Consider the following 144,179-nt stretch of genomic DNA (forward strand, 5'->3'; position numbering starts at 1 on the left):
TCACCCAAATAGAAAAATGCCTAAAAATAGGAGACAGCAACAACCATCAGCTGGAAAAATATTTCTTCCGTTCATCCATAATATCACGGATCGCATTGGAAAAGTACTAGCCAAGTTCCAGGTAGAGACCATTTTTAGACCTACTAAGAAAATTAGTGAATGCCTAAGATCAACAAAAGATGCTCGTCACCCCCTAGCCACCCCAAGGGTATATAAAATTCCCTGTAGTTGCGGCAGGGTTTACATAGGAACTACCAAAAGAAGCATCAATACACGGTTGACGGAGCACAAAAGAAACTGTCGCTTGGGACATATCGACAAATCGGCAGTAGCGGAACATGTTTTTAAGGATGGAGATCACGACATAAAATTTGGTGAAACAAGCGTGCTAGCGAGGACGTCGCACTATTATACACGTATGTATAGAGAGGCAATTGAAATCCACAAACATCAATACAATTTTAATCGTAAAGAAGAAGGATTAAAATTGGATAAGATATGGCGGTCGACGTTGCATCAATCACGTGACAATCGATTGCCTGCAATCGAGAGAACAGACGATAGCCAGAGATAGCTGCACATCGACGCCATGTGACATGTGGTGGCGCCCCCTACGATCTCTATATAAGCGGCGGCCCCAGCTCCTAGCAGCCAGTCGTCGACTCACCTCGGAAGATGTTCTCCGTAGTTGAGAACGAAACGTCAGGGAGAAGAAGTTCTATAGATCGACCACGGCAACTTAGCCCGGAAGAGTTTACTGATAAAGACGCCGGCCGTGAAAGCCTACATGGAATGATTCGACGCCTCTACGGGGAGGAATGTCAACTAGGGTACGACGACTGGAGAACCTACGCAAGAAGAAAGGTCAACAACTTTGCTCACTCACTTTTCTGCTACGCTGTCGTGATACCGGTGTAGTTCCCAAGTTTTTAAAAGTGAGAAGAATGTTTCATTCGCCACAAGCTAACCGTATTTATTCTCGTATGGAACTGGCATTACTACGTGAGCGGATACATCAGACACGACGAGGACTGGCGGTATGTGATGGCCAACTGCTAAATCTTCATTTACTTATTAGCAATACTATGCAGTTTTGTCATTGGAACAAAGTGGACAGTTTAACATTTAGATCTATGGAGCTTAGTGCAGAAGTGTCTTCCAATAGGCAGAAGGACAAGTTCGATCGTCTACAAGAGGGTCGACAGGAAACAGCGATTCCAAACAATTCCCAAACGGTTATTAATTTATCGGAAAAAGAATTGTCTAAAGAAGAACTTTCTGTTCTGTCTAAAGGAGGGAATTTTGCAATAACTCCATCCAAGATTCCTGTGGAGGACATTATTGCTAATATAGAGGGAGGAATTCGTCAGTTACCATCATATTCTGCTGATGAAATTAGAATGGAAACCTCCAGGATATTACGCAAAGCTAAGCCACCCAGCAGCAATCTGTCTCAAGGGGAAAGGAAGGCATTGCGGGAGATCAATGCAGACAAGAATGTTATTATAGTAGCCGCTGACAAGGGAAATGTTACTGTTTTAATGAATACTGAGGATTATCACAAGAAGATCAGTGATCTCCTGGAACCCAGCACATACAAGAAGTTGAAAAAGGATCCCACAACGAATGTGCTGAATGCCACCAAGCGTCTGATAAAACAGTCTTCAATTCCTACAGAAGTTAAAAAGTATCTTTGTGAAACGGAGGCTTATCCTCCGAGATTATATGGATTACCAAAGATACATAAACCTGATGTTCCTTTGAGACCAATAGTCAGCGCAATTGGAGCTCCTACCCAAGAACTAGCCAGACACCTTGCCTCTTTGTTACAACCTCACATAGGCAAAACTGAGAGTCATATTAAAAACTCTCTACACTTCCTTGAGAAATTGAGGGAAATTACTGTCGGTCCTAAAGACATACTTGTCAGTTTTGATATAGTGTCTTTGTTCACGATGGTTCCAGTTGATGAAGCTCTCTCCCATATAGCCAATATGTTCCCTACTGATATAGTAGCCTTGTTCCAACACTGTCTATCCTCAACCTATTTTCAGTATAATGGTGAATTTTATGAACAGATCGATGGGGTAGCCATGGGAAGTCCCCTAAGTCCCGCAATTGCGAATTTATTCATGGAATATTTTGAACATCAAGCATTGCAGTCGGCCAAAAAAAGCCCCTCGAAGTGGTATCGGTATGTGGATGATACCTTTGTAATATGGAATCATGAGGAAGAAGACTTGAATGATTTTCTGGTACACTTAAATAGCATCAACCCAAAGATTAAATTTACTATGGAGAAGGAGAAGAATGGACAACTTAACTTCTTGGATGTATCAGTTATCAAACGGGCGGATGGGACCTTAGGCCATAAGGTCTACGGGAAAGGTACACATACCGATCGCTACCTCCATAAGAACTCAAACCACCACCCTAGGCAAAAGAGGGGGGTCATAAAAACACTAGTGGATAGGGCCAATAATATTTGTGAACCAGGCTACTTACAAGAAGAATTAAATCATTTACGAATGGCCTTTGCGAAAAATGGTTATACAAAAAACGAGATTAATCGAGCACTTCACCCAAATAGAAAAATGCCTAAAAATAGGAGACAGCAACAACCATCAGCTGGAAAAGTATTTCTTCCGTTCATCCATAATATCACGGATCGCAATGGAAAAGTACTAGCCAAGTTCCAGGTAGAGACCATTTTTAGACCTACTAAGAAAATTAGTGAATGCCTAAGATCAACAAAACATGCTCGTCACCCCCTAGCCACCCCAGGGGTATATAAAATTCCCTGTAGTTGCGGCAGGGTTTACATAGGAACTACCAAAAGAAGCATCAATACACGGTTGACGGAGCACAAAAGAAACTGTCGCTTGGGACATATCGACAAATCGGCAGTAGCGGAACATGTTTTTAAGGATGGAGATCACGACATAAAATTTGGTGAAACAAGCGTGCTAGCGAGGACGTCGCACTATTATACACGTATGTATAGAGAGGCAATTGAAATCCACAAACATCAATACAATTTTAATCGTAAAGAAGAAGGATTAAAATTGGATAAGATATGGCGGTCGACGTTGCATCAATCACGTGACAATCGATTGCCTGCAATCGAGAGAACAGACGATAGCCAGAGATAGCTCCACATCGACGCCATGTGACGTGTGGTGGCGCCCCCTACGATCTCTATATAAGCGGCGGCCCCAGCTCCTAGCAGCCAGTCGTCGACTCACCTCGGAAGATGTTCTCCGTAGTTGAGAACGAAACGTCAGGGAGAAGAAGTTCTATAGATCGACCACGGCAACTTAGCCCGGAAGAGTTTACTGACGCATTGTACTGTTTTAAAATTTCATCTCTTAACTGGATGAAGTATGGGTTTAAACGTTTTACGCAAATATTTCGTTGTGAAAGCATTTTTAAAGCTAAATCTACGAAATATGATATTTAACTTTTCGGATAGGAATGAAAAATTCATATTAAATGTTTTCGCAAATTTATCCCCCTAAGGGGGTGAAATGGGGCCAGTCTAATTCACTGACTCATCACTGCCCAGAACAAATCGCTAAGGACAGGAACTTGAACGTTGTAGAAGCTGTCCATATTGTGCTGTAGGCAACGTTTAAGAATAGTTGTTCGAAATTCCAATCCGAATGGCAGTGAAGAAGGGGATGAACGCCTATTTGATAACATGTTGCTATCAAGATAATTTTCACCCTAGAACTACGAAATTTGGTATTTCGTTTCTCAGTCAAAAAGAAAAAAAAAATGTGTGTTAGCTAAGCGGTACAATTGTGGGTGAAAGCTTTTTAAAATAAATAATTATTAATCAGCTACTACAACTTTATTAAAGCTATGTCAATGGAAATTGCTATTTGGCTTTTGGGTTAGAAACAAAATATTCGTATTACAGTGTTTTCGTAAAATTCAGCCGCTGAAGGAATGAAACAGAGGATGAAAAGTTTTACGAAATTATTTCATTATGAAAGCAGTTTCAAAGCTAAATCCATGAAAATTGCTGTCTTTGATAGAAATAAGAAAGTGTTCCACTGTTTTTGGAAATTCAAACTCAGTGAGGTGAAATATGGGATGAAAATTTTTAAGAAAATATTACCTTGATTTAAAAAAATTTTAAAGCTGAATCTATGAGAGTTGGTATTTCACTTCTCAGTTACAGATAAAAGAAATATTTAAGCGATGAAAGTTTTTGTGGAAGTATCGCCACAATAACGCAAAAGACATGATTAACAAAAACCTTCGACTCCAGCTACCAGAATCCCTCTTTGGTCAGAAGTACATTCGGAAAAGACCAAGCTTCTATGACCTTAAAATGGCGTAAAAATTTAGAAGATGCTGCAATTTGTGAGTAGCATAAAATTAGATTAAGGAAACACAAAAAAAAAACATATTACCTACGTAAGCGAGCTACTTCACGATAAAAATTATTGAATGAGGGAATAAATAAAACGTTTCTACATCTACATTTTGAAAACGACGCAGTCAACAAAAAGATACAAACGGAGGCAAAACTCTTCAGAAAGTTGTTCCTTTTACTTAAATTTGAATCGGATGCTCACACATTATTTATCTTTTTCAGAAATATCTTTCTTGCAATTGCCAGTCAGCATTATGTATCCTTTCTACCTGGATCATCGTCAGTTATTTTATTCACCAAACAGTAAAACATACTAACTACTCTTAATGTCTAATTTTGTAATCATTCTCCCTCAGCATCAGCTGATTTATTTTCGACCACAGTCAACTCCATTGTTTCACTTTTGTTGATATTCATCTTATAACCCCTTTTCAAGAAATTATCTGTTCCACTCAGGTTACTCTCTAATACCTTTCCATATCTGTCAAAATTACAACGTGGCCGACAATTGTGGAATTTGTGTTTCATCTTCCTGAACTGCAATTGCTTTTTTAAATTTATCCTAGACTTTCTTCAGGGCCCTTTCAATATACCGATTTTATAACATCGATCATGGTGCAAAATTATGCAAATTCGGCTCATCCACATACTTTTGATCATCATACTGGTTTACGCAAATCATTGCGAAAATTCATGCAAATGCAGCTATAACATTTGTCACAGCATTACTGTAATATGCACAGAGTGATAGAGTTGTGCTGTAGCACAGAGGGCACTCCATTACAGTGTTGCTGCAAGATGGAGGGCAAGTTTTTATAGTTTCCCTTCTTGTACATTATTTCCTTTTCGGTCCGCCGACGATTATAACAATGTTTCCTTTAAATTTTTTGCTTACTGTATGTTATTCCTTCTAACTTCAGAATTTAAACACTACATTCCAGCTAACGTTATCAAACCCTATCTCTAATTCTACAAGGAGTCTAAGCACAGGTTTGGGTTTCGTCAGTGTTTACTAATATAGCTAATAACAAATAAATATACAATATAACTATTAAGAAATCAGAAAAAAATCGCTTGAAGAACTCCTAAGAGACGAACTCCATTCCTTCCAAACCCACTATGTAAGCGTAAGCCAGATGTGGCCTAAATTCAGAGAAACAGTATCGACAGCAATGGAGAGATTTGTACCATACAAATTAAGAACGGACGGAACAGACCCCCAATGGTCCACGCAAAAAGTCTCAACACTGTTGCAGAAGAAACAAAAAAGTATGCCAAATTTAAAAGAGAGCAAAAATCACCAGAATTGTCGAAATTTTACAGAAGCTCGAAATTTAGAGCAATCTTCAATGCGAGGTATATTAATAATTTCCACAACAAAACTCTGTTTCAGTATCTGGCAGAAAATGCAAGGAGATTCTTTTAGTATGTGAAGTACACCAGCGGCAAGACACAATCAATTCCTTCACTTTGCGATAGCGGCAGTAGTGTTACCAATGACAGTGCAAGTGAAGCGATGTTACTAAATACGTTTTTTCGAAATTCCTTCACCAAAGAAGACGAAGTAAATATTTCAGAATTCGAATCCAGAACCTTTGCCAATATGAGTAACTTGGGAGTAAATGTCCTCCATGCAGAAAAGCAGCTTAAATCAATAAAGACAGGTTCTCTGGTCCAGACTGAACTCAGATTCCTTTCATAGCATACTGATAAAATAGCTCTGACATTGACAATCATACACAACCTCTTGCTCGACGGAAGCTCCGCACCTAAAGACTGGACTATTGCACAGGTCACACTAATACTCAAGAAAAGAAATACGAATAATCCGATGAATTACAGACCTTTATCACTGAAGTTGATTTGAAGTAGCACTTTGGAAAATATGCTGTGCTCGAACATTACGAATTACCTCGAGGAAACGATCTGCTAACACACAGTCAGCCTGGTTTTAGAAAATATAGTTTTTGTGAAACATATCTAGCTCTTTTTTTCTCACGAAGTAATGAATGCTGTTGACGGGGAACCTCAAACTGATTCCATATTTCTAGATATGCAAAGCCTTTTAATACTGTTCCTCACAAGCAGTTTAGCTTTTGTGTCCAAGGAGTACCGCCTCAGTTGTGCGACTAGATTCGTGATTTCCTGTCAGAAAGATTCGCAGAAATTGCCAGAAAGGCAACGAGTAAAAATGGAGTTGTATATGGCGTGCCTGAAGGAAGTGTTATAGGGCCTCTACTGTTCCTAATTTATACAGGGTGTTTCAGAGCTGACTGTCATTAACTCACTCATGGAAAGTGCAGGCCAAAGATAGCTAAAAATCTCCAATAAACAAGGGCCCACAAATCAATCGCTGTCGAGATACAACACATTTTCTATTGCGGTTCATCAGTGTCTGCCGGCGGCTGTGACCAAGTGGTTCTAGGTGCTTCAGTCTGGACCAGCGCTGCTGCTAAGGTCGCAGGTTCGAATCCTGCCTCGGGCATGGATGTGTGTGATGTCCTTAGGTTAGTTAGGTTTAAGTAGTTCTAAGTCTAGGGGACTGATGACCTCAGATGTTAAGTCCCATAGCCCTTAGAGCCGTCATCAGTCTCTAGAAACACATGGCATCTCTAAACTTTAAAGTAGGTGTTCGAAATCTTGTCCATGCGTCTGAATGCAACATTGAACCCCTCTCTAAAATCAGTTGTGAATCCTTTTAGGCAGTCCTGGGGATTTCTGTAAATGCTGGAAGGCTGCTTGATACCGCAAGCGTAATTTCTCAAGGGAATTGAGCTCGTTAGCGTAGACCACGCTTTTGACATGACACCACACACAAAAATCCATGGGATTTACATCTGGAGACCTTGGAGGCGATGACACAGGCGCCTCCCTTTACCTATCCAATGTTGACCCTACGTCCGAGTTAGAAGCCGGCGCATTCGTAAACGAATACGTACTGGAGCACCGCCATACATGAACCACACTTTCAGGCGTTGGTTCAGTGAGACATTATCATGAACATCTGGGTGTACAGTCTGCAGAAATCGCACATAATGTTTCCCGGTTAGTCTCTGTGGTAGGAAGTGTGGTCCAATTACGCGGTATCCGAGCAGTCCTGTCCAGACGTTCAACGAATAACGCTGCTGATGTCTTGATAAGTGTGTTGCAATAGTATTGACATCGGTTCAAATGAGACAGTTATGGCAGTTAAAAATACAGTCATTGGAAAATCCTGCCTCGTCCGTGAACACAATATTGCTTACAAAATGGGGATTCAGGGTATATACTATTGTTTCTGCCACTGGCAGAAATTCTCTCCAGGAGGGGTTCTGTATTGTTCAGACCTCGCCCTCACTGGATTTGATATGGATAGAGGACTTGCCGATGTAAAATTCGCCACACACTGCTATGACTTGGAACACATTCTTGGGTAGCAATCTTCCTTGTTGAAGTATTCGCATGTTCGTGTGCAATTTGTAACACCTTTTCTTCAACATCGGGTGTTATGGATCTGAGTCGACCGTTTTGTACATGGTGTGCGAAACTCCCGGATTCTCTAAGGCGATGACGTAATTCGCTAAATGTAGTCCTGTCGGAATGTCTGCGGAAAGGAAAAGCTTCTTCATACAGTTGTGCGGCCTCAAGAGCCCGGCCATTCGCTTTGCCACGCATGGAGTGCATGTCAGCTTACTCTTCATTGGTGTAATCTCTGTCCATGGTGCCTTCACCTTCGTACCTGACCGTGAGGCCGGTACGACGCTGTGTAAGAAAGAGTTGATGGGAAGTAGTTGCGCTTGCGTAATCAAACAGATAGTTGATCCCAGACCTTGAGATACCAACGTAAATACCGCGACATCCAGCGACGTTTACAGTTGCCTCCCAACTCGAATTAATGCGACACCTTGCCGATGGTTGATTTGCAATACTGTTTAATGGAGATTTCATAGCTACTTTTGGCTTGTACTTTCCGTGTGTAAATTATTGACCATCACTTCTGAAAAACCCTATATAAATGATTAGGAGACAATCTAGTAAAGCCATAAGAAGATCGAAACCAATTTCAAAATAATTTAGACAAGATATCTGTATTTTGCGAAAAGTGGTAGTTGACTTTAAGTAATGAAAAGAGGATATCCACACGAATACGAAAAGTAACCCTTTAAATTTCGGTTACACGACACGTCACACAAATCTAAAGGCTGTCATTTCAGCTAAATACCCAGAAGTTACAATGCTGAAGAAACTGGAACGCGCACAAAGAAAATGTTGTGGGAAAGGCAAACGAGAGAATGTGTTTTATTGGCAGAACTGTTAAAAAGGTGCGACAGGTCTACCAAAGGGACTGACACACGCTGCTCTTCAAATTGCTACCCTCATTCGCGTTTCGTCCACTATCTATCATCTGATGGACCGTGTTAATGCGTAGTCTTACCCAGACGCACGGATAACATCACAGCCCAGCATCCTGTGATCCACTAACTAGATAACTAACATGTTGACGGAGGTGACAGTAGAACTTTTGGTCTGGTCACCACGTTGGTGCAGGCGTGGAGGGGCCCCATCTTACTTATTTACTTACTTACTACTATTGTCCGTCTTTGCTAGAGTCTTGCTGTGCGGTGTAGGATCCCCACGAGAGAGAGGATTGCCGTGTATGAAACGTGAGTTCGGGTGACAATAATGAAAACAAAACCGTTTTTCGTTGTGGCGAGATCTTTTCACGGAATTTTAATCTCCAATTTTCTACTCTGAATGCGAAAATCTTTTGTTGACAGTCACATACATGTTAGTCATTGAGATAAAATAAGAGAAATCAGAGCTCTCACGGAAAGATTAAAGAACTATTTTTTCCTGCGTGTCGCTCGAGAGTGGAACGGTAGAGAAATGGAGAGAAAGTGGTTCTACAAGCCCTCTGCTAGGCGCTTAAGTGTGTGAGAAGTCACGTAGATGTTGATCAGTATTGCCTCGTGTGTTCGCAGATTTCTGTGACACCGAACATGTGTCAGTTTTTCCAATATCCTGTAAATAATTCGTGTAATTATTTTGTAAACATCAGTTTTAAACAGATGTTTCGGCTATGTTCATACATGGCAGCAAATGTCTTCTTTATAACAGAATTGTTACATTCTTCTTATTTGACCCTCAAGTATCTTGCAAACCAAGTGAAGTAGTTGTACCGTTTCTTCTTGCAAATATCTCAGTAAATCTGAGGGTATGACGTCTATTACAAGTGTCTTATCCTGCATTTTTTTTATTTGCATCTACTTTTGTCTTCTCTTTGTATAACATTGTCTTCAGCTTCATTTCCCTTCTATTGAGCACTTAGTACAGGCTTGACATCTGAGGTCTTCCTATTCGCAACGGTTCTTTTTAATTTTTCTACAGAGAGCACCTATTTCAAACGTTCATGTTTGTATAGGTTATCATTTCTCCTCTAGTCACTCCTGGTCTGTTAATTTCCTTTTTCTGCCCACCTCATATTTTAGACGCCTGTATTTGACGTATATTTTCTCCTTTATTCAGTTAAATTCACAATCACGTGTTGGAAAAGAGAAACCTTACGCGACTTCAGATCAGCGGGACATATTCAGTGTGCTGACGTCACACGCAGCACGGCCCACTTTCTAAACAGTTGACGGAGACGTGGCGCAATACGTCGCGCCGCCTGCTCCATTCCAGACGCACCTTGAAAGTAAATTTTCGAAACTTGAGAAATATCTGGCTGCCTCCCACAGGCGACCAGAACGCCATTTGCACGCGGCTCACTCTGGACGTGCCGGCTTCCCGTTTAAGGAGTGAACCGTCCTGGGGAGAATTCAGCTGCCGCGGGCGGCGAATTCTTCGCGCCTACGCGTCTCAATTTTGTGGATGCCTCGAAGATTCCTCGCGGCTCCATCACGAGGATTAAGCAACGTGAGAAAATTTGACGCCCGCCCACCGCGCCTTAAATTGCATTCCTGGCCGCCGCCTCGGCCCCTAACCCCTTTACCTCCTTCTCCTCAACAACCTCTCTCACTCTCTCTCTCTCTCTCTCTCTCTCTCTCTCTCTCTCTCTCTCTCTCTGCATATCTCTCACGATCCTGCGTGCTCAGATCATTGAGAAGGACTCACAATGGCAGCGTATTGGGCCGGGCGCTCATCGCAACGACGTGCGATGACTCTTCAGTTGTTTTGTATATTTTGGACATCACTAGCTCGTGCTATAAATTCTACTCAGAGGTTGCAACCCGTCGCAATGTTCTGTATGCTTCAAATTCTGTCTACAATATACTTCATTTCGCAGATTCATTATAAGTTTAATTAGTGCTCTTAACATGGACACACACACACACAAATTGAGATAACAAAAATCATGCGATGCTCCCTAATATCGAGTCGGACCTTCTTTTTTCCGGCCTTGTGCAACCGCTCCACGTAACGTGGATTCAACAAGTAGCTGTAAGTCACCTACAGAAATACTGAGTTCGTTCGTTCGACTGTCCGGATTGTTCTTCAAACCAACTGCGAACAAATGTGAGTCGATGACAATGCGCATCACTGTTTCGGAACTTGAAGTCTATGAATGGCTGCAAATGAAGCAATCGATTAGAATGACCGCCAGTCGATGATCGGTTCAGGGGGCCGTTCCACGTAAGCACAGCTCTCACAGTTATGGAGCCACGGCCAACTTGCATAGAAGTTTATTGGCAACTTGGGTCCATTTGCTACGACTTCATGGGGACTGCGGCACACTGGAGACCTACCATCAGCTCTTACCAAGAATCGGGACTCGTCTGACCAGGCCACAGTTTTTAGCTCGTCTAGGATCCAACCAATATGGTCACGAGCCCAGAAGAGGCATTGCAAACTAGGTCGCGCTGTTAGCAAAGGCACTTGCGCTAGTCGTCTGCTACCGTAGCCCTTTACCGCCCAATTCCGCCGCACTGCCCTAACGGATAAGTTCGTCGTACGTCTCTGCGGTTACTTCCCGCAGTGTTGCCTGTCTGTTATCACTGACAACTCTACACAAACGCCGCTGCTGCCGCTCGTTAAGTGTAAGGCCGTCGGCCACTGCGTTGTCCGTGGTGAGAGGTAATACCTAAAATTTGTTACTCTGGGTAAACTGTTGATACTGTGGATAGCAGATTAACGAATTCTCTAACGATTCCCGAAATGAAATATCCCATGCGCCTAGCGCCCACCACCATTCCGCGTTCAAAGTCTGTTGAATCCCCTCTTGTGGCCATACTCACGTCGCAAACCTTTACACCTGAGTAAAAATGATAGCTCTGTAAATTCTTTGCCCTTTTTTACCCTGAGTACGCGATATTACTGCCATCTGTATACAAGCATATCGTTATCCCATGACTTTTGTCGGCCAAGTGAATAAGTTTAATTAGAACTCTTTAGGACACGTATCATCTGATTTAGCGTGTTACATCCGGTGACATATCTGGTTAATTCATCCTGTCTGCGGGTTCCGACTTTGGTATCCGACACCCATCTCGAGTATCGACACGGAGAACAGATCAGACATACTCGGACTATGTATTCCAGCTATGAGCCGCGCGAGTCGCAGCTGGATCTAACATGTAACGTATAGTCGTTCCCTTATGCTAGACTACGTGTAAATGCTACAGTCCTGTTCTTGCCAATCAACCTCTTCCTGCTGTTTGAAGCCTTTAGTTACGTGCCATTAAACAGTAAAGTTTTGACTTATCTGTTTTACGTTTGTGATTTGGATTACTCCTTGCAGTGATGTATATGCTTAAGACGATTTTGCTACGATCTGGACTTGTTTTTTGTTAGCAGTTCTTTCATCGAACTCTGGAATTACCTGCTTGTTCCAGTGTTCTCGGCCTTAGTACCACCGCGAGAGATCATAAACTGTATTCTGCCTCCACTGAGTGGAATAGAAAACGGTCCAAGGATCGTTGTACTTTCTGTCTTTATTAGCTACAATGTGGTGCCTCTGTAGGTAAAATGAAAGATTGCTAGGATTTGTCCTTTTATAATATAAGGTTCTTCAACTGGTCGTTAGCTGTAACAGTTTTCGATACAGAGTCCACATATATCAGGTTTTCTGGAGAAAGACATTTACATCTACACATATACTCCATAAATATCCTTGCCATGTGTGGAGGAGGGTACTTTGTGTATCGTTGTTACTGATCCAATCGCGAATATTACGGGCAAAGGCTAATCTTTGACAAGCCTCAGTGTGACATCGAATCTCACTTTCATCGTCCTTTCATGAGATATACGGAGATTAAAGAAATATATTCAGAATGAGATTTTCACTCTGCAGCGGAGTGTGCGCTGATATGAAACTTCCTGGCAGATTAAAACTGTGTGCCGGACCGAGACTCGAACTCGGGACCTTTCGCGGGCAAGTGCTCTACCAACTGAGCTACCCAAGTACGACTCACGCCTCGTTCTCACAGCTTTACTTCCGCCATTCAAGGTGGCGGATGGATGAAAATTTAAAAATGCAAGATAGTGGGTGGAGAATACTTTAAAAGTCAAAGGTGGTAGATAATACGAACGAAGATGACGCTGTCTGGGAATTTAAAAGTCAAATATGGTGGCTAATGGGAAATTTAAAAATAAAGATGGCGGGAAATTTTCAATAGAAAGGAGCTGCCAGTGACAATGCTATATTTTTTTTTGCCATCGGCCACCATGTTCAAAAGCATCCAATTACACTTCAGTATTTCCACAAGCTCTTTTGGGTGCGATATTCAAAATTATTTCATTTCTTATTAAAACGTAGGGTCGACAGAAGTGTCCGATCCCACGCGTCGGCTTTGACCCGTGACGTAAGGGTGTTGTGTGTGACGTCAAGACGGCGCGGAGTTTGGTTTGAGCGTGGCTGTCTCCAGTTCTGTTTTATCTTATTTTATTTACTTTTCTGGTCTGTTCGTTCTATCTCGTGAGATTTTTTTTTAAATTTAAAAACACTTATTACTTATTTTAATTATCTGTTTCCTCGAATTTCTGTTTTAGTTTATTATATTTATCTTTCTAATCTGTTCGTTCTATCCCGTGAGTTTTTTTTTTTAAAGGCAAAAAACACTAATCAGCTACTGAAGCATCTTTATCTTCTATGGGTTGCAGGGGTTACGACCCCTGGGGAGGTGGGTGGGTATTCATGCATGGCTGTCTTCACTTACACGTTGTAGCTACGCAAGGCGTCTAAATTTGTTTATATTTAGTTTGCCCCCACCCAAAACACCCCATTTCCCGCGCTTGTCCCGTTAGTGTCATTAGGCTTCTTGTGGAAAGAGTGTGTGTTTGTTTTTGTTTCCGCCATATTTGTGACGTCACGGGTCAAAGCAGACGGGTGGGATCGGACGCTTCCGTATTTCCAAAATGTATTGTAAGCACTCCTCGCCCCTCAACCCTCCCTCCCCCCCCCCCCCTCACACACACAAAAAAAACACGTGTGTGTGTTATGATCCTCATCTGTATTTCATATTACTTTGTTTTCATGCTCCACTAATGTTTATGTCACCGGTTCACCAGTAAATTTCTTGTCTCTCTTTGCAATATACGCTACTACAGAGGCAGTAGGAAAGAAGTAGTTCATATAAAAATACTGTAGATATAACATTTATCGTAAATAAATAAGGTTACATTCTGAAGAAAATTAGATGCACACTTAGTTGACTGTGCAAGATTATGTGTTTTACATTCACTGTTTTATATTTTTCATGCACACAGAGTTCAACAATAGCCCAGTCGTCAATTCCAAAGGAAGTTAGGTGCACATATGCTTAATGTGCGCATTTACATGCATAGCATAGTGTATTACACACACTCTGGTCAGAGTGAGAACTATTCAGAGTTTAAATTTTCAATATTATTACATTCAATGTTTTTACGTATTTCACACCTATAAAATAAAGTCGTGTTTAATGTTTTTCATTTTACCACAGATACACAATAGATTCAGTCAATATCACAATTTTACTTGTTCACATACTCACAATAAATAGACCACCTCCATTGCCAAATGATTAGCGTCACTGTATTTGGTGAAGAAGAACCTAGGTTCGATTTCCCCTCACATAAATCTAAGGCAGGGAGGTTTGGAATGGAACTCATTCGCCGGTGAATACAACCAGTCACCATAATTTCTCCGATTGTTATGACCTCAAGTATGATATTGCATACCTAGCAATAGCGGGAAAACTTAGCTCTGATTAAACTATGTACTGCTGACTTAACTTCTGAATCCAACGTACATTCCCTATAATCATCAGAGTCAACTTTTTGAGAGAAGACGGTGTGACACCTTTTGCTCTGCAAGATTGGGTTTTGTGCTGACATGTTTGCTCTCATTAAACAAGCAAGATGCTAGGTCAAACAACAAAACTGGAAACGTCTTTTAGAATCATGTCAGTTATCACATCTTCCTTATCATTTTAGTAATATTCCAGTGTCGATCTTGCCCCAACAGCCCTCAAAATTTAAGAGGCGTAATACTAGGTAATTAACTTTATCTTTCAGTATAAAATGTTTGACATCTTTTGGTGCTAATGTTGTATTGCATTATCACACAGGAACCTATACGACATTTCACCTCTATACATTGTGACGTAAGAGCAAAATTGTACAAATTGTTACATATGTTGGTATGTCCATTATAATTATCCGGGCTGTTATGCCGTGGTCGGTTGATGAATTCTGTGGTGATTCCCAACGTTTCGTCTCCGACTGCGGGAGACATCTTCAAGGGGGTCCGTAGCTCGATGGAAGGTCCAACACACCCACTGGCTCGCTACTGACTGCCGCTAAATTCCGTGTCCGCGCGCCCCCGCGCCGCGGCGTGACGTCACGTGTTTTGAAAACGTCAGTGCAATTGGCTGCTGTCCGTCGCCGTCGATCGCCGTTGCCATCACCCAGTAGTGGACGAGTGGTACACATCTTCTTTAACACCGGCATCCATATACCGTTTAATTTGACGCCCTCCTCCTTTCGGGTGAAATTATTTGGGTGTTTAGCGATTTCGATTGCCTCCCTGTAGAGCCTTTCGTAGTATCCGCTCGTGGCCGATAGTACTTGCGTCTCCTCGAAACGAATATTGTGGTTCCCTGGCTGGAAATCATGCTCCGCAACAGCTGATCGTTCCGTTTCTCTTCTTCTACAATTTCTCTTGTGCTCTTCCAAACGTTTAGAAACAGTTCTTTTGGTGGTACCCACATAAACATCACCACAGCTGCATGGGATCCTATACACTCCAGATTTTTCCAATGGTTTGCGAGAGTCCTTGGCAGGCCTAAGGTATTCCTGTATCTTCCTGGTGGGCTTGTAAATTACGGTAATATTCCGCTTCGTCAAGACCCTCCCTATTCTTTCCGTTACATTTTTAACAAACGGCAGGAAAACCTTAGATTTTGCAGTAGCCTGTACGTCAGTATGATTTCTGCGTGGCTGCCTCAACGCACGTTTTATTTCGGCGGACGAATATCCGTTCTTCGTTAGTGCATTGTGGAGATGTTCCATCTCAGCGTCGAGCAACTCAGGTTCACAAATATTTCTAGCTCTGTCCGCTAACGTCTTGATAACACCCCGCTTCTATTGTGGGTGGTGGTTCGAATCCCGGTGCAAATAACGGTCCGTGTGCGTGGGTTTGCGGTATACTGAGTGGCCCAAACTACCGTTTTCGTTTCTAAACACAAGCACATCGAGGAAATGTAGTTTGCCGTCTACCTCCTCCTCCATTGTAAACTGAATTCTTGAGTTTATACTGTTCAGATGTTCGTGGAACCGGCTTAGTTCCTCCCTACCATGTCTCCACAACACAAACGTGTCATCCACGTATCGGAACCATACGTTTGGTTTCTTGCTGGCAGTACCTAAGGCCTGTTCTTCGAATTTCTCCATAAAGAAGTTTGCAATTACGGGACTTAGGGGGCTTCCAATAGCCACGCCATCCGTTTACTCATAAAACTGTTCATTCCACTTGAAGTATGTGGTCGTCAAACAACACTTAAACAGCTCTAAAATATCGGCAGGAAAAATTCGATCCAGCTGTTCCAATACATCATTAAGTGGAACCATGGTAAACAGCGATACCACATCGAAGCTGACCAATATGTCCTCCGGCTGGACCACTATACCATTGAATCTGCTGATGAAATGTGTCGAATTCTTTATATACGAGTCCGAACGGCCCACATGTGGTTTTAACAGCGTAGTCAAAAAATTGGCTAACAAGTAGGTGGGCGAACCAATGGCACTTAGTATCGGTCTTAACGGAACATTTTCTTTATGGATTTTGGGCAATCCATAAAGCCTCGGTGGTAGCGCAACCGAACTGCAGAGACCTTTCTGTACACTCTCTTCAATGGAGGACTTTTTTATTAACCGCGACACAGTTCTGAGAACGTTGTTAGTGGGGTCCTTATTCAGCTTCCTATATGCTTGCGGATCCAGTAGATCCGTAATTTTTCTCTGATAGTCGGCCACATCCATAACCATCGTTGCGCTTCCTTTGTCAGCTGGGAGAACCAAAATACTGTCGTCGTCATTCAGGAGTTTTAAAGCTCTCCTCTCACCCACAGTTATATTACTTTTCGGCGGTTTTGCATTGGCTAATATTCTCACTGTTTCTATACGGATTTCTTCAGCTGTTACAGAATCTACACTGCGAATTCCTGCTTCTACATTGGCTATAATTTCTTCCGTGGGCACAAAACGCGTATTACGATCAGTAATAAACTGTGCAGCGGTGACTGGGATAAAATTGATAGACTACTGCATGATACCATGGGGAAGCGTACGTTGAAGACGTCTAGTAGACAGCAGAAGAAGTTTGATAATTTGCTACCTAATCAGACTGTTCGGCATTTAGAGGTTTCCCGGACTGTTATCAATTTGTCCAAACGTTCGTTACCTGACGATGAGACATCTGTGCTTGCCAAGGGAGGAAATTTTGCTGTTAGTCCGCGTTTTGTGCCCACGGAAGAAATTATAGCCAATGTAGAAGCAGGAATTCGCAGTGTAGATTCTGTAACAGCTGAAGAAATCCGTATAGAAACAGTGAGAATATTAGCCAATGCAAAACCGCCGAAAAGTAATATAACTGTGGGTGAGAGGAGAGCTTTAAAACTCCTGAATGACGTCGACAGTATTTTGGTTCTCCCAGCTGACAAAGGAAGCGCAACGATGGTTATGGATGTGGCCGACTATCAGAGAAAAATTACGGATCTACTGGATCCGCAAGCATATAGGAAGCTGCATAAGGACTCCACTAACAACGTTCTCAGAACTGTGTCGCGGTTAATAAAAAAGTCCTCCATTGAAGAGGGTGTACAGAAAGGTCTCTGCAGTTCGGTTGCGCTACCACCGAGGCTTTATGGATTGCCCAAAATTCATAAAGAAAATGTTCCGTTAAGACTGATACTAAGTGCCATTGGTTCGCCCACCTACTTGTTAGCCAAGTTTTTGACTACGCTGTTAAAACCACATGTGGGCCGTTCGGACTCGTATATAAAGAATTCGACACATTTCATCACCTGATTCAATGGTATAGTGGTCCAGCCGGGGGACATATTGGTCAGCTTCGATGTGGTATCGCTGTTTACCATGGTTCCACTTAATGATGTATTGGAACAGCTGGATCGAATTTTTCCTGCCGATATTTTAGAGCTGTTTAAGTGTTGTTTGACGACCACATACTTAAAGTGGAATGAACAGTTTTATGAGTAAACGGATGGCGTGGCTATGGGAAGCCCCCTAAGTCCCGTAATTGCAAACTTCTTTATGGAGAAATTCGAAGAACAGGCCTTAGGTACTGCCAGCAAGAAACCAAACGTATGGTTCCGATACGTGGATGACACGTTTGTGTTGTGGAGACATGGTAGGGAGAAACTAAGCCGGTTCCACGAACATCTGAACAGTATAAACTCAAGAATTCAGTTTACAATGGAGGAGGAGGTAGACGGCAAACTACATTTCCTCGATGTGCTTGTGTTTAGAAACGAAAACGGTAGTTTGGGCCACTCAGTATACCGCAAACCCACGCACACGGACCGTTATTTGCACCGGGATTCGATCACCACCCACAACAGAAGCGGGGTGTTATCAAGACGTTAGCGGATTTGTGAACCTGAGTTGCTCGACGCTGAGATGGAACATCTCCACAATGCACTAACGAAGAACGGATATTCGTCCGCCGAAATAAAACGTGCGTTGAGGCAGCCACGCAGAAATCATACTGACGTACAGGCTACTGCAAAATCTAAGGTTTTCCTGCCGTTTGTTAAAAATGTAACGGAAAGAATAGGGAGGGTCTTGACGAAGCGGAATATTACCGTAATTTACAAGCCCACCAGGAAGATACAGGAATACCTCAGGCCTGCCAAGGACGCTCGCAAACCATTGGAAAAATCTGGAGTGTATAGGATCCCATGCAGCTGTGGTGATGTTTATGTGGGTACCACCAAAAGAACTGTTTCTAAACGTTTGGAAGAGCACAAGGGAAATTGTAGAAGAGGAGAAACGGAACGATCAGCTGTTGCGGAGCATGCTTTCCAGTCAGGCAACCACAATATTCGTTTCGAGGAGACGCAAGTACTATCGGCCACGAGCGGATACTACGAAAGGCTCTACAGGGAGGCAATCGAAATCGCTAAACACCCAAATAATTTCACCCGAAAGGAGGAGGGCGTCAAATTAAACGGTATATGGATGCCGGTGTTAAAGAAGATGTGTACCACTCGTCCACTACCGGGTGATGGCAACGGCGATCGACGGCGACGGACAGCGGCCAATTGCACTGACGTTTTCAAAACACGTGACGTCACACCACAGAATTCATCAACCGACCACGGCATAACAGCCCGGATAATTATAATGGACATGATATTTCCGGCCGTGAAAGTTTACATTTTAGTATACGTTAGTATTTTGTAGGAAAATTCTTACAAATTAACCCATTATAGTAAAAAAATGTAACAAATTGACATATGTTACAGTGAAATTACAGTAAGTTCTCCTTCTGGTATAGTGGGATTGCACGAAATTGACCTCCATGTTACAACTAAATTGTAACAAAAAGATCCATGTCATGATAGAATTACGACAAATTGCCCTCCACGTTACAGCAACACTGTAACAAAGTGCCCTCTGTGTTACAGCAGGACTGTATTCCACTGCCCACATTACATTAAAACTGTGACATATGTTACAGCAGCATTTTCATAAATTGTCGCCGTCTTTTTGTGTAAACCAGTATGATTATCAAAAGTATATGAATGAGCTGAATTTGGATAGTTTTGCACCATGATTAAATATATCCCACGATCCGAATTTGTGTAATTCTGCAGTAGCATCAAAGGTACCGAAATAAATTGAACTTACGTAAATTAGTATCCACATGCTTTTAAATTTTTAGCCATGTTCAAAAGCATCGGAATGTCCTACTTTTACCATAAATTAGTATCACGATCAAAAGTATACTACTGATTACTCATTGTAACTCAGGCATATTTCTTTTACTCACTCAGTGTTGCACTGATGCTGTCATCTATAGTTCACCGTGGTACAGGAACTACAGCATTTGTTGTCAAATACACAATCATGAGAAGAATTCGACAAGTGTGGAAGCTCCCAAAAACAGAGGTCTGTCTGACATTTTTAATTCACTTATTCTTCTCCTCTTTCTGAAACGATTCTGCTTATGCAGGGTATACGCAAAGCCTGTGCAGGAAATGATGTGTTTGCCAGAGCTTAATTTTTTTGCATATGGAAATAGTTTGACACATAATTTTATTCGCATTTATTGGATATAAACCTTCTAAAACTGGCGACATAAGAAGAGCCTTTATCCTTTGTCTTATCATTTATTAGCGGATGTTTATCTTATATCTGTGCAATTTCGTGCATACTCCTCCTCAAAAGCCATTTATTTTTATTTACCTTAGCACATGGTTCAGCTATGCCCTTCAGTGCCCAGTTGGAATATCTCTGTTGACAAAAGTGGTTGTAACACCTGACCAATAACAATAGTCGACCTCCAGTCATCAATAATTTCAAATGTCGTTAAAATCACATTCGATGTGCTGATACAGATTAGTCATACTTCGAATTAGTTTAAAATCCCTGCCATCCGCCGTCTTGTATTTTGAAATTTCCTTTCATCCGCAGTGTTGATGATGTCATGCATTCAAGGTCAGTGAACGCCCGTTATCCTGCCAGGGTTCGAAGTGAGTTCCAGAGTTCCAGAAATCACATAACTCTACTACTAACATCTCTCTTGCGACCTCTGGCACTGAAGTTGAGTGCCGGCCGGTGTGGCCGAGCGGTTCTAGGCGCTACAGTCTGGAACCGCGCGACCGCTACTGTCGCAGGGTAGAATCCTGCCTCGGGCATGGATGTGTGTGATGTCCTTAGGTTAGTTAGGTTTAAGTAGTTCTAAGTTCTAGGGGATTGAAGACCTTAGAAATTAAGTCCCATAGAGCTTAGAGCCATTTGAACTATTTTTGAACTGAAGTTGAGCAAATAAATCATTTACATTTTCGAACTTAGGAAACGAACCAACGTTAACGCATGTTGCTGTTCTTCAGATCTTCTCTATTTCATCCACTCGCTTTTTTTTTTTGTGATACAAGTCCCACACTGACGAGGTGTATTCAAGTAAAAGTCGAACATGTGTTCCCTCAGATACCTCCTACACGTCAGAAGTCTACTTCCTGGGGTTTTTCCCGATGTTTCCCAATAGTTTATTTAACCTGGTCAGATTAGTGTCTTAAAGACTTCTCCTACATCAAACCAGGAACAACATGTACCAAAAAATGTTTTTAACACGTAGGCTGACATATTATGAGAATAATTATAATTACCAACATACATAACAGCAGTAATAGCAATAACTGACATTATAATAGTAATAACAAAATAAACGGGAGTGTGAATAGCTATAAGGTTCATTAGTTTAGCACATTTAACGTCGTCATCAGATACTCCAGGGATGGTGAAAGAGAAGATGACTGAAAATGACAGTGACAAATACCTGTTTAAAAAAGAACAGATTTTCAGTAGATATCTGTATAACAAGGGGAGGAAAAAGAGGTTCAGACAGCGCGCTGGCAAGAGCGAGCTGCAGACAACTATAAGGGAAATGTAGCTATTGTGATGGAAGGTGGACCATTAGCTGAATGTTGAGTTTTGAGAGGGCTTATTTTTCTTTTATATTTTGAGGAAAATCATTTGGAATTCACTTTCCTGATTCAGAAAATGGTTTTCGGAATATGGCTGTATAATGTCCTGCAGGAGAGAGGATTTTGTGGTACTGGGACAGAGTATTAGTGTAACAGTTGAAGTAAATGAGAGGGAGAAGACGATAGAGAAAACACAGTGTATGACACTTCCTGGCAGATTACAACTGTGTGCCGGATCGAGCATCAAACTCTGGGACTTTGCCTTTCGCGGGCAGCTGCTCTACCATCTGGGCTACCCAGGCATGACTCACGAGCCGTCCTCACAGATTTAATTTCGCCAGCACCTCGTCTGCTGTCTTTGAAAGTACACAGAAGCTCTACGGCAGATCTTGCAGAAATAGCACTCCTGGAAGAAACGAAATTACGGAGGAATGACTTAGTCACAGCCTGGGAGATTTTTCCAGAAAGAAATTTTCACTCTGCAGCCGAGTGTGCGTTGATATGAAACTTCCTGTCATATTAAAACTGTGTGCTGCACCGAGACTGGAACTCGGTACCTCTGCCTTTCGTGGGCAAGTGCTCTACCATCTGAACTACCCCAAGTACAACTAATGACCTGTCATTTGTTAAGTACCTGTTGTCCCTGTTCCATTCGCGAACAGAGCGAGGGAAAAGCACACATCTACACATATCAAAAATAGTTTTGCATCACGTTGGTTCCGATAGTTCCGCAACCTATACAGTAAACTGGTATAGAGATCAACATAAACATCATTTCCGCCCTATTTATTGCTCATGAAAACCGCACATTGCATGTGGTACCACCATACAGCGAGACCTTCAGAGGTGGTGGTCCACATTGCTGTAAACACCGGTACCTCTAATACCCGGTAGCACGTGCTCTTGCTTGATGCATGCCTGTATTCGTCGTGGCATACTATCCACAAGTTCATCGAGGCACTGTTGGTCCAGACTGTCCCACTACTCAACGGCGATTCGGCGTAGATCCCTCAGAGTGGTTGGCGGGCCACGTCGTCGTCGTAACTGCCGTCTGCGTCACGTCTGCTGTGCAGCGAGCTACGTTAATTTAAATATTAACTGCCGGCCGCGGTGGTCTAGCGGTTCTAGGCGCTCAGTCAGGAACCGCGCGACTGCTACGGTCGCAGGTTCGAATCCTGCCTCGGGCATGGATGTGTGTGATGTCCTTAAGTTAGTTAGGTTTAAGTAGTTCTACGTTCTAGGGGACTTATGACCACAGATGTTGAGTCCCATAGTGCTCAGAGCCATTTGAAATATTAACTGTATATTTCTTACTTTTCACTTCTTCTTCCGTGTGTTTTTGCTTTTAGGAAGCTTTAATTGTCGACTGCTAGTAATAGTGTACCGTAGATTTCGTGTTTGTTTTGAATACAGTCAGAGAGAGTCCCTTTCGTCAGCCATAGTGCCAGTAGTGCTAGTGTTCGTTTTCAATATAGTCCAGAGACAGGTAGTGCTATTTTCATTGTTTTCTACAAGAAGTGTCTAGTAACCACAGTTTAGTCAACTATCAGCCGCCTTTAGTGAATTAGCAGTCTAGTTAAAAGTTGATTAACTCTCTACAATAAATTGATTTCTTAGGATGGATAGGATGTGTGATTGCTGTGTACGGACGCAGGAGGAGCTGGCCACTGTTCGCGAACAGCTGACCGTGTTCATGGCCGAGGTCAGCCGTCTTCAGGCTGCCGCCTCGGAGTGTTGCGGCAGTGGGGAGTCTGGTGCGTCGCAAGGTACACCCCAGGTGTTACATGCTTCACCCACTGTCCCTGCTGTCGAGACATCTTCGCGGGTACCGGGCGCGGTTGGGCCACCTTCTCGCCAAGGGGAGTGGCGGGTTCAGCGGCGTTCGCGGCGCACGAGGCGGAGGGTCAATGTGGAGGCTGATCGTGTGGCATCGCCCGCTCTGCCTGCGAGTGGACATGTGGCCGCTCCTTCAGCAAGGTTAGAGCAGGCACACGGGGGGAGGGGTTTATTAGTTACTGGGAGCTCCAACGTTAGGCGGGTGATGGAGCCCCTTAGGGAAATAGCGGAAAGGTCGGGGAAGAAGGCCAGTGTTCATTCTGTCTGCTTGCCGGGGGGTCTCATCCGAGATGTGGAGGAGGCCCTGCCGGCGGCGATAAAGAGCACTGGGCGCACCCGACTGCAAATTGTTGCTCATGACACCAATGACTCCTGCCATCTGGGTTCAGAGGTCATCCTCAGTTCGTACAGGCGGTTGGCGGAGTTGCTGAAGGCGGAAAGCCTCGCTCGCAGGGTGGAATCTGAGCTCACTATTTGTAGTATCGTTCCCAGAACCGATCGCGGTCCTCTGGTTTGGAGCCGAGTAGAAGGCTTAAACCAGAGGCTCAGACGATTCTGCGGAGATCTGGGGTGCAAATTTCTCGACCTTCGCTGTCGGGTGGAGAAATGTAGGGTCCCCCTGAATAGGTCAGTCTACAAGGGTAGCGGAGTACGTGTGGAGAGCACATGTGGGTTTTTTAGATTAGAGGATTTCCTCCCTAGGCCCGACAAGACGTCTCCTGAGACGCGGCAAGGTAGGAGTAGGCAAAATGCAACAGGGAATAACAATATTAATGTGTTAATAGTAAACTGCAGGAGCGTCTATAGAAAGGTCCCAAAACTGCTCTCATTAATAAACGGTCACAATGCCCACATAGTACTAGGGACAGAAAGTTGGCTGAAACCAGATGTAAACAGTAATGAAATTCTAAACTTAGATTGGAATGTATATCGCCGAGACAGGCTGGACAGTGAAGGGGGAGGCGTGTTTATAGCGATAAGAAGTGCAATAGTATCGATGGAAATTGACGGAGACCCGAAATGTGAAATAATTGGGTGAAGGTCACGGTTAAAGCAGGCTCAGACATAGTAGTTGGATGTCTCTATAGGCCCCCTGGCCCAGCAGCTGTTGTGGCTGAGCACCTGAAGGATAATTTGGAAAATATTTCGAGTAGATTTCCCCACCATGTTATAGTTCTGGGTGGAGATTTTAATTTGCCGGATATAGACTGGGTGACTCAAACGATCATAACGGGTGGCAATGACAAATAATTCAGTGAAATTTTTTTAAGTGCTTTATCTGAAAACTACCTTGAGCAGCTAAACGGAGAACCGACTCGTGGCGACAACACATTAGACTTTCTGGTGACAAACAGACCCGAAATATTTGAAACAGTGAACGCAGAACAGGGAATCAGCGATTATAAAGCGGTTACTGCATCGATTATTTCAGCCGTAAATAGAAATATTAAAAAAGGTAGGAAGATTTTTCTGTTTAGCAAAAGTGACAAAAGGCAGATTTCAGAGTGCCTGACGGCTCAACACAAAAGTTGTGTTTTAAGTACAGATAGTGTTGAGGATCAGTGGACAAAGTTCAAAACCATTGTACAATATGCGTTAGATGAGTATGTGCCATGCAAGATCGTAAGAGATGGGAAAGAGCCACCGTGGTACAACAACCGAGTTAGAAAACTGCTGCGGAAGCAAAGAGAACTTCACAGCAAACATAAACGTAGCCAACGCCTTGCAGACAAACAAAAATTACGCGAAGCGATATGTAATGTGAGGAGGGCCATGCGAGAGGCGTTCCATGAATTCGAAAGTAAAGTTCTATGTACTGACTTGGCAGAAAATCCTAAGAAATTTTGGTCTTATGTTAAAGCAGTAGGTGGATCAAAGCAAAATGTCCAGACACACTGTGACCAAAATGGTACTGAAACAGAGGATGACAGACTAAAGGCCGAAATAGTAAATGTCTTATTCCAAAGCTGTTTCATAGAGGAAGACTGCACTGTAGTTCCTTCTCTAGATTATCGCACAGATGACAAAATGGTAGATATCGAAATAGACGACAGAGGGATAGAGAAACTATTAAAACCGCTCAAAACAGGAAAGGCCACTGGACCTGATGGGATACCAGTTCGATTTTACACAGAGTACTCGAAGGAACTTGCCCCCCTTCTTGCAGCGGTGTACCGTAGGTCTCTAGAAGAGCGTAGCGTTCCAAAGGATTGAAAAAGGGCACAGGTCATCCCCGTTTTCAAGAAGGGACGTCGAACAGATGTGCAGAACTATAGACCTATATCTCTAACGTCGATCAGGTGTAGAATTTTGAGCACGTATTATGTTCGAGTATAATGACTTTTCTGGAAACTAGAAATCAACTCTGTAGGAATCAACATGGGTTTCCAAAAACACGATCGTGTGAAACCCAGCTCACGCTATTCGTCCACGAGACTCAGAGGGCCGTAGACACGGTTTCACAGGTAGATGCCGTGTTTCTTGACTTCCGCAAGGCGTTTGATACAGTTCCCCACAGTCGTTTAATGAACAAAGTAAGAGCTTATGGACTATCAGACCAATTGTGTGATTGGATTGAAGAGTTCCTAGATAACAGAACGCAGCATGTCATTCTCAATGGAGAGAAGTCTTCCGAAGTAAGAGTGATTTCAGGTGTGCCGCAGGGGTGTGTCGTAGGACCGTTGCTATTCACAATATACATAAATGACCTTGTGGATGACATCGGAAGTTCACTGAGGCTTTTTGCGGATGATGCTGTGGTATATCGAGAGGTTGTAACAATGTAAAATTGTACTGAAATGCAGAAGCATCTGCAGCGAATGGACGCATAGTGCAGGGAATGGCAATTGAATCTCAATGTAGACAAGTGGAATGTGCTGCGAATGCATAGAAAGAAAGATCCCATATCATTTAGTTACAATATAGCATGTCAGCAACTGGAAGCAGTTAATTCCATAAATTATCTGGGGGTAGGCATTAGGACCGATTTAAAATGGAATGATCATATAAAGTTGATCGTCGGTAAACCAGATGCCTGACTGAGATTCATTGGAAGAATCCTAAGGAAATGCAATCCGAAAACAAAGGAAGTAGGATACACTACGCTTGTTCGCCCACTGCTTGAATATTGCTCAGCAGTGTGGGATCCGTACCAGATAGGGTTGGTTGATAGAAGAGATAGAGAAGATCCAACTGAGAGCAGCGCACTTCGTTACAGGGTCATTTAGTAATCGCGAAAGCGTTACGGAGATGATAGAGAAACTCCAGTGGAAGACTCTGCAGAAGAGACGCTCAGTAGCTCGGTACGGGCTTTTGTTGAAATTTCGAGAATATACCTTCACCGAGGAGTCAAGCAGTATATTGCTCCCTCCTACGTATATCTCGCGAGGAGACCATGAGGATAAAATCAGAGAGATTGGAGCCCACACAGAGGCATACCGACAATTCTTCTTTCCACGAACAATACGAGACTGGAATAGAAGGGAGAACCGATAGAGGTACTCAAGGTACCCTCCGCCACACACCGTCAGGTGGCTTGCGGAGTATGGATGTAGGTGTAGAACAGCCCTTTTCAATCTATCCCAGGCCTGCTCGATACGGTTCATGTCTGGAGAACATGCTGGCCACTCTAGTCGAGCGATGTCGTTATCCTGAAGGACGTCTTTCACAAGATGTGCACAATGGGTCGCGAATTGTGGTCCATGAAGACGGAGGATGACATTCACGTATCGTACAGCCATTCCGGCGCCTCCCATGACCACCAGCGCCCCACATAATGCCACCCTAAAACAGCAGGGAATCTCCAGCTTGCTGCACTCGCTGGACTGTATCTAAGGCGTTCAGCCTGACCGGGTTGCCTCGAAACGTGTGTCGGACGATAGTCTGGTTGAAGGCATATGCAACACTCATCGTTGAAGAGAACGTCATGCTAATCCTGAGCGGTTCCTTTCGGCATGTTGTTGGGCAAAACTACACAGCTCTGCATGGTGTCGTGGTTGCAAAGTGGTACCTCGCCACTGACGTCGGGAGTGAATTTGAGCATGTTGCAGCCTACTGTGCGCAGTTTGAGTCGCAACACAACATCCTGTGGCTGCACGAAAAGCAGTATCTAACATGGTGGCGTTGCTGTCAAGATCCCTCCGAGCCATAATCTGTAGATATCGGTCATACACTGCAGTAGTAGCCCTTGAGCTGCATGAGCGGGGCATGTTATTGACGGTTCCTGTCTCTCTGTATCTACTCCATGTCCGAACAATATCGCTTAGGTTCACACCGAGACGCCTGGACACTTACCTTGTTGAGAGCCCTTCCTGGCACAAAGTATCAATGCCGACGCGATCGAACCGCGGTATTGACCGTCTAGGCATGGTTGAACTACACACAACATGAGCCGTGTACCTCCTTCCTGGTGGAGCGACTGAAACTGATCGGCTGTCGAACCCCTCCATCTAATAAGCGCTGCGCATGCATGGTTGTTTACAACTTTGGGCGGGTTTAGTGACTTATCTGAACAAAGGGACTGTGTCTGTGATACAATATCCACAGTCAACGTCTATTCAGGAGTTCTGGGAACCGAGGTGATGCAAAACTTTTTCTGATATGTGTATATGGCTGTGTACAATTCCTAATTTCTCTTATCTTCGCTGGCCCCACATGAAACGTACGTTGGTGGCAGTAGAATAATGCTGGAGTCAACTTCAAATGCCAATTCGATAAACTTTCTCAACAACGTTTCACAGAAAGAACGTCGTCTTCCCTTCCGGGATTCCCATTTGAGTTCACGAAGCATCTCCGTAATACTCGTATGATGATCTAGCAAGTACACAGAACCAGAAGGTAGGTTTCTGTTACAACTCTATCACGCTTCCGTATTGTTACTTCTCTTACGGCTTCAGATGGTTCTAACATAACTTTCAGGCTTGTTTCTTACGGTATTCCTTCCATCCGTATTAAATCTATCCATTAATCATTCATAGCAATACGGACTGATACATTTCAAAGTAGTGTGGGTTCAAATCAATGCACTGCCTATTAATGAGTAAGGAAAATTGATACTGGAAGCGCCTGAAGGGAAATTTTAATATCTGGATATAACAAGTAAAGTGTCAATTTATGAGTGTCGAAATCTTTGCTGAATTCTAAAAAGCACATCACAGTCGCCTTCATTTAGTTAGTCACTTTTATAAGAACGGTGGTAGAACTGCCGTTTTCATTTAAACCTGACTGCTATTGGTCTAAAACATTGTTTAGGGTTACGGAATTGGTAAGCTGATTGTGAACTATGTGAGATCAATTGTAAAGTCTTAGATGCTGTTGGTAGAATGCAAGTGGGCATGTGGTCGGCAGGTTCTTTGGCATATTTCGTCTTGAGTAAATGCTTTATGAGTCCTTCCATCCACGCTGTTACGAATATGCTGGAGATCGGAGAATGGTTAAAATGTCATTAGTTTGGGCAATAGTGGATCGCCAAGGAAACTGGTCATTCGAACTCTGATTTCATTGGACGGCTGCAGAATGGATGCCTGCAGTTGACTTCCTGAACGTATTAATAGTGAATGGCTGTTGAATTTTTTTTCTTATGAACTGTCTTTTAGGGAAGCTATAATTTGTACCGTACCGTTGTGTATTGTCGTCGGCGTGCGAAGTATCGATTTAGGTCCCCAGTAGGAACTAGAGTTTCAGCTGCAGATTTAGGTTTGCTTGTTAATAGACTGGCTCTGAGCACTATGGGACTTACATCTTATGTCATCAGTCCCCTAGAACTTAGAACTAATTAAACCTAACTACCCTAAGGACGTCACACACATCCATGCCCGAGGCAGGATTCAAACCTGCGACCGTAGTGGTCGCGCGGTTCCAGACTGTAGCGCCTAGAACCGCTCGGCCACCCTGGCCGGCTATTCCTAGACTTCGTACGTTTTTGCACAAGGCGGCAGCCAAAGTGAGTTCTCAGTTTACGAGTGAGTATAACACAGTTTTGCGTTTCTTACAGACTGACTAGGTACGTGGCGTAGTTGCTTATAGGCGAGGTGGTTATCAGCAGTCGGGTGCCGTTTGCATGTCCCGTGTTCTGCGTCTCCGATACTCGTAAGGAATTTGAGATAATCTATAAGCCATGGTGCAAGATTTCTATTTGCTCATACAGTGTTTAAGGCAACGTGTTTACTGAAATTATTCACGTAGTGAAATTAGATACTTCATAATTTATATCTACGTTATTTCCTACCGTTACCATTGGCAAGAAATATTTCAGGCGCAGATGCTAGGTCACACATATTAATGCGGTGAAAATCCGAAAAGTCGCCACTGGTCGTTCGTTCATTGGTCATTGCAACGAGTAAGATATGAATATCACATATTGAGCAGACATGCCAGATGCAGAGATGTGATCAGTGCGAATTACGTTGTTGGCAGATTTCGTTGCAAATGTGTCAATAAACGTCGGAGTGCCTGCTGTGTTGTCAGTTGTGGGTACAGTGTAAGGATAGAAAAGGAAGGCACATGCCTAAATATTGAAACGAAGGTGTCTCCTACACGTCCTCCTTGATATTTAATGTTTGTGAGTGCAACCATGCTCGTTCGGTAATCACAAAATAACGGTTCCTTACGGTAATCAGAGCGCGTTACGTTACATTATATTTAAGTCGAGAGTCAACCGCCAATACCTGCATCATGAATCGATTCGAGGTCTTCCTGCATTTCGCTACTAGCCTTATGACTTCTTTGTAAAAAGAAAAATCGTTTCCAAATACGCTCATGAAGCTTCAGACGTTACCCACAGAGTCATTTGTGTGCATAGTAGATAGTAATGATGTATATATGCAAACTGAAGCGATGAATGAAATTTTGTAGCAAGGTGTGGATTCGAACCCGGGTTTCCCGTTGACTACATCTACATCTACATCTACATGGATACTCTGCAAATCACATTCAAGTGCCTGGCAGAGGGTTCATCGAACCACCTTCACAGTTCTCTACTATTCCAATCTCGTATAGCGCGCGGAAAGAATGAACACCTATATCTTTCCGTACGAGCTCTGATTTCCCTTATTTTATTTTGGTGATCGTTCCGCCTTATGTAGGTCGATGTCAACAAAATATTTTACAATTCGGAGGAGACAGTTGGTGATTGGAATTTCGTGAGAAGATTCTGTCGCAACGAAAAACGCCTTTCTTTTAATAATTTCCAGCCCAAATCCCGTATCATTTCTGTGACATTCTCTCCCATATTTTGCGATAATACAAAACGTGCTGCCTTTCTTTAAATTTTTCCGATGTACTCCGTCAGTCCTAACTGGTAAGGATCCCACACCGCGCAGCACTTTTCTAAAAGAGGACGGACAAGTGTAGTGTAGGCAGTCTCCTTAGTAGGTCTGTTACATTTTCTAAATGTCCTATCAATAAAACGCAACCTGTGGTTAGTCTTTCCCACAACAATTTCTAAGTGTTCTTTCCAGTTTAAGTTGTTCGTAATTGTACTACCTAGATATTAAGCTGAATTTACGGCTTTTAGATTAGACTGATTTATCGTGTAACCGAAGTTTAATGAGTTCATTTTTGTACTCATGTGGATGACCTCACTTTTCGTTATTTAGGGTCAACTGCCACTTTTCGCACCATTCAGATATTTTTTTCTAAATCGTTTGGCAGTTTTTTCTGATCTTCTGATGACTTTATTAGTCGATAAACGACAGCTCATTTGCATACAACCGAAGACGGCTGCTCAGATAGTCTCCCAAATAGTTTATATAGATAAAGAACTGTTATAGGCGTCTCGCATTGATCTCCGCGCTAAGTTTCGAGCTTCTGTAAAGGATCGCCAATCTTGGGGATTTTGTGGCTGTTTAAATTTGGCATGTTCGTTTCGTTGTTTCTGCAACAGTGTTCTAACCCGTTTTGTTTACCAAGGAGGATCAGCTCCGTCGTTTGTTTGGTAGATACCTTTCAATTAATGCCGATACTATTTCTTTGAATTTAAGCCAAATCTGGTCTACACTTATATTATTAATTTGGAATGAGTGCAGATTGTCTCTCAGGAAAGCGTCAAAAAAATTTTATCTGCTTTTTTGAATAGGTATATTTTTCGCTTATTTTTCGAGGATTTGGGGATTACAATATTCAATCTCGCTACGACAACCCTGTGTTCACTAATCCCTGAATCGCTTTTGATGCTGGTTATTAACTCAGGATTATTTGTTGCTAAGAGGTCAAGTGTGTTTTCACAACCTTTTTCTATACGCGTGGGCTCAGGAACTAATTGCTCGAAATTATTTTCAGAGAATGCGTTTAGCACAATTTCCGATGATATTTATGCGTACCTCCGGAATTAAACATATTTTCGCCAACATATCGAGGGTAAATTAAAGTCACCGCCAACTATAATCGTATGAGTCGAGTACGTGTTTGAAATCAAACTCAAGTTTTCTTTAAATCTTTCAGCAACTGTATCATCTGAATTGGGAGGTCCGGTCCGGTTGTCAACAATGACCTCTGCCCATACTAACTCACAGGAAGTATCTACTTCAATTTTGCGACAAGTTAAACTACTTCCAACAACAACAAACACGCCACCGCCAACCGTGTTTAGCCTATCTTTTCGGAACACCGTTAGGTTATTCGCAAAAATTTCGGCTGAGCTTATATCCGGCTTTAGCCAGCTTTCAGTGCCTATAACGATTTGAGCATCAGTGCTTTCTATTAGCGCTTGGAGCTCTGGTACTTTCCCAACACAGCTACGACAATTTACAACTGTTATACCAATGGTTCCTGTATCTACGTTTTTCCTGTGTTCAGCCTGCACCCTTTGTGACCGAAGCCCATCTTGTGTTTTCCCGAGACCCTCAGACCTAAAAAACCACCCAGTCCACGCCACACAGCCCCTGCTACCCGTGTAGCCGCCTCCTGCGTACAGTGGACACCCGACCTATTCAGCGGAACCTGAAACCCAATCACCCTTTGGCGCAAGTCGAGGAATCTGCAGCCTACAGGGTCGCAGAACCGTCTGAGCCTCTGATTCAGACCCTCCACTCGGCTCTGTACCAGAGGTCCGCAATCGGTCCTGTCGACTATGCTGCAAATGGTCAGATCTGCTTTCATCTTGCAAGCAAGACTGGCAGCCCTTACCACTTCTGTTAGCCGCTAGAAACCAATCTCTTCTGATCCAAAGCGACACACATCATTGGTATCAACGTGAGCAACCACCTGAAGTTGGCTGCACCCTGTGCTCTTCATGGCATCCGGAAAGACCCTTTCCACATCTGGAATGACTCCACCCGGTATGCACACGGAGTGCACATTGGTTTTCTTATCCTCCTTGTCAACCAAGTCCCTAAGGGGCTCCATAACGCCCCTAGCGTCGGAGCTCCCAGCTACCAATAGTCCCACGCTCTGCAATTGCCCGGATCTTGCAGGCTGATTGGTTTCCTCTGAAACAGGACAGGCGACAGCATCCGGCTCAGCGACAGTGTCAGCCACAGACAGCACCTGGAACCTGTTTGTCATACAAACCGGGGAGGCCTTACGTGCGGCCGCCTACGAAGTCTTGTCCCGCCTGCTTCGCCCCAGGGCGACCTCCCACTCGACCACAGCTGAGGGTTCAGCCTCAGTACGAGGAGTAACTGGGTTGGCCACCGGTGAGGACCAGTCGGAGGACTCTGACGCGCTGGAAGTCCGTTGAATCCCCACGGCCGGCCCACAACAATGGTGCCCAGCCACTGCAGCTTCAAGCTGTGTAACCGAAGCCATCACAGCCTGAAGCTGAGAGCAAATAGTCACCAACGCTGCCCGCATCTGCACACAACAATCGCAGTCCCTGTCCATACCAAAGACCGTGGAAAACTAAACTATGCAGATAAGCGGACTATCGGCACGTGCTGCGCAACTCTAATGTAGATCCTGACGAAAACGCACGAACTGTGCCTAGTAGTACGCAGATACTCAAGAACCTAACTACCGAAGCACTCAGGTGAAACTATATAATTTGCCCCTGATAAGGAACTTGTAATATATCACAGGATCGGTTTACTTTCTGACGTAAACGAAAACGCGAGAACTGTGGCTATTAGATTTTAAATTTACACGCAGAACCTCAAGAAACTAAAAGCACACAGATGTTATAATAAAATTCGCTCCCGGTTAGGAACTCGTAACTGTCACAAAAGCGGTTTACTTATTTGTTGCTGCGTCTGTCGCCGTCGGCTACTACTGCCCGTCTAGGTAGATGCGCTAACCACTAGGCCACACTGGCACAGAGACTTTCCACAACTGCACGGCCTACACTAGCACGCCTGCATCTCAGTTCAAAATCCCATTCACGCCTCAGCCCACTTGGTATAGACTGAACGCCAAGTGAGGTTAAGATGTACTGATATTAAAACTGGTTGCAGTGATGTTCACAGTGAGGACCACAGTGGTAGATCTAGCCTTGTCACTCACGGTGATGAAAATCAAAGACAAGAGTCGTCTAAATAGTAGTTTCACGATTACAGTACTTTCGCAACTTTTTACCAACCGTTCATCGAGTCTGGTGCATGAAATAGTGGCAGGAAGGTTGGCTTGTGCTACGTACGCCCCCAGTATCCTTATGGAAGATCACTAAAAACATGAATTGGCTGCTTCATTGAGCGTCCCCGAAGATTTGGAGAACAATGATAACAAATTTATCGTCACTGGGTACGAGACTTGGGTGAAGTATGTCAACTGTGAAACAAAAAGGGAGTCGATGGAATGGGTTCGCACATATTTCCCCAAGAAAATAAGGAAGAGTTTGCAAAAGCTGTAAGCAAGAAAAACCATGGGCACCGTGTTTTGGGTCTCTAGGGGAGAGATTTTCGTTGATTTTCTTGAACGTGGCACAACAATTAACTGAAAGAGGTATCAAACTCAAGCGGGCGATACAAAACAAGCGTCGCGGAGAACTTAAGGCACATAATTATTTTCTTTTCCCAACACAACGCACGTCCGCACATAGCCAATCGTACCCGAGAACTCCTATGGGGTTTGGATGGGAGGTGTTTGATAATCCACCATTTAGGCTGGATTTGGCGCCGAGCGACTACCATCTCTTCCCAGCAATGAACACATCTCTCTTTACACACTGATTTGAAACTGACGCAGCCCTGGATGTCGGTGTAAATCAGCGGTTGCAATCGCACTCGCAGATTTCTTTAGAGAGGGTACTCAAACACTTGTGCCACGGTATGATAAATTCCTCAGTTGAAATGCCGATTATGTAGAATAATTATGTAGAAACACAGCTTCATATTTGTTTCCAGTTAGTATTAAAAAGGACTGAAATTTATATTGCGCATAGGTTGTTTGCTGTTAATTCTTTGGTTCAAATGGCTCTGAGCACTATGGGACTTAACATCTGAGGTCATCAGTCCCCTATAACGTAGAACTACTTAAACCTAACTAACTTAAGGACATCACACACATCCATGTCCGAGGCAGGATTCTAACCTGCGACCGTGACGGTCGCGCGCTTTCCAGACTGTAGCGCCTAGAACCTCTCGGCCACTTCGGCCGGCCACGAACTTCAGTTGATCAAACAAATACGAGGCGTATCCCGAAAGGAAGATGACATAGGTCGTGAAATGGAAACCACAGTGAAAATCGAAAGTGTTTTACTTGCAGTAGTTAGCCACACCTTCCAGCAACATCTCTACATAATCGCCGCTCTAAGACATTTGTCGTAGCATTATACCATTTTCCCGATACACTCGTCATAGAAGACAATCGCCTGCACTTTTCGCTTATTCTCTACGCTCATTTGCAGTTCGTTGTCTGTGCCAAAACATTGACTTCTTGGCCAGTGACTCATGTGAGCAGTGATGTAAATCAGAGAGAGCAAATTCCGGGCTGTATACAGGGCGATCAAACACTTCCCATCGAAAATACTGCAGGGGGATCCTCATTGCCCCTGTAGAGTAAGGCAAAGAACTGTCATGAAGAGCGAAATGGATGAATGTTATGTTGTGTAGGCTGCATCAAATCAGGCGAAATCTCTCACGGGAGACACTGCTTTCTAGGCGTCTTTACGTGCGCACTGTGGCTTCCAACGGAAAAGAGCGACGTGACGCGATCGGCATGCTAGACACCCTGTCCATCACACCTATCCAAAGATTTATCGGATTTTCACTGTGGTTTCCATTTCACGAAAGATCGGACCTGTCTTGCGGAATACGCCTCGTAACTACACTTAGCAAATGCACAGACGGCTTAAGACCCGATGATAAATGACTAACACGGCCAAGCCCTTTCAAGTAATCAAATTTTACGTATAAATTTCACTAAGGAACAAGTACAGTGGTGACTAAGAAAAATGCATCGTACTCTGAATGTTTACTTTACGGCCACCCTGACCAATCACTAGTCAACAAACTACTCAGAAAGCTTGAATAGCGTTTAAGACAGGTATAGGATAACAGAACAAATGGCCAGCGGCCACTGCAGCTACTTTTCAAATGGGTCAAGTTACTTTAGAATATACACACAATTTGGTTAACAGTACAAGACGCCCATTAGTAATTACGTTAAGGGAGGTTAAGCTTATGTCCAGACACTCCTCCGCTGGCTGGCAGGCTATCAGGCTTATACTGACCGACAGAAATGTTATTGCACCTGGGAGTGCGCCGGCTTCGGTCATCTTATCGTGAGGTTTTATCATGATATTTCGCGAGAACAAGCTGAACCATTTGATGGTACATGCAGAACTGCCTTGAATTCATTCACAGTACGATGCATTTTGCTTAGTCACCACTGTACTTGTTTACTGTAACATCGCCGCGTGTTTCTGTTACTGGTCACGAGAGGCAAGTGCAATAATATCGTGGGCTGGTAATAAGCACTGTAAGCTTAACGGCGCAATGGCCGATCAAAAACACAAGGTACAAGACGTTAAGTCAGTCAGACCTTCACGGAAAATTGCCTAGAACAAATAAACCATAAGGTAAACTATTTATAAATCTAGAGGCCCCCGGGCCGCTTTCATAACGAACTGAAATATTGAACGTAAAGGAAAACAGATACTTAACCTCAGGGGCTTACCGGCAAGCGAACAACGGCAGTAGTGTATCAAATATTAAAAAAAAATTATCTAAACCCTGCAGATACGGCAAAGAACATATCACCACACAATTATTACATCGGTGACTAGCTTGTCAAACAATTAAGAGCAAATAATTTCGATTTACTGCAATCAGTCGGCCAGCTGACTCACAAAAATGGATCTATTTTCTACAGATGTACACTAATATGCATTATCAAAAATTATCTGGTGAGAAACACATCTATAGTATACGCTGAGGCCACTTTCCGGGTTCACTCTTGAATTCAATAAACATGGCATTAAACAATGGCTAATCTGTGCTGTAAAACACACACACGCATGCACACACACAAACCGACTGGAAAAAATCACAGCAAAAAGGAGTTGCGTGACAAAAAGGAAACTTGATAAGCTGATTTCTAAATCTGAAAGACGTCTCTCCAAATTTCGTGCGAGTCGCTTAAGAGTGCCGCTAGTAGCATTAGTATGAGACACAAGTATGCTTCAAATCAGAATTACTCTAAATACACGCTGCAGTGATCGTGACCTTTAGTTACCTTTGAGATGGGACGCGGTGAGCTGATTTTAGTCAAGAATGCCTTTAAGGCGACAAAGACGCCATTGTCAACACCTCACTGAGTCGGAACAAGTTCGTGAAATAGGGCTACAAGAAGCTGGATGTTTCCTCTGCCATATTGCAGAAACACTAGGCAGGGATGAAGCGGTTGCACGTCACTGCTGGCGGCGATGGTCACGAGAATGTACGGACGTAAGGAGATCGGGCTCTGGACTGCCAAGCAGCACTACAGAGAGGGAAGGCCATTCTGTTCGGCATACGGCTTAGCCGTACTGCATCTCCAGCAGCGGTCTGAGCAGCAGTTGGCACCGCAGCAACGCAACGAACTCTTATAAATCGGTTACTTCAAGAACGGCTGAGAGGTAGATGTCCTGTAGGGAGCGTTCCACTGACCCCAAACCACCGCCATTTGCTACTTCAGTGGCGTCAAGCGAGAGCTCATTAGAGACCGGAGTGGAGGTATGTTGTGTTTTCTGACGAAAGATTGTTCTGCCTCTGTCTCAGTGACGGCCGTGTGTTTCTTAGAAAGAGGTCAGTTGAGGGCCTGCAACCAGTAGTCCGCGTGCTAGACGCACTGGACCTACATCTGGAGTTATGGTCTGGTTTGCCACTTTATATGACAGCAAAAGCAATCTCGTGGTTATCCCCGCACACTTACGGCAAGTTTGTACGTCAGTCTAGTGATTCGACCTGTTACGCTGCCATTCATGAACTGCATACCAGTAAGTGTATTCCAACAGGATAACGCTCGCCCAATACCGCTCTTGGAACTCAACATAGTATACAGAGTGTCGACGTGTTTCCTTGGTCTGCTCGATGATCGGACGTGTTGGTTCAAATGGCTCTGAGCACTATGGGACTTAACATCTGAGGTCATCAGTCCCGTAGAACTTAGAACTATTTAAACCTAACTAACCTAAGGCCATCACACACATCCATGCCCGAGGCAGGGTTCGAACCTGCGACCGTAGCAGTCGCGTGGTTCCAGACTGAAGCGCCTCGAACCGCTCGGCCACTCCGGCTGCCGATCGAACGTGTATCCAATCGAGAACATACGGGGCACCATCGGACGAAAATTCCAGCGTCATCCACAAACAGCATTAACCGTTCCTGTGTTGACCGACCAAGTGAAGCAGCCATGGAACTCCATCCCACAAACTGACATCCGGCATCTGTACAACACAATGCATGCACTTTTTTATGTTTGCATACAACGTTCTGGTGGCTACACCGGCCGTTACCGCACCAGGGTTTCCCATTTGCAATGGCTATCTCACGCTTACATTACCCTGTGATCCTGCAATGTTAATCACTTAAATATGTAATCTAGACGAATGTATTCCCGAAATTTCATTCCTCTACATTAATTGTTTTTTGACGATTTCATTTTTTTCCGTCAATGTATAAGCAGAATTAAACATTGTTCTAATAAAATACATATACATAACAGTAATAAATAAAACAAAGTTAGCAAGGACTGAATAGGTAATACACCAGAAAAATAACTTATAGAAAAATTTTGACAAAAAGTGTGCACTTGCGTATACAAACAACTAAGCCATGCTACCTATTAACGTGCTAAGCAGGAATCGAAAACCAAATTACAATCTACGTTCTCTACAAATCACGACTACATGTCCCGAAAATCGGCTAAACACAGTCTGACAGAAAAAATACAAATGAGTACCCCCACTCACAACAGAATGTCGAAGGAACAACCACAAATACCCAGCACAGCCGCGCGGGATTAGCCGAGGGCGCTGCAGTCATGGCCTGTGCGACTGGTCCCGGCGCAGGTTTGGGTACTCCCTCGGGCATGGGTGTGTGTGTTTGTCCTTAGGATAATTTAGATTAAGTAGTGTATAAGCTTAGGGACTGACGACCTTAGCAGTTAAGCCCCACATTTCAACATTTTTACCAACCATACCCATAGAAACCAGGATGCAGTGTGTCATACGTCAGTTAAGAATTAGTACCCGTTACAGAGAGGGCTCACCATAAAGTCCACAATACAGGCACGCAACGTCTCCCCAAGCAGGCTCGCAGCTCCAACGATCGAGTAGCTGACAGTTCAACTGCAACCGGCGTTACGGCGCCAGTAAAACTCCAGAGGGCAGACAAAACGCCTCCCAGCTATCTTCGGCCCAAAGGAGCGCTGACACGTTATAGGTAAAACCAGACGTACAACTTTCCACACTGCTACCAGCAAGGCCCGCCCCTCTTTCCGCGCACACTCCTACAGTCCCGCCAACCAGTGCTCGCATGACGTCTTACGGTGCGGAGTTCTTCAGTTTCCCAGCAACGAGCAGAGAAGTACACAGGGCAGGTACCATATATAACTGATCGGTAAGGATGTCGCGCGTCCGTAGCACAGTCTTCGTTAGGATCCAAGAAGTGAACTGGTGGACTGTATGTTTTTATGTTGCGGATTTAGATGTACCAGAACTCTGCTGAATTGCCAGCCGACGGACACAATATATAGTCTTCGTATCTAAACCGAAATTTAATAATGATTGCATCGGACATCTAACTGTTTGTACAGAGTTCTTTAGAGTTGAAAATAATTTTGTTCGAAGCAAGTTTCGGTGGCCAGCCTTGTGTCTTCTAGATTTACAAGGTTAGCACGAGCTCTGTATAGTTGTTCTGTCGGAATAATTAGACATTCTTTAGCTGTTATATTTGAAAATAGTCTGCTAACATCAAGGGATACCAGTTTTGTTCTGTGCGGGATAGGGAAATCCTTAATTTTATAAACGAGGTTGACTGAAGTTACAACTCCAAATTAGGATTTAAATTTCGTTTTTGATAGGGAGGGAGCTCGACGCAGAGCTGCAGGTAGGTGACGTACGCCACGGGATTTAACTATTTCCGTCGCCTATCTATGTGGTATAGGGTAAGAACGCCTTCTGTATTACCACAGGTCAATAAAAAATGAGAAAAATTTCCTCCAGCACGATGGCAGATAATTGTTTTCCTCATTCTTCTGCCCTGTCTCAAATAATACCAATTTCGAGTGACCTTCACCTACAAATTTACTTTGAATCCCATGACGCCAGAGAAATTGGAGTGTCCCATCAATGTCAGCTGCTACCGCTCAGATACGACAGACTCGAGCTCTGCTCCAGTTACTAGCGGTGAATCAGTCTCGTGAGGACAAAGGGCAATTACACTGATTAGTAGCGACGCTAGAGAGTGTGTACCAGATTGAACGGCAGCAGGAACTGACGAGCTAAGGACATCTGAAAGCAAAGCGGCGGGAACGTGCTATCCATTACAGGTTCACGGGTAGGGGATGGATCTAAATCGCATGACGTTCTAACACTTTTTACAGATGAGATAGAAAGAAGGACGGAACGTTTCATCTTTATTATCTTGGTCTTGATATTTCAAGCTACTTTGAGCAACTTCATCGGCTGTTCAGTATGATTAATCATGACCCGAGATTGTAAACGGGTGAGATATATGACTTTCAACACATTTTTTGTCGTTGTTCAACTTCTGTTTTTAGGTTGAGTTTCATCATTGGAGCTTCACTATGGAATTACTGCCATTTTGACACATATCTGTTAAAAGAAAAGAAAATTTTTCAGGAGTACCTCGTAGAAGTCCGCCTCCGTAACTGAGTAGTCAGCATGGATGACTGTCATACAGAGGACGCGGTTTCGATTCCCGGTACTGACAGACATTTTTCTCATTGGGAAGATTGGTATGGGGCGTACTGAGCCTCGTGAGGACAACAGAGAACCTAATCGACGAATTAGTAGCGGCTCCAAGATCACGACACTCCATGACGACGGGGAGATCTGTGTGCTGACCACAGGTCCCGCCATGCCTCATTCAGTGACACCATTGGCTGAGGGAGACAAAGCCACTGGTCGACAAAACGCTAAACTTTTTCTTCACTTTTATCGTTCGTGACGTCAATCTTAGCGCTTACGTACCGCTGGATCTCTAAAACATTCGGAGCTCAGCGGGTCCTTTCCGCCAGGAATTATTGTCTTGCTGTTCCGTTCAGCAACGCCAAAGACCCACCAATCGCGCCCCATTATGCGAAGCGACGACATTCGTTGTGCAGGTTTCGCACAAAACCGTCGTATGTACTCGAGTTGCACAAAAGATCTATGGGCGGCTTGTAGATTTTGATAGAAGGTGGACCTGGAAGTTTTACGTCGAATTGTACTGCATCGGTAAGTTAATCGGATTGTTCGCTGAGGGTGTGTGTAATTACACACGGAATCACTATCGTCATTTCTCAGACAGTAGCATCCAAAAGCGCGCTATATTATCATGTGAACACCTATGAAGGCAACAATAAAATGTTGTGGTGAGTTGGTGAAGTATCGAGATAACATGTAATTCCACCTTTTACGCAACGACACAAACTCAGCACAATAGGCTGTAGGGTGGTAGGACTGGACCAAAGTAACACATCAGGCAATCACCATCGACAGTTGCACCGAACATTTTATTTGGTACTTTTAAACAAGAGAACTTAACAAAAGTCCATCACATGTTTAAAACTACCACACATCTTTATAAATTACCATTCAGGTGAAACTAATTACTTCAATTTTAAACATTCATAAAAGCGCAGCACTTATGGCCTATTACACATTTACTGAAATAAGTTAAATTTTATATACTCTAAATTGTAATCAAACTGAAGAACAATTTACTAAAATTTAACCAACGTACTGTTTCATTACGACAGTGATTGTTATTACCAAAATAATTCAGAGTTCAGGCAACAATCAGATATCAGAATGCGATTTTCACTCTGCAGCGGAGTGTGTGCTGATATGAAACTTCCTGGCAGATTAAAACTGTGTGTCGGACCGAGACTCGAAATCGGGACCTTTGCCTTTTGCGGGAAAGTGCTCTACCAACTGAGCTACCCAAGCACGACTCACGCCCCGTCCTCACAGCTTTGCTTCTGCCAGTACCTCGCCTCCTACGTTCCAGACTTAACAGAAGCTCTCCTGCGAACCTGCAGAACTAGCACTCCTGAAAGAAAGGATATTGCGGAGACATGGCTTAGCCACAGCCTGGGGGATGTTTCCAGAATGAGATTTTCACTCTGCAGCGGAGTGTGCGCTGGAAACATCCCCCAGGCTGTGGCTAAGCCATGTCTCCGCAATATCCTTTCTTTCAGGAGTGCTAGTTCTGCAGGTTCGCAGGAGAGCTTCTGTTAAGTTTGGAACGTAGGGGGCGAGGTACTGGCAGAAGTAAAGCTGTGAGGACGGGGCGTGAGTCGTGCTTGGGTACCTCAGTTGATAGAACACTTGCCCGCGAAAGACAAAGGTCCGCAGTTCGAGTCTCGGTCCGGCACACAGTTTTAATCTGCCAGGAAGTTTCAACTATCAGATACCATGGAACACAACATGTTACTTAAATGGTTTGCACCACATAATTTAGTATACAACATATAAAATTTCATGTGAGAAAACAAGCTCGTAACAACTACGTTCAGAAAACGAACGCACGCCGCTCAGCTGTTTCCAACACAGGCTCGACGTGGACCCCCAGACGGGAGCAGCAACGGTCACGAATGGGCACGAGAAAATCCCAGAACTAGTGGGTATCTACAACAGACTGATATCTGTCTTAAATAACTAGAAACACAATAACTCATTACAACACATCAGCAAAATTAATACATGACATTAATTACAATATCGATCTACTGTCACTGAAGAAATTTTAGTACCACCATCAACAGAATCCGTATCAGACTATTAAACAACAATAACAACTGGCCTCTCAATAACTGGTAAGAATTTAGGAAACTACTGATTTCAAAATTATACTCATGTCTCTCAGACACACTATTAGTTCAGACAGAAACGTAACAGTAATGTTATTACAATTCAGAGATAAATATATCCAGGGAAATATTTTATCAATAGCGACTGGCCATCTTAACTCCGTAGTGTGATATAAATACAATAACCAGACGGTACTTAAACAAGGGTCAGCAAACTGCTTTCAATGGCGGTTAAACCTTGACAGTAGGAATCTACAATCGAATGTCTCCGCACTCCAGGCCCTCGTATAATCTAATGATCACACCACATACACCTTAAAACATTACGTATTAAACCAACTAAAATCAACAGATTGAAGGCCAGACTCAGTAGGAGTAGCGGCGGCCGCCCAAGAAAATACAGTCAACCGCACAGAACCCAGGAGTAGATTCCAAACACAATTTACAGGACAAACAAGGCCTATACCCTCTTGCTAGTTCGACTAAGCCAGCCGCCGCAGATCCCGATGCCAGGAGACATGAAGCAAGCGGAAAAAACACCAACGGCTTCCCAGTAACGTCTCTTTCCACGTCGGCGATATTTGCCACGGCGCCGTCACCCGGGTAACAGCCCCTTCTGGACGTGCCCTGCTCGCTGGCTGACACCGCCAGTTCCGAAAACGCCGTTATTGCTCGGCGTCCAAAAGGAAAATCACCTCTTCCTCAGCTTTTCCTCTCGCTCCCGATCGGCCCGGTAGGTGGCACCAGCGCGCGCTTTGCGTACACTGCCGGAAAGATGACTCATACCGGTGGCGGGAATACCGCTGATCAAGCCACACGGCTGGATACCAGCCCGCTCCAGGAAAACCGGACGTGTCGCCCGGTGGACAGTCCGCATATCAGCCTTCAGATTCAGCGTTAAATATATAAGGGGAACGGAAAATTCTACAGCGGACTGGCTGAGACGGATGTTGACGAGGGTCAGGGAAGAGACCAGGATACTACTGGCTGAGGGAATCTAAGTTTGGATGTGGGAGCTCTAACTGAAGTTCCAGAGTTGTTTGGCAGTTTGAGAGAAAAGTTAATGCACGGATCCTACCTTGAGTCCCATATAACAGCAACTCCTAGAAGGGAAGTAGGTACCGGGCAATAGCATGGAAAAGCTATACAGCAGTGACAAACATCCGTGTGGAAGTGGAACTAAGGTTTCTGCTAATATGGATATAGTTGGATCTACCCATTGTTACAAAGTGTGTTTAATACGACTTCAACAAACGAAGTAAGTGGTATGAACAGTCACTCTGTCAAAGCAACCTTTTCTGGATTTGAAACTAAAGAATAATAACGTTTCGTTCAGGCAACACAGTCTGGTAACGTATGAAGCCTGTTCTCCTGTCTCCTGTCCGCTCGCCGCAAACAAATACGTGTTAATCAAGAAGTAGCAAAGTACAGCGGCAGAGGAGTTTGCAGTTCTGAAGAAACACTAAATACAGTTACCATCATATGAAGTTCCTTGCGGAGTGCCATGTCTTTGAAAATTGTATGCTTCCTGGAATTTTTTATAAAAAGAAATTGAAGTAACTATACATCTACTAGCGAACCTGACAATGTTTCGCAATTGCTAAATACGCACGAGAATTGATGTCGTAACCTCCGTCTCACCACCTGTCTCTGTCCATCTTCCTCCCTCCCTCCCTTTGTCCACCTCCTCTTTCTCTCCATTCTATCTGTTCGTCACCTCCTCCATCCTCTCTCAGTCCATCTCCTTCAACCTGTCTACGTTAACTTCTCTCCCCTCTGTCCACCTTCTTTTCCACCCTTTCTCTGACTCGGAGTCTTGTTTATTCTTGTTGCAAAGAAGCCTTGTTTGGAAACAAAAGTCGCCTGAAGTGAATGCGTAAATCGGTTGGGATCCCCCACTCACAAGCCGACAATTTATAAGAATAAAGAATACATATAGGAGAAACAAAGTAATGTTTTAAATGCACTCAATCATTGTCAGTTTTAACTACTGCGTGAAAGAAAATAAAACCATACACATTTGAAGTAAATCAGTCAAGTGGTTTTCGACATTTTGCCTAAAGCAACGACTTGTCTTTATATAGGAGTGTAGATAAGAGACTAGCCCTTTTACCACCCGGGCCGCCAGCCCTGCATAGGGCAGCACAGGCGCCGACTCCATGGGGCCTGAGGGGGTCCGAGCCTCTTAAAAATTCGTTTGGGGTGGAGGAGCCCGCGCAATAATTTAAGAGAATTATTAGTTATACTATGCTTTGTAAAATCACATAATTACGTTGGAATTTTTTACTTTCCTTGTTTGACGACAGTTACCTTTTAAAATACATTCAGTAATGAGGCCGGCCGGAGTGGCCGTGCGGTTCTAGGCGTTACAGTCTGGAACCGAGCGACCGCTACGGTCGCAGGTTCGAATCCTGCCTCGGGCATGGATGTGTGTGATGTCCTTAGGGTAGTTAGGTTTAATTAGTTCTAAGTTCTAGGCGACTGATGACCTCAGAAGTTAGGTCGCATAGTACTCGGAGCCATCAGTAATGAGTTAAAACAAATAACTATTACGGTAGTAAGCAGGTTAGCTGAAAACGAGTGGAGTGAATCATGATAGCGTTATGGTGCTGCGGGCACACTTTGAATTTGTCCTGGTGCGCGAAACTTTGGGTAAAGTCTGGCTCCGGCGGGCCAGCGCTGCGGCCGCGGCGACATCAAAAGGACTGGAGCAGAAGCGCCTGGGACCCTCCGCCTCGTGTCGCCTTTACACTTGAAGACATTACGACGCCGCGGCTATATAATGACCACCCTGCTGTCGCAGTCTTCAGTGAGGATAGTTTCGTTCAGTGCATGCTGCAGACATGTTTAGTGTTCCGACTTTCATGTCTAGTGGATTATTTTATATGACTATATTTTATTCGCTTACTTTAGTCTCTCAGTGTATTGTAAATTAAGTTCACAATGGATAAATTAGTAACCAAAAAAGCGTGCTTGGAAGTTGATGATACTGCAAGTCAACGTCTAACAATTATTGTGTCGTTAATTGCTTCGTCGCCTTCAGACGAGAACCGTTCGCAGCCGAAACCTGGACAATTTGGTAAGGGAGGATCATTTCAGAAATCTTGGCTGATCAAATATAGGAGGCAAGAATACGAAGCATCTACCGAAAAGGTTTTTTGCAGAACTTGCAAAGAAGCAGATGCTAAAAATCTATTACAATTTTCTTCAAAAAAAGAAGATGCAATTACTTCCGTAGGGTTTTCTAACTGTAAATAGGCTTTGAAAAAATTCCATCTTCATAAAAATACGTTTACGAAGTGTTGACTCCCAACTGAATGAACAGATAGTGATATGAAGAAAGGCCGTTTAGCTCTTGAGACAATTTTTACTGTTGTGTGATTTCTATGCCGACAGGGGCTGGCAATTAGAGGGCATGAAGATATAAACTCAATTTTTTTCAATTGTTGGAACTCCGAAAGAATGACATACCTGAGTTTAAAGATTGGTTAGGGCGTTCGGGGTATACGTGGACGTCCCACGATATTTAAAACCAGATCATTGACCCACTAGGAAAGTCTGTGTTGAGAAAGGTATTGTCTTCAATCAATAAGACTCAACATCTTTCTATCATGGTTGACGAAACAAGTTCGATTCACAAACAAGTGTCGTTTTGTATTCGTACTGTCGATGATTCCTTAACCATCAAGGAGAACTTTATTGGGTTATACGTGACCCCCAAAACTGAATCACAAACTCTGTTTGGTACTTTAAAAGACGTTTTTGCTCGTCTTGATTTGTCATTGGATAACTTAAGAGGTAAGTTCAAAGGACTAAAAAAAAGTTAGCTTTGGATATACAACGTTACGTGCACGTTACGTGCACTGCATTGCTCACGGTTTAGACTTGAAAGTTTTATACAGTCTCCGCCATCTTACGTCTATGGTGGAAATTATGGCTTTAGCCAAGGACTTAATAAACAACGTAAGGGAATCCAACATATGGATAGGACTTTTCAGAAGCATACGCTGTGAGAGCACCAACGAACAAGCTAGCCTCCGACCCCTTTGCTCGACTCGATGGTCTATGAGAGCTTCTAGTATCTTGACAATATTGAAAAATTTTGAAGAACTTCTAGAGTTTTTTCCGTTTTGGGAATTGTGTTTAAAAGAAAAACCTTCACAAGTTGATGATCCTTCACTTCCTCGGAGTCTAAGTATACCAAAGACGTACGAAAACAACGAAGCCAGCTCACAGCACACTTTCAAAACCCCAAAGGAATACTACAAAGCTCTTTACATTGAAGTTTGTGAAACGGTGCAATCTTGCATTACTGAGCGGTTTGCTTCAACTGGACTCACACAGGTCACTGCAATTGAACAAGAGTGCTTGCTTTTAGTAAACCGAGTTGAAAAAGATCTGGAAAAATTAACTGAGACTTTCAAAATTGACCTAGACATTGAGAGACTGCGCTTACACTTGAATGTGTTAGCCGATATCGCTAACAAAAAACAACTGGTCTTAAAAAATATGGGTGATGTAAGAAAGTACATTACACAAGAGGCTGCAGATGGAGAAATGTTACGTGCATTAAGTTTCTCCAGGTAGTTCCAATCACAACTTCAACAGAAGAACGATCATTTAGCGCCCTTCGACGTCTGAAGTCATATCTCTGATCAACAAAGGACAGAAGCGATTGAACAACTTGGCTGCTCTTCATGCCCACCAAGATATTTTGGATGAATTGGATATCCGACCAGTCATCAAAGACTTCACGTTCAGTAACATTTGCACCTTTCTAAAGACACTCTAGCCCTGATAATGACATTTAGAGCAATGCTAAAAATCATTATAAAATAGAGAATTAAATACAAACATAATGTTAAATTTTCAGTTTCGAAATATTAGTATTAGTTTAGTACTGTATTACTATATTACTATAGTACTGTATTAGCTATTTTCAAATAGTTTAATATTTTTAGCGTGTAAGACCGAATTAAAACCCGCTATTTACGTACTTTTAGACTGAAAGTATTAGGCATATTGTATTAACTTTATTAACTGTATTAAAAGATTAACTTTGAGATATTGTTTTTATTTAATGAACCCTAAGCCTTATTCAAAGTAAGTTTAAATTAGCTATTTCACTTATTAATCGAAGTGCTATTACTGTGCGACAGAAATATTTTATGTTTTATTCTTTTAATAATAGTTTAGGATTTATTTAAATATAATTTCAGTCTTTTCAGACCTATGCATCACTGTCCTGTAATAGTCTATAAGCATGATTATTACCGTAAATTAAATTACCCTTTTACGAAAATACTGTGCGTATTTTTTTTTTTTTTTTTTCTTTTCAAAGCCAAGAACTGTGTCACGCTAGTCGAGTTTCCCGCAGTGACGAGTTATCGAGAGTCCGGTTTTCGGGATTCTAATGTTGATCATATGATTCCAAAATGCTTTAAAAAAATTTAAAACTCACTATTTTTCATCTAAAATTTAGAAAATTTTCCGGGGCAAGACCCCAGTATGCCCCCTCCTTCCCCCAACATGTTTTATAAGTCGGCGCCCCTGTAGGGCAGTAAACACATACACGCACAAAAAGTGAATATCCATTACTTATATGCATGCAATTCTACAAGGAGCATTTACTGTACTTAAAAATTGATAACAGCTGTAAAGGAGAAAGAATAAATCTTAATAAATTATTTTTTCATATGGTCAAAGTCTACTTAGAATTCATGATATTTATTTGCGAAATTCTTTTACAACTAATGATATGTTAGGTTTCATTCAGTATGTGGCGGTGTGTTTCGAGCTTGATTTTTTCATCTTAGCATTAACTACACTGGTGTGTAACATATAAGATCGAAAGGAACTTTCACACAACGTCTCAATGCTAAGTTTCATGCTCGGTGGAACACGGACTATGCATATAAAGAACATAGTAGAGAAAGTAAATAAAAGAAATAATCAGAAGGCGAAGAGTAATGACACTTTTATCCAAAGACAGTAATTACCCTGTAGTCACCGCCAATTATGGTGGCCATTGGGTCATTGCAAAAGGCGTGACATGGATGTTAATAGGTTGTGTGGTCACAACACACTCAAACATGCTCCCATGGTGTCCACAGGCCGATAATGAATTCTTGTGGCAAGAAAACTGCTGGGAGGCCTTTGGTGCATGTGGACATGTTGCGTTACTTCTCCCCGACGCACCCTACAGGCTCACGAAGGGATTTAAATGTGCGGAACTGGGATGCCAGTCTACTAACAGAATATCCTCTCCTGGCAGCAGCTCCTTCATCAACGCATTTGAGTTTGGTCGCGCGTTTCCATCCATAAAAATGAGACCAGGGCCGAAAGCACCTCTGAAAAGACGCAAGTGAGAAAGGGGAACGATGTCACAATGACTTTGACCGGTGACCGTACCATGTTCAAACATTTTACGGTTGCTACGTCCATGCCACGTTATGCCTTACCACAACATAACACTTAGCCCACCAAAACGATGACCATCGACATTGTTCCTCTGTGCATTACGTGTTCTAACACCCAGCATTGCCGAACATGATCGTTTTAGTGATTCAATTGTTATGATGTGAGCAGGCGTAATGTTTCATGTGCGTACTGACATCAAAATCTTCGAACACGTTCCATTCACTGGTCAATGTTACTGTGACGCTGTACTCCTCCCTCAGGTGAGTATTTTCATTTTACCTTCGGCCCTGACTTCATTTTTATGGATGGCATCGATGAGTGTAAGTGGGTACTTGCTGTTCAGAGAATGGGTGGCCTACCACTTAGATCGTTTTAGCGCGTGTGGTATGCGTTGGGGAGACTATTTGTAGCACGATCATCTAGCAATTGTTAACCGCGCTGCTGGAAGAATGGAACGGACTGCCACAAGAATCCCTTACCAACCTAGTGGCCAACATGGGAGCAGGTTGTAGAGCATGCATTGCGGTGAGCTGTGATCACACTCCCTATTAACAACCATGTCACGCCTTTTGTAATGTCAAGAGGACATTATAAACTGTGGTGACTTATGTGTAATTACTGTCTTTGAATAAAAGCGTCATTTCGTGTTTATTTTTTCAATTACCCTCCATAACATTCTGTAGCAATTCTGTCTACGTATGGTCCAAGTTTCATCAAGCTATGTTACTTGGCAATGACACATCATGCTAAAGTTCAGTTCTTTGTTAAGTTTTGTCGCCAGTGTATCAGTGCACCTTCCCATGATTCCAGGATTTCCCACTGTTGCTCACCGATAGGCTGAAAATAACTGTTTCCAGTAACATAAGACGAGAACAACACTCCGAATAAGAGCAACTACAGAGCTGAATATTTCACCATGTTCAAACAGACTAAGAGACAGGATTTGGCTGCTTTGTACACACATTAAATAATAGTTTACGCTGGCACAGTATCACCGAATTCAGTAATTTCAACATCAATAGAAAGACATCTTTCGTAATCGTTATGACGCAACAACTGCAATGGAGAATCTTCATTCACTACTTAATTTAAGTCAATATCGTATTTCGTGAGACCGATAACACTAGAAATGCATCCTTTCACACTCAAGGCCCATGCTACACTACCTTGCAACCTATTGTCTGCTAATAACGAACATCCGCGCTACTACAGTATGATAGAAAGTCGATAAACGAGTTCTTTTGGACGTTCTACAAGAACAGGTATACCAATCAAACGAAGTTACATATTGGTGATTGGAACCCATAAAGATCCCAAGGTAGAGGGTAGCTGAATGCTGCGTTTCACTCATTTCTATTGAATGTCCCAGATATTATGTGTAGCATTAAAACTGAGTGATTTAGCGGGCCATTCGAAGTTTGAAAAGTGTCTGAATGTTCGTCAAACCGGGAATTATGTGTACGGTCCTGTGAAAGTGGTTGTTGTCGTACTGGAAGATAAGAGTGTCCACAGCACATTGATCATGAAGATGTAAAGACCTGGTAACACTTGCTCATTGAGAACTGAAATAAATGTCGCGTTCATTGTCCACGGTAACGTGAATAAATATGCCGAAAACTTCAGAGACTATTTTGCAGCGTGAGCCACATCCACCACATATTGTGGCTTGTACTCTTCAGCGGGCCATCGGTGCATTTTCCGCCTTGTACTATTTTAAAATTTTCAGAATGGTGACTCATCGAAATGCTCTACATGTCTACTGTCATTAATGTCCAGTTCCTGTTCTCTGTAGGCCACTGAAGACATGCAGCTTGGTCTGCTGCAGTGGCAAATGACTTTTCTCAAGGAAATTGACTACAAAAAACCTAATATCCATTGAGTACAGTTATCTTCCCAGTATTCGCACAGAAATTGGTTATGATGTACAGGCTTTCACGGACTCCTATAATTCCTGTCCAGATTGACACTGACACAGAGATTCTGGTCTCTGGTACCTGTAGTTTGGGAATTCTTCTGCGATGAGTATTCTTACGATGTGCTACATGACTGAGAGTGATACACCAGTCCTTGTAGACATATTGAGACTCCCATTAAGACACCATGAAACCGGCAACTTCATTCACGGTGTGGTCGTGTGTACGTCCAAACATAAAAGGTCTTTTCCGCCATTCTGTTACGTCTCAACGATGACTCACTTTACTGCGCTTATCCATGCAACAGGCTGGTACACGCATTGTCCAATCAAAAGTATTCGGACACACCAATGTAATCCGGAATTGACAACATCATGGCACAAAAGTTGGGCCCGTCAACATGGAATGATGGGCGGAGTATTGTATTGACAGTAGAGAAGCGGTATCAGGAGAACGGTTCAGTCAGGAAAGCTCTGTGACTTTGAACTCGACATCTAATTTTACCGGAGTTATAAATACACCGGGGACGTTTCAAACCTTTTAAAGGTGCCCAAGTCGATTATTGGTGTCGTTACTATGAAGTGGAAGTGCGAAGGAACAACTGCAGCTAAACCAATACCAGGCAAACCTCACGCACTGATGGACAGAGACCGCCGAGCATGGCGGAGGGTAGTTGTAAAACATAGCACGAAATCAAATGAAGGAATTATATGAGAGTTCCAAAGTGCTACCAGTGGTCCAGCTAGCACAGTTACTGCGCATAAGGCTAGAATGGTCGAACAGCTCCCGATAACCCATACATTTCTGTAGTGAACGGAAAGCGACACTTGAGCGGCATTAATGAGCGACGCTACTGGACAGTGGGATAATGCAGATGAGTGATTTGAAGTGATGAATCGAGCTACATTCTGTGGCAATCTGACGGAGGTGTTTGGGTTTAGCGAAAGCCTGTAGATCGTTACCTGCCGCCATGATAGCGCCTGCAGTGAAGTGCGGAGTAGGTGGTGTTGCGATATGGTTTCTTTTAGATTAATGTGCTTCTCTTGTTGCACTTAAGAAAACGTTAAATGCGGTAGGATGTGAATAGATTTCACAGTAATGTGTGCGGTGTACAGTAGGGAAAGAGTTCGGAAACAATGGCTGTTTCAACCTAAGAATGCAGCCGGTCGGAGTGGCCGAGCGGTTCTAGGCGTTACAGTCTGGAACCGCGCGACCGCTACGGTCACAGGTTCAAATCCTGCCTCGGGCATGGATGTGTGTGATGTCTTTAGGTTAGTTAGGTTTAAGTAGTTCTAAATTCTAGGGGACTGATGACCTCAGAAGTTAAGTCTCATAGTGCTCAGAGCCATTTGAACCATTTGAGAATGCACTTTGTCACGAAGTAATACCTGTGGGCTACGGTTTGTGGACAGTGACATTTTCCTGATGGACTTGCCTCTCACACAGACCCGACCTGAATCCAATGGAACACCTCTGGGATGAGATTGAACGTGAGCTTCGCTCGAGACCCCAGTGACCAACATCATTACCATCTGTGTTTTCGGCTCTCGGGGAAGAATGGGCTGTCATTCCTTCACAAACATTCAGACACCTCATTGAAAGTGCCTGCAGCATAATTCAAATCGACAAAAAGTCGAAGGATGGACACAAACAATATTAATGCACAGTTATAGTTGCACAGCAACAGGTGTCCAAATACGTTTGACCTGATAGAGCGCATATCATTTAACTCCCATGACTCGGGTAAGCGTTAGAGGGTCAGATCAGAGCCGGGACCCAATTGTTCACATCTACAGTGCTCAAAAGCCTGTGAATTCTTTTAAGAGAGTGAGTAAAATTTAGTCTTGTGAACTGGTATTATGAGGAGGGTTCAATAAGTAACAGAAAACGTTTTTTCTGAAAACAGTTTTACCAGGATTCCAGTACTCCATAATATTTTCCATTTTTCGGCAACAAAACGCTATATTTTCAACATAGCCTCCGTTAAATGCGATGGCCTAAAGTCACCTTATTGGCAGGGTCTGTATGCCCGCATGGTGCCTTTACACTGGTCGATGTCGAAACCAACGTACTGCTGCACTGATAACCTCCCCACCATCTGTGTACTTCTTCCCGCCGAGTAAATACTTCATTGGGCGAAACAGATGGAAGTCGGAAGGTGCGACATGCGGGTTGTAGTATGGTTGAGGAATAGCTGCCCGATGAAGTTTTGTGAGCTCTTTTCCAATGCCCTGACTTGTGTGAACCCTTGCCTTGTCTAGGAGAAGGAAAAGTTCGTTTTCATTGTTGTCACGACAGTTTCGTGAGGGTAGCATTAGAAACTTCAGAGTAGATCGTTTCACAATGAGGGATGATATGAAAGAGAATAACCCCTTCGGAGTGCAGGAAGACCGTCGCTATGACTTATCCAGCTGACGCTGAAGCTCTGAACTCTTTCTTCGGAGGATAGATAGTGTGGAGTCACCCCACGGATTGCATTTTTGTTTCTGGTTCGAGTGACGAACCAATATTTCACCGCCTGTGACGCTATTCGACAAAAAGCTGTAACGATCAGCTTCATAACGGGCAAGAAACTCCACACAGACGGTCCTTCTTTGGTGCGGGAACGCACTTTTGAATACCCCAGCTGGTGGGCGAGTGTGTCACCACTACCACAAGAGACGTCCAGTTGGGCAGCGATGTATTTGATTGTGATCCAGCGATCACTTCGAATAAGAGCGTCCGCCAAGTTCCAACATTGCAGGAGTCACAGCTGTGTGCAGCCGGGCGGCAAGTCGGAAATGGGACAGGTTTGTGATGATGATAGACGCCTTGACAACGACTCACACAGATTTTGTGCAATGCCAGATTTCTGCAGACATTCTGAAAGCACCTATAAAGCTCTGCAATGCTCTCGTTTGCCTCGAAAAGCAACTCAATGACACCGCTCTGCTGGAATGAACCTCCGTTACAGACGATATTTTGAAGGCTATGTATAAAGCTGCCTCCTAGCGGAAGTTCAAAAACGAGCATGGGCTGAAGCGGGGATATTTCACTATGTCCCGCAACCAATGCCGCATTTTTTCAACAAAAACTGGCCAGAAAAAAATGTGATGAATTACTTGTTGAAGGCCCCGCGTATTTATGATTACAGAAACACACGCCACTCTTTGTGACAGTGAGTAACGGAGCAAATGTTTAATCTTTAGCGATCTCGCGTTGACGAGCTGTTCCATTGTGGCTGACCCCTACACGGCGAATGAGACCACGAGCACGGGCGGCTGCACGGAGTTCATTCGGTCCCGAGACTCACTGTGCGGCTGCTCGGGGTGGATAACGGGCCCGGGTCCTTACGGCAGCGCAATTGTCGGCAGGTGGGAGGGAGCGGGCGCTTAGGGTGCCGCGCCACGCCCGATAAGGCTCCCTGGGCCGTGGCTGGCGTCGTAAAGTGGTGCCGGCGCTCTCGCCAGTTGTAAATACGGCGGGGCGCGGCAGAGTCTTGTGGTTCCACAGGCTGCGCCGAAAAGAGAGCCTGCGCCGATATAAATGTAAAATTTGCTGCGGCGCGTCGGGGATACTTTTTGTTCAGCCGTTCGGGCGTCCATAAAACATGTATGAGAGCGGCATAGCGGGCGCCGAGTTGCGGTCTGGCCGGATGCGTAAATAAAACATCGGCAGCGCGCGCCGGACCAGCTGTCGCCCTCGGCCCCAGCAGACGCTGGCTGGCGTGGCGCCGGATTTGTTCGCCGACATAGCGCCGCCGACGTGTCAATTACTTCTCGTGTCGGGAGGAAAAACGGGATGGCGATGAAAGATGTTGGGCAGCATTGATGTACTCCTAAATCACATCTATACTGCCCAAGGCACCTCACAATCTACATTGAGGAGACGTAAGCCACGGGAAAGCGAACTGCACATGTACATATGGCGGTAGTATCGCCTACGCAAGCTGTGAAAGGGCATTGCGTTGGCGGAGTGTCGTATGTACTCAGGTGACTCATTTGAAATGGTGTCCCACGTGATTTTGGCCTCACGACGTGAATTAACAGAATCTGAGCCGGGGATGGTGGTGGAATTCAATATTCCAAGATACACAGTGTCAAAAGTGTGCCGTGTACGAAATTTCAGGCATTACCTCTCACGCCGGACAACCCAGTGGCCAGTGGCATTCACTTAACGACCGTGAGCAGTGGCGTTTGCGTAGAATTGTCAGTGCTATAGGACAAGCAACACTGAGTGAAGTAACGGCCAGCCGGGGTGACCAATCGGTTCTAGGCGCTACAGTCTGGAACAGCGCGACCGCTACGGTCGCAGGTTCGAATCCTGCCTCGGGCATGGGCGTGTGCGATGTCCTTAGGTTAGTTAGGTTTAAGTAGTTCTAAGTTCTAGGGAACTGATGACCTCTGAAGTTAAGTCCCATAGTGCTCAGAGTCATTTGAACAATTTTGAAGTGACCGCAGAAATCAATTTGTGACGTATCAGCTAGGACAATGAGGTGAAATTTGGCGTTAATGGAATATAGTAACAGACGACCATCGCCATTGCGTCTGCTAACAGCTTGACATCGCTTGCAGCGCCTCACCTGGATTCGGCACTATGTCGTTTGGATCCTAGACGACTGGAAGACCGTGACCTGGACAGATGAGTCCGGATTTCAGATGGTAGGAGCTGACGGTAGGGTTAGAGTGTGACGCAGACCCAACGAAGTCATGTACCCAAGTTTTGAACAAGGCAAGCTGCTCGCAGCTCCAAGAATGTGTGGCCTGTGTTTACATGGAAAGGACTAGATCGTTTGGTCCAATTGAGCCGATCGCTTCGTGGAGATGGTTATGTTCGACTACCTTAAGACCATTTGCAACCATTCATGGACTTCGTGTTCCCAAAGAACGATAGAATTTTTATGGATGACAATGTGTCATGTCACTGTGCCACAATTGTTCGCGGTTGGTTTGAAGAACATTCTTGATAACTGGAGCGAATGATCGCCCGACATGAGTCCCATCGAACATTTACGGGACATAATTAAGAGGTTAGTTCGTGCACGACATCCTACCACGGCAAAACTTTCGCAGCTGAGGACGGCTATAGAGGCATCATGTCTCAATAATTCAGCACGGGACTTCCAACGACTTGTTAAGTCTATGCCACGTGAAGTTGCTGCGCTATGCCGAGTGAAAGGTGTCCGACACGATGTTAGGAGGTATCCCATGACTTTTGTGACCACAGTGTATAGTGGAGGGTGCTTCTGGTACCAGTACAATCTTCTGATCCTATCACGAATGGTACACAGGGAATATGACTAAGTAACCCTCCATATGATTTTCAGTTTCTCTGAATTTTCCACTGCGGTCATATTGTGACCTGCTTTTAGAAAGAAGTAATACAGGATGAGCCAGAAGTTACGAAATTCAAAAGAATATTGTGATGAGTATCTTACCAGCGGGAATGTTGTGCTGATAACAGATGATCTTGTTGGAACCGCATAACACGTAGTATCCAATCAGTATCCTGCCCTGCCTATGTCACTGTTAAATTAGCTGTGTGCCAACATATATGCGTTTTTCTCAGGCAACTTTCATTCTTGAAAATTGCTTTATATCGCAATCTTTCTTAAAATGTCAGTAGCACTTTAGAGTAGCTTTTATTGAAAGAAGGCTGCCAAAAATATCCAACGATTTGATGCATTGTCGCTGTTTCAGAAAAACAAATGATGTGAACGAATGTCAACGTTCTGGCCCACCTGCGGTATTAAGAGATGATTCATTGGAAAACATCTGAGCATCCTTGGTATTTTACCAAGATTGTGTCAGCAAACTCGATTGTCTTACGGGAGTGTTCGCAGAGGCACGAAGAAGCTGAAACTCCGTCAGTGCTGACTTCACGTTGTTCATGGGCTTCAAGGTCCTGACAAAGATAAAAAACTACATTATAGTTAATATTTGTTGCGTCTTATTGATCCAGTCTTTGCGTGATGGATTATATTTTCTACTCTGATGAAGCTGCGTAAACAGTCCGAACGACAGATATTGAAGCTCAGAAACCCTCAATTTCCCGTGAGTCCACATTACTTTCCCAAAAGTTAGAGTTTGTTGTTCAATTTTGCGAAAAATAATTGAAGGTCTGATTCTTCTGTAGGGGACATCATGATAATGTTGCACGATTTCTTTGGGGATACATAATTTCAAATGACATGCAGCCGCTTAAATCCTCAGATTTGTCTGCCTTCCAGCTTTCTTCTTTGGAGACATCTGAAGAATTAACATTTATAAGAGCAGCCCTCACACAGCCGATCAACTCAAATACAAAGTTGAAGACGAAATATACGGAAAAAGCGTACCAGCCGTCCAAAAGTAGCAGCTAACACGATGAAACTTGTTGAGACGTGCGTTGCCACATATGTATCACAAGAAAATATATATTGTGAGTGTATACATTGTAAGCACATTAATGAAGATTTGAATTTTTTGAAATCAGAGTTTCTTAACTTGTGGCTCACCCTGTGTTACCTGACTCTTCTTGAGACTAAGAGTTTTGCACTTTTATGAGTAGTTTAACATAACATTTGATGAATCACGCTACCCTTCTTTGGATCTTCTCCATCACATATATTAATCGTACCTGACAAGAGCCGCGAACTGACAAACGATATCCAAGAAACATCACACTTGTTTTTTATGTTTCTTTCGTGGATGAATAATAGCACATTAGAATTTGTCTAGTGGACATCAGCCTTGCTTTCTTTATTTCGTGTCATTCCTTTTGCTGTTTGCAGTGATTTATAGCCAATGGTGTAATGGAAGGGAAGTGGATATCTCCACCTACACTGCAGAGCCAAAACATCAGACCACGTGCACTACAGCGTTTTAATCTTACATTGGAGTGCAGTACAACAGCGTTCTTCGTGATTAGGATTCAAAAAGATCTTCCCGGAGGTATGTGCCTTAAGTTTACCATGCGCATGCAGATAGGTAATGCAATTCCCGTACATTACGGACTAGTGGTTTGTGGGCTCAGAGTTGGCACCTGATAGCGTCCCAGATTCAAATCAGGTAATTTAGTGGCCAAGACATTAATGTATCCGTCAAACCATTCTGACCTTGTGACGTGTAGGAATATGCTATTTCTGCCGGGAAAGATGAATGGTTCAAATGGCTCTGAGCACTATCGGACTTAACTTCTAAGGTCATCAGTCCCCTAGTACTTTAAACTACTTAAACCTAACTAACCTAAGGACATAACACAAATCCATGCCCGAGGTAGGATTCGAACCTGCGACCACAGCGGTCGTGTGGTTCCAGACTGTAGCGCCTAGAACCGCTCGGCCACCGCGGCCGGCCGGGAAAGACATCAAGATGCAAGTGGTCGGCAAAAAAGTTCACTAACTCCATAGCTGTCATGGTGCATTCGTTTACTGTCACAGATGCCATGGAAGCCCAGGTAAATGCCTCTCCCCGCACCCCTCCCCTCCCAGCCCATGCATAACATTGCACCCAACGATCGGCATCCGTGACGCGGTGTATTTTTTGAACAGACGTTCTTATAAAAGTTGGCGTGTCCGTGCACGACCAGCGATCTGGTGTAATGAGAAACGTAATTCATCCGAGCAGAACGCATGTTTCCCTTGATCCAACGACCAATATCGATGACTGCGGCTGCCCTCGGCAATAATAACAGCCGACGGGTTTCACCGATTTCTAGGCGCTCTTTCTCATGCGGCAGATCGTAACAATCTCCACTGTGGCGATTTATGCCGAGATTTATGTAGGTTATAGCCCACAGTGCATTGCACTGAAGCGAAATCTCCGTGACGGTAGCGGCTGGCTGCACATTGTTTAGAAAATAATGTTGCTGTAACACTTCAATCTGACGTAGAGAATGCAGTGGCACGAAACTAGATAATGGTACAAATTCAGATTCAGAAAGCCACTGCTTGCATACAGCCTATCGTTGTTGCAGTTCTTCATCTACAATGAATATATGAGTGGCGTTCAGTAAATGACGCAACACATTTTTCTCTCGTTCAATTTCGGTTGAAAAAATGCGGGGTATGTTGTGGGACATCACGAAATATTGTCATTGCAGCCACTATAGTTTCATGAAGTTCAGATGGACGGCGGCGCTAAGCGTAGCCGTAGCCCTCAAAACGGCGTATGTAACAGGGGTGCATTCGAAGCAAAGACCTGGCATTGAGTTTCTTTCGGCTGAAAACCAGAGCAGCGCAGGTATTCATATGCGCTTGCAGAGTGTCTACGGAGACGTGGTAGTGAACAAAAGGACTATGAGTCTTTGTGAGAGGCATCTGTCACCATCGCAACAAGGTCGCGCATACCTGTCCAATCTCCCGCGTGCCGGCCGGCCGCACACACCTTTGACTGCTGCAGTGTTACAAAGTGCGGACACTCTCATTCGGGGTGATCGACAGACCTCATCCAACACCTCGCTACAGAACTGGACGCCTCTTTTCGAAGTGCTGACACACTCGTCCCCAGCTGGGATATTCAGAGGTGTACGCCATTTGTGTGTCCCATCGCTTAACAGAAAATTTTTCGACTTTCTTTGATAACAACTTCTTTTCCTTTATTGTTATTTCCATTCCACAACAGGGGCGGGCTGGCAATAGCATAAGCGCTGCTCTTCAGCCAAGAGACATCACAAGTAGAAAGGAAGACATTTAAAACAATATAAAGAAGAAACACGACGGAATATAGAAACAAGAAAGGCGGAACATAAGACAAGAAAGTACACAAAGAAAAGAAAGCATACAAAGTGGAGATAAAAATCTAAAAGAACTGCTCGAACAGTAAATTCGGAGAAAAATTTAAACAGCCACAGGACAGTCAAGGACGATAAACAAGTCGAGCACACTATTAAAACCACATTACTTGATGACTGATAACCACTTCTTTTTTTTCCTTTATTGTCGTTTTGCACCTCATACAAGGTGGGCTGGCAGTGGAAAATTTTATTCAGCTCTTCAGCCACAAGCAGTACAATAAAAGAGAACATGAAGACAGAAAAGTAAAAGACTGGTGGTTAAAAAACAGTAGGTACAATAATTAAAAACATGAAGCCGTTCACACTCGACGAAAAAACATGAAAAACTGTTGGCACTGTGCACAAACACTGATGATTTAAACGGTACGCGTGAACGAAGGAGCATGGCGGCTAAAAACACTAAATCACAAACACGACGGCACACACACGAAAAGCTGATGGCGATGATCTCCGGCGCGTGAATGTCCACTTAACGTGTGCGAGTCCAGGGACTTGCCAAGAGGGGAAGAAGTAGGTGGGGGAGGGAGAGGGGAGAGCAGAGATGCCAATGGGAGGGGAGATGGGGGGGAGGAATGAAAGTATGGGGGTAGGGGAAGCCCGGGGGAGGAGGAGGGGGAGGAAGGGAGGAGGGAAGGAAGGGAGAGAGAAGGGAGAGGGGGTGCCCTGAGGAAAGAAAACACAAGAAGTGGGAGGGCAGGATCAAAGTTGATAGGAGGGGTAGATGGAGGGGAGGAGGGCATCATCAGGGAGGGGGATCTGTCGGAAGCCACGTTGGGAGAGAGTAAGAAGAGTGGAAAGATGGAGAGCAGGTGCGACGTGGAAATACAGGCGCGGCAGTGGGCGGGGGTGGGAGAGGATGGGAGGATCAAGTGGGTGAGGAGGATCGAGTTTACGGGAGGTGTAGAGGATCCGTATCCATTGGAGGAAAAAGAGGATGTGGGGGAACGGTATAAGGTTGTACAGGATCCGCGTGAGGGAGGGGAGACGGAAGCGATAGGCGAGGCGAGGAGCATCATGTTCGAGAATTTGAAGGCAGGGTTGGCATAGCAGAGGATAGGGCGGATGAGGGCTTTATAGGTGTGGCTGATGGTGGAGGGGTCCAGACCACATGTACGGCCAGAAAGGAGCTTGAGGAGATGGAGTAGGGAACGTGCCTTGGCTTGGATTGTCTGGAAATGGGGTGTCCAGGAGAGGTGACGGACAATAGTGACGCCAAGATACTTTACTCCTTTACTACTTTAAGAGTATCATTTCCTAATCTAAGTCCCACAGCATCACCTGACTTAATTCGACTACATTCCATTATCCTCGTTTTGCTTTTGTTGATGTTCATCTTATACCCTCCTTTCAAGACACTGTCCATTCCGTTCAACTGCTCTTCCAAGTCCTTCGCTGTCTCTGACAGAATTACAATGTCATCAGTGAACCTCAAAGTTTTTATTTCTTCTCCATGGATCTTAATACCTACTCTGAACTTTTCTTTTGTTTCCTTTATTGCTTGCTCAATATACAGATTGAATAACATTGGGGAGAGGTTACAACCCTTTCTCACTCCCTTCCCAACCACTGCTACCCTTTCGTGTCCCTCGACTCTTATAACTGCCATCTGGTATCTGTACAGATAGCAAAAAGCCTTTCGCTCTCTGTATTTTACCCCTGCCACCTTCAGAACTTGAAAGGGAGTATTGAAGTCAACTTTGTCAAAAGCTTTCTCTAAGTCTACAAATGCTAGAAACGTAGGTTTGCCTTTCCTTAATCTAGATTCTAAGATAAGTCGTAGGGTCAGTATTGCCTCACGTGTTCCAACATTTCTACGGAATCCAAACTGATCTTCCCTGAGTTCTGTTTCTATCAGTTTTTCCATTCATCTGTAAAGAATTCGTGTTAGTATTTTGCAGCTGTGACTTATTAAACTTATAGTTCGGTAATTTTCACATCTGTCAACACCTGCTTTCGTTGGGATTGGTATTATTATATTCTTCTTGAAGTCTGAGGGTATTTCGCCTGTCTCATACATCTTGCTCACCAGATGGTAGAGTTTTGTCAGGTCTGGCTCTCCCAAGGCTGTCAGTAGTTGTAATGGAATGTTGTCTACTCCGGGTACCTTGTTTCGACTCAGGTCTTTCAGTACTCTGTCAAACTCTTCACGCAGTATCATATCTCCCATTTCATCTTCATCTACATCCTCTTCCATTTCCATAATATTGTCCTCAAGTACATCGCCCTTGTATAGACCCTCTATATACTCTTTCCTCCTTTCTGCTTTCCCTTCTTTGCTTAGAACTGGGTTTCCATCAAAGCTCTTGATATTCAGCAAATGGTTCTCCTTTCTCCAAAGGTCTCTTTAATTTTCCTGTAGGCAGTATCTATCTTACCCCTAGTGAGATAAGCCTCTACATCCTTACATTTGTCCTCTAGCCATCCCTGCTTAGCCATTTTGCACTTCCTGTCGATATTATTTTTGAGACGCTTGTATTCCTTTTTGCCTGCTTCATTTATTACATTTTTATATTTTCTCCTATCATCAATTCAATATTTCTTCTGTTACCCAAGGGTTTCTACTAGCCCTCGTCTTTTTACCTATTTGATCCTCTGCTGCCTTCACTATTTCATCCTTCAAAGCTACCCATTCTTCTGCTACTGTATTTATTTTCCCCATTCCTGTCAATTGTTCCCTTATGCTCTCCTGAAACTCTGTACAACCTCTGGTTTAGTCAGTTTATCCAGGTCCCATTTCCTTAAATTCCCACCTTCCCTTCTTTGTTAGAACTGGGTTTCTACAAAGCTACATGATATTGCGATAGGATGGCCATAGATGGTGACATACAAGTCGAAGAGGCGGAAGGAAGGGGTGGTTTTGCCTACAATGATAGCCTGGGTCTTGGAAGGATTGACCTTGAGCAACCACTGGTTGCACTAAGTGGTGAACTGGTCAAGATGAGATTGAAGAAGGTGTTGGGAACGTTGCAGGTTGGGGGCGAGGGCAAGGAAGGCGGTGTCATCGGCGTACTGGAGAAGGTGGACGGGGGGTGAAGGCAGTGGCATGTCCATTGTATACAGAAGGTAGAGAAGAGGGGAAAGGATGGAACCTTGGGGCACACCGGCGGAGGGGTAGAAGGTGTAGGAATCCGTGTTATGGATGGTGACATAGGAAGGACGTTGGGTAAGAAAGGATCCGATCAGATGGACGTAGTTGATAGGAAGGGCGAAGGTTTGGAGCTTGAAGAGGAGACCGGAATGCCATACTCTGTCGTAAGCACGCTCAAGGTCGAGGGAGAGGGAGATGGTGGATCAACAGGAGTTGAGCTGTTCAGAGAGGAGATGAGTGAGGTGAAGGAGAAGGTCATCAGCAGAGAAGGACGGCCGAAAGCCGCACTGGGTAACGGGGTAGGAGGCGGTGCTGGCGGAGATGCTGGTGGATGCGTCGGGTAAGGATGGATTCCAGGACCTTGCTGAAGACCGAGGTAAGGCTGATGGGACGGTAGGAGGAGACAGCGGACGGCGGTTTGTCGGGTTTAAGGAACATCAGGATGCGGGAGGTTTTCCACAGGTCGGGATAGTAGCCGGTGGACAGGACTACATTGTAGAGCCTGGCCAGAGTGGAGAAGAAGGAGGCAGGAGCTTCACGAAGGTTGCGATAGGTGACGCGATCGTGACCGGGAGCGGTGTTCCGATTTGTGCGGCGTGTAGCGATGACATCCTGAGTAGTGATGGGGGCATTGAGTTCGGTGTGTGCAATGTTGTCCAATTACTGGAAACCGGGAGCGATAAGCACTTCATGCCTCGCTTATTTATATCTAGCCTTCTTGCTAATTTATGTTCAGAACAATTTCCTTTTGCCTTACTTCCAAACATTCGTCGCTCTAGTCCTGTAACTGATTATATCCTACCTATTCATGGGTTGTATGGCCAGACTATGTAATTTTATTGATTGACTGTTAGTGTGTTGTATAAACGTTTTCTATGGGAGACATATCACTTTGTATGAAAAGCCCTCTAGTGGTTAAATTCTTGCAATCGCTGCGCGCCTACGTAACATCCTGGTGGTCAAGCCACCAGAAGGCACTGATCATTGATCTGTCTGTCCTTCAGTTATTTTCTCATATAGACGTTTTATCTTTCATACGTAATTTACAGGTCGCTATAGGCAGTGTATTACGTATATTTTATTTTTGGCCTAAATTCACCGTAAAAGTGACTGACCTATTATCTTAATCTATTTCCTTTTAATAATTTTATATGGTTAACTGTATTCGTCTCTTACTTTATCACAATTGATTACTATAACAGTTATAAAAAATTAAAATCTGCTACATGTATTTTACCTAATGTGTTTTTATCAGATTATGGTTCTATCTTAAATGAAGAATACATCTAAGCTACATCTATGAAGCATATAGGAAACAAATTTGTGGTAGCTACTGCACTCCAGTAGGGTTTGTACAGTTACGGCAGTTGCAAAACTACTCTGTGGATGGCGTGGCCTATTTTATTTCTACGTGACAGTGCTTCGCTAAATGTGTTTATATGTTCTGAAGATGCCATTATGGCTTTATCACATTAGTGCATGGTGTAGAACAGGTACGCTTTGCCTTTTTTCTGTACATTTCCCACTTTGTTTGAGAGTATATCGTGATATGAAATGCTGTATTGTTTTGAAAGCCAGACTGCTCGCTAGGTGTATATTTTTTATAGTGTAGATCTGAAGATGGTCATTACTCACTGAAACCGCTTATCGTCGAAGGATTTTATATTGTGACCAAAGCCTGGAATAAAAACCATTTGACATATCGATGATGTTTCGTTGAATGGTTCGCTCGGTGACACTTGTTGATGGCCTTTAATGAAATTAAATTAAATTAAAAAAATATATGAAATGAAATGATTTTTTTTTCAAATGTTACCTTTTTTGAATTGTTTTTGTTATTTGCTCTTTCTTTCTTTCTGTACGTACTTTGTTGTAGAACCCTTCATTTACGTGTGGTAATAAAAATTCATTTAGACAGAATTAAGTACATTTAAAATTGAACTTAGTCAACCCTCTCATGCTGATAAATTCATATTAACTGATTGAGAATATTTAGTTGAGAATTAAATCTTTTACATAATTCGGCCTTGGCACACATTTTCTAAATGCAGTGGTTTTTTTTTTTAATATTTACTGAATTCTTTCCCGGCGTTAGCTATGGAACACAAGACTGTCTCTATTAGCAGAAAATGGTTATATATTGCCAAGCCGACCTGAACGTTTAATTATCATTGATAAAACACACTTCACTATACATTTAAGTTATTTGAAAGAACCAACAAATTGTTAAACTTCAACGTCAAGTATCCGCCTATGAATGCACAAATGTGAAACTAGTAATAAATTCCGTCAGTCTCTGGATCGCTGTAAAAGAAAAACATTTTCTTAATTCACTGCTAATTTTTATCTGCTCCCGATTTACGGGTTTGGTTAATTTTTCTTAGCGGAACAATTTTTTAAATGTGCCGCCGCTGCGAATCGTTCGGTCGCGGCACAGCCCAGCAACACCAGCGATAGCGATAATTGCTAAAAATGCGGAAAATTCTTTAAATAAATATTATAGATGACATGGGCAAGCTAATTTACATTAGTAATACACACTGTTGATAAATTATAATGTATTTAGACCACAACAGTAATTCAACTTACATTAGTTTGTAATTTCTCCTCTAATGGCGGCTAACTGTAGATGAAGTGTACCCATTCATAAAATGCTACGTCACAGGTTCCTCTCTCTCTCTCTCATCTCTCGAGGAAGAAGAAAAAGAATGCACACTATGTATTCCTATTTATACGACTATCAACCGTTATAGTCTCTTTGCAATCTGCGGCTGTATTTTACATTTTTCTTATCGCAGATATAGACACATTTCGTAATTACATTATGAGTATAGAAATACTACAATCATAAGTACATCGAGAATATTACTACAGAAAATATTACAATAATAACGAATGTCCTTTACACAAAATTAAATAATATTTTTTGTTAATTAATTACAGTATATACAAATTGCTTCATAGCGGCGTATATAGTACAATTAAATTTTAGTTTATTAATAGTGTGTGTGCGGCCAGGGAACGTTACAGGCCCAACGTTGAAATCTGCAGCAATCTGCGGAAGTGTGGCACTTATGTCACACTGAACGATTGTCTTCAGTCGTCGTTCATCCCGTTGTTGCAGGATCTTTTTCCGCCGCAGCGATGTCGGAGATTTGATATTTTACCGGATTCCTGATATTCACGGTACACTCGTGGAATGGTCATACGGGAAAATCCCCACTTCATCGCAGCCTCGGAGATGCTGTGTCCCGCCGCTTGTGCGCCGACTATAACACCACGTTCAAAGTCACTTAAATCTTGATAACCTGCCGTTGTAGCAACAATAACCGATCTAACAACTGCTCCAGACACTTGTTGCCGATCGCAACGCCGTATTCTGCCTGTTTACATATCTATATACACTCCTGGAAATTGAAATAAGAACACCGTGAATTCATTGTCCCAGGAAGGGGAAACTTTATTGACACATTCCTGGGGTCAGATACATCACATGATCACACTGACAGAACCACAGGCACATAGACACAGGCAACAGAGCATGCACAATGTCGGCACTAGTACAGTGTATATCCACCTTTCGCAGCAATGCAGGCTGCTATTCTCCCATGGAGACGATCGTAGAGATGCTGGATGTAGTCCTGTGGAACGGCTTGCCATGCCATTTCCACCTGGCGCCACAGTTGGACCAGCGTTCGTGCTGGACGTGCAGACCGCGTGAGACGACGCTTCATCCAGTCCCAAACATGCTCAATGGGGGACAGATCCGGAGATCTTGCTGGCCAGGGTAGTTGACTTACACCTTCTAGAGCACGTTGGGTGGCACGGGATACATGCGGACGTGCATTGTCCTGTTGGAACAGCAAGTTCCCTTGCCGGTCTAGGAATGGTAGAACGATGGGTTCGATGACGGTTTGGATGTACCGTGCACTATTCAGTGTCCCCTCGACGATCACCAGTGGTATACGGCCAGTGTAGGAGATCGCTCCCCACACCATGATGCCGGGTGTTGGCCCTGTGTGCCTCGGTCGTATGCAGTCCTGATTGTGGCGCTCACCTGCACGGCGCCAAACACGCATACGACCATCATTGGCACCAAGGCAGAAGCGACTCTCATCGCTGAAGACGACACGTCTCCATTCGTCCCTCCATTCACGCCTGTCGCGACACCACTGGAGGCGGGCTGCACGATGTTGGGGTGTGAGCGGAAGACGGCCTAACGGTGTGCGGGACCGTAGCCCAGCTTCATGGAGACGGTTGCGAATGGTCCTCGCCGATACCCCAGGAGCAACAGTGTCCCTAATTTTCTGGGAAGTGGCGGTGCGGTCCCCTACGGCACTGCGTAGGATCTTACGGTCTTGGCGTGCATCCGTGCGTCGCTGCGGTCCGGTCCCAGGTCGACGGGCACGTGCACCTTCCGCCGACCACTGGCGACAACATCGATGTACTGTGGAGACCTCACGCCCCACGTGTTGAGCAATTCGGCGGTACGTCCACCCGGCCTCCCGCATGCCCACTATACGCCCTCGCTCAAAGTCCGTCAACTGCACATACGGTTCACGTCCACGCTGTCGCGGCATGCTACCAGTGTTAAAGACTGCGATGGAGCTCCGTATGCCACGGCAAACTGGCTGACACTGACGGCGGCGGTGCACAAATGCTGCGCAGCTAGCGCCATTCGACGGCCAACACCGCGGTTCCTGGTGTGTCCGCTGTGCCGTGCGTGTGATCATTGCTTGTACAGCCCTCTCGCAGTGTCCGGAGCAAGTATGGTGGGTCTGACACACCGGTGTCAATGTGTTCTTTTTTCCATTTCCAGGAGTGTATTTGAATAAGCATGGCTATACCAGTTTCTTTGGCGCTTCAATGCAGCGTCGTTTAAGTCGACGAATGTAGTCGAACTCACTGAAATCAGTGTTAAGAAGGCGCTAGTTGCGCGTTGCGTCCCATTGTGTGGAGATCGAGATGCTCGTTTTGCTACAAACATTGAAGCTCTGGTATCTCCAGAAAGTTCCCTCAGCTCTGTTGTTCTTATCTTTACGTACTTCTGATATAAAGAGGGCCAATGCTATAATCCATCAATTAGATATGGTCAGCTGTAGACAGTTTATAAAGGCCACTGGCTGTACGGTGGACATTGACATTTTCTGCGGAAACAGCTATGATGACTATGCTGCGTCATGACAAGACGGAAGTATTCATGTATAGTTGAGCAGGTATTTTCGACTCGTCAGTGAACATAAATTGAAGTGAAAATGGCTTGCAGTTTGTCTGAGACAGTTAACAGTTCGTCTCACGAATTACAACGTCTACTTATGACTGTAAAGATCACATAAGCAACTAAGAGCAGTTGATTAATTGAATTAACCAGGTCAATGCATATATCGTGTGATTCAAAAGGTCACGCATAAAATGAAGGAGCGATAGAGAAGTCAAATATACCAAAATCGGAATACGAACTTACAGTGTCGGAAGCAATCCTGAGCCAAAGTAAGCTCTGGAATGTCAGAAGCAGCAAGGACAGTGAATGCACACGTACCTTAAGTTCAGGACAGTAGTGTACTATTCATTTATCAGTGTAGTACATTGCGAAAGATCTTCAAAATGGTGACTACCACATTTAATAAAGGCATAATGTCTCCGTAAAAAATTCTGGCGCGTTCTACCAACTCCACCTTGCATCACAACAACCTCACTAGATGCTGAAAATATAAAGGCGAAAAGTGTTACTTCGTGTCACGTATACGAAAAGTGTACATATGTCTGGTGTCAGTGCATCCACATATTACGAAGTATGTTAAATGAAATACCTGAAAGTAATAAGGTTAAACGTGTTAACCAGGATCAGTATGCGCCAAAAACCTCTCGCTCGTAATGTGAAATGAAGTCCTTTTAAATTCTGGTTACAGTGTCTGATCTAGCATCTAGAGGGTTGGATCCCCTATTTCGAAAACGACCCCTCAGGGTGGAATCTCCGTCTTCGAAGCTTTGTTGCTGTTGGTGTTTCCGTCTGTCTGTCTGTCTGTCCGACGCCTGCCTGTTCACTGCCGCCGCTCGGGGATTCTGGGCCGCCACCTTCTTGCCGACGTCGTCCAGCTGCTGCCCGGAGGATTCACCAGACCGCTTTCATCGCCTTCCGGAGGGGCTGCCGCCCCCTCGTGCCGGCGGCTCCTTCACCGCCACCGTCGTTTTCCGCCGCTGCCGCCGTTTCTCGTTTCTGCCATTGCCGCCGCCGCCACCGCCGCCGCTGTCGCTGTCACTGTCTTCGCCCCCCCTCTCGCACGCCGCCGAAGTGTCCCACCTCACCAACTATCATTTTCACCTCCCCCTCAGCTGCTCCAACCACTATCACATGGAGCTCATCCGCCACCTCCATTCCAGTCCTTCCTTCCCTCCCTGTCCACCCCACTAATGCGCCGGTTTCGGCTGTAACTACCCCGAACACTCCCTCCCCTGTCGCTGTCGCCCCATCAAAATCTGCAGACTTCCCCCCCCCCCTCCCTTCACCACCTCTGACAGACTCCATGCCAGCTCAGATTTCGGCTCGCCGTTTCACGGTCTCTGTGCCACCCACGCCTCTTCCCATTGCGTCATCCGCCCCTCAGGGGGGAACTGCCCCCCGCCATCTCCCCCCTGTAACCCATCCCCCAGCCTCCTCTCCACCCTGTCCTGCCCACGAAACCTTCCAAACGCCCTAATGTTGACCCTTCCCCTGCAATCTCCACAAAGAAAACTCCTGATCCCCACGACCCACCCACCCCCATGGACACGACCCCAACCCACACCCCTGCCACACCTGCCACCCCACCTTTGTCCTCTCCAATCCTGACCCTCAATTCCTTGATGCCTACACCCTCACCCTGGCATCCGTAAATACTTCCCCAATGCCCCCATCTCCCTTTTTATCGGTCCTAATTAAATCCCCCAATGCTTGGTTTCACACCGATCTCCTCTCCTGAATTCCATGTATCCAATTTGGCCAACGCGCCAACCTCACCCCCTACCACACCCCGTCCTCTCTCCATCAGCCTCAACCCCCCCCGACATCCGTCTGCCTTCACTACCATGATCATGAAGCTTAGACTTGTGGTCACAGAGGCTGAGGTGTTGGCGGAACTCAACTCCCAGCCCAACATCAAAATCCGCTTGGCCTGTCACATCTTTAGTGATGCTGGGCGACTTACCTAATAGCGATATTCACCGAATCCTCCTCCTCCATTGACTGCCTGCTTACCGAGGGAGCCTTCATATACAATCGCTGTCACAAAGTGGACCCCTCCCGTTCCCCAGGCCAATACTACCACTGCCAACACTGCCTGCAAGAACCCCCCTACCTGTCCCACTGCAAAGCTTCATACTTCTTAGAGTACTGCCCCAACCTCACTTCTCCCCCTCCTGCAACACCTGTAATGAACTCCAACCTATCTACTCCTTGAAGTGTAAAGCGAAACCTCCTCCAATTACCCCTGAGCTCACCATCCCTGTCTGTCCTGTTGATGACCCCATCCACCCCGACAACTTGCTTTGCCCTCCCCCTACTGCAGAGGACATCATCCGTTTCATCACCATTGTGCTCCAAAACATCCACCCTTTCCGGCACTCCCACACCCTTTCCCAAATCGCCCTCACTATAGGCCACCTCAAGCACCTTCCTGTTTGGCTCCAACCTCTCCTCAACAATCCTGCCAAGCATATCACCCTTACCATCACCTGTGCCACCATTTATGTCCACCCTCGCACCCCAATGCTGTACGATTTCCTCGCCCACACTGATCACACCTTCTCCACCTACATTATTTCCGCCGACCTTAATATCCACAGCCGTGCTCTTGCCAACCTCCAGCAGTGGCATTGGCTTATCACCACCCTCGAGGGAGACCTGGTTCCCCTGCCCCACCACACCTGACCCAAATCCAACACCACTCCAGATGCGATCCTTGACTCTCTCAACCTCCTTGGGCACATCACCACAGATGTCCTTGACTTCATTGGCAGTGACCATGCTCCCGTTCTCCTCACTACTTCTAATAGTCGCCATCCGCACCCCACTCCTCACTCTAACATCCCTCCTAAAATTGTCCGTGATTACTTCTGTGCCAACTGGGATGCCTACCAGGACTCCATTCACACCCAGGTCAAAGGCCACGACCTCACCTTCCAATCTCCTGATGATATCTCCCACACTGCTGCCTTCCAGCACCACACCTTGTCTGACGCCGTCGCCACCCATATCTCCACCAAAGCCATCCACCCTCACCTGCCCCCACACACCGTCCTTCTCCTTTGTGAATCCTGCCGCCTCTACCACTCTTTTCTCCACACTGGGTCTCATGACTGGAAAACTCTCGTCCGCCACCCTCAATTACAACGACATGTCCACAACCTGCTTACTGCGAAGAAACGCCGCGCATGGCGACAGACATGTACACAACTCAACACCACACTCCCAAAAAACTCTTCCACGTAGTGGTCTGCTTTCCACCGCCTTACTGGGAACCACCCCACCCGCAGTACCCTCTCCTCCTTGATGACTGCCCCTTTCCTGACGACCTCAGTAAGGAAAACACTATGCCTCTCACTTATGCAATGTTTTTTCCATCCCAGATGATCCGCAATTTTATTATTTCCTCTTCCCTGATGTCATCGACCGTACCAATACCTCTGTTCCTCCCCTTGCTCCTAGCGTCCAGTACTTGGGCCATACACCACCATCTGAACTTAACACTCCCATCACTACACAGGACATCAGCCTCACACTTCTCACTAAACACAACGCTGCTCCCAGCCACGACACCGTTACCAACTGCCACCTCAAACACTGCCCTCCCTCCTTCCTTGCAGTCCTTGCCACCCTCTACAATGTCATCCTTGCCACAGACATCCATCCCGACCTGTGGAAAATATCCCATATCCTGATGTTCTGCAAACCCAACTGGCCTCCATCTGATGCCTCTTCCTATCACCCTATATGTCTCACCTTCTTGTTGAGCAAACTCTTGGAATCTATCCTTACCCAGTGCATTCATCACCACCTCCACCGAAACCACCCCCCTCTAGCACACCTCCTGCAGTATGCCAATGACGCCACCTTCCTTGCCTTCACTCCTACCCTTCAATGGTCACAACCCCTTCTCCAGAATCACCTTGGCCTTTTTGCTGCATGGTGTAACCAGTGACTCTTGAAAATCAATCCTAGCAACACCCAGGCGATCATCATAGGTCATACCACTTGCTCCTTCTGTCTCTTTGATTTCTCCCTTACCATCTGCGCCTGTCCTGTCCGCCTCTCTCCCACCCTCACCTATCTTGGCCTCACCTGGATCCCTCATCTCCACTCTTTCCAATCCAAAGCCCACAACTGCCTCTGATTCCTCAAACTCCTCTCTGGCCAGATATGGGGGTTGATCCCCTCTACCATCCTCCACACTTAGAAATCCTTAATCCATCCCATCCTCTGTTATGCCAATCCCGCCTCGATATCTGCCTGCCCCCACCCCCTCAAATTCTGTGAGTCCCTCCACATGATCCAGCACCATGCACTTTGTCTTGTCTGCTGTATATGCCTCCTGTCACCCACATGGATCCTCTAAGACCTTATTCCTTTCCCCCATCTGCTCCTTTTCCTCAAACATATCTGCGTTCATTACACGTCCTGTCATCTTGATCCCTTTCATCCCCTGGTCGCTCCTCTCCTCTCCAACCCCCACCCTCTGCCACACCTTCACTCTTGTGTCCCCTCTACCCTTCACCTCTACACCCTACATCTCCTATTCCAAGGTGGCTTCTGTCGACTCCCCCTCCTGGATGATGCCCTCTCTCCCTCCATTTATCCCTCCTATCAACTCTGATCCTCACCTCCCCCTCCATTCCTCTGTCCTTTTCCCGGGCTCCCTCTCCACTCTTCCATTCTATTTTTTTCCCTGCTTACCCTCTCTCTGCCTCCCTTCCCTTCCCTGAGTCCTTTTTGTTCTTCCCTCGACTGCCTTTCCCACTCCTTTTCGTGTATGCCCAGCTCCCTTTTCTATGTCCCCTCCCTCTGGTGGTTCACCCTTTTTTTCCTTTCCTCTCCTCCCCCCTTCGCGTTTCTCCCCCTCGTCAGTCCAGGTCCTCCTGCTCCCATATGCAATCGTGTTTCCCGTGTAGTGCTGATTTAAGTGAGTGTTTAGTGCTGTGTGCCCCCTGTCAGTGTTGTGAACAGCCACCATACTGTCGCTAATTGTGTTTTTCTATCTCGTGCAAACAGAAACCAGACTGTAGTCATGTTTTTTAAATTGTGCCTGTCTGTTTACTATGTGTTTTAATCAGCATCGCCAACCGTTTTGTTCTTATATTTTCGTCGCAACTTTTTCTTCATGTTTCAGTTTTTAACAGTTACCGTTTTATCACCTGCTTTTGTTTGTTTTTCGTATCTCTTGATTCTGTTTTTTAACTTTTCTGTAGGCTGCAGAGCGGCGTATTGTTCTGCTGCCAAATCCAATTAAGAAAAAAATCCAATAAAGAAAAAATCCAATAAAGAAATCCAATAAAGAAAAAAAACCTACTCATTCAATGGCAACTTCATGATAGTCATTCCTACGAAAGAACACGGACTATACTTGAATTTCATTAGTTTGATTATATAAAAACTTGTTGTCTCATCACAGAACTAAATACTTGTTAAATTATCGTTGAATACTTGTCATGTATCTATGCCGACAAGATAAAACCAAGTATTCAAGGGGGCTGTGAAATATTACTCATGTAAGAACAAGGAACGAAAACAGACTCTAAACTTAGAGGAGTTTCATTGAACATGATATATAATTTTTCTTCTGTGTCAATAATTGTGTGGAATGATATTAAACTATATATGAGCGAAAGATTTAATTGTATGTTAGTGATATATCTTTGAGAAGTAAAGACATGTAATTAATTTTTACTCACAATGAAACAAGAGGGCGCACTTTCTTCTTTTGTCTGGAGTAAAAAGTGCATGTTACCCATTCTCTCTCTTCTTAGACGTCGTATTAGATATTTTTCGTAAGTGCTGCTCGTGTTTTTGTATTTTAATCAAATAATTACAGCTTATTTATGTTAAGTAGGAGTGTCGTTATTTCGATGCCTCTTATTAGTCCATCCTTGTCGTATTGGATTTTTATAATGTGTATTGTAACTAATGTTTCAGGCCTCGTTAGTTGTTTAGTGGGAAGTTCTGGTGGAGGAAGGTGTTTGTGGTCTTAGACGTTTGATATATTTTGTACAAGATCATAGATATATTTTCTGCTAAGATTTATTTGTGATGGAAATTACATTACATGATTTGCATAATGTTTGTGTGTGATACTCAGACGTTGAAAATTTGTTTTGTTACGATGAAGGATCAAAGTAAGCTTAAGGCCAGTGTTTGAAGCGATCTATTCCACCCCTGTAAATTGTTAAAGAATTAATTTGATAGCGTAGTGCAAACGGCTCAGTTCCCTAAACTTTTGATATCGAAATTGGGACAACTCTCCCTTTGTCTCCAGGATTAGCCAATATTAATGCTGTATTCTGAGGAGAGATGAAAACCTCTGTCTGCATGTTCCGGGATGTTGGTTCACACGGAAAAATAGGAAGTGGCCTCTGGAGAAAGACAGAGACAGAGACAGAGACCGGAAGCGAGTATGGAACTTCCCGATCAACAGAATGCCACCACTTGAGGCTTTGATTGGGGGCCGCGAGGTCAAAGTAGGCAGATATGCCGTTCATGATCGGTGGTATTCAGTAACGTGATCTGTGATTAGGACATTGGGCGGTTTTGACCTTCGTGATAGTGCCATGACGGTAGACCCACGCACAGGAGCCCCCAAACGGTGGCTGCTACAATGCGCTTCATTCCATTCATTATCTATAGACCCCTTTTTTTGGGCTTAACTATAAGTGCGATATGACTGCTGCATATTTCTCTCTCTATGTGTACAAAATTGTTTGTCACTGACATTCTAGTAATTTGTCTGTGTGTAGAAACTGGCAGTTGGTTACGAAATATCTCGTGAACTTTTAGATATGCAGTTTTTCTGATTTTCCTATCTGTGCTGAGACACCAGTGAGCTTCAAAAAGCGAGTGAAACAAAAAGGAAGAGCCTTAACATCTCTGATTCCAGCAATAAATACCAACTAAGCCTAGTCAGCGTTTCCATGTGCTATCAGTATATAAAGCGAAGCAATTGTTTAAATATTCCATACTGCAACCGATGTCCTGACATCAGGGAAATGAGCAATTAAATAAACAATATTCCATAAGACGCCTTGTAACCAATAAATTGTTAAATAAACAATATTCCAAACATTGTCTAAATTGTTTAAACAATATTCCATACACTGCATTTAATTTTACACCAAATTCTTTGTGTAAATATATAAATAATTAGACTACATTCCACATGAAGTCTTGTATCCCATAAATTGTTTAAGTAAACAATACTTCATATGTTGTCTAAATTGTTTAAATAATATTCCATAGACTGTGATCGATTTCCCGCCAAATGGCCGACCAACTGACTCTTTTTCTGGCTGTTTCCAGATGGGGGAGGGGAGGGGGAGGACTGGCGGTTACCCAGAGGGGAGGGGTTAATTAATTGATCGGTTTACCTAATTAGTAAATGAAATTGATATGAAAAGTTTGCTTGAATCAGCGAGGGAGTTCCCTGAGGAAGGAGGGAGGCTGGGGATGGGGAGGCGTGGGGGTGACGTGGAACACCACTTAACCGAACGATAGGTTAAGGACCTGTCAATCAGAAGAGAAAAATATGTTTGCCTCTGAACGTATGCTAGCCTCTGAACGTAGGCAACCTGCACTAACAAACTGCGCACATTTCCCTGTTGTCCCTCTTGTTAAGTGATCTGGGCTATGCATACATGCGAAAGGTGTACGATTTCAGTTCGATCGTTAGCTGCCTGACTGTGTCGCCATGCAGTAGTCTCGTTGGTCTAAAGCACTGATACTGCTCCGACCGGAATAGCCGAGCGGTTCTAGGCGCTACAGTCTGGAACCGCACGACTGCTACGGTCGCAGGTTGGAATCCTGCCTCGGGAATGGATGAGTGTGATGTCCTTAGGTTAGTTAGGTTTAAGTAGTTCTAAGTTCTAGGGGACTGATGACCACGGCAGTTAAGCCCCATAGTGCTCAGAGCCATTTGAACCATTTTGAACTGATACTGCTTGAGTGCAGAAATCTAAACAGTTATATGAGGAAGTAAAAACAATTACAATAATTTATCGCTTTCATGTTTTATTCTGCAGAAGTAGAGCCTCCAGCAAAAAATTACATTAAATGGTGGTGTTTGATGTTAAACCAACTCAAATTCATACTAATATTTTCAAAAGACATAAATTATATTACATCAGTAAGAAGGAACACTACGCCTTCTCTCTATAAACTGCTCTTAAATCATCTTCTATCCTCAGTTACACATTTGGGAGCATCTCAGTCCTCTTGACGGTGCGCCCACCATCCGATCTCCTCACACTGCCACGACACAGCAGTCTCTCCCTATGTGGCTTACAACCGCTTCCGACTGCTCCTCTCGCCCGAGCTGTACAAAATAAAACTACAACATCTGGTAGCCAAAGAATACGTATCAATTATCTGTTCAGCCATGCAAAGATATTCATAGAAATTCTCGATAAAATGTCAAACTTATCAAACAAATTGACATCTCGCATGATAATACATCTTTCATAACCATCCCTCCTACGTGTCTCACAAAACCAGAAGTTCCTGCCAAGTTTGCCGTATTTCGACTCCTTTATTAGTCTGTGCGCTACTTTTGTATCACCCTGTATTCGTCGCATTTCATCTACTGAGCTCAAAGTTAGTAGGATATTAAATTCTGATTTCTTACTTCTGATGACCCCGTTCTGCATAAAATTTAATTTCTTAACACTCTGTTCCTCCTCGGCGGCAATCGCAATAAACGCGCAAAATATTTCACAAAAAAAAGAAAAAAAATGTTACCGTAGTCGTTTTAGTCGCGTTAGTATTCAGGTGGAGATCAGTGGAGGCACACGAACTCCTCTGGAGGCAGCCTAACTTGGGAGTTAAATTAATTTCGGTGGTGTATTTTAAATGAGCAGCTCGGTATAGAAGATTAACCGTGCGGTAAAGCCCTCGCAGCAAGGGCAGCGGGCAAAAAAATCAGATTGTTAAAGAGTGCGAGGGCGGAGCCTTAATTGCGACAAAGCAGGAGGGCTGCACCGCGGCTGCCGAGGGTGCTCAGGTCGCGGCGCGGCGCGGCGTGGGTCGCGGTCGTAATTAGCAGGCAGCAGCCGGCAGCCGGCAGCGGCAGCAGCCGAAACCACAGGCCACCCGGCAAGCCGCCTCACGCAGCAACCTGGCCACCTGCTGCACGGCTAAGGTAAATGCCCGATTTGGAGTTCATCGTCTACGTGTATTAGTATAAATTCTGGGTGTCTTAGGAGAATTGGTCAGTATTTAAGGATATGACAGGTACGACCAATCAGAGCAAAAATGTCTAGTAACCATGGACTCTAAAACGCACACCTTAAGACTTATGAGTACGTCTTCGTCTTCGAAATATTTTTCTTCTTTTTTTTTTTTTTTGTCATCAGCCTTCTGACTGGATTGATGCGGTCTGTGGCCTTGTCGCCCTTCTTGAATTTCTCTCCAGCACCAACCTTTTCATCTCAATTATTTGCTGGACCTATTCCAATCTCTGTCTTCCCCCTACAGTTTTCGCCCCCAACAGCACCTTATAGACCCATATGAAGTCATTCCCTAATGTCTTAACAGATGTCCAATCATCCCTTCCCTTTTTCTTGTCAGAATTTTCCATACAACCCTTGCCTTGGCGATTCAACCTAATCATTTCGAAAATTATCAATCACTTAATTTCCAACATTCTTGTATAGCATCACATCCCAAATGCTTCCATTTTCTTCTGTTCTGTTTTTCTCACAGTCCATGTCTCATTGCCATACAATGTCGTGCTCCAAACTTACATCCTCAGGAATTTCTTCCTCAAACTAAGTCCTATTTTTTATACAAGTGGACTTCTAATTTTTGCTAGTGCTGATGCGTTTTTTATGTCCTCCTTGCTCCATCTGTTACAGGTTACTTTGCAGCCTAGGAAACAGAATTCTTTAACTTCAGTTCCTTCGCGATCACAATTTCTCATGTTAACTTTCTCGTGATTCTCATTTCCGCTACTTTTCAATACTTTAAGCCTTCTTTGATTTTCTTTCAGTCTATATTCTGTGCTCATTCGACTGTTCATTTCACTCGGCATATCCCATAATTCCTCTTTGCTTTCACTGAAGACAGCAAATGTCATCACCCAATTTTATCATTGATATCCTTTCACCTTGAATTTTAATTCCACTCATGAATCTTTCTTACAATTCCCTCATTGGTTCTTCGACGTATAGACTGAACAACAGAGGCGGAAAGATACATACCTGTTTTACACCTTTTTTAATCTGTGCACTTCGGTTTTGGTCTTCCACTCTTATTGTTCCCTGTTGGTTCTGGTACATATTGTACATAACCGTCTTTCTCTGTAGCCTACCCGTATTTTTCTCAGATTTTGGAGTACAGCATTTGACACTGTCCAACGCTTTTCGCAGGTCGACGAATCCTGTGAATGTATCTGGATTTTTCTTTATACTGCCACTATCAACCGCAGTGTCACAACTGCCTCTGTGGTGCCTTTATCTTTTCTAAAGGCAAACTGATCGTTTTCTAACAGGTCCTGTTTTCTTTTCCAAACTTCTGTCTATTATTTTTATCGTTAGCTATGATGCATGAGCTGTTAAGTTGACTGTGCGATACTTCTCGCACTCATCGGTTCTTGCAATCTTGGGAATTATGTGGATGATGTTCTCCCGAAAGTCTGCTGAATTTTGATATTATATATCCAGTCTCATACCGATGCTACACATCAACGTGAATTATCGTTTTATTTCCACTTATCGCAATGATTTTAGAAATTCCGGTCGAATGTTATCTATCCCTTCTGCCTTTTACTTGATTTTAAGTCTTCTGAAGTTCTTCCGAATACCGATTCTAATACAGAATACCCTTTCTCTTCCCTACCGACTCATCTTTATTCTTCTATCACAACATCAGACAATCTCTCCCCCTCATAAAAGCCGTCAGTGTATTCTTTCCACCAATCCGCTCTCTCCTTTGTATCAATCATTGGAATTCCCATTGCACTCTTTACCTTACCATACTTCCGTTTAATTTCACCGAAGGTTGGTTTGTCTTTCCTAAATTCTAAGCTAGTCTTTCGAGAGTAATTTCTTATTTTATTTCTTCGCGTATTTCATGCAGACATTTCGCCTTAACGTCCCTGCACTTCCCATGTATTTCGTTCTTAAGTGATTAGTATTACTGTATTCCTGAATTCTGAATTTCCCTGAACATATTTGTACCTACTTCTTTCATCGATCAACTGAAGTTTTTCTTCTGTTATCCATGTTTTCCAGGCAGTTAACTGCATTGTACGTAAGCTTTTTTCAACTTCTTTAGTTGCTCTTTTTATAGATCTCCATTCCTCTTCAACTGAACTGCTTCTTCATCTATTTACTGTCCCAGTATCTATAGCCCCAGAGAAATTCAAGTATATCTCTTTATTCCTTAGTATTTACATATCCCACGTCTTTGCGCATTGATTCTTCGTGACTCATCTCTTAAACTTCAGCTTAGTGTTGAAAAATTATTGATCTCAGTCTATATCTGTTCCTGGGTACGCCTTACAAGCCAGTGTCTCATTTCAGAATCTCTGCCTTACCATAATGTAATCTAACTGAAATCTTCCAATATGTCCCGTCCTTTTCTAAGTATACCTCTTCCTCTTACGGTTCTTCAATAGAGTGGTCGTTATTACTGGCTGAAATTTACTGTAGAACTCATTCAGTATGTCACCTCTCTCATTCCTACTACCAGGCCCATAGTCTTCCATAAACCTTTCTTCTGCCCTCTCCCTAACAACCGCATTTCAATCCCCCATGACAGACAGCTTTCTATCTCCTTTTATGTATTGAATATTACGTTCGATATACTCATATACTCTCTTTATCGCTTCATCTTCTGCTTGCGACGTCGGCATGTATACATGAACTGTTGTTGTCGGTGATGGTTTGCTGTCTTTCCTGATAAAGACAATCAGGTCACTGGACTGCTAATAGTAAGTGACTCTCTGCCCTACCTTCCTACTCATGACGAGCCCTACTCCAGTTTACCATTTTCAGCGGCTTTTGATATTACTCTATACTCGTCTGACCAGACATCCATGTTTTCTTTCCGTTTCATTTCACTGACACCAACTACGAGGGTCGTGCATAAAGTAAGTTCCGATTGACCGCGAAATGGAAAATACTCTGCTACTCAGAAATACTTTATCTGCAGTTAGCTATATCTCCCAGCCACTGCTCTACATAGTCAACACTCCGACTTAGACATTTCTCGTAGCGTTGTACGAGGGGTGTCCAGAAAGTAAGTTCCGATCGGTCGCGAAATGGAAACAACTATGATAATCCGATGAAACTTCGCACAGATGTGTTCTAAACTGTCTCTGGTATGCCTGTCGGTTGCATCACTTCGCTCTTTTCAGTTCTGAGCGCATGGTGAGCTCATAAAGATGCGTAGAAAATAGTGTCTCCGCCATGTATGAGGTGATGGTGAGAGATTTCGCCTGATGTTATGCAGGCCAACTTAAAGATCTATCATACGGTTCCTGCTTCGTGAAAATTCTCGGAAGCGATCTGCAGGGGCAATGAAAATGCTCTTGCAGCCTTTTAGACAGGAAGTGTTTGATCATCCGCGCTACAGCCCGTAAATGAAATGTCGTGTGGCTAGTGCTCCCCGCAGGACATGCCCAGAGAATTTGGAAAATATTCTCCGAATTTGGGAAGTGGTGCCCTAAGGTTTGTAGGTTATCAAAACGAGCTTTTGATGTGGGAAATAGAGTACCCGTTGATTAGTCGGAGTCTTAAAAATTAGCCAGCGTGGGAGAATCGGTGTCGTTCTGGTGGAGGAGGAAGTGCGACCTCTCTCGCTCTGGTCCGAGCATCCATTGCGTTCCAGGTTAATAGTCTTGTACAAAACCGTTGTAATTTACTTTAAACTGAAAAATTAAGAGATGGGCTCAAGTAGGAATACAGTTTTTGGAAGGAAGAGGAAAATGTTTGCAATATGCCATCTAACTGGATGTGTTTCTAACTTTCTAGTAGTCCTCCGCAGTCTCTCTGTAGAGAGCTCAAAGGAGTGTCGTTTTTAAAAGTACTCTTAGTCTGGACACGAAGCAGAATGTGACTCTTGGCTTCTGGAGGCGGACTTGGTGTTCATAGGGTGAGCTTTTCGATTTCGATTTCTTCTGCTGGTTGATTGTTCGAGACGGCTCCTTAGCAGTACCTGCAGAGCAAAAGCCTTCTGCAATTGCCGAAATAGCAGCGCGTCTTCTCGCCTCTGAATGTTGGTATGTTCTCCCCACAAAGCGATGTAAGGTGTAAGTGAAGAAGCAAGAGAAGGCACGTTTTCAATTAAAAGTGTGGTAATCATATTTTATGCCACGCTTTGGCAGTTGATGGTTATCCATGACTCGACTTCCTGCATGTAACTTACTGCACCTCTAATTGATTAATTAAAATTACACAGTGGGTTAGTTATCAGGCTATTTCGTCACCATCCCTGTAGGCTTCGCTGCCCAGGTTCTGCAAATAGTTTACGTATACCGATATTTGTTCCAAGTTCTACTCATCTCCAGTACAAAACTATTACGTTTTGTTTTTCATGTGGTGTTTCTCCTGATGAATGGTTTGTGTTAACAATGGTCTGAGTTACCGAGCTTTCGTTTTACTACATGGAGATGAACATCTTATATGTCCATTATTACTATCAGTTTTTGACAAGCATGACATGCACGGTTCATTTGTCGCGGACAACACCTTTCTGTCTTTCACCATCGCCTGCAGTTGACCATGTACATCTGACTCAAAGGGGGGAGCGATCTGCATATCGAATGTGTTCTTTCGATTGAGACCAAAGCCACTGTTTATGTTTACCCATAGCCCAGGGCGTTTTGCAAATGTTACTGTGGACCACTTGCACTCCATCTTGCTTGTTGACTTGCCTAATGGTGATAATTTCATCCAGCAGGACAACTGTTGCATAAAAAGGCCTGAATAGTGCTACAGTGGTTTGAGACGTCTACTCGTGGACTGACGTTGATGTCTTGACCACAAAATTCCTCATATCTGCACCCTGCATAGCACATTGGGGTGCAATCAGGCACCATCTCCGCATCCACAAAAAAGCGGCCTGTTATTTAAGGGAGTTGCGTGACCTGTGCTTAGAAATCTGGTACCACACACCTCTGAAAATCTATGAAGGCTTTGTCGAATCCATTGCCTACCAAATGTGGAACAACAATCTACTAAGCAGATGGTCATAGAGTTTTGATACGTCACTCTTTCTTAATCCACCGATTCCATTCAGCCGACTGGAACACACTCATTCACTCACACACACACACACACACACACACACACACACACACACACACACAATTTATCCACCATGACTTACGTCAGCGTGACCACCTGGTCTCAATTCTGCACCAGCTAAAGGTCTCAACACTGAGTTTATTCTTCTTAATGAGTGATTAATTTGGCCTCTGAGGTTATTTCGTCGTTAACCGTGAAGCAGGATTATAATTTTCTAATCGGGAACTGAAAAATTATGTGCTCTGAACTTTTGACAATGTTGACTGCAATACTCCCTTTCAAATTCTGAAGGTGGCAGGGGTAAAACACAGGGAGCGAAAGGCTATTTACAATTAGTACAGAAACCAGATGACAGTTATAAGAGTCTAGGGGCATCAAACGGAAGCAGTGGTTGGGAAGGAAGTGAGACAGGGTTGTAGCCTATCCCCGATGTTATTCAATCTGTATATGGAGCAAGCAGTAAAGGAAACAAAAGAAAAATTCAGAGTAGGAATTAAAATCCACGGAGAAGTAAGAAAAACTTTTGTAAGTAGGCTGTTTATGTTTTCTCTATGTAAGTAGGCTGTTTAGGTGTTTTTATGGTAACGCCACCTCTGTATGAAAATCACTGGCTGTGCTGTGTGCAGTCTGTGGCTGCTTTGCATTGTTGTAATACTCGCAATTGTAGTGTTAGGCAGCTGGCTGTGAACAGCGCGTAGCGTTGCGCAGTTGGAGGTGAGCCGCCAGCAGTGGTGAATGTGGGGAGAGAGATGGCGGAGATTTGTAATTTGTCATGAACTGATATATATATTATGACTTGTGATGATATTAAGGTAAATACATTGTTTGTTCTCTATTAATATCTTTCATTTGCTAACTATCCCTATCAGTAGTTAGTGCCTTCCATAGTTTGAATCTTTTATTTTAGCTGGCAGTAGTGGCGCTCGCTGTATTTCAGTAGCTTGAGCAGCGAAGATTTTTGTGAGGTAAGTGATTTGTGAGAGGTATAGTTTAATGTTAGTCAGGGCCATTCTTTTGCAGGGATCTTTGATAGTCAGATTGCGTTGCGCTAAAAATATTGTGTGTCAGTTTAAGCACAGTCTTATATAAATTGTTCAAAGGGGACGTTTCATATGTCGACCCTTAGCCTAGGATACCTCACTGGAATCTTCTGATTTTTTTCTTGTAGTTTGTGTAATTAGTGTAGATTTTGTTTATTGCTAGCGCGTAATTATAGAGAGAATTTCCTTTGTAGTTGCAGTCTTTCATTGTGGTACAGTAAAACAGTTGTAGCATGCATGCAGTTTTACACCAAGTATTTCTCAGCAGCGCTTGCAATTAACTAGATATTTTTTCAGTGTTATGTTAATGTGTCCTCTTATTTTTGCTCTTCAAATTGTGCTTTTCTGTGTTGTCGTGTGAAATATTGTGACAATAATGGCGTGTGAAAAACGTAATACTAGGCTCCAAAGTAAACTGAGAAATGACAGTGAAGATGAAAGCAGTGTGTTAGCGCCGCAGAGTAATGAATTAACAGACATTCAAAGTAGTAATTTGGTAACTGTGCATATGGAAATGGAGCGGGCGGCAAACAATGGCGTGGACAGTGAAACAATTAGTGAAGAGGGACGCATTATCGAACGATCGGTCGGCAACAGCTCGCCTCAGGAATCCGAAATGACAGGAAACAATCTCGCAAATACTGTAGATTCAGGTTTTGGTTCCTCGCCGTTTTCTCAAATAAGTCAAGACACATTTTCTGCTTGTCAAAATGTGAATGTTGCCGGTGCAAATTCACTGCCGAAAAGCACTGAGGAACATGTTCCAGACACCAGTGCATTGTTATTACAATTAATACAGCAAATGGGACAAACACAGCAAAAGCTTCAAAAGTTAGACACAATGGAACAAAATCTTCGAAAGTTAGACACAGTGGAACAAAATCTTAAAAAGTTAGACTCATTGGAACAAACTCTTGAACAAACACATGAAGACTTAACTACTGAGTTACATAACATGGAATCGAAATGTCAAAAAGTCTGTAATGACGTAAAAACACAAATTTGTGAGCATTTTCAACCTATTTTTTCGCGGCATGAAAATGCATTACAGAATCACGAAGCAGCCATAAAAGAACTGCAAATTATTGTTCATGAAAATCATGAGACCTTGCAAGCTAAATTTGACTCAGTTGCATCTACCGATTCGGTTACGCAACTTGCAAAAACTCAGGATAACTTAAAGGACACAGTAGATTCGATTTCAACACAAATGGACACTCTGAAACTTGGTTCAGAAAAACACACTGAGGAAATGTGTTCATTATCAGAGAAAGTAGTTCAACTTTCGGATCAGCTAAATAATTTATCTACGAAGGTAGATGATAATCTGAATGACGCAAAACCGGTAGTCTTTAATGACACAGAACAGAGCGAACAAATTAGGAAACTGAAACAAAATCTGAATCAAATTGATACGCAACACCAAAGAGAAATCCGGGAAGTACAAGATCAGCTGACACAGGTAATACAAGAATTACGTATTTCAGAAGACACTCGCGCTCCAACACGGGAAGAGGAACTTAGAAATACGCAAAAGCCACAAAATAATAACACAGGGCATTTCGGTAATTATGAAAGAAATTGGCAAGGTACACCGAATTTTGAGATGGAACCGCCGACACGACGTAACTATGACCGAGATGCTGCTCGCAGACACGATGATTTTGACTATAAGCTGTTCATTACTACACGTAAATTCAAAACATTTAAGAATTCTGGCAACGACATTCATCCACAAGCATGGCTCCATCAATTCTCTCATTGTTTCCCTCCCAACTGGTCATTGGAGCACAGGTTAGAATTTATGTGTGGCTACTTAGAGAATGAACCAGGTGTAAGAATGCGATCGGTAATTCACGATTGTCACAGTGAAGGAGATTTTTATCATGCCTTCCTCTCAGCGTATTGGTCTCAAGCGACACAAGACCGTGTAAAACATAGCATCATGATGATGAAACACTTTGAACAATCTGAATTTTCCAGTCTTGTCAAATATTTTGAAGACATGTTGCATAAGAATCAATATCTTTCAAACCCATACAGCCCCTCAGAACTCATCCGCATTTGCTTACTCAAATTGCCTGAACATTTACGACATATTATTTTAGCAGGACGCTGCAAAAATGACATTGAAGCATTTCAGGGTCTGTTACAAGAACTGGAAATTGACACTGACAATCGGGGAACGCGGAAACAGGAGCACAACAATTACAGGTCACATCTGTCACAATTCCACGATGAAAGAAATAATAACTGGACACGACAAGGCTATTCTCACAACACATATCGTGACCAAAACAGACACCACCCGTATGACAACCGTTGGCAGAGTAGTAATAATTACAGGGAAAGATCACCTCTCCGCAGTAATGACTATCACAGAGACAATCAGAGAAACAGACAATATGGGAACCAAAATAATTATTATCAAGGGAGACAGAATAACTTCAGACGCAACGGTCCAGCGCGCAGTTACGATTCAGGGAGAAATTCTCCACCACGTGACCGACAAGAAAGATACTATCAAATCTACCGACATGACGACAGACGATATGATCGTAACGACAGACCTGAATTGCATCAGAACTGGCGGGATTCAAACAGAGCAGGGCACTTTCGACAACGTGAATTTGTAGAAGTTAGGTCTCCTAATCCCAATAACGACGCGCGCCAACAAAGAAGCAGACAATGAGTCACACCGCAGGCAGCCGCGTGCGCCGGCTGGCTCAGAGAAAAATAACATTGACGCTAACCTTGAGCAAGATTCCAGTATTCTTTACGGACGAATACCGCATGATAATTGCATTCAAGTTGAAATTCTGCGTACTAGGAAGAGTAAAGGTTTACACCATATTTCACATGCAAAACCGTTTATTGAAAGATAATCTGCTTTTTAACTTTGTCTTTGCCATAAAACGTTTCACTTCACGTTACTAGTATGCTTTAGAAACTGTTACCATGCAACAATGTTTGAAGTTAAATATCCAGCCAAGAACCAAGAGAAATTATTTAAACAGAAATTACGAATGCATTGTTATTGTGGACAGACGACACAGTGTTATTGTGTGTGTGCATTCTTGCTTGTTTGTTGCACGATTACGTAACGACTATAAAGCTCACATACTTAGAACATTTACCAGTACTGCTAATGAGATTTTAATGCAACATTTTGGTTTACTTGAAAATACATTCTGGATTTAAAGTACTTTCTGTGAGATACCAGATGACACAGTGTTAGTTTATGTGACAGTTACACGATTTTATCACGACGCTACTAATGAGTGACAATTTACAATGTTGCTTTTGCTGTGTTTCTGTTTTATATCCGCACAGTTTTTCTGAATTCTTCTGGAAAGCAAAACATGTTTTAGTTGTAAGCTACAATGTGAGGGCCTTTTTCTTAGCACAACAATACCTTACAGTATAGTATTTTCTTGATCACAGTAATGTACATAATAATTATGATATCTATACACAAAGCATTTCACTTTCGTTTCTGATGGGGTAAGTACATTGACTTCTGCAGAACTTAGCTTTCGGAGGACGATAATTACGACACTTCCACAGAATTATCTTACAGCAAGACGCACATTTAGCGCTACAGGACACGCATTTGAGTGATTAATTTTGTACTTAAAACATTTATTTTTAAAGATATTTGAAGTACAATGATACAAAGGTTTTCAGTGATACATTTCATTTCATTGCTGTAATCTGTAACACCTGAGGGTATAATTACATTAATCCTCAGGGGGGTACATGCTTACTTTGTGTACCATGTGTGTGGCAACCACAAGGAACCCTAGCTAATATGGTATTTGCTTATACAACTTTACACATCGGTACCATATTTCTCTAACATGTAAATTACACAGCTATCTGATCATTTAACTGAGAGAGACAAACATTTATTTTACTATATCAGTGACAGATGTTTACGTAATTACACCGTTGGATAACTTCACACTTACGAAATTGTATTTAGTCTGTACTGTGTGAACTCTTCATATTTTTTTGGAACCATTGTGATACTATGAGAGCTTTGAATGATGTATTTGGTAAAGGGATTATGATTTTTAAAGTACGTTTGAGGCAGATGACACTTTTGACATGAGCAGAGAATTTTTTTAATTATTGGAGGAAGCTACGACGATTTTGAGATTTGACCGAGGTGTTATGATGTTATTTTTACGATGACGATGTGTATTATGCTGCTGAGGTATGTTTACGATTAATAGGCTGAGGCTATATGAGTTATTTGATTATGCTTCATATTTATAATGACGAAATATTGACGAGTGTCGATGGATACGTATATGTGTAATAAGGTAAGGAGTAATGAATAGTGGGTAGGGACTCTTGACTTGTGAAAAAGGATGTTGGAAACCAAGAATCGTACTTTAAGAGTTATGACATGTGTGAATCATGTGTGAATGTATCACAATGCCACTGAACATTTTTTGGACACTGTTATATTCATAGGATTTTGTTTCTACAGATTTGCAACGCTAATTCTTGACCTGTGAAATATTTTTATGTGAGGCTGTCACTGTAGCGGTAAATATTTCCGTAAGAAAGTTAAGTGACCACCTGCACGTAATGCGTCGCGGGCACCCAGCTGTGTCAGACGCCTGGAGAAAAAGCCATTATTGCGAGCCCTTTTCAGCGGCACAGGTAGAAAAAAAAGGGGACGTGGGACGTGTCAAACACCTGGAGAACAAGCCATTAGGGTGTGCCTTTCATCGCTAATGCGACACCCTCGTTACTTGAAAACATATGATTACTCGCACTTTGTGCTAATTACTGAAATGCTTATGAATTGATGGGAAATATTCGTACATCTGCACACCTGATTACGACAAGCGTCTTTCTACGAGAGTTGAGAGAATTTCTACTAACTTATGAAATGTCACATGACTATTGAATGATATTTTTATGCTTTGGTTTGCGTAACTGCTTATTTCATTTGATACCTGTTTTTCAGCTGTGTTGCAGCATTGCTTTTATAAAATGAAATGCATTTGCTAATGTGAACACTTTCTGTCAACAGATCTATTAAATAATTATTTTATGATCCACATTCTTTAAAAAAAAGGAGCACTTTGAAAGGAAAGAACAATAAGAAGGAACTAATAACAGTAACACATAATTTTCTTTTCAAGTACTTGGTAATTTCTTTTGTAGAATAAATTGTGATGCATCACTCTAATGTTAAGATGTGACATAGGTATTAGACATGGCCATTTTAGTGTAATATTTTTTCTGCTTGCGCTATGTCATGTTTAGGTATAAGTTGCTGCTGTTTGCCAGGCATAGTGTTATTGAATTTGACTTTTGCTCATTTATGCTGCTAGCTTTGCCAATTTGCATTTTTTGCATTGCTGTTTATAATAATTGTTTTACATGCTGCTGCATTGCCTCGTCCCTTAGTTTAGCATCTGAGCTCAGTAGATTTAAGTTAGCTTAAGAGGGGGTAGACTATATGAGAAACTGACTATGGAGAATAGGTAAAGAATGCATTGCGAAGTTATATAAAAAGGATTTGGGCCCAAATGAGTATTGTACAATCAGAAATAATTATTTTGAAAGAAATATGAACAGAATACAGAAAGCATGCTTGGATAAGATTTTTTTGGGGGAAGCAAAGGTTGAAATAAGACGAAAGATCTATAGAATGAAGTTTTGGGTTGGACTGCAGTACCAAATGTTACACTGAAAACGAACCCTGTCCTTTCCTATTGGTGTTATCCCACTATGTGTTTGTGTACCCTTGTATAGTTGTTTTCTTCCTGTCTCTGTGTAGTTTCATAGAATTTTTCCCTCTTTTAATATTAAGCTACATTCACTATGATGAGGAATACTGTTATCCTCGAATATAATTGGCATTAATAATATGTTATTTACTTTGTAAAGATGTTAGACATTATTCATTCTGTTTAAATGCTCATGTGTGAAGTTGATGTTTCGCAAGTTATTCTGATCTTTTATGTATGTACTCATGTCATAATTCCTGTAACACTGACGTATATGTCTATTTCTATTCTTTTGTAAAGCCTGTGTTACTGCAATTGTTATCTATATTGCTATGTTTTTAATGATGTATTCTTATGTTATAAAATTGTAATTGTCACCAGTTCATGATATTATTAACTTGTAAGTTACATTTCACTGCACACGTTTCTGTTGGTCATAGTATATGGACAATATGTGAGAAGTTGGGACTGTTAGTGTTTGCACATGTGTTAATAATTCCGCAAGGGACTGGATAACAGCATTGCTGGTTCTAAGGACATGTCAAACAAATTTTTTGTGAGTGGACAAGGGGTGGTTTATGGACTTGCTATATTCTCCGCAAGACTCTTCGATGGTGATTGTGCACCTGCACAGTCGCAACAGATGGCTGCTGGCCGTGTCTACAAGGACTACAGTAGGTCTACATCTTTGATGATTCATCAATACCATTATTTCTACAAGGACTGCAGTGGGGTCTGCACCGCTGGTGGCCCACCAATACCACAATCTCTACCAGGACTACAGTGGGTCTGATCTGTGATGACCTACCTACCAATATTCTTCCATACTACGACTGACTCTGCTGTGGGTTTGCTCTGTTGTGGCCCATTACCTGTATGCATGTCAAGAGTCAGCACTGTCTTTCCGTTGGAAGGACAACACTACTTCTTCAAGACTGCATGGAAATCCACTGCTTCTATGTGCAATTTCTTTTACTAATGAGACTTTGTGAAAAAAAAACCTGTAATTACTGTTATGATGAATGATCAGGACTGTCTTTATGGACTGTGAGAAAATTTGAGCTTTTGACCAACATAGTATCAATAAGTGTGTGCATTTGATTTCTTTGTTATTGTAATTATGAAAAATTTTATCAAGTCATTATTGGCCACTGCCCAAAAAAAATTTGTAAAATTTTTTGTGGGGAGCATGGGGACTATGTAAGTAGGCTGTTTATGTTTTCTCTATGTAAGTAGGCTGTTTAGGTGTTTTTATGGTAACGCCACCTCTGTATGAAAATCACTGGCTGTGCTGTGTGCAGTCTGTGGCTGCTTTGCATTGTTGTAATACTCGCCATTGTAGTGTTAGGCAGCTGGCTGTGAACAGCGCGTAGCGTTGCGCAGTTGGAGGTGAGCCGCCAGCAGTGGTGAATGTGGGGAGAGAGATGGCGGAGATTTGTAATTTGTCATGAACTGATATATATATTATGACTTGTGATGATATTAAGGTAAATACATTGTTTGTTCTCTATTAATATCTTTCATTTGCTAACTATCCCTATCAGTAGTTAGTGCCTTCCATAGTTTGAATCTTTTATTTTAGCTGGCAGTAGTGGCGCTCGCTGTATTTCAGTAGCTTGAGCAGCGAAGATTTTTGTGAGGTAAGTGATTTGTGAGAGGTATAGTTTAATGTTAGTCAGGGCCATTCTTTTGCAGGGATCTTTGATAGTCAGATTGCGTTGCGCTAAAAATATTGTGTGTCAGTTTAAGCACAGTCATGCATAAATAGAAAAAAAAGGGGACGTTTCACTTTGAGGTTAGCCGAAGACATTGTAATTCTGTCAGCAAAGGACTTGGAAGAGCAACTGAACGGAATGGACAATGTCTTGAAAGGAGGGTATAAGATGAACATCAACAAAAGCAAAACGATGATAATGGAATGTACTCGAATTAAGTCGGTTGTTGCTGAGGGAATTAGATTAGGAAATGAGACACTTAAAGTAGTAAAGTAGTTTTGCTATTTGGGGAGCAAAACAACTGATGATGGTCGAAGTAGAGAGGATACAAAATGTAGACTGTCAATGGAAAGAAAAGCGTTTCTGAAGAAGAAAAGTTTGTTAGCATCCAGTATAGATTTACATGTCATGAAGTCGTTTCTGAAAGTATTTGTATGGAGTGTAGCCAGGTATTAAAGTGAAACATGTACGATAAATAGTTTGGACAAGAAGAGAATGGAAGCTTTCGAAATGTGGTGCTACAGAAGAATGCTGAAGATTAGATGGGTAGATCACATAACTAATGAAGAGGTATTAATTAGGGAGAAGAGAAATTTGTGGCACACCTTGACTAGAAAAGGGATCAGTTGGTAGGACATGTTGTGAGGCATCAAGGGATCACCAATTTAGTATTATAGGGCAGTGTGTAGGATAAAAATCGTAGAGGGAGACCAAGAGATGAATACACTAAGCAGATTCAGAAGGATGTACGTTTAAGTAGGTACTGGGAGATGAAGAAGCTTGCACAGGATAGAGTAGCATGGAGAGCTGCATCAAACCAGTCTCTGGACAGAAGACTACAAAAACAACAACATGAACTGTATCGTCTGAAGTAGAAAAACATGAGTTACATAAGGTACTTATGGGAGTTCTGAGGCATCCCAGTATCTTACCATAATTGTCGCAACTAGTCTCACATTCACGAAAATTTTCTAGCTCGCAAATAGCTCAGATCCGAGGTTGTATGATTACACAACTGCCAAACATGGTTCTTTCTTCAAATACTGCGTGTCTAATATTCGTAAATGTCATCCGAATTAAGTGAAATTTCGGACTTGATACCTACATCCACCCAAGAACAACATTCAAAACGAGCCAATTCCCCATAAGTCTTGTAGCTAGCTGTAAGGCTAAGATTTTGTGTACCTCCATGTGTAATATTCTCAATATAATTGTTCTTATTTTCAACATGAGTGATGTTTAAACTACTACAACAGTGCACATACAGTTCCAGACTCAGCTAACGTCTCTAAGAACCCTAAGGTCATTCCAAACCATGGTTATACGACATCATATAAACCCAACAGCTAGTCCATTTTGCTAATCCATATCAGAATCCTTGTATTTACCAGCTCATATACGTTAACATGATGTGGTTCAAAATATCTAAATGTTGGTGTAGTGCCTGGTAGTGATTGCAGAGTAATAATAGAAATTGAGAATGGTCATTGCAATAGTCAAATTAACCAAGATGGAAAGGGATGAGCTATGCAGGCAAATTTAGTTCATCGATAGCTTCTTTACAACAGAGTATGACTCATATTAGCTTCCTCCAGACGTCAAGATATTTTGCGTCAGTGTATTCACCATCGACAAGTATGGAGGTCCTACACTGAAGTTATCATCATGATGAGAAGCTCCTTCATAGCGCATTTATTTATACCTTTCAAGTGTAATGAACATGGATTAGCAGCCGGCCGCTGTGGCCGAGCGATTATGGGCGCTTCAGTTCGGAGCTGCGCTGCTGCTACGGTCGCAGGTTCGAATTCTGCCTCGGACATGGATGTGTGTGATGTCCTGGGTTTAACATCAGATGTTAAGTCCCATAGTGCTTAGAGCCATTTGAACCATTTTTGGATTAGCAGTACAGTGAAAAATGGATTCAAACGAGTTCTTGGTAACCCTATGTCAATGCACTATTTGATGATGTTGTGAGTTATATAAACGACCATATTCCGCATGAGAATTTAGAGCAATGTATAAATGTGTGTACACGTTAGCATCAAAGTCTACTACTACCATTCCCACAAGTACTGAATCCGTAGAAAAGGAACTTACTGCACTTTAAGTATGTCACAGCACTTATTGATTTGGAAACCATACAAGCAGAGATTATCTCGTATAACAGTCAGGTATTTAAGCTATTGTGTAGGATTTAAGGAAAAATAATGTAATTACGATGTATTTCTTTCTATATAAAAACCATTAATAAACGAAGTTGTTGACAATGCGTGTTTGTTTTTATTGATATTATTCCAACGGCACTATGCTTGTAAGAAAGGACTTCTAGAACCAGCAGAAGTATGTCTAACTAAAGCATGTATTGTGTGCAAGATATGTATTGATTTACTGTGATAAACAGGTCATACTGTTCCCCCTCCACACGTACATACACGAATAAATCCAATAAACACATTCACTCATCCAGTGAATAAGGCGTTTATGGTGGCGTATTAATATCATTCTTACAGATGACTCGTTTATCATTATGTCGTGAGAGTCTAATATTCAGCTGCAATACAGTGCGGGTTACATGTTTCCTCGATTCAATGTTGAGTTGATGCACCATATGCGGAGGTTGTGGAGAGTGCCAACATCAACACCATCATACAGACACGTCAAGTAAATTTAAATGTGACATACTCAGCAACGCGATAGTGATCTGTTCATTTAAATCATGCCGATTTTCTTAAAACCTTCATTTAGTCAAGATCGCATTGTAGAAAACAGTGACTAGCAGTTTCATCCCCGTAACCGGTCACCTTCAGATCAGAATAAAAAGATGTGGTGTCTAAATCAAGAGAATAGGAGAGACACTTTGCCATAACAGTATTAACATCCTTGAAGAAATGTCATGTTTGTCATACTTACAAAATATGCACGTAAAGCCTATTGTACAAAAATCGTTGTAGTAAGCTCAATATGACATAAGATCATAGCATCCGTATGTTTACTACCCTAGTCTGGTAAACTTTGAGTGACGCTGTGTTCCTACAGTTTCATTTTATCTTACGTAATCATTCCTATCAAGTAATATTCAGCTATGAGTTTCCTAGTGAGTGCACACCACATATCCTTAGCCTGTCCAAAGGTAACAAATGTTTCGCTACGGCACGCATCCGTCTTGGAACGAGGCCCTGTAAACTACTGGATCTACGACCCATTCGTCTTGCCTTCCATTAGACCCATAACCTTATCGTCTGCAGGCTTTATGCCGTATGGATTGCCAGTCGCTTATTCAGACGCCACCTTATCACTTCATATGGATCACAATCCATCAACCAATGCATGTAGCTATCAGTATTCATATAAAGTAACTTAGGCTCTTCAATATCAGGTTTGGCAAACTCATAGTGAAGTTTGTACATATGGAGTCTAGATAGATCCAATGTACGTGTACCTCACAAACAGTTTTCATGAACTGCACCAAAACCTTCGTTATCTACAGAGCAGAAACTTCTTTATTGAAGACTGTACCCTGTTTAAAATTTGACTTGGCAGCTTGGTGACTTGCCTTCTGTCACAGCGCGCAATTCTGAAGCTGACGAAATTTACGCAGTGCTTGCAACATTTTTCATAATTTTCCTGGACCTTTCTCCATGGTTGTTCAATAGTTCATATAAATCATTTTCAAATGAAGATGTTGTGAAACCCCACTTTTCAGTATTTAAATCAACGTATCCTTCAATCAGAGAGTCTGATCGAATTTAATAATGCGATGGACATTACTCAGTTTGAGCCCCAGATTTAGACGTTGCTGAAAGTTTCTATAATGTGTTGCTTATCTTGTTTTTACTTCCATTTTGGGTAGAGAGCCATTCTGCAGAACTCCGCTCTCTGAGAATAGCGCTAGATCACTTTGCATGTTATGCAAACTATTAGGATATGTCGTGTTTACCCCCATGCACATGATATTTTCTACCTCAGAATCAGCCACCACAGATGAGAATAGTGGTTGAAATTTCTATATGAGAATAGGTATACTTAGAATCTGTCTTAAAAATTTACTTATGTCCGGCAGTTTCATGAGGAATTCTATTCCGCCATGATTATAGTAGTATAATACAACAGAATATGATACAATCTTATTTACCTGTAAGCTCAGGATGTATCTCGAAATTTTTTTCTCAGGCAAGAATGACTCATTTGAAGCACAGTTCATAGTTATTTCAACATTAATACTAGTCTTTTTTGAAGCTATATTCTTTGGTAGTTGAATAAATGAAGATCCCCCCCTCCCTCCATTTCATGGACCACCTGTAGATGTACAATGGCACTCTACTTAGTGCTTTTCCTGAATATCTTCCTTCGAATTCTGATAATCTCGTTTGCAAACTAGTGTTGCATATCATGTCAGCTTTACTCTACATGTGTATAACTGCTGTCAGTTTTGTGCCACATATGCATAAACGACGCCCAGTAATACCATTCAGTTTTGGATTTGTGAACTTAAAGGATAACTGGTTATCGGATTTAGTAGTGGGATACTGTGGGTTATTTATTATCTTGTTAACTCCTCACTTCCAAATGGAAAAGAAAGGAGGTCATGATACGCAGCTGTATTGCCTATTTGGGCCTGTGATATCCTATTCCTAAGTGCATCTGGAATTACTGTATTTTCTATGTATAAGGCTCAGCTTGTAGAACGAGGGGAGGAGCTACTGCTGGTGTTACTATTATTACAGCTATACGTTTCCGCAAACTGAACTGATTGTCGTTGGTTGAGGCTTAGACCATCTTGAGCAGCAAGGTTGTTGCGACAGGTTGATCTAGATGAGATGCTGGGTTATGGCATAACGATGCATTTGAGCTATGACGGCGGTATCCACCAAGAGGAAGCAGACTGTGACAACGGTGTCGCAAGCAACTAGCCCGGCATCAAAGCAGGAGGATGTTGTGACAACTGCGACCAGCTGAGCATCGAAGCAGAAGGAAGGGCTTCAGGCCACTTCGAGTAGCCAGGCAAGTACCTTGTCTGCTGCAGTGAAAAATTGGGTGAACATGATACCCCATTTGTGAGTTGTGGTGATGAAAATCGATACAACAATCACACATACATAAGAATCACATTAAACAAAAAAATGTTAACAGCTATAGGGTTTAGTAATGAATCAGGCAATTTTGCTAACGTTTTGCGACTTTTTAATGGAGCCACTTGAAATCATAGTTGCTTAGTTATTAAAGACCATACATAATTATGTAATTGAAATGTTGAATTCAGAAAGAAATTCAGTGAATTCCAACTGATATTCTCCAATGTGTAATGGACAATGTCAGCAGAAGACTTGTCGAGAGAATATGGAGACATTAAATGTCAGGAAGTCGTTTCTGAAAGTATTTGTATGGAGTGTAGCCATGTATGGAAGTGAAACATGGACGATAACTAGTATGGACAAGAAGAGAATAGAAGCTTTCGAAATGTGGTGCTACAGAAGAATGCTGAAGATAAGGTGGGTAGATCACGTAACTAATGAGGAAGTATTGAATAGGATTGGAGAGAAGAGAAGTTTGTGGCACAACTTGACTAGAAGAAGGGATCGGTTGAGGCATCAAGGGACCACAAATTTAGCATTGGAGGGCAGCGTGGTCGGTAAAAATCGTAGAGGGAGACCAAGAGATGAATACACTAAGCAGATTCAGAAGGATGTAGGTTGCATTAGGTACTCGGAGATGAAGAAGCTTGCACAGGATAGAGTAGCATGGAGAGCTGCATCAAACCAGTCTCAGGACTGAAGACCATAACAACAACAACAACTTGATTATGAGAGACTTTGTACAACTACATAGATACACTCCTGGAAATGGAAAAAAAGAACACATTGACACCGGTGTGTCAGACCCACCATACTTGCTCCGGACACTGCGAGAGGGCTGTACAAGCAATGATCACACGCACGGCACAGCGGATACACCAGGAACCGCGGTGTTGGCCGTCGAATGGCGCTAGCTGCGTAGCATTTGTGCACCGCCGCCGTCAGTGTCAGTCAGTTTGCCGTGGCATACGGAGCTCCATCGCAGTCTTTAACACTGGTAGCATGCCGCGACAGCGTGGACGTGAACCGTATGTGCAGTTGACGGACTTTAAGCGAGGGCGTATAGTGGGCATGCGGGAGGCCGGGTGGACGTACCACCGAATTGCTCAACACGTGGGGCGTGAGGTCTCCACAGTACATCGATGTTGTCGCCAGTGGTCGGCGGAAGGTGCACGTGCCCGTCGACCTGGGACCGGACCGCAGCGACGCACGGATGCACGCCAAGACCGTAGGATCCTACGCAGTGCCGTAGGGGACCGCACCGCCACTTCCCAGTAAATTAGGGACACTGTTGCTCCTGGGGTATCGGCGAGGACCATTCGCAACCGTCTCCATGAAGCTGGGCTACGGTCCCGCACACCGTTAGGCCGTCTTCCGCTCACGCCCCAACATCGTGCAGCCCGCCTCCAGTGGTGTCGCGACAGGCGTGAATGGAGGGACGAATGGAGACGTGTCGTCTTCAGCGATGAGAGTCGCTTCTGCCTTGGTGCCAATGATGGTCGTATGCGTGTTTGGCGCCGTGCAGGTGAGCGCCACAATCAGGACTGCATACGACAGAGGCACACAGGGCCAACACCCGGCATCACGGTGTGGGGAGCGATCTCCTACACTGGCCATACACCACTGGTGATCGTCGAGGGGACACTGAATAGTGCACGGTACATCCAAACCGTCATCGAACCCAACGTTCTACCATTCCTAGACCGGCAAGGGAACTTGCTGTTCCAACAGGACAATGCACGTCTGCATGTATCCCGTGCCACCCAACGTGCTCTAGAAGGTGTAAGTCAACTACTCTGGCCAGCAAGATCTCCGGATCTGTCCCCCATTGAGCATGTTTGGGACTGGATGAAGCGTCGTCTCACGCGGTCTGCACGTCCAGCACGAACGCTGGTCCAACTGAGGCGCCAGGTGGAAATGGCATGGAAAGCCGTTCCACAGGACTACATCCAGCATCTCTACGATCGTCTCCATGGGAGAATAGCAGCCTGCATTGCTGCGAAAGGTGGATATACACTGTACTAGTGCCGACATTGTGCATGCTCTGTTGCCTGTGTGTATGTGCCTGTGGTTCTGTCAGTGTGATCATGTGATGTATCTGACCCCAGGAATGTGTCAATAAAGTTTCCCCTTCCTGGGACAATGAATTCACGGTGTTCTTATTTCAATTTCCAGGAGTGTATATCTGTACTAGAGCCCCATTAAAACAGTACAACATATTAGACATACCTGATTATTATTCGTAAACTCATGTGATCAAATCCAAGGAAACGGTATTGACATAGACAAAGTCTTGCATCATAACATCCTTTCTCGACTTTCTGAAACGTAAGACTTTAACCTTTATGAGAAGCAAATATATTAACATATGATTAGACACATGTGTACTGTAGCTAGTGTGGTGCACACCTGTTTTTTTTTTTTACATATATTCCTAATCTTCATTTCCTCACTCAACATGTGTGTTAAACTCTCAAACAGTATTAAATTTCTACATATTTGGCACCATCATTTATATTTAAAAATTTCCATCAAGCATAAAACATCCTCCATGTTTCTAATTTCCTTTGTAAGTATATTTGGGTTTTAAGTGTTGCTACTCCTGAAAGAATCTTCCAGAACTTGCATTTTTACTGATTTTATCAAATTCTGCATGGCAGTGAGTGTTATACATACATATGTGAGCAGCTGTTGCATTGACTTTGATGTCTGTACATTCTTATTACAATCCGTTTTCAATTATATCCCCACAAATTCCAAACATTAAACATGTGACACAGAGTCAGTCCATTGTCATATATACCCCAGTATGCAGACCTCCATATTTAGAAGAAATTGATTTCTTTGTAGCTGGAATGTCATAACTAATTATATAAATTTGTCTTGCTGAAATTAAATTGTGAGTTTACACTCAACCCTATGTGAGAGTGTAGTTCAACTGCATCATACATGGAGACAAGGTGTAAAGGGTGTTCATGACTGTATAACCTCTAGCTATGGACAACACATGTACAATATGTTCCTATATGGCAAAGTAATTGAAAGTTGTTGTCAGCGGAAATCATGTCTGCATCTTAGAAATGTTTGTGGATTGTAATGAATTCTAATACTTACATTCACCTTTCAGCTCAAGGGATGGCTAGTTATGGAATTCCAATACCAGCTGTTAGTAAGCTCCACATTTCATTAATAGTCAGTTGTATTTATTGCTTTGTAGGGTGATGTCATGAATGTACATTGTGATGTTGTTAGTGAAATAAGATAGGTTATTTACTTATTTGAGCAACCATTTTAACAGTAATATTACATTTTCATGTGCATTCGTAAATTTGTTAATGGTAATCCATGAAGTATGTATAAATGGAAGATTTTGTACTTCAGCATATTTAAATTGTTCCAATCCAAGTCATTTTTTCACTTTGTTCCACATACATAATTGTATTCGTTTGGTCAAACGTCTTGAGTATTGATATTAAATCCATGTACTGAATGCCAGGGTCACCCACCAATCACAACAAAGTTCACTATGTTTTGAAGCATTTGGCATTACAGAATGTTTTTGCGATCTGTGAATCATCCTGAATGTCGTGATAACACACCTTATTTTTCCAAGTAGAATTACAGTAACATTTTTCGCACACGATCATCATTCAAGTCATTGAATCGTTTTTTGCTTGTGTTAGCACAACAGCTCTAATTTGTGGAGCTGCTGGAAGTGTATACCGCATCCCCAGTATCATTTTTCAGATCTAATCGTATAGTCACCTCTTCCCTATAAATGTCGACAAATTCCTCAATTTGATCAAAATTATTCAGCTCAGATGTGTCCAATGCTTGAATGGTTACAGGGAGATTATGTAACAGGAAATGAAACCTTTAATATTTCGTACCCAGTGCTTACTAAAGGAAAAGAAAAGTAAATTTCATGCATAATATTATGATTTAGACAAGCATTTGTTGCTATATTGCACTCACTATGAATTTTATTAATCAGTAATCTACAGCTGGACAGAATCATAGACATTATCAGATTTCAACGAAAGACACTGTTCTCTTAAAAAGGCTAAAATTGGCATTACTGAACCTTCTTGTCTAAAGTCAGTACTCCATTCGTTCGTTTGTATTTCAGTTTAAAGCATTTTTGACATTTGCATGTAACTCAGATGGTTCTATAAACTGTTTTAAGTATGCGTTTATATCATCAATGTTGCACACACCACAGGGTGTGTGTATAGTTTCACAGCCTAGAAAGATGTAGCGCACAGATTCACAATGTAATATTTGGAATTGGTTTATACATTTCAAAAGCTGTCAGTCCTGTTGTCCAGGTTCCTTAGCTTAAGTCTAACTGTGGAAAACAATGTTCATGCTGAATTGAATTTCTTCCTTTTAGCTCCAGAGTGTATGCTATTCCACTAAAGTAAAATTTACGTGATGGTGCACAGCACTTACTATTTTTATATGCAATACTTCTTTGCATTTATCATGAAGCACATAATGCATACATGTCCACATATATAGACACTATGCATTGAAATTTTTATAGAGTTGAAAATTATAGAACAATTTGTTGTTTGTGAAACACTAAACTTTTCTTTAGGAGGTTTTAAGTAACCAACTAAGTCAAAGTAACAGATATTATTTTTATTTTCCTTAAGATACGCCTTCCAATGCGTACCACAACCAATTGTCACATCTAAATTCACAATTCCTTTTTCATTCATTTTCTGTATAGCATAGGAAATCTATCACACATAAACACTCCTTGATAGCTTTGGATGTGGAATTCTTTCCTGTACTTAAGCATATCTGTATTTGTGAGAGGTCTCTCTGGTAGATTAACTAGGAGGTTCTTTTTTTTCTTTATAAGTGAATAACCAGATCCAACGCCCATACGGTTTTAAATATAGTTCCTTTCTTGTAGCTACAGCTTACATCAATTTGTCATATCTTTTAGCAACACAAAGATTGTTTAAAAAATTTTCAGTGTTATTCACTGTTCAGGCTATTGTAGAAGCACTTCGTACTAAGGACCCTATCACTGACAGACCAGATAACGCATGTACCAGGAAGGCATGAAGTGTTCTGGATTTTTTATATATGGGGAAAACCTTCTGTGTTTTAGCTTGCTTTTTACCTCATTTGTGCTTAATGGCTTGATAAGCTGTTGACAAAGATGAGCAAATACGTGTTGATAAACTCCCTTTGAGGTCAGCAGGACGGTGAGTGGTGTTCATAACTCGCTGGAAACTTACCCTTGCACCCAGTTTAACTTTTGCACTCATCATACGATAATGCCTTCATCATCTCAAGATAAATATTTCTGTGGACTTGTCCCTGGACCATGCTAATTCCATATTGGATTGTGTTGTTCTACATAGAGCTTGTTGAGAAAATTACCGCTCCTATATACGATGTGTCACGAAACATTTATGCTGAACAATTTCCAGCTAGGTTGCTTAGCTTTGTTATTTATCAAGTTTTCAGTCATTCCAACTATCATGCAATGTTGTTAATAAATGTCATCACGCCAGTATTTCCTAGTCGCCTAATGGCACACTTCACGATAAACACCTCTGGCTATCTTCTTTACTCTACTTCTTCTGTGTAGAATAGCCTGATACTTCATCACATCTGCTGTCTTCTGAGGTACTGCTCGTTGGGTTTGTTCATTGTACTTCAGAAATTGCAAATATTTCCGTTACCAGGTTGGTAAATACGATTTCTCGAAAACGGTTTTTAATTTGGAGATATGGACGAAATCCCTAACATTAAATTTCTATTTTTGTGGCTCTACCTTTTTAATATGTCTGTACTTTGTATTTATGAGCTCTTTATCACAAATGTCAATGAGTCTAATGTTTATTGTGCACTGCACAGTGTGGTTTTATCATTAAATTGATTGTTAAAGAATGTCAGTTCATTGAAACGACTTTTGAATACTGAATTGCTTCCACAAACCGTTTTCTATTGTTCTGTCCAGTTGTTTCACGATTGACTCATAGTGAGAACGCTGGGTGGACATATATCTCATACCACTTTGTTACGGGGTTGATGTAACGATTGTAAAATTCTCCTCCGTGGTCATTATGTAACTTGGCTGGAATTCGGATGGTTTCAGCTTACAGTAATTGCTCCATCGTCTGTGCTACTTTGTTTTTACAGGTGTGGCTGATGTGTATTTAAAGTACTTTTTAATATTCATTAACATATCTTCAAGATCTGCTTGCCATAAGTCATCTAAATCATGTTTTAGAACATACCTCTAAGGAAGTTTTTCTGTGCAGGTTTAAGTAGTTCGTTAACTATTGTTTCTATATTTATTCAGTAATGCCTCTATGCCAAAGTTCTGAAATAACGTAAATGATTTCATTCTTATGGCCTTCATTACCACTGGTGGCTGAAGCCATCAACAGCTTTAAACCATCTAGCATCATTGTAGTTAATGAACTGAGTTGACAAACTGCTCATTCTCTTATGCTGAATGTCACTAACGGTACCCCCACTATCTTCATAATTGATATCCAATTCAAATTTAATAAAGCATCTGTATTTATTAGTTTGTTGGCTTTTCCTGAGTACTTTTGTCATGCATAGTATTTCAACATATATCTTTAGATCTTGCAGTAAATCACTGCTGGTGTAAGTTGTTTTCTGTCAACACTATTAGGACTGGTAAACTAGATGTTAGTTAGCAATGTATCCCTCCACTATGTATCGCTTTTTGTTTAATTTTGTTGGATATGCACGAAGTAATCGTGGTCGTTCACAGCTGACCCTGTATGTGCTATCTAAATCAACAGCTCTGTACTGTTTAGTAAAACTGTCTGTCATGTTATAAGGGGCGTTCAAAAACAAACGAACTGGAGTTTGAAGTGCGCAGACCGGTGACAGGAGGGTAATATCGTGACGTGTGTAACGGGGTGTGGTTCCAACCAGAGCGTGGAAGTTCACAGCCCGTCGCTAGAGGGCACACATGCATGTCACGTGACTATGCAGTGCTTGCAGCAGCATGCATTAATCGTCCAACGCTACCAGTAACATTACAAACAATGACATGGGGGCGTCAAAAGAAGAGCAAAGACGTGTTACCTGTTTTCTGACAGCAGAAGGAGTAGGAGGAGCAGACATTCGTCGACGAATGTCACAAGTCTGCGGCGGACACTGCATGTCCCTTGCAAAGGTCAAGGTGTGGCACAAGCGGTTCAGGGAAGGACGGGTGTTGTTAGCCGATGATGCATGGTCTGGAGCACCTCACTACATTGCCATTGATATTGTCGAGCTAGTGGATGCACTCTTTACCCGGAACAGTGAAAGCCATGGCCGCCATGGTCAGATTGAGCGTCGGAAGTGCTCACAAGATCATGAAGAAACTACTGCATATGTGCAAAGTTTGTGCACATTGGGTAACCCACAGCCTTCAACCACACCAGGAAGCATGTCGAATGGCTCACTGTCTTGCTTATCTGCAGTGCTATGCCCAGGAAGGGAATGTGTTCCTGGCACGAGTGGTGGCTGGAGGTGAGTCATGGTGTCATCACTTCGAACCAGAATCAAAACGACGAAGTCTCCAGTGGAAGCATCCAGGGTCACCATCACAAAAAATGCCAAGGCTGTCCACACGAGTACAGGAAATGTTATGCTGACAGTCTTCTTTGACCTTGATGGCCCTCTTCCGACTCACTTCCTGTAACACAGGACAACAGTAACTGTCCAGCGTTACTCGAAAACCTTGACCATCCTTCGCCAAGTGAACAAATCAAAAAGACCAGGCGATCTCACCTGTGGGGTCATTCTGTTCCGTGACAATGCAAAGCCTCATACGGCCAACACAGTTTGGTACTCGTGCAGAAGTTCAAATGGGAGGTCCTCGGCCACCCTCCATACAGTCTGGATCTCTCTCCCTGTGATTGCGCCAGTTTTGGTCCCCTTGAAAAGGCTCTGAGAGGCAAACGATTCACCTCGGACGACGACGTCAGCTGTAGGTGCGGAACTGGTTAACATTTCAGCCCTGGGAGTTTTCTGAGACAGCCATTCACCGCCTTGTGTCACAGTGAGACAAGTGTCTCAACAGCTAGGATCAATACTTCTAACATACAGGTGCTGGTTTCTGTAATTATGCCTCCAGCTCGTTACTTTTCGAACACCCTTTATATAACCCTCTCGTTGAGTTTTTTTATTGACTATTTCTGAGACTCACTCAATGGATTCGGTAATAGGTTCAAATTTTTCTTTAAGTTATTCGTCCATAGTCTGCTTCCCTGCTGTAAAGTATTATATTTTTTCATAAAAACTCCATATGCTAAAATATTTTACTGCTTCGTCGTCATGTTTTCACATACTAAACCAGTATGAAGAGTTCATGCAGCATATATCATTATCAGGACACTTGAGCTGCAGTAGGTATTTTTCTTTGCTGTAGTTTCACGAACGACGAAAACTGTTGTAGGTAGTTGGTTGAACCCCATTAATAAAATTTTCGAATTTTTCCTTCATTCGATCGTCATTCCTATCAAGTTTTATGTTGAATGAATGCCTTCTGCGTGTTATTGATCCACATACTAAGATCTCTGTTAGGCTATTGGATTGTTAAAATTCGTCAACATACAAATTAGGTTTTGCCCCTACATACTCTCAGTTTGCATATGTGTGCTCCTTCCAAATTTATATGTCCTATGACATATAGTTACCAAGTGTTCCATTTATATATGTCAATCTGGTTTTTACTTCTTTGTATCTTTGTAAAACACTGTTTATAATTTCTTCCTTATTGCCTGACATTCGTTTTACGTATTTTATTGATAAATATGAAAACACATATCCTGTGATTCCAGCAGACTGCATAGAAGCTCTTCATATCAATAAAAGTCGTATTCTTACCAACATAGTCTTCATAAATGTATTTCATATTATTTTGTATTGTCCTGTTTGAATGCGATAACAAGATAAACATTACTGCAATTCAGCGCTTTAAGTATAATCAAATATGTTAGCGAAATACAGAAAACATATACAGCTTTATGTTTACCAAAGCAAAAGTAATTTCTTATCTAGTCCTGCTTCTCACATGATATGTCGCTCGTAACGGAAACTGAATTTGGTTTGACCACATCAGATGACGACACTGTCATCATTTCCCCATATTCATTATATGTTAGTCCTTCAATTCCTGTCAGTGTCCGTTTTAATAGTTGATATTTAGCATTGAATAGTGATTCCAAAGACACATACTTTTTTCCGAAGCGGACTTCATCTGGATGGTCTAACAATGTCATAATTAGATTCTTTTTACTGAATTGTGAAGTACTGATAGTTACTGAACGCATGTTGCTGGTTAGAAATGCATCCTTTCTATGCATCATATTTTTCTTTGTAGTATCACATGACCAGTCGTTTCCATTGAGCTCTTTTTGGAGAATATGTTTTGTCCATGTTCATATGATGCAGTTTGTACGTTTATACTATTACGAAAGGTATTTATAGGGACAGAGAAGAAAACCAGGCATGATTTGTACTTGTGTATTTATTTCTAAGTCTTTTACATAAGGTGGGATGGATAAACTGTTTTATACAAGATCCCAATTCCATTCCAGCGCTTTTTATGGTGTCTTCACCTACAGCATTACGTATTAACACACAACAGACATCGTCGTGTCTGGCTACAGAATTTTCTGTCGCTCGAAATTCACAATGTGCAAGGTCAATCAAATTTGCCATTAACTTTCCATATACTCTCTGAATATACTGTTGCCAGGTGATTTCACTCCCAATGATATAACTTGTATGCTACACGTTTTTAAACGCGTTTTCCAACATGGTTATACTTCCATTAATATCATACACTCTCTCACAGTGCAGAAAGTAGATTCTACAAACTACGTGATTTTTCTGGTTTCAATAGAGGAGTTAACATATTTCCTATAAATATAACCGATATGTGCAGAATTTCGAGACACTTGCTCCAAATCATAACTCAGTAATACCGTTCTGCTTTTACAGTATCGTTGGTTTTTTAAAAACAACTGGTTAAAACTGGTGCCAGAACTCACTCCGATAATAGCGTTTTTTGAGACGCTGTTATTCAAACTGTAGGTGTTGAAGTGTAGCCGTACTGGTGTAAATGGTAGTTGTGACATTTTTATGAGTCAGTGTTCCAAAATGTCACTTCAAGACAAAACTATCATCAGTTACAATTTGCCATTGATACAAAATATCACTCGATCCTATGTAAATGAAATACTTACAGGATGCTGACTGCATGAGAGACAAATCTAATGTAGTCACTGCGTAGGTCTGTAATTTTGTCTTCATTACATATTTTCTATTCGACAGACTTCTGAGTGGTTTAATCTGGCCCAAAGCGACTTCCTCTCCTGATCCAGACACTTTATTTCAGAGCAGAACTTGCACTCATCATCCTCAATTACTTGATGTATTTAATCCAATATCTGCCTTCCCTTACAGTTTTTACACTCTGCAGCTCCTTCTGGTACCATGAAGGGTGTTTCCTGAAGTCTTAGCAGATACTCTATCATCCTGTCCCTTCTTCTTGTCAATGATTTCCATATGTTCCTTTCTTCGCCGATTATGCAGAGAACCTCATTTTTCCTTACCTTAACAATCCATCTGATATTCCACATTCTTCCGTTCTACCACATCCTAGACGATTCAGTTCTCTTCTGTTCCGGCTTTCCCACCGTCCGTGATTCAGTACAATTTAATACTATGCTCCAAATGTATATTATCAGAAATTATTCGTCAAAGTAAGCCATGTGTTTAGTACCAATTGACTTCTATATGCCAGGAATGCCCTCTTTGCCGGTAATAGTCAGTCTTTCATGCCTTCCTTTCTTCGTTCATCTTGGATTATTTTTCTGCTAAGGTATCAGACTCTCTTAACTTTGATACTTCGTTATCACCAATTCTGTTGTTAATTTTGTCATTATTCTCATTTCTCCTACTTCTCATTACTTTTGTCTTTTTCCGATTTACTCTCATTAGACTGTTCATTCCATGCATTCCATTAATGCGAACACTTCAATCTAGGTCTCCTAGTCTTATTGTTCTCGCTTCATTATTGTACATATTGTATATTATCCGTCTTTCCTTACAGCTTTCTCATATTTTACGAGGAATTTCGAATGTATTGCATCATTTTATATTGTCAAACGCTTTTCCTGTGTCAAAAAATCCTGCAAGACAGCCCTGATTTTTCTTGAGTCTTGCTTTTGTTGTCAAACGCAACGTCAGGACTTCTTCTCGTATCCCTTTACCTTCCCTAAAAGCAAAATGATCGCCCTCTAACAGATAATCAATTTTATTTCAGTTCTTCTGTATAGTGTTCCTGTCAGCAGTTTCGATGCGTGATCTGTTAAGCTAATCCTGCGATATTACTCGTACTTTGCTGCCATTGCTGTTTTTAGAACTGTGTGGATGACACGCTTCCAAAAGTCTGACGATACATTGCCAGTCTCATATAATCTACACGCCAACTTGAATAGTCATAGGGTGCCACCTCCTCCACTGTTTTTTCTTTCTTTATTTAATCTGATCTGACTAGGACCTTGGGGCCCGCACTTACACTGAACCTGGGTTTCACACAAACAATACATTTGTACGTCATAGTTAAGTAACAAATAACAATTTTAATATGACACGTAGTACTAAATTGGTCTGAGTGTTTGGAGTGGCAGTGTGAGCAAATACAATACTATGATCTAATAAAGTTAATACTAACAATGCTTGCACCACTGCAGCTGCTGCTATTAATAGTGATAATAGCAATAATGTCAGTAACGTAATGATAGTGGCAGACATTAAAATAATTTATAGTTTTAAAATCCCTTGTGCAATGTTGTCTAATCTTTGTGTCTTATTTGATCTAAGGTCTTCCATAGCTCTTTCAAATTCTGATTGTAATACTGGATCCTCCATGTCTTCTATATCGTCTCTAGTTCTCCTATCACATCGTCCGATAACTGCTTCATCTGATACAGACCTTCAATGTACTCTTACCACCTATCCGCTCTGCCCTCTGGGTTTAACGGTGGTATTCCCATTGCTCACTTAATGTCACTACTCTTCGTTTTAATTGCACCGAAGGTTGTTTTGACATATCTATATGCTGTCTCAGTCGTTCTAAGAAAAATATCCTTCTCTATTTTTTCACATTTTCCCCTAAATCCATTTCTCCTTGGCTGCCCTACACGTCCTATATATTTCATTTCGAAGAGTTTTATGTTGATGTATTCCTGTCCCCTATTCCATAGTCTCCCATAACAGTTTCTTCTATTCTTTCCACTATAACCAGGCTCCAATCCCCATTATTATGTTAGATTTTCATCTCCCTTCACATACTGAACTACCTGTTCTTTCATATTGAATTACGTGTTCAATATTCTCATATACTTTACCTATATCTTCATCTTCTGCTTGCGACGTTATCATATATACATGAACTATATTCGTCGGCCTTGGCTTGCTATGGAATTTGATGATTACAACCCTACCAAAGTGCTAGTCACAGAAGCCCACTCTTTGCCACACTTTATTATTCATACCAAATATTATTCCAGGTATACCATTTTCTCTTGGTGTTGGTATTACTCTAAATTCGCTAGACGAGAAATCGTTATTTTCTTTTCATTTCACCTCAGTAATGCGCACTCCGCCTAGACTGAGCCTCTGCTTTTCTTTTTCCATATTTTCCAGCTGCATTGCTACGTTCAAACTTCTGACATTCCAAGCTCTAACTAGTAGAACTGTATCCCGTCATTGGTTATTCTATCTCCTTCTCATGATGACCTCTCTCTTGGCACTCCCTTACAGGAAATCCGAAACTTTTTCCAAAAGAGAAATCACCGTGGCACTTTTTCGATAATGGGCAACATGTCCTCTAAATATATTAGATGCAGTGGCTTCCATTACCTTTGGCACCGCTCATGCCTTTGAGTCTTGATTCATCCGTCTTTTAGGGGCACTTTCTCATCCAAAGGGCCTGGCAGCGCCCTGAACCTGTGTCCACCCCTCCTCCTTCTGTGAGAAGGCCGTTGGTGGAACGAGGTTCTCTTTGGTTTTTGTTACTAATTATTTCCCATATTGAAATAGTGCGCTAGCTATGGCGGATATTCTAAAGTTATGCAAACCTATTCTTACTTTCAACGCCATATCCACTACTGACCATTAGAGACCTTCTGTCACGTCCACTTTTCCAGTAACATGTCATTAACATATACAACGGATACGGGTAAGAATGATGTTGATGTATCAAGACAATGGTTCTCTTGGAAGCAATCAGCATGTACATTAGTAATAGATTAGATTAGATTAGATTAGATTAATTCTAGTTCCATGGATCATGAATACGATATTTCGTAATGATGTGGAATGAGTCGAATTTTCCAATACATGACATAATTAGGTTAATTTAACAACATACTTAAGTTAATATAACAACTTTATTTTTTGTGTTTTTTGTTTTTCTTTATTTTTTATTTTTATTTTTTTTAATTTTTTTTAATATTTTTTTTTTCTTAATTTATACCTAAAAATTCCTCTATGGAGTAGAAGGAGTTGTCATTCAGAAATTCTTTTAATTTCTTCTTAAATACTTGCTGGTTATCTGTCAGACTTTTGATACTATTTGGTAAGTGACCAAATACTTTAGTGCCAGTATAATTCACCCCTTTCTGTGCCAAAGTTAGATTTAATCTTGAATAGTGAAGGTCGTCCTTTCTCCTAGTATTGTAGTTATGCACACTGCTATTACTTTTGAATTGGGTTTGATTGTTAATAACAAATTTCATAAGAGAGTATATATACTGAGAAGCTACTGTGAATATCCCTAGATCCTTAAATAAATGTCTGCAGGATGATCTTGGGTGGACTCCAGCTATTATTCTGATTACACGCTTTTGTGCAATAAATACTTTATTCCTCAGTGATGAATTACCCCTAAATATGATGCCATGTGAAAGCAATGAGTGAAAATAGGCGTAGTAAGCTAATTTACTAAGATGTTTATCACCAAAATTTGCAATGACCCTTATTGCATAAGTAGCTGAACTCAAACGTTTCAGCAGATCATCAATGTGTTTCTTCCAATTTAATCTCTCATCAATGGACATACCTAAAAATTTGGAATATTCTACCTTAGCTATATGCTTCTGATTAAGGTCTATATTTATTAATGGCGTCATACCATTCACTGTACGGAACTGTATGTACTGTGTCTTATCAAAATTCAGTGAGAGTCTGTTTACAAGGAACCACTTAGTAATTTTCTGAAAGACAGTATTGACAATTTCATCAGTTAATTCTTGTTTCTCAGGTGTGATTACTATACTTGTATCATCAGCGAAGAGAACTAACTTTGCCTCTTCATGAATATAGAATGGCAAGTCATTAATATATAATAAGAACAACAAAGGACCCAAGACTGACCCTTGTGGAACCCCATTCTTGATAGTTCCCCAGTTTGAGGAATGTGCTGATCTTTGCATGTTACGAGAACTACTTATTTCAACTTTCTGCACTCTTCCAGTTAGGTACGAATTAAACCATTTGTGCACTGTCCCACTCATGCCACAATACTTGAGCTTGTCTAGCAGAATTTCATGATTTACACAATCAAAACCCTTTGAGAGATCACAAAAAATCCCAATGGGTGGTGTTCGGTTATTCAGATCATTCAAAATAGGTGAGAATGACTTTTGAAGTTGTAAAGTCAATGTTTCTACAGGATTCTGTCTGAGTATACAAGTACGTCAGTACTGGCTATGTGTGTATGTAACGTTTCCCTATGATGTAGATGGTTATACAATATTATCAGGAGAAGTTGTCTTCGCCTGTGATGATAATTTCTATCGGGTATCACGGCGCGGCAGCAGTGCTTAATTCAAGCGGTGTTAATATCTGAACAGGATTCTGAATCGCGAATTCTTGAAGTGCAGTAGTAGTGCTTATATATGTGACTTCTTGTAACCTTGGACAGTTGTTTTCTGTATGATGTTTCTACGAATGATATATTGATAATATGAATTGCCATTGGTATTAAACCAGGACTATGCATTTTGCTTTGCATAAGAAGAAAGTGCAGTTTTCAGGAAACTGTGACAGTTTACAAAATAGAAGTGTGTAATTTTGCCAGTTGCCCATATCCGATGCCGATGACAACAGGCGGCTTATGATCGAAGCAGATTTCATAGACGTATTGAAGAACTGCAAAAAAATTTGTGTGAGTATTTTAACCTAAATTCACTTGAACCAACGTACTAGCATCTAGACTTGGTCTCCCTCTGCAATCTTTACCTTTCACACTTCCTTCCGTTTGCAAATTCCCAACTTCTTTACACCTCAGGAGGTATCCTGTGGTCTAACCCCTTCTTTTAGCCTAATTGTGCCACAAATTTCCGTTCTCCCAAATTATATTCAGCGTTTTCTTATCAGTCCGGTGACCTACCCATCCAGTTTTCAGTATTCTTCTCCTGTGCCACACTTCAGAATCTTCTGTTGTCTTCCTGTCTGAATTGATAATCATCAATTTTTCAACTCTATACAGGACTATAATCCATACAAATACCTGTACTTAATTTTGCAATCAATGTTAATAGATTTGTCCCCACCCCCTCTCATATTGTCTCCTCTCTACCTCAGCTACAGTCATTTATTTTGCTGTAGAAATAGCAAGACGCACGTACTACTTTTTGGGTATTGTTTCCTAACTAATTCCTTCAGAATTGACAAATTTAATTTCACTGCATTCCATTACCCTTGTTATACATTTATTGATATTCATCTCATGCGCTCTTTACAAGACTTCAACCACTCCTTTCAATTGATTTCATAAGTCTTTTACTGTCTCTAACTGAAATACAATGCCATTTATGCTAAATATCCCTTAACTTAAATTTTATTTACAAATTTCTATTACTCTTCTCATAACGGTAAATAAAATGAAAGCTGTTTACAACGCCACAAGTACACGATATATTACCAACAGCTCCGGAAGTTCTTATTGGCATAGACAGAATTTTCATGCAGATGTGATTATAATCCACATGTCCATTCATACCCTGCAAACCACTGTACAGCAGATGACAGAAGGTACTTCTGTTTCTTCCCGTTCCAACTGAGAATGGAATGCGAAAAGATTGACTTCCTGAACTGCTGTGTAAGCGCTGCAAGTAGCCTAACCTAGTGTTTGTGGTCCCTACTGGGGTGCACTACTTGAATGTCGGAAGTACATTTTTCGTTTTCTCACTTAATACCAGTCTTCAAATTTTCTAATCAGGCTTTTACGGGATATTTGGTGTCTATTTTAAAGTGTCTGCCAATTTATGTTTCTCAGCATTTCGGTAACACTGTTCCACTATTTAAGCAAATCTCTTACCAAAAGTGTAACAGTTATTTGACTGCTTTAAATGTGAACATTTTAGGCTACTGTGACTCTACTACCACCTGCAACTCCTTCAATGATACTCAACCAAACTAACGCGCCAAATGGAAAGCCAAATTCCCACCAGTCAAACCAGAATTGACTATGCATATCCATCCTATTATTCTTCCTATTCATTCAAGTAACTCTCTTCACCCCTACCAACATCTGTATATCCTACAACAATTTTCCGTTGTCGCCAGAAAGCTCATTTTAATACATATCCTGTCCCAACGGAACGTTGATACATTCACTCTTAATTAAAAGTGCCTCCAACCCTCTCACGCCATTCAAACCTCCCCTTATATACTGAACTGTATGGATACTCCTTTTCCCTTGGCCAGAGGGGCTATTTGCCACCACAAGAACATCTCCATTCAGCCACAGCCCTTATCCTTAGCCTCATCTTAGAAACCCTAACTCTTGCCTGTGCCACTGTCTGCATTTGAGCAAATAATCCCATCTCCTACGGTTTCCTCCCCCAAATCGATCATACGTTTTCTATCTATGTTATTTCCGTTGACCTCAACACCTATAGCAGACAACCAGCAGCCCGCCATCGGCGGTGTCAGTTTACAAATTCTTTCTGAGGTGAAATTGAGCCAATACCTCAGAAAACTCATCCTGAAAGTGACACCGCCTGATATGTTGTGCTAACATCTCCCATCCTCCTCGGAGACCTCGCTGCAGAAGTACTCGATCCAACTGCAAGTCATCACCTAACTGTTTTTTTCACCTTTCCCTCACGCATCACAATCGCTGTCGAAAAGTTTTCCTTAGTTAATCCTGCATTAAATAGAATGCCTATTGGTATCCATAGACACGCATAAAATGCATAAACACCCAGATTGGAAGCTGTCCCTAGCCTCTCAGAATCCTGATGATGTCCCCTACAGACAGTCTTCCTGCAGCAGACCTTGTCAAATGCCATATCCACCCACATCCGCACGAAGACGAAGGCCATACATCCTCATGGTCCCACTCATCTTCTCCGCCCCCCCCCCCCCCCCCCCCCCAAGAGCTACCACTGAAATCCCAACGGTTATACCGCTCACTCCTAAGGACTTGCGACTGGAATACATGCCACTGGCAAATATGGAGGCACTTAAGGAATACACTCAATGCTATAAAACTCTGGGAATAGCGCCAGATGTGCAGGAGACTCAACTCCGCGCTCCTTATTAAATCTTCAAAGTACTGCATAGCATTCAACCGACTCACCAGCAACAATCCACCCCTCACCAGCCTCTCCTACACAATAACTATCCGTTACCTGACAACCTGTGCGAACCTGACCAATTTGCCTTCTATCTCTGATGTCTTCTCAGTCGCAAACAACCCTCACTTTGATTACTTACTCTTACCTACCATCCATATACGCACAAATATTTCTGTCCCGCCCCTGGTTCCTAACTTCCAGTACTTGGGTGATGTACTATAAACAGAATTAAACACCTCAATCAAAGCACATGACACAAAACATGTACTTCACAGGAAATGCAACAAATCATGTGTTCGTGGTGACATTACCTACTGACCCATCATAGAACACCCTGCCACATTTCTGGTTACCCTTGTAACTAATCAACTAATTGTATCACTATCCTCTCCATAGCCATAGCAACGTCTTCAAAGTTATCCTCTCCCAGTGAGTCCTGAATAACAAGGCATTCTTCCCATTAACCAATGTGGCTTCTGTCCCACCTTCTCGTCTGATCACCAGCTCCCTACCTCACAAATCTGCTATCCCACCAGCTCAGTACCCACAAATCTGAAACTTTGGTCTCCCTCGACCTAGAGAAAACCTGTGTATGGCATTTTGGTCTCATTATCTAACAGAAATATGAAAGTATTCGAATTAATTTTATCCTATAATCGCCTATACTTTGTCATTGTTTACAACACTAATTCCAGTACCTTCCATCAGACTGCAGGTGTGCCCCAAGGTTCCATCATCTCTCCTCACTTTTATCTCCTCTACGCTGCTGATATACCCAAATGCTTATACAAGTTCACCTCCTTCATTATGCTGATGACACTGCTCTCCTCACCCTCAGTCCTACACTCCAGAAATAACTATGATTCCTTTAAATCCACCTCACTCAGTTTACCTCCTGTTTTCACCAATGGTTTCTCACGACCAACGCTTTGAAAACCCAGAGAGTAATTATACGATGCACCACCCATGCCCAATCCCATGACTTCTCCTTTACCATTTTCAACCGTCCTATCAGTCATTTAAAATCCAAAAATATCTTTGACTAACCATTAACGATTACACCCCTCCACTTTCATCCATACCTAGAAAAATTTCATCTGACTCACCTTTGCTATGTGAATGTTGCGTGGATCCCACCTCCACCTGAGTTATATCAATCGCTCCAGATTCTTCAAGGGCAGCAACTCACCTCATTTTCTGTATCTCTTTCCTTCCCTCCACAACGATCCTTTACCAGTTCGTTCAATTCCTGCCTCAGAGTTGTTAAGCAATCTCTGAACAATCTGTACCATCTATAAACTAGACTCAAATAATTCTATAGTTTCAACTTCCCAATCCTAGTACACTGCCACGCTTCTATGGTCACGTCCCATCAACCCTACCCCAACACGTATTCCACATGCGCTGCTTTAAAAATATTACGCTTTCTCTCTCTCCCAGGCCATCAACTCTGCCCCAACATTTTCCCATCCTACCAACCTTAAATCCACCCAACCATTCTATCTCATCAGTGTTCCTCACTGCCCTTGCTATCTTTCCCTACCGCTTTTCCACCTTCCCCTCCACTTCCCGTCACCCTTTCCCTTGTTAGCCTACCCCATTAATACCACACATCGTTCCTCAATCGTTATAGTACCACAATCCTACCCTCCTCAACGACCTACTTTTTTCCCTTTCACAATGGACTACCTATCCCAGAGCAGGTCCTTCCAGTTTTAAAGGTTTCTAAATATACTCTTGTTTTTTTCGTTTTTTGTGCCTTTTACTATTACTGTTTTCTAATATAAAATGGAGAAAGCCATGTCTCACGTACAAAAGCTTCTGTAATTTTCTCCCACAATATATTTAAATTCATTTGTAAGTAAATGAAGACAGCCCAACATCCATCGTTATGGGGCAAGTAGGACGAAATAACAATAGCGCAAAAAAGTTATCATCACTCTTATTGATGCCAACTGACATTTCAAGTTTATTGTTACCAGTTACAATTTATTTTATTTCCATTACATGTTTCGCAGGTTTGAGCCTATATTGTTTGGTCGATTTATGTGCATTAATATGACATGTATGTTTTGTGCAATGACTTTGGAGTAACGATTTCCGCGTCTCCAGTGACTACATGCCCTTTCTTCGGTCGTGTTATATGACATACGCCACGATATGCACTTTGTAAACACTTTCTTCTTTTTCTTAGGTGCTATATGTCACATACACCATCACATCCACTTGACAAACACTGACAAATGTCATGATCTTTGTGATGTAACACGATAGATAAAGCACCCATGACAATCTGAAAGGGTGACACAGTTTACCCGAAACTCGTAACGCAAAAATAATTCACCTATTGACTGAGGCTTAAACTTCTGAAACGCATAGTGGAAAAGACGAATTCCTTCTTTCACTTGCGCCTTTGTCCCCCAACGGTCGCAGGGTCGGCGTGGTTACAACGGATGTGGCAAGGTTAATTTAAAGGGGTGGCCGGATGCCCTTCCTGCCGCCATCCCATTCCCCCAGGACGGAATCAGTGTACCCCAACTGTCTGCGGCTAATGTAAACCATGAAATAGTGCGGAAGTGTTACAAATGTCTGCGTATCGTGTAACTGAGGCGGGATGTGAGGACCAGCCCGGTATTCACCTAGCAGGATGTGGAAAACCGCCTAAGAAGCACATCCAGGCTGGCCGACACACCGGCCCACGTCGTTAATCCGCTGGGCGGATTCGATCCGGGGCCGGGGCGCCTACCCGACTCCCGGAAGCAACGCATTAGCGCTTTCGGCTAACCTGTCGGGTTTATAGTGGAAAAGAAGAATACCGTCTGGTAACACTGTTGGTTTTTTAATCTATATTTTAGGTTGCAATATTCTCTGTTAATGTTTACGGTGTCACATACATAATGGTGGGAGTGACCAACTCACGAGGTATAATTTTCACAGATGAACAAGAAGGGACAGGAACTACACTGCTTTAACAGTGCAACCGGATGGAATGTGTACACGGGTTGCAAGAGCGAGGTACTGAGCCACACGATTCTTCAGGCTGGCATCGCGCCTCGGCGTGCTGGTCTGGCTGAGACGAGACGAGACGAGACGAGATGAGACGCGGCCCGCCCCGCCCCAACTGCGAGCAGGCCGCCTGCCGGGACTGCACAGCGCTGCGTCTGGCACGGCGCTGAATTAAGGTTAATCTCGCATCGAATTCCATTTAGCGCGCCGCCTAAATGGGGCTTGTCGCTAGCAATTTTCCGACCCCAATTATTGGAGTCGTCGGCTAGTCAGCAGGCAGAGGGGAGCGGAGAGGGCACCCGATACCGGATGAGCCGAAGAGGCATCGGCGGCGGTCGGCCGTGTCCTCGCGGGAGGGCCTCAACCCCCACCCTGCAGCCATCGGACACGGCGAAGTAGCGCTCATCCGGATTCTTGCGGTGGAATTCCCGAGAAAAAGTCATTATCTGTCGTCTACGTTCTATTCTTGCGCAGCTTCATAGTCGGAAGAAGATCTGATGACACTGGCCGAAGACTGGGTTTCTTACACGCATAACCTTGCTGGAGACCTTACGAGAAAAATTAGGTGTTGGTTGTGGTAGGAGATTCGTTGTGTATTTCATCCAAGCGATGTTATCTCGAAACGAGACAATAATTTACAAATTTCAACGATCATTTACTTCAAACAGCTAATCGAAGCATCCTCACGACGTATCGAGTTTAGCAAAGTGGAATTTTTCGTTCCATATTTTCAGTACACATCCAGCGAATATCGTAGCAGAGTGGTGAGGTACGAGTGTACACTACATCCAGTACTGCATTTTCCACATTAAACTGTACAATTTCCTGTGAAAGTGACCATTATGAAAATTATTCGAGAAGGAAACGCAATTTTCCTTACATATGTGTGGAAATTCTTGTGATAGAGTAGATTTTCCCGGCGTATCTAATATTGATGATTTTCACGGGTTTGCAGCCGGGTTCCATCGTCCTGACGACAACACGATATTTCGGCGGACCATCTGGCCGCCATACGGACCGCTACGTCCATGCCACAAGTTGTCATCCACAACATCAACGCTTGGGAGTTTTACGCACACTGGTCAAGAGGGCTTATGCTGTTTCGGATTCCGATAACTTGAAACAGGAGTTGGATCACCTCAAGGTTGTCTTCAGGCAGAATGGGTATTCTGATCACCAAATTACTCGTGCTTTTCAATTTGGCCCCCCACGAGAACCAATGGTGGACACTTCCAAATCTGTTGCTTTTTTACCCTTCGTGGGAAGCATTTCTTCGAAAATTTCAAGAATCCTCAGGAAATATGATATTAAAAGCGTCCTTATGCCTTTGGCCAAAACTAGATCCCTTCTTGGATCGGCGAAAAATGATTTGGGACTGAGGAAGCCTGGGGTATACAAGATTCCCTGTCGCTGCGGCAAGGCCTACATTGGACAGACTATTCGTACAGTTCAAGATCGATGTGTGGAACATCAACGGCATACACGTCTGCTCCAGCCGGAAAAGTCAGCCGTTGCCGAACACTGTCTTAAAGAAGGGCACAATATGTCCTTCAAAGAGACGCAAATTATTGCCTCGGCTTCCCGTTACTGGGATTGTGTATTCAAAGAATCAATTAAAATACGTCTGTCATGATATTATTAATAGAGACAAAGGTTTTCGTTTAAGCAAGACGTGGAATCCTATTTTATCACAGATAAAACTACAACGGTTTGGTTTCTGACCGGCTGCATTTTAATTTTGCGATTCCTCGCTTTTGACAGTCTTCACCGCCGGCGCCGCTGCAATCCAAAAACCAAGAACTCAACTTTCTTGTACGTCATCTCTCAACTTAACGTGGAAAACATGTCATCATGAAACACTTAATCCAGGACAACTTGATATAAGCAAGTATAATTAATTTCAGCAACTCCTGGACGTACTACTTATACGTTGGAGTTCTGGAGCTGCCCTGGAACTAAATCAACAAGGCTACCGTATCACGGACGGTACATTACACAGCATCACAAGCTCTTCAAATGGTTCAAATGGCTCTGAGCACTATGCGACTTAACTTCTGAGGTCATCAGTCGCCTAGAACTTAGAACTAATTAAACCTAACTAACCCAATGACATCACACACATCCATGCCCGAGGCAGGATTCGAACCTGCGACCGTAGCGGTCACGCGGTTCCAGACTGAAGCGCCTAGAACCGCACGGCCACACCGGCCGGCTCACAAGCTTTGAACCCAGCTTCCTTTCCCAACGTCTCCCGTTACGACCAGTGTTACATCAACCCCGATGTACAAATTCCTACAGCATAAAAACGTCCAGTAAACAATATGCGAATTACGGATCCTCCGACCACTGCAGGGCCAGCTTCTAGGCACGCAGACTTGTTTGGGTGAGTGTGACCCCTCAGAGCGCCACTTATGGATGAAACGTCGACAACGTTCTTCATTAGCTGGAAAACTCAAGCAGGCGATGTGGCACATATTAACCGAAGTGTCTTAGCATAACCATATCCGCGGAAGTTAAAGAACAAGGTTCACATCCTCAACAGACGAGCATGGGCATCAGGTAATTCTATCAAATGATCTTCCAGCTTAACAGTCAAAACAAGACACAATTGGAACGACATGTTCATTCACCAGAAAAAGGAGTTCACACATAAAATGATCCCACAGCTCGCGTTGTACCTTCATCTGACAACAACATTTCAACGGACCGAGTGTACTCCGTTCCCCTTGCTCTGTACAGGTGTCTCCTTTACAACTGCCACGGCGTTAGCTGTCCAACCGTTCTCCATGAACGCCCTCTTTCCTTTGCTCTGATGTCTCTAGGAGAAACCACAACTCAGCGATTCACACTGCTTAAAAGCCGGCTGCCCAAATGGCTCTCCTGGTTTAAACGATTCTCTTTGGACCTACGATACGCTCGCAGCGAAATCGATACGGGTGTATGATCCTTCCCCCACCCTCCCCCCTTAAGCTTAATCGGTGTGAGATTGAAGAAGAGTTGCCACCACCAAGTGCTTTCATCGATCCACTGACTTTCGTACTTCGCAACATAATCTGACTCAAAAGCGTCCTATACTTTTTGCGTATCTGCATATCTTCTGTGAGGCAGTTGACTGGAGATAGGACCTTGATCACCATACAGGGTATCACAGAGTGTGGAATCGTTTTCTCTGTTACCTCTTGCGTAGCGTTACTCTGGCCCCAAACGTTTCTAATATGCACCACGTCTCGCACGTGCACCGACGCAGCGTGCCTCCGCAGGCTGTACCTACAAGATTTGCGTCTAGGAGCCAGGAGATTGCTCCTTCTGGCAGCCTCGCACCTCTCGTACGAGCTACGAAGATCCGTACAATCAGGAAACAGATCATCAATCGGTCATAATTTGCTCAAAGGTGAGATAAATTCACAAGCCAACTTCAATTTAGCAAGTGTCGTTTGGTGAGCCTCATGACATACAGCGTTAAAGGCTAAACTTAGCCAACCCAAAGAAAGATCCCATCTTTTCTGTGCCCAAGAATGAAAATAATGAACGCAGACTTTAAATTGCCGTCAATGCATTCGAAAAATGAGAGTTGGGGGTAATAAGGTGACGCAGTGGCATGCCTAATCCCTAGGTTGAAACAAAACCCTCTAAATACTTGAGAAGTGAACGCAGAAGCATCATTACTAACAAGTTGCTTGGAGGTTTCGCAACTCGCAAAAATAGCCTCCAGATGCCGAATGCTGCACTCTGCCATTGTACGTTTGCTTGTTACAATTCAAGTACAAACACATGTCGATTGCCATCCCTCGTTATCGGCAGGGCACCTAGGTAATCAATAAATAATTTATTCCCTGGGTGAAACTCCCTTCTGGAACACAACAGTTCATTTTTAGCTCCTTATCAGGTTCAAAAGGGCTCTGAGCACTATGGGACTTAACTGCTGTGGTCATCAGTCCCCTAGAGCTTAGAAATGCTTAAACCTAACTAACCTAAGGACATCACAAACACCCATGCCCGAGGCAGGATTCGAACCTGCGACCGCAGCGGTCGCGCCGTTACAGACTGTAGCGCATAGAACCGCTCGGCCACTTCGGCCGGCTCCTTATCAGGTTTGCCTAATTTGCGCTCGTGGTACTGGGACACTTGAGCTTTAATTTCTACGGCCATGGCTTTCCATGTTAGGTGTTATTTGATTTTCATCTTAGTTTTACAGGCTCCCATGGGCCCCCCCACACAGACCGCTTTCACCAGACTACTAGGGACACAGATTTTCAGCCTTCCACCATATGTAGTCCTATATCCCTTGCCGGACTGTAGACCCTTCACACTTTTAATAATGCCTCTCCCGGTGTTTGGCCTGTTATTTTCCCGAATTACTAAATAACATCGGAATTTTTGTGAAAATGGCAGCCCACAACGCCCCACCTGACGGGACACCGTAATCGCCTGCATATCATCCCGAGTCTTTTCCATCTTCGACTTATCAAACATCCGGCTCAAGGCATAGCGATTTGATTCTGTATACTTCAAATGTGGACACTGTCGAAGTGAAAGGCAGAAATACGGACAATATAGCACGCAACCCTTCCGGTCTCACGCGGTCTGGCCAGAAACCAAGTTGGTTGTTAGTTTCCAACCTAAAACCTTCGGCGTTCTGTGTAAAACCTAATTTTTTCTAACGCGTACAAAATATCCAACGCTTCCAGTTTGTACACTGAATAATGTCTTACGGGTTCTGACAACGGCCTCGAACCATAAGCTAATGACTTAATCTCCCCTCCATGCCCTTGCAGGAGGGGCGCCACTACATTTACGTTCGATGCGCCTGTTTGCATGATATACGGTAAATTGAAATGCGGAACGCCCAGCATTGAAACGTTGCCAATTAACCACTTTAGGGTTTCAAATGAGGCCTGCTGCAACTCTCCCCACTCAAGTCTTCGAAACTTTCTATGAAACTGGTTCAGGGAATCCACGATTTTCTCAAATCCAGGCACAAATTTTCTAAAACAGATTTTCCATCGCCACGAAACTAGCTATAGCCCTTTTATTCCGGGGTCTGGGAAAGTTATAAATAGCTTTAGTACTTGAATGTTCAATTCTCACTAGATTGGCCAATACAATGTGCCCTAAAAATGAGATCTCCTTATGCGGCAGTGTTACCTTAGGCGGTTTTACAATCAATTCCGCTTGTTTAAAGCAGGTCAGTAGTTATCTCAGATGTCAAGATGTTAATGAAAGTTAGTTCTGTGCACTGCTACATTATCGAAATAATTGAAGAAGCATTTAAACTTCAAATGCCTAAATAATGAGTCTAATAATCTGGACAGCATAGCTTCACCCGTAGCCAGCCCAAAGGGCACTGTACTAAATTCAGAGAGAATATAATCAGTACAAAGTGCGGTTAATGGTTTAGGTTCATCGTTCAGTGGTGTCTGGTAATAAATGGTCAACCATCGCCGTCGACCTGGCGCCCGCTGGCTTAGGTACCAAGAAAGTAAGAGCTGCACAGGGAGACACAGATGGCCTAATTACTCCGCCTGCCAACAGGCTGTTAATAATCTCCCGCATTTCATGCATCTTCGATTTGTACAGCCAATAAGGGGCCCTTCACCCTTGTACGCCATCTGTCAGTCTGATTTTGTACTGAATTTGATCAGTCACCTCCAATCAGTCAGTGAAAAAATGCAAAAATTCTCTTCACATATGTAATAAATTCTCTGACTTGTTGGGTGGCAACTGCTAAAAGTCAAACACACTGTTTTTTGATTGAATCTGAGCTACTATGAACCAAATCTTATCTCTGTAAAATGAGGTCTTTTTCTGGGTGGAAAATTTAAAATACAATTCCCTGCTTGAATAATCAAGGAGACGCTGCGTCTTTTTCAAAACATCAGAAGCCATTATCACTTCAGCTGAAAGCAACTTAACTACCTACAATTCCAATTGTGTTTGCAATAACTTGACCTTTCAGTGCTAAAGGCTCACCAGAGACTGACCTGCATGCGTCACTGGTGCTGAATCTATCAAACGCACACGTGTTCCGTCCCCAGTGGCACGCACAGATGGTACCTGGGTGGGATTAACCGCACATACCTTATAACATCTTTGCGGGAGAGGTCTCGACCCACCCCTGTATCCTGTACCCTGGCGTCACCTGTTGATGCTCTTCTTGTGAGGCGCCCAACAATCCTCAACTAAATGACACCCACTACCACATCTAAAACACTTGCGTCGGTCATATTCCCGGTTACTTGTTTCAACTCCTTCTCCCTGAGGCTCGAGCCCCACCCTCGCCTGTAACGTTATTTCCACACGCTGCAAATTCCCATGTTTAACATTGTCTGTATTAGTCACCAATTTATCCAAATCAGTGAAGGTACACGGCTTTTCAAAAATCATCCAACAAGAATAGTCTAGGGGTTCCCACCTTCTGGAATATTCACGACTGCATCCACATCTGCTTCCTCTATTGTTGTTGTGATCTTTTGTCCAAACACTGGTTTGATGCAGTTCCCCTTGCTGCTCTGTCCTATGCAAACCTCTTCATCTCTGCGTAACTACTACAAGCAACATCCTTCTCAATCTGCTTACTGTATTCATCTCTTGCCCCCTCTACGGTTTTTATGCCCCACGCCTCCCTCCCTCCCTCCAGTACTAAACTGGTTGTCCCTTGACGTCCCAGAAAGTGTCCTACGAACCAATCCCTTCTTCTAGTCAGGTTGAGCCAAAAATTCCTTTTCTCCCCAGTTCTACTCAGTAACTCCTCATTATTTACATGATCGACCCATCTTATCTTCAGCATTCTTCTGTAGCACATTTCGAAAGTTTCTATTCTCTTCTTGTCTAAACTGTTTATCGTCCATGTTCCACTTCCATACATTATGTCACACGCCCGCGGGTAGAACTGGTGGACTACCCTTAAACTGTTCTCGCTTTCTCCGTGCTGCCTGTCCACACCACGTACGTGATACTCCCACAGCTATCGTATTATTTCTGCTCCACACTGTTCCTGACTTGCCTGAAATTATGTATATAAATATGCAAGAGGGTTTAGATGAACCACTCAACACTAAACACAACACTGTCCTAAGTCTGGTATGAACAATTATATTCTGAGACGACAAGAAAATCGCAGATTATACTTCGTAAGTATTGATGCCAATTAACATTCTTGCTGATTTGATGAGAGGTCATAATTATCATTCCTTTATTACTGCACAGTATTCTTGACAATGTTAATGTCTGTTGCTATTGTACTTCACGCCGTCACATGTATTTCACAGTCTTACTCTGGCCGAACCTTCGGTGACAGATACACAGGCAATGATGATGATTATTCGTCTACAATTATCACTTGGACGAGCGTACGCATAATCGACACGACGCAGGTGATTGTTGATGATGCGGAAGCCAAATGGTCGAACGAGTTCTTACGCTCGTCACGTACACACAGATATCTGATACCATTCCTTCTTGACACTTGTAATAATACAACACTATTCGTGCAAGTTAATTTACCGTACACAGTTCTCACTCGCACGAGCGTGCGCGTAAACGACGCGATGCGGCTGATTGTTGATGATGCGGAAAAGCGATGACCGACCGCATGGTCTCACGTTCGCTACAAGACACTTGCACTCTTTGTGGTAAACTATTTTACCGATTCACATTAGTTTCATTCTGGGAGGCCGAACACGACGCAGATGATTTATGTTGTACGGTTCGACACTCAAACGGGCGGATACTCAAATACGTTACCGGTGGCACTGCTTACTTTTAATTACTTCTTTACGCACTTTTCACTGAATCCACTTTCATATCTCATTAATTCACGATAATAGTACTTGCAGCCAAACTTGAACTTCCATAATAATGCCTTTCCAATGCAGAGCTACCCAGAACACAACATAGCAACTCCGTGTCCCGTGCTCGACCCTGCAAATGCAGCCACTCGCAAAGATACTCCGCAACCAAGCCAGCGATATGAAAATACGCTTACAATTGCAACACTCCAGACATATACTTTCAGAAAAAACTTCGTAACACATAAATCTGTGGTCGATGTTAGCAAATTTCTCTTCTTCAGAAATAGTTTTCTTCCCTTGGCCAGTCTACAGTTTATATACTCTCTACATTGCTCAGACAGCAAAACTCATGTATTACTTTATGTGACTCATTTCTTAATCTAATATCCTCAGCATCTCCTTATTTAATACGACTACATTTCATTATCTTCGTTATGCTTTTGTTGATTCATCTCACAACCTCCTTTCAACACATTGTCCATTCATTCAACTTTTCTTCCAATTCCTTCGCCGTCTCTGACAGAATTAAAATGCATCAGTAAACCTCACAGTTTTCAATTCTATTCCCTGAAATTTAATTCCTTCTCCACATTTCTCTAAATTTTTCTTTGGATGCCTTTATTGTTTGCTCAGTGTACAGACTTGATAACATTGGTAGCAGCCTACAACGCTGTCTCACTCCCTTCTCAACCAGTACTTCCCTTTATGCCCCTTGGCTCTTGTAACTGCCATGTGATTTCTGTACAAATTAGTCTTTCGCTCACTGTGTTTTACCCTTGTCCCCTTTAGAACTTGCAGGAGAGTATTCCAATCAACACTGTCAAAAGCTTTTTTAAGTCTACAGATGCTATAAATGTAGGTTTGCCTTTCCTTAACCATCTTCTATAAGAAATCGTAGGTTGAGTATTGCCTCGACTTCAATTTTTTTGGTCCTGTCCTCCTCAGTTGCGTGTAATACTACGGTATGTTGATGATTTTCACTTATGGACCGTCTGACAGCAACTGAATAAAACACAATTTTAGTGCCACACGCGTTTCGCCTTTATTTTCTGCAAGGCATCATCAGTGGCCTGTAATATGTACATATGTTAGCTATTTTATTTACATTTTTGTCACTGTGGCTATAGGTTATAAACAGTTCTGGTGGTTGGTATTTCCTATTAAGTAGTAATGTTTTGAACTGTCCTTACAGGTTGCGTAGACAGTTTCTTACATATTACGCTCCTGTTGCATTTTTGGTCTTGTTCTTCTTCCTATGAGCGCCAATTTGCTGCTTTTTCCTGCATTCCACAGCACTATGCACAGAACGCTTTTTTTTTTAATGCAATGTTTTGGTTTCTGTTGCCGACTGTCAAATGTTTTTGCCAAAGATCGAATATTACTGCCATACTTATGAGTGTAACTATCGAAGTATCTGTGGTCTGTTCGTGTATGCATTTGTGTGTGCGCTTGTGTGTGTGTGTGTGTGTGTGTGTGTGTGTGTGTGTGTCTTTGTGTGTGTGAGTGAGTGTTTTTTGGTGTCATTTTATTTTATTGTATTTAATTATTTATGTTTGTTTATGTCCTGTGTATGTGTGTGTATGTTTTGGTGTGATATATATATATATATATATATATATATATATATATATATATATATATATATATTGTGCTGTGTATGTGTGTCTGTCTGTATTTTGGTGTTATGCATTTTTTTTTTTTTTTGGAAGGGGGGCTGTGTATGTGTGTGTGTATTTTGGTGTTATATACTTTTTTTATGTTATCATTTCCTTTATTAAGTGTAGTAAGGAGCCTGTGCTGATGTGTGTTTGTTCATTTATCACATGTTTGTTTTCTGCTATGGCTTTCTGGATGTGGAAGTTTTCTTGCATTTGTATAAGATGTTTGTCATGGTTGCTTATTCTCATTATTTTCATTTCTTGTTCCATGTTTGTAGGATGATGGTTGTAGTGTTTTAAATGCTCTGCAAATGTGGAATGGTTTGTTTCATACTTCCAACATCTGATATGTTCTTTGTATCTTGTTTCAAAATTCCTGCATGTCATGCCTATGTATACTGCATCACAACTTTGACATTCAAGTTTATATATTCCTGACTGTTGGAATTTGTCCCTCTTGGTAGCTGGCTGGCTTAGGTGTGATTGAAGGGTTTGCCCAGGCTTATATGCTATTTTGAAGCCCTGTCTCTTTAGGATGTTTGCAACTCTGTGTGTTAGTTTATGTGTGTAGGTCATGGTGTACCATCTGGTTCTTTTCTGTGTGGTGTTGTCATTCTGTGTGTTTGTTGAGTGTGTTTGTAAGTTTTCAGCTTGTGAGTTCTTTTGTATTGTGGAAATGTTGTGTTTGTTTTTTATTTGTGTTTTTATTTTTTGATTGAGCCTGTGTACCACATGTGTGTCATACCCGTTGTTCCTAGCTATTTGTATGATCGTGTTCATTTCTTGTTCATAGTTTCTCTTACTGAGTGGGATTCTGTTTAATCTATGTAACATGTGTCTTAGTGCTGCAAATTTCTGGCTTTGGGGGTGGTTGGATGTGGAATGTATTATTGTGTCCGTGGCTGTTGGTTTTCTAAAGATGTTAAATGTATGTTTTCCATTTTCTTTTTTAATTGTAATGTCAAGAAAATTTATTTGATTTTCATTTTCTTTTTCAAGTGTGAATTTTATGTTCTTATGAGCTTTGTTTATTTCTGAATGGAGTTCATCTACTTTTTCACTTGGCTCGTCTACCAAACAAATAATGTCATCCACGTATCTGTACCAATATATGATTTTGAAACTTTCATTTGTGGTTATCTTACCAAATATCTGATTTTCAAGGTGACTGATGAAAATGTTTGCTAGTGTTCCTGATATTGGGGATCCCATGGGCAGTCCATCAGTTTGTAGATAATATTCTTCCTCAAACTGAAAGTAGTTTTGTTCAGTTGTCAGTCTGAGCATATCTGTTATTTCTTTTATTGCGTCTGTGGTGAGGTTGCTGTGGGATGAGAGATTTTGTTCTATGATTTCTATTGTTTCTGTGATAGGGATGGAGGTATACATATTTTCTATATCGAATGAAATCAGTGATGCTGTGTGTGGTACCTGTATGTTCTGTATATTTTCTATTAGGTTTCCTGTGTTTATCACTGTTCTGTTGTTTTCTACTTTATAGTGTTTTGTAACTAACTTTTGGAGGTGTTTGGCTATGCGGTATGTTGGGGCTTTCTTGAAGTTGATAACAGGTCTCATTGGCTTCAAAATAGCATATAAGCCTGGGCAAACCCTTCAATCACACCTAAGCCAGCCAGCTACCAAGAGGGACAAATTCCAACAGTCAGGAATATATAAACTTGAATGTCAAAGTTGTGATGCAGTATACATAGGCATGACATGCAGGAATTTTGAAACAAGATACAAAGAACATATCAGATGTTGGAAGTATGAAACAAACCATTCCACATTTGCAGAGCATTTAAAACACTACAACCATCATCCTACAAACATGGAACAAGAAATGAAAATAATGAGAATAAGCAACCATGACAAACATCTTATACAAATGCAAGAAAACTTCCACATCCAGAAAGCCATAGCAGAAAACAAACATGTGATAAATGAACAAACACACATCAGCACAGGCTCCTTACTACACTTAATAAAGGAAATGATAACATAAAAAAAGTATATAACACCAAAATACACACACACATACACAGCCCCCCCTTCCAAAAAAAAAAAAAAAAAAAAAAAGAAAAAAATGCATAACACCGAAATACAGACAGACACACATACACAGCACAAAATATATATATATATATATATATATATATATATATATATATATATATCACACCAAAACATACACACACATACACAGGACATAAACAAAAATAAATAATTAAATACAATAAAATAAAATGACACCAAAAAACACTCACTCACACACACAAAGACACACACACACACACACACACACACACACACACACACACACACAAGCGCACACACAAATGCATACACGAACAGACCACAGATACTTCGATAGTTACACTCATAAGTTTGGCAGTAATATTCGATCTTTGGCAAAAACATTTGACAGTCGGCAACAGAAACCAAAACATTGCATTAAAAAAAAAGCGTTCTGTGCATAGTGCTGTGGAATGCAGGAAAAAGCAGCAAATTGGCGCTCATAGGAAGAAGAACAAGACCAAAAATGCAACAGGAGCGTAATATGTAAGAAACTGTCTACGCAACCTGTAAGGACAGTTCAAAACATTACTACTTAATAGGAAATACCAACCACCAGAACTGTTTATAACCTATAGCCACAGTGACAAAAATGTAAATAAAATAGCTAACATATGTACATATTACAGGCCACTGATGATGCCTTGCAGAAAATAAAGGCGAAACGCGTGTGGCACTAAAATTGTGTTTTATTCAGTTGCTGTCAGGCGGTCCATAAGTGAAAATCATCAACATACCGTAGTATTGCCTCGCCTGTTCCCAAATTTCTCCAGAATACAAACTTATCTTTCTTGAGGTCAGCTTATTCTAGTTTTTTCATTCTTCTGCAAATATTTCGTGTTAGTATTTTGCAACCGCGACTTATTAGACTGTTTATTCGGTAATTCTCGCACGTGTCAGCACCTGCTTTCTTTGGGATTGGAATTATTATATTCCTCTTGAAGTCTGGGGGTATTTCGCCTGTCTCATACATCTTCCTCCCCAGATGGAAGAGTTTTGTCGTGGCTTGCTCTCCCAAGGCTACCTGTAGTTCTAACAGGATGTTATCTACTTCGGGGGCCTTGTTTCGACTAAAGTCTTTCAGCGCTCTGTCATATTCTTCAAGCAGTATCATATCTCCTGCCTGATCATTATCTACGTGTTCTTCCAGTTCCATAATATTGCCCTGAAGTACATCTCCCACGTGTGGACCCTCTACATACTCCTTCCACTTTTCTGCTTTCCATTCTTTGCTTTGGTTTCCAATCTGAACTCTTGATATTTATAAAGTTGGTTCTTTTTTCAAAAGTCTCTTTACTTCTGCTATAGGCGGTTTCTATCTTTCTCCTAGTGATATATGCGTCTGAAGCCTTATATTTGTTCTCTAGCCAATATGCTTAGCAATTTTGCACTTCTTTCCGATCTCATTTTTTAGACGTTTGTGTTCCGTTTCGCCTGCTTCGTTTACTGCATTTTTGTAATTTATCCTTACATTAGTTAAATTCAGTACCTCTTATGTTGCCCAGATATTTGTACTAGCAGTTTTCTTTTGACTTGCTCGACCCTCTGCTGCTTTCGCTATTTCAACTCTCAAGTTACCCATTCTCTTCTACCGTTTTCTTTTCCCCTGTTCTTATGAATTTTTCCATAATGCTCCCTCTGAAACTCTGTACAACGTCTGATTCTTTTAGTTAACCCTTGTCCCACCTCCATAAATTGCTACCTTTTGTCAGTTTCTTCAGTTTTAATCTAAGTTCATAACCAATAAATTGTTTTCAGAGTCCGCATCTGCCCCTCTAAATGGCTTATAATTTAATATCTCGTCCCTGAACATCCATCTTACCATTATATAATCAATCTGAAACGGTCTGGTGTCTCTATGTCTCTTCCACATACACAGTCTTCTTTCATGATTCTTAAATCAAGTGTTAGCTATAATTAAGTTAAGTTCTGTGCAAAATTATACCAGGCGGCTTCCTTTTTCATTCTTTTTCCCCAATCCATAATCACCTAGTATTTTTCCTTCTTTTCCTTTTCGTATTACCGAATTCCTGTCCCCCATGACTATTATGTTTTCAACTCCCTTAACCATCTGAATAATTTCTTTTATCTCATCACACATTTCTTCAATCTCTTCGTCGTCTGTGGGGCTAGTTGGGATATAAACTTGTACTAATGTAGTGGTTGTGGGCTCGTGTCTATCTTGGTTACAATAATGCGTTCACTCTGCTGTCCATAGTAGCTAATCCAAGTTCATCCTTTTTTCTCATTACTAGACCTACTCCTGCATTATCCCTATTTGATTTTGTATTTATAACCCTTTATTCACCTGACCAGAGGTCCTGTTCCTCCTGCCAGCGAACTTCACTAACTCCTGCTATATCTAGCATTAAACTACCCTTTCCCTTTTTGAATTTCCTAACCTATCTGCCCAATTAAGGGATCTGACATTCATTGCTCCTATCCGTAGAACGCCAGTTTTGTTTCTCCTGATAACGACGTCCTCCTGAGTAGTCCCCACCCGGAGATCCGGCTGGGGTACTATTTTACCTCCAGAATATTTTATCCAAAAGGATGCCATAATAATTTAACTATACAGCAGAGTTGCATACGCTCGGGAAAAATTACAGCTGTAGTTTTGCCCTCGCTTTCAGCCGTTTGCTCTACGAGCACAGCAAGGATGTTTTGCCTGATGTTACAAGGCCAGATCAGTCAGTCATCCAGACTGTTGCCTCTGCAAGTACTGAAAGGCTGCTATCACTATTCGGGAACCACACGTTTGTCTGGACTCGCAGCAGATACCCCTCGATTGTATCACTGAGGCACGCAAGCCTCCCCACCAACGGCGAGGTCCACTATCCGTAGGGGGCAGTGTTCCTCTATACAAGGTGCAATTTTTTCTGTTTGCACATGTGCCTTCTACTAGCACAATGCCTTCATGAATTGTAGCAAGCAGGAAAACACGTGCAGTGCAAGCAGTACTCGTATCACTGACTGTTCTCAAGGAGATATATTTAGCCCTCCGTATTAGGTTTCTGGGCCACTGACATAACTCGGCTGCCATGCCAACATAAGACGCTCCCCTGATGCCAAGTTGGTATTGAAAAACAGTCTTTCTACAAATACTTGAGTCCCAGGAAAAGTTGCTTTCCCATAAAGATGCGACTCTGCACATACGAGTCAGAGACAGTAAGTATAACAAGGCTCTAATAATTGTACAATCTTGTGCACTCTTCCTGCTTAGTGAACAATTATCAATGTATGCCCGTTTGAGGAAAAGTAACCGTGCCCTCCTACCAGTTGAAAGGCTTTTTGACAAGAATGGGTTTAGGAGGATGACCCTTTGCTTGGTTCAGAGCTGAATGCAGGATTCTGGTATGGAAAGATAGCTAATTATGTAACATATCATTAATTTTTCCAACGAGCTTACACAGGCATTCATTGATCTTTCAGAAGTTTCACCAATAACATGAATATACTTTAACGTTGAAAACAGCCCACTCTGGTTTCGTAAAGTAAATCTTTACTAAACAGCGAAACTGTGGTAAGACAATTGTAATTTTAAGTACTTTTACTTAGTTCAGATGATTATGCTCATAAATTTCAATACTACATTTAACAAACATAGTATTGTAATTTATGCACCAAACAGAAATTTCAAACATCAATTCAAATAGTGGGGAACGACACAGATTCTATAACCAGTACCAACTTTAGTCACCTAATTCACAATGATGGGAATTAAAATAATAATTAAAATATGGTCCTAATATAGATTTATTGCTTAATTAAAGTGGAACATTTTTAAATACTGATAACCAATAGTATAAAACAGTTAATTTACAGATGAAGAGAGTAACCCACTTCTTTTATTTAGTATACATTTGGCATGTTTCTGTATTCCCTAAAATCTCGCTTCCAGAACGTTCTTGAAAGTAGTCTAGTATGTCTAATCAGTTTAACAGATAAGATTATCCTTGAAGAATGGCACCAGTAACCTAGATCTCCGGCACTGTGGCTTCGCAGGCCTGATTTTCAAACAGACTCTCGCTATGCAAATACGTCTCTACGAACCATACCTTCAGTTACTCCCTAGTTGCTAACATGATACAATTCAAAAACCAAGAGTTCAATTTACTCATACGTCATCTCTCAACTGAGTGTGGAAAACAATCACATGACATCACGAAACACTTAAACTAGAACAACTTGATATAAACAAATGAAATCCGCAGCTCCTGGTCTAGTTGCTGCCTCTGGATCACGGGATCCCGGGTTCGTTTCCCTGCCGGGTTGGGGATTTTCTCTGCCCGGGGAATGGGTGTTTGTGTTGTCCTTGTTGTGACTTGGCAAGACAGCCAAGCCACTATGAGATAGCCGAAAGGCACGCATTTAAGCTCACGCAGGCTGGCGTGAGGTCTGAAACATTTAAGGACGTTGAGTCTAGTAAAAATAATACGTAGCTGCTGGAATATTTAACTTTAATCCAGAATTGGTGAACATCGGTCTGGCGGTACATGCATCACAACATAAATAGCAAATGATAATGACGCCTTGCTAGGTCGTAGCAAATGACGCAGCTGAAGGCTATGCTAACTATAGTCTCGGCAAATGAGAGCGTAATTTGTCAGTGAACCATCTCTAGTAAAGTCGGCTGTACAACTGCGGCGAGTGCTAGGAAGTGTCTCTAGACCTGCCGTGTGGCGGCGCTCGGTCTGCAATCAATGACAGTGGCGACATGCGGGTCCGTCGTATACTAGCGAACCGCTGCCGATTTAAGGGCTACCACCTAGCAGGTGTGGTGTCTGGCGGTGACACCACAGTCCTCATCATTTCATCATCATCATCATCATTCGTAACAGTGGCTAAATTGGATCGCGTAAAAAAATTGGACAGTATGAGAATTGGGCCTTTGTACGGGCGCTAATGACCCCGCAGTTGAGCGCCCCCCGAACCGAACATCATCATAACAAATGAAATTAATTTTTTGGAGCTGAATCAACAAGGCCACTGCTTCACGGGCGGTATATTGCACATTATCAGAAGATCCGAACCCAGCCCACTTTTTCACGGTCTCCCGTTACGAACAGTGTTAGATCAACTTCGATGAATAAATTTCTACAACACGAAAGTGACCAGTCAATAGTATGCGAATTAAGGGTCCTCCGATAACTGCAGGGCCAGCTTCTAGTACTGTAAACTTGCTAAGATGTGCGTAGAACTACATAACGTCAATTACGGATATAATGTCGTCAACGTCTTTCATTAGCTGGAAAGATCAAGCGAGCGACGTGGCACATATTAACTCAACTGTCTTAACTACACCCGTGAACGTTAAAGAACAAGGTTAGCTTAGTGCATGGGCATTTTATCAAATGGTCTGATAGTTTAAATGTCAAAATCAGCCACTATTTAAATGACTTGTTCACTCACCAGAAAAAGGGGCTCAAACACAGTGATCCCAGCAGCTCGCGTTGTATCTTCGACAGAGAGCAACATTGTGTCGCAGTTGGCCGTCTGCACTGTTCGCGATTAGTGTCCTCTCTTCTCTATGAGATCCCTTCCTCTGGGCCAAGCGGATACTCTTTGGATCTACGTATTCACTGTCTGAGGATCATTGGTCAACTCTTCAGTTTTTCTCAACTTTCCATATTGCTTCTTCTCAACTGTAGTCTTAAACATCAGCCTACTCTTCATCATTACTGAATTGTTCTCTGAGTCTATAATTACTCCATGATATCCCATCCAATCCACTATGTGACCATGATGTAATGCAGACGGAATTTTCCCATGTGTCCAGGACGCATCCAAGTATACCTCCTCCTCTTAAAACTTTTTAACAGTGTATTCGCTATTACCATCCGAAATTTATTTCAGACTTCAGTCCTCCTTCTCTCTTATTCCTAATACTGAGTACATTATTTCCTGTAAGTTTTTCTCCTATTCTTTCCCCCTACTTCAACGCTTCAAACCCTCGTGATCATTATATTTCTATATCACTTTTACATAGTGTATTACCTGTTCAGCTTCCTCATAGACATGCCCTATCGGTTTAGACTCCGCTTGTGACACTGTCTTGTGTACCTTGGCTACCATTGGTTTGCTGCCGATTATGATGAGAACTACCCTCTTATTGAACAGTTCACAGTAACTCATTTACTGCCCTACCTTCCAGTTCGTCATGAGACTAACTCTCGTTGCGTCATTATCTACTGGTACTGATACGACCCTATACATGTCTGCCGAGAAATCCTTATCTTTCTTCCATTTCACTTTCCTGAACCCCGCTATACCTTGACTAGCCTGATCCCGGAAATCCGAATTGGGGACTAATCCAGAAACGTTTGGCAAAGGAGAGAGCATCATGACACTTTCTCAGCTATAGGCTACATGCCCTGTCGATACACTTCATGTGTCGTTAATGTAGTGGTTTTCGTTGCTTTCCTGATCCTTAGTCCGTTGATCATTACTGATTCTTTCACCTTTTAGGTGCAGTTTCTCATACTGACGGTAGATGTGTGCCCTGAAGCCGCGTCTGCTGCCCCGCTTTCACTGGCAAGACCACTGGAAGTCCGTGGGAGACTCCTTATAACCGAAGTGTTCGGCGGCCATTGTTGATGATTTTCATTCTTAATTCAAGCAACCGAGGAAGCAAGATGTTTTGATTACTTGCCTGGGACTTTAATCCCCGACCACTGACGGTCGTGTAAAACACGTATTTAAGTTATTCCGTAAATATTTTTCTCATTAATATGTCATTCCATTTGCTGTTTTGTGTTTTCCATTTACCGGATATAAAAAACACACGGATAAAATTATAATTTCAGTCTTTCGAGCTATTTCACATGTTAATGTGTGTTAGTGTTTTCAGAATTACATCCGTTTATTCCTCGTTTTGGTAGTTTGATGAAAGTTTCGTGAATTATTCCACTATATGAATCAAATACCTTATATGTAATATTAGGAAAAAGTAACTACACGTATTTGAACAAGAAACTAGATTACATTATGTACTACAGATTTTTTCAATGATATATGAATCTAAGTTAATACTGGTGATCAACTTTTCAACTACAACATAAACACGGACCACAGAAGCTCCTTGAGGCTATTGTTCTTTGTCAATGGGGCACTAACGCTTGGGAGCAATGTAACACCCGGAAAGAATAATTGCGCTGAATCCACACTTGAAATATGTTTAGAACTACATACCAGCGACAAAGAGACGGCGCACATGTAAGGACAACAGGGCTCTCTCTTTTGTATCTGGAGAAAATCAGTGGTACGGCAGTCTTGTAAAAGAACAACGCGGTTCCCACATCTAAAATTTTCCTGCTTTTTTAGCTACGTACATCTATATGAAGTATATAAATATGTTGTGTATATTATTGTGATATATATGTATTTTAATAATTTACTATGTGAAAAACAGCCAGTGAAATATAATGTAAAGAACTGTAGTAGACGCACTGGCCAAGTCAGGAAATATCGTTATGTAAACCAAAGAAGTTATTGTTATTGTCGTTCTGTCGCTGAGCGCAGCTGCGCGGCGCAGTCGGGCAGCGTGTGAGGTGGTAGTCAAGAGGGTCGGTTAGTAGCGAGTGAGGGGGTCGGACGCAGAAGAAGAATTCTGCTGCGAGAAGACGCAAGACTTGTATCACTGCAAGTTTTTACGTACGGTATGGTAAGGCATAATGTGGAGAAGTAATTGGGTACACCGCTAAGCATCAAGTTTAACGAGTGTTTAAGAGGAGCGCTGGGGGCCTAAAGTTAATTGCGGTGAAGAGCCTATGGCCGTACATTGGCGTGGTGTAGTGGACCTCACTGCACCGAGCGCACCGCTTTGAAGTCAGACCCGACCAGTTTATCATACAGAATTTTAAAAGGCTTTGCCAGTGTTAGATATGAATCGTCCAGCAGTAACGTATACCTTAGCAACTTACGTGTGTTAAGATGTGTAGTCCTCAGTAACAACTACCTGACAGGATCCTCTCTGTATCTATAATCAACCGAGTGTGTCATTAATGAACTGAAAGTAAATGATAAGGAGAGTGAAGTTTATCGAATTGATTAATAGTTTAAATGAAAAAGAACAAAAAAAGTTAAAGTTTTCGACTTGCTAATTAAATGTTGATTATTGACAATCAATTTTACAAAGCAGTATATTTATCAGTATTTCATGTTCAGATAATTTTTATGAGAACTAAGTCAAAGTAGCGAACTCCATAATCATTTTAAAAACGAGTTACTGTAGAACAGTCAGTTTAAATACTAAAATTATTCTTTTCGAAAAGTTTACCTTTCGCAAAACTGGTTATACTAATGTGTTCATGCCATCGTCTGTGTCTGTGTCTGCATGTTCATCTATTTCCATATCTTCTTTTGAATGTCTGTTGTATTGTGTTGTGGCAGGGTGTGTGTGTGTGTGTGTGTGTGTGTGTGTGTGTGTGTCTGTGTGGTAGTTGTTTCATGTATGGTACGGCAAGAAAGGAAGAATGAATTGATTGTTGGTGTCAGTAACGATGATCCTCCTTTACCTCCTCTGCATTACTGTAGATGACGTGTCACTGACCACATTTGTTCTGTGCATGCAGAACACGTGAGGCGCCTAGTTGTTTCCACTGCACTGTGTGGAATACGAAGGTTCTGATATAGTTCACTAACCTGCGGTCTTCAAGTTGATGTCCCCCAGCGCAGAAAACAGCACGCAGGTCCTAGGTTCTGTATCTTGAGGCTGAAACTGACTTTTAGGGAGGTTCTGTTCTGAAATAATGTATCACTTCTTTGGGATATAGCCACACGAGATCACTACATGATTGTAATACAACACCTTCTGATACAGCAAAGTGCATGATCAAACACAATGTTTACGAAAATGTATCTTTACACTATTTGTGGCACGTGTCTGTGCCTCATGACTACCGGAGTGAATCTTATAATACTGAATACTGGCGAACCCATCCTGCCACAGACAGCATGACTGTACATCTCGATTGCCTAATCCAGAGTGACGAACAGGAACTTAAATAAAAATTGGAAACACATCCTACAACAGACAACATGTCTGTTCTTCTCGACTGCCTAATTCACAGTGACGAACAGTCCGAAACACTTCGTGCGGCATACCAGAAAAGGCGTGACCCGAACGCTACCGAAGTGCTTAGTCTACAATTTCGTCAGTCTTTTGTTTTTGATTTAAACTGTTTTTGATAATTCTAAAGTGACTGATTGATAGTCAGCCGTTGAGAGATATTTAGATTAAAAATTGAAGGCATTCCAATCACTAGTTTAACTAATAATAATTATACTTTAACGTTTTGACGCCCTTGCTCCGAACCCAGCAGCCAATCACAGAGCAGTAGCATTATGCAGGCGGTCTTTCTCAAAGGAATGGTACCGAATCTGACATCTGTCACAGGTACCTCACACCACATTTCGTCATCTATACAGGGTGTTTCACAAAGGTACGGCCAAACTTTCAGGAAACATTCATCACACACAAAGAAAGAAAAATGTTATGTGGACATGTGTCCTGAAACGCTTACATTCTATGTTAGAGCTCATTTTATTACTTCTCTTCAAATCACATTAATCATGGAATGGAAACACACAGCAACAGAACGTACCAGCGTGACTTCAAACACTTTGTTGCAGGAAATGTTCAAAATGTCCTCCGTTAGCGAGGATACATGCATCCACCCTCCGTCGCATGGAATCCCTGATGCGCTGATGCAGCCCTGGAGAATGGCGTATTGTATCACAGCCGTCCACAATACGAGCACGAAGAGTCTCTACATTTGGTACCGGGTTTGCGTAGGCAAGAGCTTTCAAATGCCCCCATAAATGAAAGTGAAGAGGGTTGAGGTCAGGAGAGCGTGGAGGCCATGGAATTGGTCCGCCTCTACCAATACATCGGTCAGCGAATCTGTTGCTGAGAAGCGTACGAACACTTCGACTGAAATGTGCAGGAACTCCATCGTGCATGAACCACATGTTGTGTCGTACTTGTAAAGGCACATGTTCTAGCAGCACAGGTAGAGTATCCCGTATGAAATCATGATAACGTGCTCCATTGAGCGTAGATGGAAGAACATGGGGCCCAATCAAGACATCACTAACAATACCTGCCCAAACGTTCACAGAAAATCTGTGTTGATGACGTGATTGCACAATTGCGTGCGGATTCTCGTCAGCCCACACATGTTGATTGTGAAAATTTACAATTTGATCACGTTGGAATGAAATGAGGATTGACACATTGTTGGATTAACCATTCGCAGAAGTGTACCCGTGGAGGCCAATCAGCTGCTGATAGTGCCTGCACACGCTGTACATGGTACGGAAACAACTGGTTCTCCCGTAGCACTCCCCATACAGTGACGTGGTCGCCTCGTCCATTGCAGGTATCCTCGTCGTTCTACGTCTTCCCCAGTCACGAGTCATAGTCTGGAATGTTCCGTACTCCCTAAGACGCCGATCAATTGCTTCGAACGTCTTCCTATCGGGACACCTTCATTCTGGAAATCTGTCTCGATGCAAACGTACCGCGCCACGGCTATTGCCCCGTGCTAATCCATACATCAAATGGGCATCTGCCAACTCCGCATTTATAAACATTGCACTGAATGCAAAACCACGTTAGTGATGAACACTAACCTGTTGATGCTACGTACTGATGTGCTTGATGATGTGATGTAGAGCAATGAGTCGCATGTTAACACAAGTCCCGAAGTCAACATTACCTTCCTTCAACTGGGCCAACTGGCGGTGAATCGAGGAAGTACAGTACATACTGACGAAACTAAAATGAGCTCTAACATGGAAATCAAGCGTTTCCGGACATATGTCCACATAACATATTTTCTTTATTTGTGTGTGAGGAATGTTTCCTGAAAGTTTGGCCGTACCTTTTTGTAACACCCTGTATACTTCTTGATCTCCACTGCCCTGGGAACAGCTTCTAAAGCCTAATATGATGGATGACTAACCCAGAAATATTACAATGGTCGGTGCTATTATAAGTCTTGCGTAGAGCTCCGGATATTTTACCAGTGATGAGGTTGAGTGTGCTCAATTTATCTGGGTCTCTCGAAGCTTGCCCGGTGTTTTCGATTTCTGTCATAGGTCTTACGCGTGCAGGTGTGCAGCTCTGTAGTGTTGTGTGTTAAGGGAACCCGTGTTACCCACATTAACTGAGAGCAGAGCGCGTGACGCGACGCCACTGCCGGTGATCCGCAGTGGGGGCCGTCGGGGCTTACAGCGAGGCCGCCATATTGGCGCGGCGTGTAATGCGCGTAACAAGTGCGCTAATGAATCCGGCCGGCCCGTGGCGCTGCGGACTGCGGACTGCCCTGTCCTGGCTTCATTAGCGCCGGCGCTCGCTAATCCGCCGCTGGCCGCCCGCCCCGACTAATGGTAATAATAAACAGCAGCCGCTCACAGCCCGGCTGCGCGCTAATCAGGCCGGCGTTTAATTCTTCCCAACCGAGCTAAGGCGGCAGCGCAGGGGACCCTCCACGACTCGGAGTCACCTGATCCTGTGCTGTTGATCTGAGTGTCTTAACTGTCTGAAGTGATAGGTCGACTAAAATAAGCGCTGTAAAAATTAAGGACGAGCTAGACACGAGGGCTATTCGGGAAGCAAAGCCCGGTAGGTCGCGAAATGGAAACCACAGTGAGACCGATAAAGCTTTGCACTCCACATAACGTATTGTTCATCCATTTCCCTCTTCAAGACAGATCCCGGCCGCACAGTGCAGGGGCAATGAGAACGGCCTTGCAGTGATATCGACGGGAAGTGCTTGATCACTTACTATATAGCCCGGATGAACCGTGAATTCACTTTCAACATCTTTTCTTAAAGAATTTACTTTATTTACTAGCGATTCATCAAGATCATTAACACATTTGATCACACTAGGTGAGCTTGGAGCCGGCCGGAGTGGCCGAGCTGTTCTAGGCGCTACAGTCTGCATCGGGCATGGATGTGTGTGATGTCCTTAGGTTAGTTAGGTTCAAGTAGTTCTAAGTTCTAGGGGACTGATGACCTCAGAAGTTGAGTCCCATAGTGCTCAGAGCCATTTGAATCTTTTTTTTTTTTTTTTTTTTTTTGTCTGGCGAAGACCTGCCGCAGCACCCCCAAAACGCTCTCCCTAACCGCCCGCTGCCAGCTGTTTCAACGGACGCAGGAAGGCGCTCCAATGTCCCGTCTCACGGCGTCGCAGCTCGCACCTGCCAGACCGATGTCGTAGGTTGGATACTGTTGCTCTCGTGTCGGCCGCGAAGCCACTCCTCCCGCTACACGGCGCGGCCCACTGGACCGACCTCACATGCGCCGACACCCAAGACGTCTCAGCGCGCGACCGACCAACCGATCGATCATACCGCCAACGACCACTGCCCGGACTAACGCGAGCAGACCAGCGGCCCAACACACACCTGCACTCCGGACGACGGACAGACAATGACCGCCCCACACTGACCTGGCTGACCAACTGACCAGACTCGCCCCGACTGCCAGACTGACAGACTCCCCCTGCCGAGCTCATAGCGCCCCTTAAATTCACGTGAACAGGCAACCTTTCCCCCTTCCCACCAGAGGGATACACCAAAGCCGCGATTGCCACAGCGGCGCCACCGCCAGAAACGGAGGGCGACTGCTTTACACTTCGCGCAGCGGCGTGCTCTTCAAAACAGCAAATTTTACCACGGCTCACCGGAATTGGCTTCTCCGATGTTCTTCTGCTCACCTGTGCCGCTGTCAGTGAATATAACAATTTGGCACAGACAACGAACTGCAGGCCATCATAGAGAAGTGGTGTAAAGGACAGGCGGCTGCCTTCTATGATGAGGATTTGGCAAAACTGGTACAAAGCTACGACAAATGTCTAAGTCGGAGTAGCGACGATTATGTAGAGGAGTAGCTGGAAGGTGTAGCAAACTGTTTCAAATAAAACTGTTTGGATTTTCACTGTGGTTTGCATTTCACGACCGATCCGACCTTACTTTCTGAGTAGTCCTCGGACAGTATTAAAGCGCATTAACTACTTGCTGAAAATGAATCGAAGTGCAGTTCCCTCTATTACCGTGGAACTCATTTCCTGGTGCCTTAACAGGAGTCCTACAATCCTACCATTCCTTCTTGTCAGTGTTTTCCATATGTTCCTTTTTTCACCGATCGTGCACAGAAACTCCTCATTCCTTATCTAATTAGTCCACCTAATTTTCAACATCCTTCCGTACCACCACATCTCAAATGTTTCGATTCACTTCTGTTCCGATTTTCCCACAGTCCATGTCTCATTGCCATGCAATGCTGTGCTCCAAACATACGTTCTCAGAAATTTCTTCCTCAAATTACGACGTATGTTTGATACTAGCAGACTTCTCTTGGCCCTGGAATGCCATGATGGCACTGCTATCTGATTTTTATGTCCCCCTTGCTCCGCCCGTCATGAGTTATTTTGCTGCCTAGATAGCAGAATTCAATAACTTCATCTTACTCGGTGAGTATCAATCCTAATGTTAAGTTTCTCGCTGTTCTCATTTCCGATATTTCTCGTTACTTCAGTCTTCCTCCGGTTTACCTTCAGTCCACATTCTGCACTCATTAGACTCTTCATTCCATGCAACAGATCACATAATTCTTCACTTTCACGGAGAATAGCGACGTCATCTGCAAATCTTATCACTTATATCCTTTCACCATGAATTTTAGTTCCACTCTTGAACCTTTATATTATTATCGTCATTGCCTCTTAGATGTATAGTTTGAAGAGTAGGGGCGAAAGATTACATTTCTATATTACACACTTTTTAATCGGAGCACTTCCTTTTTGGCCTTCCAGTCATATTGTTCAAAAATGGCTCTGAACACTATGGGACTTAACTTCTAAGGTCATCAGTCCCCTAGAACTTAGAACTACTTAAACCTAACTAACCTAAGGACATCACGCATATCCATGCCCGAGGCAGGATTCGAACCTGCGACCGTAGCGGTCGCTCTGTTCCAGACTGTAGCGCCTAAAACCGCTCGGCCACCCCGGCCAGCAGTCGTATTGTTCCCTCTTGGTTCTTGTACATACTGTATATTACCCGTCTTTCCCTATAGCTTACCACCATTTAACCAGGATTTCGAATTACCATTTGACATTATCAAACGTTATTTCCACGTCGGCATATCCTATGACTGTATCTCGATTTTTTTAGTCTTGCTTCCATCATCAACTGCCTTTATCTTTCCTAAAGCCAAACTGACTCATCTAATACATCATAGGTTTTTTTTTCCAGCCTTTTGTATATTATTCGTGTCAGATAATTGGATGCATGCGTTGTCAAGCAGATTGCGCGATAGTTCTCGCACTTGTCTTTTCTTGCAACCTTCGGAATTGCGTTATGACGTTTTTCCGATAGTCAGATGATATATTGCCAGACTTATACGAAAGTTGCTCAGAAAGTAATACACCGAATTTTTTTTCTTCAACAATTCTTTGTCGAACATAATGCAAATTACACACACGAAAGGATGGTATTTTATTTATGCACGCCATTTTTGCGCGTAATCACCATCTCGTCCTATGGCGTTCCTCCAGGGCGAAGCAAGGGCGTGTATGCCCTATCGGTACCAATCCTTGTCCTGGCGGCGGAGCCAGTGCTTCACTCCGTGAATCGCCTCCTAAACGTTCACAAAATGTCTTCCACTAATTTCATCCTTTAATGGTCCAAACAAGTGGAATTTCGAGGGGGTTACGTCGGGTGTGTCATGTGTGACAGCCATGGATGGTCTCCCCGACAGCTGCAAATCGTGGAGCTCCGCCAAACCGCCATCTCATGACCTCACTCTCCATGTCCAGCGACTATCTGTACACCTGTCTACAGCAGACGCTCCATGGACATAGCACAAGTGTTCGTGAATATCGCCCACAATTTCTTTCTCAGCAGTGAGACATTCAATGACGCCAAGTTGCTTGTAACGTACATCACCTGCAGACACCAATTTGAAACTGACCTGCAGCTACACTTTATGTCGGAAGTGACAGGAACTCAGCGCGCTCATTCAAGAGACTTCAAATAGTAAATACGTAACGTTTGCATTCGTAGCATTGTTTTCGGCTGAGAAAGAAAATGCGGTGCATTACTGCGTCGCTAATACTCGCGTCGTTAATACTCGTACATTCTACACACCAACGAGGATAGTGGTTTTTTTGCCACTTCCCCAAATGATCTTAGAAATTCTGAGGGAATGTTACCTATCCATTCGGCCTGATTCGGTCCTAAGTCCTAAAAAGCTCTTCCAAATTCTAATTCTAGTGCTGGATCGTCTGTCTCTTGTATATTGATTCGTGTTTCCTCTTCTTTCACATCAGACAAAGCTTTCATTTCACCGAAGATTGTTTCGATATTTCTACATGCTGAGATTACGACAATCATTTGTTTTTCGATTTGTTAACACGTTTCATGCATCCGTTTCGTCTTGGCTTCCCTGCATTTCCTATTTATTTCATTCCTCTGCGACTTCCATTTCTGTGTTCCTGAATATCCCTGAACATTTTTCACTTCCTTCTTTCATCGATAAACTGTTGTATTTCTTCTGCTTCCCATTGTTTCTTCGCAATTACCTTCTTTGTACCTACATTTTTCTTTCCAACAGTTGCAATTGCCCTTTTTACAGATGTCCATTCCTCTTCGACTGGACGGTCTACTGATCTGTTCCTTACCGCACTATCTATATCCTCGGAGAACTTCAGACGTATCTCCATATTCCTAAGAGCTTCTGTATCTCACTTGTGTGCACATTGATTCATCCTGACTAGTATCTTCAATTCCAGCCTACTCTCCATTACTACAGGCTATAAGCACCTGAGGACATCAGTCCCCTAGAACTTAGAACTACTTAAACCTAACTAACCTAAGGACATCACACACATCCATGCCCGTGGCAGGATTCGAACCTGCAATCGTAGCAGCCACGTGGTTCCGGACAGAAACGCCTAGAACCGCTCGGCCACCGTGGCCGGTGAAGGTATAGCTAAGTACTGC

The sequence above is a fragment of the Schistocerca americana genome, chromosome 1 (assembly GCF_021461395.2).
Source record: "Schistocerca americana isolate TAMUIC-IGC-003095 chromosome 1, iqSchAmer2.1, whole genome shotgun sequence".
NCBI lineage: Eukaryota > Metazoa > Arthropoda > Insecta > Orthoptera > Acrididae > Schistocerca > Schistocerca americana.